At 45.1% G+C, this 144,179-nt stretch overlaps 4 protein-coding genes across 4 annotated transcripts in view; 1 reads left to right on the top strand and 3 right to left on the bottom strand.

The window, feature by feature from the left end:
• The window catches only part of LOC144596358 (uncharacterized), a 126,843-nt gene extending 107,667 nt beyond the window's left edge, over positions 1-19,176 (top strand). The window contains 14 exon segments of the mRNA XM_078404615.1: positions 44-118; positions 203-277; positions 996-1,044; positions 2,623-2,712; positions 6,589-6,632; positions 8,081-8,200; positions 8,414-8,567; positions 9,917-9,975; positions 10,237-10,365; positions 11,099-11,137; positions 12,219-12,536; positions 13,765-13,962; positions 14,535-14,647; positions 15,374-19,176. Coding sequence (XP_078260741.1) covers positions 44-118; positions 203-277; positions 996-1,044; positions 2,623-2,712; positions 6,589-6,632; positions 8,081-8,200; positions 8,414-8,567; positions 9,917-9,975; positions 10,237-10,365; positions 11,099-11,137; positions 12,219-12,536; positions 13,765-13,962; positions 14,535-14,647; positions 15,374-15,587 — 1,677 coding nt within the window. The 3' untranslated portion in view covers positions 15,588-19,176.
• Positions 19,177-42,684: 23,508 nt separating this feature from the next.
• slc19a1 (solute carrier family 19 member 1) lies at positions 42,685-81,923 on the bottom strand. The gene is made up of 6 exons (XM_078404459.1): positions 81,364-81,923; positions 64,630-65,230; positions 62,675-62,845; positions 56,655-56,847; positions 51,068-51,209; positions 42,685-42,913 (listed from the first exon to the last, which is right to left on the bottom strand). The coding sequence occupies exons 1-6, from the start codon at positions 81,523-81,525 to the stop codon at positions 42,731-42,733; spliced, it is 1,452 nt and encodes a 483-aa protein (XP_078260585.1). The 5' UTR covers positions 81,526-81,923; the 3' UTR covers positions 42,685-42,730.
• A 13,440-nt stretch (positions 81,924-95,363) lies between these two features.
• On the bottom strand, positions 95,364-130,245 carry LOC144596357 (cyclic nucleotide-binding domain-containing protein 2-like). Its single transcript, XM_078404612.1, has 18 exons — positions 130,165-130,245; positions 127,117-127,217; positions 126,979-127,042; positions 124,470-124,669; positions 123,533-123,617; positions 120,308-120,334; positions 118,729-118,764; positions 117,169-117,309; positions 116,346-116,402; positions 114,540-114,703; positions 111,221-111,377; positions 110,265-110,416; positions 104,257-104,386; positions 103,915-104,029; positions 101,815-102,088; positions 99,603-99,750; positions 98,065-98,228; positions 95,364-95,751 (listed from the first exon to the last, which is right to left on the bottom strand). Exons 1-18 carry the CDS (start codon positions 130,243-130,245, stop codon positions 95,421-95,423), a joined length of 2,427 nt encoding a protein of 808 aa, XP_078260738.1. The 3' UTR covers positions 95,364-95,420.
• A 3,757-nt stretch (positions 130,246-134,002) lies between these two features.
• The window catches only part of LOC144596247 (pituitary tumor-transforming gene 1 protein-interacting protein-like), a 24,463-nt gene continuing 14,286 nt past the window's right edge, over positions 134,003-144,179 (bottom strand). Inside the window, exons 5-8 of the mRNA XM_078404458.1 lie at positions 140,326-140,434; positions 138,886-138,951; positions 137,777-137,823; positions 134,003-134,856 (exon numbers count right to left, since the gene is read on the bottom strand). Of these exons, the coding sequence (XP_078260584.1) occupies positions 134,810-134,856; positions 137,777-137,823; positions 138,886-138,951; positions 140,326-140,434 (269 nt within the window). The 3' untranslated portion in view covers positions 134,003-134,809. The remainder of the gene's footprint in view (positions 134,857-137,776; positions 137,824-138,885; positions 138,952-140,325; positions 140,435-144,179) is intronic.

Below are 144,179 nucleotides of genomic sequence, written 5' to 3'. Positions count from 1 at the left end.
ACATCTTTTCTCACGGTCTAATCCCATCTTTTCTCTTGGATAGGGTCGTCCTGGGATAAATGGACTGAAAGGGGAGAAGGGTGAGGGAGGAGATTATGGCAGCAGTTATGGATTCCGGGTAAGTCCACCTGATTACTTTATTTGACAAAACCGCTGTTTAATTCCCAGCTTTGCTCTGATTCTGTTTTCCTTCCATATTAAGAGTATTCCTGGCCCTCCGGGACCCCCTGGACCTCCTGGAGCCCCTGGGCTACTGGCATCATCCTTTGACAACAACGTAAGTGGGTCGCAGCTGAGAGGGAGGTAGTAAATGAAGCACGGTACAAGAGGTCTATCTCACTTCATCCCTTGTGGACAATCCCAGCCATCGCCCAGGTTCTAGCTTCCAGATCAGGTCTCGGGCTCATTGTTCTCCAGTATCTTTGACCACACTCCAGTGAAGCAGTGAGGGAATGCCGCATTGTCAGAAGTCCTGCCTTTTGGCCGTAGGCCATGTCTATTCCCATGGAAGATCTCTGAGCACAATCGTGTAGAATAACAACGGAAGTATTCCCCGGTGTCCTGACCAACATGTATCTCCCGGGCTGTAGGTTATTTGGTTAGCATCACCTTCCAATTTTTGGAACATCTCGCAGGTCAACATGGAGGCCCTCGTTGCACTCAGCTGTGGACTGGCCATATTGTTCACTTGCCTGACACTCTCTGAAACAAACACTGCAGTTGAGGGACTCAGCGGTGCTTCTCGGAACAGTGTCTTGGAATGAGCAGCCAGACTCTCAGCTTCAGGTCTCAACCCAGAGACAGCACCTCCACCATGCCCCACCCGTAGCTCTGAAGGGCCAGCCTAAATATTAGCGCTCAAGTTCATGTGGAGAGAGGAATTCACTCCCTTCTCTCTATGAGACAAGAGTGCCAGCCATGAGCCCTGGCTGGTGCTGGGAAAAGTGGTGCGGAGTTTGGCTAACACTGACTTGCTCTTACCTTCTTTTCTGAAGGTGTTTGGTGCAGGAGCTGCCCCCTATCCTGGACTTCTCGGACAACCAGGTAAAGACCCATTTATTGCTCTTCTGGAATAAAGTGCGTTTATCCCCTGACTAATGTTCTGGCACTGAGATCCTCAATTTTGCTGGAGGGAAGGAGTTGAATAGAGGCCTCATCTTGACCTTGATGGCACTCGATTTGAAGTATTCAATTCAATTCAATTTTAGTTTAGTTTAGAGAAACAGCATGGAAACAGGCCCTTCAGCCCACCGGGTCCACGCTGACCAGTGACCCCCACATATTAACACTAGGGACAATTTTTACATTTACCAAGCCAATTTACCTACATACCTGTACATCTTTGGAATGTGGAATTCAATTCAATTCAATTCGTGTGAGGTTAAAGGCGAAGCGATTGCTTTTCCTTTGGATACAGATGCAGAAATAAAATGATGAGGCATCACAGACAGAAGAGGGGTCCAAAAAGTGTCTGTTCTTCTCCCTCCACAGAGGTTAAGTCCCTCCAGCACTTTGTTTTTTTGCTTCTGATTCCAGCATTGCAGTCTCTTGTGCCTTCGTCAATCTGAAAAATGTGTTTGTCACTCTACAAATACTGCCTGATTTATTGAAATAATCTGGTATATTCTGTTTAAATTCAGATTTCTTAGTTTGCAATAATTGACACAGAACTGCTTAGAACAAATTTATTGGCCTCCTGATGGCCAAATCCAGTGATCTCTCATTGCATTGCAAACTTTATCACTGTCATTGTTCCTTTCCCCCGTTCTTTTAAGGAAAGTGGTTGTTACTGGTAACCACCAGCATTTATTGACAATCCTTAAATACCCCCCAGAAGCTTGTGGTGAGCCATCACCTTGAACATTCATGTGTTAAGATATGCTCCTGGTTCTATTGGCCACAGAGTGCTGATGTAATGTTGCCGGGATAAATGGAGACAGAGGTATGAGTGTAGATTCCAGCCTTAACCTGTTGAACCAAGCCTCCAAACTCTATTCTATAATACAGATAGTTCCGCTACATTGTGTATTTCCACAAAGCAGAATACATAATATATAATGCATACGGATCTAATGTGATTGACAAATTAAACAAATTAAACAACACTATTTATATTACACCGCCCTAATTGATTCAATCGGGAACATGATAACAACTTAAAAGTTACTTTGTCAATTTGGCAATTGACAAGCTGGGTAAAAAAACTGTCTTGGAAAAACAAAGCAATCTAGGAAAAATGACTGTTTCCATGTAACCATCTCAAAGTATAATGATGTCTGTCGGTTTCACTGCAGGTGGTCATTGAAATTGACAAACAATTGCTTCAATCGGTGGCATACCGAATGTTACATATGGCCTTTAGTATTTTTACTTTGCAGTGACAAAAATAAATTTATAAATTAAAAAGACCATTCATTATCTTTGAAAATTCTAGGGGGAGAAATCGTTTTCATCGCGAGTCTAAACGCTCTAGCCACTAACCCATTTTACTCCATTCACACAATCTAACACATGGTTTCTTAGGAACACAACTATCTTGTTTTAGCAGGATTAGGATTATCTGAACTGCAACAACAGCTTCATGACCATTTACATTCGCATTTGCTCTCTTCTCTTGTACAGGTTCAAAAGGAGAGCATGGCAGCCCAGGTTATCCGGGTTCCCATGGGACCAAAGGGGAAGTGGGTCAGCCAGGAATACCAGGCCCACCCGGTGAGTAGAAATAGATTCTGGCAGCAGCAGTATAAAAGGTTCCTGTAAGAATTCAATACTTGCTCAAAACAATTCAGCCATGCACTGGAAAGATAGCAATGAACAATCAGAGTGGAAGATGCCAACACATATTCAAGTACAGTAAACCCTCGCTACAACGGACCACATGGGGGGTGATGGTATCCGTCATTACAGATTGTAAACTATAAATGGATAAGAGGGTTAATTATATACAGTACTCTTGGAAAAACAGCCATTAAACATTCACTGCACAATAAACAGTAAAGGACACAAAATGCACAATACCTTGGGACTGTGTGGCACCATGGTAGAGTTGCTACCTTACAGGGCCAAAGATCCGAGTTCGGCCCTGACCACGGGTGCTTCCTGTGGCCACATGAGTTTCCTCCGGATGCCCGGATTTCCTCCCGCGTTGCGGTGATGTGCAGGTTTGTGGTGTAGTAGACTCCTGTGGGTCAATGGTCGAGCAACTGCCTCGCAGCATCGGGGGCCCGGGTTCGATCCTGGCCTTGGGTGCTCCTTGTGGCCGTGGGGTTTCCTCCGGGTGCTGGAGCCCAGGTCCCTGGCATTGTGGGGATGTGGGGCTGTGGGGATGTGGGGCTGTGGGGATGTGGTGCTGTGGGGATGTGGTGCTGTGGGGATGTGGTGCTGTGGGGATGTGGTGCTGTGGGGATGTGGGGCAGTGGTGCTGTGGGGACGTGGTGCTGTGGGGACGTGGTGCTGTGGGGACGTGGTGCTGTGGGGACGTGGTGCTGTGGGGACGTGGTGCTGTGGGGACGTGGTGTTGTGGGGACGTGGTGCTGTGGGGACGTGGTGCTGTGGGGACGTGATGCTGTGGGGATATGGTGATGTGGTGATGTGCTGTGGGGATGTGGGGATGTGGTGCTGTGGGGATGTGGTGCTGTGGGGATGTGGTGCTGTGGGGATGTGGGGATGTGGTGTTGTGGGGCTGTGGGGCTGCGCCACTGCCAGTGGTTGGGCTGCAGGCCTGCACGTCTTTTTGTTGGTGCAGGTGAGGGGTGAGGCGAAGGGTGCCGGGTGTAAAACCCAAGCTGTCACACTGTCTTTGTCTTTGCAATTTGGGAAGAAAGATAAAACTGTGGCGGTCCCTGGTGGTGAGCCACGCATAGTGCGAACCCTCGGTTCGGGGGCGGGGTCACGGAACTTGGAACGGGGAGGAGTGGCAGTTAGTAGTGGAGTTGAACTGGTTGGGGGTTTGGGGAGCCGTACGGTGCTTGAGGAATAAAGAAAACTTCGCTTGACACGAGTCCCGCTTCATTGGTGACCTCGACGGTCCGAAATAGGTATTTTGGATGGCAATAATGGACGCCGCCAGCGCTCGGCCTGCCATTGCCAAACGCAGTTGCACTTAAGCTGCCGGTCTTCTGAACCTCGTAGCCCCCGGTATGGTTCCAGCAGGCGGCAGCTCAATTCCACATCCGCAGGATTACAGCCGATGACCCCGCTACTTCTATGTCGTCGGCGCACTCGACCAAGAGATGGCCGGTCGGTTGGTGCTTTACTTGTGCGAACCGCCAGCGGCCAACAAATACAACGGTCTCAAGGTGCTGCTCCTCCGCACTTTCAGGCTCAGCCGCCTGGAGCGAGTGGCGCAGATCCTCCACATGGGCGGGCTCGCCGACTGTAAGCCATCGGCCCTCATGAGCGAAATGCTCAGGCACATGGACGGCCACCAACCCTGCCTGCTTTTTGAGTACGCCTTCCTAGAGCAGTTGCCCGACGACATCCGCCTGCTCCTCTTGGGCGAGTTTCGATGTCCCCCTGCAGCTAACGGAACGTGCAGATGAGCTGTGGCTGGCCAGGGGGCAGGGCGGAGGTTCGCTTGATCGTGTGTCAATAGCGCCTTCGAGGGCGCAGCGACCTGGGGCCGTGCTCACCGGGGGCTCAGCTGAATTTCTTGCTCCGGGAGAAGCTGGTATGAACAAGAAGGAGAATTGGTGCTTCTACCACCAATGCTGGGGTTCCGCAGCCCGCCAATGCCGCTCGCTCTGTCCGTGTCCGGGAAATGCTGGGGCCGGCCGCCAGTAATCACCTCGGCGGTCGGCCGCATACACCGCTTATATGCATGGGACTGGCGCTCGGGACGACGATTCCTGGTGGACACAGAGGGGGAAGTCAGCGTTTTGTCCCCATCGGAGGTGGGCACTCGTTCTGGGAAGCAGGGGCCTTCGTTAACTGCCGCGAATGGCAGCACCCTATGAACTTACAGCGTCCGCACCATTCCGCTTATCTTTGGCCCTTGCCACTTCACCTGGCCTTTCACCGTTGCTGGGCGCCGAATTCCTGCGGGCGCAATCAATTTTAGTTGACTTGAGGGGGAAACGCCTCGTTCACGCTTCCACATTGGAAGTGATCTCCTTGCGCCCTGCTATGTCCGCCACGCCAATCCGCAACCAGGTGTCTTAGTGGACAACATTTACGCTCAGGTTTTACGCTCAGGGACTTTCCTGAAATTTTGACTCCGCAATTCCACATGGCCAGCCTGAAACATGGTGTGGTGCATCACATTGTTAATTCAGGACCACCGCCTCCACGTCCGCTCCACTTCCGCGCCCGCAGGCTGTCTCCCGACAAACTCCACATCGCCAAAATGGAGTTTCGCAACTTGGAGGCTATGGGAATTGTCCGGAGATCGGATAGCCCATGGGCTTCCCCGCTGCACATGGCACCGAAGATCTCCGGGGGCTAGAGGCCTTGTGGTGACTACCGCCACCTGAACGACGCCACCATCACGGATCGCTACCCTATTCCCCACATCCAGGACTTCTCCGCCCACCTGGCTGAGGCTGTTCCTTTTGGAGGTCGACTTAGTCCGGGGTTACTGCTTTTGATGGGGCCAAGGAAGCATTGGCTCGGGCGACGATGCTGGTGCATCCGTGGGTCGATGCCCCTACAGCACTAATGGTGGATGCCTTGGGCTCCGCGGTCGGCGGCGTGCTGGAGCAGTCGCTCGCCGGTCACTGGCGGCCTCTCACCTTTTTCAGTCGCCAGCTTAACCGGGCTGAACGGAAGTACAGTGCGTTCGACCAGGAGCTCCTCGCCTTGCACTTGGCAGTACGACACTTCCGCAATTTCCTGGAGGGCCGGGACTTTACTGCCTTCACTGACCATAAGCCCCTCACCTTTACGTTCGCTAAGGTTTCAGATCCCTGGTCCACTCGGCAGCAGCGCCAGCCCACGGCAACTCCGAATTCACAACCAACATCCGCCACATTGCTGACAAATGTAACCTGGTTGCTGATGCCCTGTCCCACCCAGCTGATGAAGCCGTCCTCGACGTGGTCCCGGCCATAGATTATTCCGCCTTGGCTGCGGTGCAGCTGGCGGACGAGGAGATACCAGCCTACCCAACTGCGGTTTCTGGTTTGGTGCTGGGCGACGGGCCGTTGGGTCCCGCCGGGGTTACTGTCCTAAGCGACGTTTTCACGGGGCAGCCGCGGCCCATTGGCCGGGCTACTTGGCGTCGCCGGGTTTTCGACGTCTTCCATGGGTTGTGGCCCACCCGTCTATCCGTGCGACGGTCACGATGGTGGTCTCTGTAAGCTGTTCAGTAACCTCTTGTGGATGGCACACAGTGTCAAGCATTAATTCTGAAGGGGTGAATGGTTGAAGTAGTGGGACAATAAGAAGGGCAGGAGACCAGGGACCATAGTATCTCACGTTCCCTACATCACGGAGACTTCCTTGGGAAGTGTGAGGCCTGCCTTTCACCAAGGTCAGGACCACACTAGGGCAGCTCGACTTGAGCCAACAGCTCAACCATTTTGTTGATGTTATTGAAGTGTTTCTTTGCACCTGAACCAGTACTAATGTCTCTGTGCTCTTCCCCTTCAGGAATCGTTCCTTATGATGTGTATGATTTTCACTCTGCAAACAGGGTAAGTGTTACAATCTTCCAACTGACAAACTCAACTCTCATGCTCCCTGTGACTGCAGTACTGGCTTGGGCACCTGCTTACATTCTGCCCCAAACCTTTTTGTATCTACATAGAGATCGTTAGTGAAGATTTGACTTTGCTGACAGTTTTTGTACACACTTACAATCTGGAGACACAAGAAATTGCAGATGATGGTTTACAAATAAAAACACCAAGTGCTGGAGTAACTTAGCGGGTCAGTCAGCATCTGTGGAGGACGTAGACAGGTGATGTTTTGGGCTGGGACCCTTCTTCGGACTGGACTTGTCTGAAGAAGGGTCCCAATCCAAAATGTTGCCTCTCAATGTCCTCAACAGATGCTGACTGACCCACTGAGTTTCTCCAGCACTTGGTGTTTTTATTTGTAAACCAGCATCTGCAGTTCTTGTGTCTCCAGGTTATCAGAGTATACAGAAATGCTGCCTGAGTTACACTAGCACTTTGTGTTCTTTACTTTGGTAATCTGTTATCCAACTATTCAGGCTCATAGGTGATCTTGACTCTGTGTCCATTCACCAGGACCCCATTTCCCACACTCTCTTTACGCTCACCAGGACCCCAGTTGCTGCATTCCGCATCCACTCACCAGAATCCTAGTTCCCAAGCACTTCCATCCATTTGCTAAGGCCCCACTTCTGCATTCCCTTGAAACCCATCACATTCACTAGAAAGTTGGGATATAACATCTTAATTAAAGTGAATTAAAATGTTGTTGGAGTGTTAACAAAACATTATCCAATCGTCTGGAAATCTGCTATTCCCTCACCACCAAAGGCCTGATGGAGTTTTAGTTGAGTTGAGTTGAGTTTAGTTTATTGTCACATGTACCGACAGTGAAAAGCTTTTGTTACGTGCTAACCAGTCAGAGGAAAGACAATACATGATTACAATTGAGCTATCTACTGGATACAGATACTTGATGAAGGGATTAACGTGAATAACGTTTAGTACAAGATAAAGCCAGTAATGTCAGATCAAAGATAGTCTGAGGGTCTCCAATGAGGTAGACAGTAGCTCAGGACTGTTTATTCATAAAATAATTGAAGTTGTGTCTTTATCAAGTTACCTCAGCATTCTCAATCCTTCCATAGCCTTGGAATCTTTGGGAATTAAAGAATAAGCTCTGGATACAAATCTGGGATCTCTGGGATAAAACGTCAGGGGTGCAACAATGCTTATTTGATGTAATTATTCCTTGAAGTAACAAGAAGTCCAATTGGTCGTGGGAGGTGATGTGTCACTATGCTGATGGTGGCAGCATTGGGTGATTGGAAGCAAGTCAATCAGGGTTGATGGCCACTGGCTGTGAGCTAGTCATCCATGACATGTTTAGTTTTTGTGCTCAGTCTTAGCTGGCTCATTTTAGTTTAAGATCTTTCATCTTCTTCCTTCCACCCGTCCTCTTGCAGGGAGAGAAGGGAGACCGAGGTAATGCAGGGCAGAAGGGAGAGAAGAGAGCATCGAGCTATGGCTCGGGTATACCCGGGCCTGCAGGACCTCCTGGATCTCCAGGACGACCAGGGCTTCAGGTAAGAACCTCCTGTGGACATTTCAGTGGGAGGCTGAGATCAGGGGGAGGGGGAGAATGGGTCATAGATCAAGGGTCAGGAGACGGAACCTCAGTCAATCAGGGACTCAGTGGGTGGGGGTTATCACCGATAATGAGGATATCTCCGACATTTGCTTCATTGTCCCATTCACTGAATGTTATTATCTGAGCAAACAATCTGTTTATCAACCAGGGGCCAAAAGGAGACAGCATTGTTGGACCCAGAGGCCTGCCAGGCAACCCAGGACCCCCAGGTTACGGCTACCCAGGAACACCCGGCCCCCCAGGACTACCTGGTGTACCTGGCCTGCCAGCATCAGGTGTATCACCAGACCAACCATCAACAAGTGGGTCTCATTTTATTTTATTCTGAAATATACAGTTTAAATGAATTTGGGTGGATATATACTGTAGGGTAGGGTGGTTGAAGGGAGGTTGTTTAATATGGCGAGGATTTAGTTGGAAAGGAAATGATAGTTGAGATGGAGAAGATTTGACCAGGATGGAGAGAGGTTGATTGTTGTGGAATGGATGTTGAGTGAATGTTGTGGAACAGATTATTTGGTATCTGTGGGGAGGGTTGGTTGGATTGGAGAGGATTTGGTCGCAGTGGAGAGTGTTCAGGATGGAGTGGAAATGGTTTGGTTGTTGTGGAGGGGGTTTGGTAGAATTGGAGAGATTTGGCTGGGTTAATGACTGTGTTTGGTTGTGGTGTTAGGACAGAGAGGATTTATTTGGATTAGTAAGCGGGTGGTTGGGTTGGCAAGGATTGGTTCAGTTGGAGTGAGCTTGGTTGCATTGGAGAGGGGTTGGTTCTTTTGGGGAGAGTTTGATAGAGTTCTAGAGGATTTAATAGAGTTGGGTTTGTATTGGGGAGTGGCTTGTGATGTTGTTTGATTGGGCTGAAGAAATTTGTTGATCTGCAGAATTAGTTGAAGGTGCAGATTGGTTGGGATGTAGAGAGTTAAATTTGGATAGAGAGAACTAAATTGACTTGGGAAGGATTTGTTGGGATAGAGATAATTTTGTTCTAATGGGAAATGTTTGGAGTCATGTGATTTAATTAGGATGGAGAAGGTTTGATAGGGTTGCAAAATATTTCCCATGCAGAGGATTTGGTTTGTGTTAAGGGCAGTTAGTTTGGATGGAGAGTTCTAGGTTGAGATCAAGAGGAATTAGTTGATTATGGAGTGAATGTGGTCTGGTTAGTGAGGGTTTTCTTGATGTGGGGAGGATTTGCTTGGATTGGGTTTGGTTAATATAGAGAGGATTTCATCAGATGAAGGGATCTGTTCAAAGAAGAGTTTTGGTGGTGGGTTCAAATGGTCAAACTTACTATTGCTTTCAGGGCCATTGATTATGCCCTCACCATAGAACATGACAAATCTGGTTAAAACTGGCTGAGACTTCGCCAGCAAACACTCCAATGCATCCGGGAGGATAGCAAGTAAAAATGAATAACAAGGAGAGATTTGTAGGCTTTTCGCCCGTACCTGCTGATAGCTGATGGTCAAATCATACAATAATCTGCAAAACAACCAGTTAGTGAATAATTAATACAATATGTGCCCCACATTGGTGAGCGTGGTTTGAAGGGCTATTCATTTTTCATGATGTGGAATTACATTTTTCTCCCTCTATCTCTTTCCCATCCCACAACACCCTCTCTCCTCCCCTCCCCTTCTACCACACACAGGTTTTGTCGGCCCACCTGGTCCCCCCGGACCCCCAGGATCGGCAACCTCAGCGTCTGGGGTAAGTCTGGCCTCTTCAGCACTAACTCCCGAAGAGGGTGACGTCGTAAAATGAAGTGCAATAGTTTCAGATCAACCGTCGGGAATGTAGGGCTGAACATCTTGTCTTCTCTTGGTTGATCAACGTGTTGTCTATTGTGAACAAGAGGACAGTTTTTGACCTCCCAGTTAAAGTTTAAAAAAAAGAAAATCCTCGACACAGTCCAATAATTCTTCATCTGTGTCAGCAGCATCCCTGACATTACATTTCAATATCATGCAGGTTACCGTCCTACAGACCTACCAAACGATGCTCAGCATCTCTCAAAGTCTACACGAGGGAACACTGGCTTACATCATGGAACGCGGAGAGCTGTATATTCGAGTGAGAGATGGCTGGCGGCAGGTTTATGTAAGTGTTTTTCAGATCCACTACTCTTTTGGAACCTGGTCCGATGTGTCAACCCCTCCGGCTTCACGTTGGCCAAACCCGACGTGACATTCTATTACATTTTCACAATCCACTCAGAACACAGGCATGTACAGATGCACTAGCACATTTCACACACATCAATACAGGGACAAAACCACTTATTCACAGACACACATGTTCAAATGCTAAAGTACTTTATACAGTAACCCCTCGCAATAACGGGCCTCTATATAACAGATTTCAGTTATAGCGGACTGAAGCTCCCTTTGCGCTGCCCCCTCGCCCACTCCCGCCAGTTACCCAATGTAATGTGGTATGCGTCTGGTTGTGGGAGCGGAGAGAGCAACCAGCATGAAGGTGGTGTGAGTACCAGGCCCGTCTCCGGCACACCTCATGTGGGCTGAGGGCTCTGTGGCCCCCAGCCTCTGAATTCCTGCTTGTTTAAACCCCTCCCCCCCTCCCACCCAAATCTGCATTTCTTCCCTCCCACCCTTAGATTAATGTTTACCCCCCTCACTTGGTTATAACGGACAATCGGCAATAATGGACACCATCCTCTCGCCCCAAGGTCCAATATTGGGAGGGTTTACTGTATATGTAAATATGTACCAAAACATGTGTACTCCGAGACTGCATTAACCAAAGCAGTGTACATATAGAGGGGCAGGCTTCGGAGAAACTGGTTACCTAACAAAATTATCTTTTCTTACAGCTTGGAGAGTATATTCCTTACCTTGGAGGTGGAATCCTTGTGAGTACAGTTCTGCTCCCGTGATTTGTATACTCTCCACTTCAGTATTTATTTCTTTATATACACATCGTGGTTTGTTTCTTTAAATATTTTTGTTCTTTTGATTTTGAAAAGACACATAACCTGTTTGAACTCATGCAATGGCCCAACAAGCTCTTTCAGTGATTTTGCTTAAGGGATAAATATTGGGCAGGCCGCAAGGAAAGTCTGCGATGATTTTCAGCCCTGGGAGCTTTTTCGTCCACCCTTCAAGACCAAATGCGATTTCTGCCCTGACAATGTGGGACACCATCGGAGCGGCAACGACATTGTGCGCTTAGAGCACACCAGCTTCTGAGCTTGGAGTGAGACCATCAGTCACCAAACCAAAAGAAGCAAGAGCAGGCGATTCAGCCTCTTATTCCTGCTCTATCCCTCACGGCACCTCCACTATTTTGCTGAGCTAATCTCAAATCCCTCATAGTCCATTGTGATTTCTGCAGATGCACTGTGGAAAGCAGCCTACTGGGAGAAATCATAGCTTGGTTTGGCAAATGCTCTGACCAAGTCCACAAGAAATTGCAAAGAGTTGTGGATGTCATCCAGTCTGTCATGCAAACAAGGGTGCCTTGCCCCACATTGATTCCCCATCTCCCTCTCCTGTCAGGCAAAAAATATAAAATATTGAAAGTTTGTATCACAGATTTAGTAACCACTGCTTCCCCACTAGTGAATTGACCTCTCATAAACTAAGGGTTTACTCCTGATCTTCCAACCTACATTGTTACAGCTCTTGCACTTTTTTTTAAATGTGCTCTTTCTCTGTAGCTGTAATGCTGTATCCTGCATTCTCATATTATTCTCCCTGCATTGTTGTACTTGTGTAATGGCTGTGATTGTACCTATGTATAGTATGATTTAACAAGTTAACGTACAAAACAAAGTTTTTCACTGTACCTCAGTACACTGGCAATAATAGATCAATACCACGACTGATATTTAATGGTTTTATTATACCTAAAATTTTCCATGGAAAATCTCTCAACTAAAGCTCAGTCCTGGATTGTGCCTTAATTTTCCTGACATGCTGATCCTTTTACAGGAAAACAAAGTGGAGGCAGTGGGATCCCCGCCAGTGGTGCAGTATTCCGGACAGCGGGAATCTGCGCCCAGTTCAGATCGAGTGGTTTCCACGGACTTGGGTTCTCCGGAGAACCGCAACCGTGAGCCGGAGCGACGGACGGAGAGCCAGCCGCGCAGGCAGCCGGAACCGCACCACCCCCAGCACGTGCCGAGAAGGCCAGCAGCCACCTCTCCTCCTCGCTCAGCCGGAACTCAGAGGGGGAACCAGCACGGCATCTCCCACCGACCCCATGTCACTCCCCCCGTCCATGCTGGCCGACTGCATGGGGTGCCAATGGTAAATGGTAGGGGTACGGGGGTGGGGGGGGTGGCATAATGTGGGCCGGATGCATGAACTGTACTCTGCTCCTAACTGAGTAAATACCAGAGCCTTATGTGTAGGAGAACTGCAGATGCTGATTTACACCAAAGATAGACACAAAAAGCTGGAATGGAATGGATCAGGCAACATCTCTGGAAAAAAGGAATAGGTGACGTTTCGGGTTGGGTTTGAATAAGGGTCTCGACCAAAAACGTTACATTCCTTTTCTCCAGAAATGCTGCCTGATCTGCTGAGTTACTCCAGCTTTTTGTGTCTACCAAAGGGCCTTAGATACAGCATGGAAACAGGCCCCCTTAGTCCTACAGGACCCATGCTGACCAATAATCACCCACTTTTACACTTGCACCTAACTTAACTTATGTTATCCTCCCAAACTCCCAACAACTCCTCCCCAGATTCCACTCCTCACCTATACATTGGGAGCAAACAACCTGAACATCTTTGGAACATGGAAGGAAACCGGCCAACTCGGGGAAAACCCACACGGCCACAGAGAGAATATGCAATTTCGAAACAGACAGCACCTGAAGCCGGGATCGAACCTGGGGTCCGTGGAGCTGCGAGGCAGCAGATCCATTCACTGCATCACTGAGCACTTTCATGACCCCAAAGCGATCAAAAGCAGTTCACTGAGTCATATCGCACAGAAACAGGTCCTTCGGCCCACCTTGTCCATGCTGTACATCTGTATTAGACCCCCTACCAGCACTTTAGACTTTAGAGATACAGCACAGAAACAGGCCCTTTGTCCACCCAGTCCGCACCAACCAGTGATCCGTACACTAGCACTATCCTACACACTAGGAACAATTTTCAATTTTTACCAAAGCCAATTAACCTACAAACCTATACATCTTCAGAGTGTAGGAGGAAATTGGAGCACCCAGAGAAAACACACGCAGTCACAGGGAGAACGTGCAAACTTCATTCTGACAACATCCATGGTCAGGATCAAATCCGGGTCTCCGGCGCTGTAATGCAGCAACTCTACCGCTGAGCCACTACATCGCCCCTTTGATCTGTGGTTGTCGATAACTTGGCATTCAAATGCTCATCCAGATTCATCTTTCTTTTGCAGTTTAGTTACTGGCAGCCTTGTCAACGATGTTTTCTTTTTTCTTCAGCCTGGAGTAAGAGCTGGGATTACTTTCCGCCTGCTGACACTCTCTTCTTCTGCCTACAGTTGCATCTCATGGCTCTCAACACGCCCCTCACAGGCAACATGCAGGGGATCCGTGGGGTGGACTTCCAGTGTTTCCAGCAGGCACGTGGAGTGGGTCTGATGGGCACATTCAGGGGCTTCCTCTCGTCCCGGCTGCAGGACCTGTATAGTGTGGTTCGCCGCGCTGACAGGAACTCGGTGCCCATTGTCAACGGCAAGGTAAGTCATCACACTTTGCCATGGCCAGAAACATAAATGTTTACATACATAGTAGCCGAGAATGGACTTCCATTCTCTCTGCAGCAATGTTCTGCAGAGTACCAAGTTGAGCTGCACTGGAACTAACAACACATCCCAGGCAGTAGTACCTCTGCTTGCAAATGCATTCTTAAGAGGGCTGCACTGGGGTGTAATGCATCCTTGACAGGGCTGTGCCAGGGTTGGAATGCAACAGGGTTGGAATGCATTCCTGACAGGTTTGCACAAGGATTGATTATGCATTCCCAGCAGGACGGCACACGGGCACAGAATGCATTCCTGGAATGTGGGCAATAAAAGGAAATCAAAGGATCAGAGTCAGGAGGAGTGGAAGATGAGCGGAAAGCAGAGGGGAAAGGAACAGGCTAATGGGGTGGTAGGAAACTGTGTACCCACCTGGGGGGATGGTACAAAAGAGAGAAGGATGGGTTTTACTTGAAATTGGAGAATATAATGTTCTTGTAAAGTTTCTGGGGAAGGTCTAAGGTAGCCAGTGGGTTGTACTGAGGAGTCCTCTTGCTCCTTGTCCTTAGGGAGAGGTGCTGTTTGATAGCTGGAGCTCACTCTTCACCGGATCTGGAGCTCCTTTCAAATCTTCCGCCATCTATTCCTTCGACGGACGAGATGTGCTTCGAGACCAGGCCTGGTAAGTAAATAGTGCGGTTGGTTCCATTGCCTTGTTGAGGTGGTAAAACCAAAGACCTGCATATAGGGGTTAGGAAAGGCCAATAGAGGCTGAGGGGTAAGAAGGAGATATTAGGATGGGTGGTCAAAGGCTTCTTTAAGGGGGAGCTGGAGATTTGAACGTGGGATGGAAGATGGTGAAGTAAGGTGGTCGGGTGGGATTAGAGACAGAAGAAGATGGGTAAGCAGTGAAAGAGAAAGTGTCAACAATAGGGCCATTGCTCCGTTTGTAAAATGAGAAACTTCCCTGTCCTCAAGATGTACCAGCACACTACACCCAAAGCATCGCCTTTTAATGCAGTAAGGCTCTCAGTGCAAAAGTTGTGGTTCAAGACACTCCAAAGAACCGAGCGCAGTGTCATGCAATAGGCCCTGGGCTTGGCATAACATTGAAAGATGGAGGGTGTCTGACAGTGCAGAAGGCCCCATTGCATGGAGAGCAGAAGAGGACTGTCTCCGGAGGGCCCTGATAGCTCAGCGGTCTTGGGATGAGTGTACCCATTGACATTAAAGTGCTGGAGTAACTCAGCGGGTCAGGCAGCACCTCTAGAGAAAATGGGTGGGTGATGTTTTGGGTCGGAACACTTACTCAGACTGAGAGTAAAGGGGGGGGGTACCCACTTTCTGCCTCCCTCACACCTACCAACTCTCTTTTCCTCCTCCCCGCCCCCACCCGTTCATCCCTCAGGTCTGAGAAGTTGATCTGGCATGGGTCAGATTCCAAGGGAAGGCGCCAGGGAGACAGCTACTGTGAAGCCTGGAGAGATGATAAGGGCAGTGGCAAGGGTATGGCTTCTTCCCTGCTCAGCAGCCGGCTCCTGGAGCAGCGCTCCAGCCCCTGTTCCAGCTCCTTCATCATCCTCTGCATCGAGAACAGCTACCTGCCACACTCCCGGAAGTAACGCGCCTCACCTCCCTGCCCACCGGAGAAAGTCTGCCGGCAAAAACACATTTTCTGTACAGATTGTAATTTTTTTTTAAACAAATTCTTTTTTTAAAAAAAAGACGGAAGAAAAGAAAAAAGCCAAAGAGGTCAGTTTTATAAAACAAATATTAAAATGCCACTCGCGGTGGTTTCCCAGCATGCACTGGGTGTGTCCTTGAGGTGCCCTGATGTTGCAAGTGTCCAGTGTGAGCATGCAACAATTTATACTTGTATGTGGAATGTTTGTGCAAGCCAATGTATTTTTTAACTTGCTGCTTCTGAAAGTTAGTCTTAATCAGATTCCTTTTCTAATTCATTCCTTTTTGCAGACTCATTCAGTCTTTTTATACTGTCATACCCAGTTGTATGTAGAACTACACGGACTGGTCTAGGCTACACCTTAATCATTTGGAAATTGAAATCATCACAAATGTGTGTGCATTGCATACACATAAATATGCACACACATACGTAATACTGTACATAGTACACAGGACTAACGATGTCTATGTGCTTGGACCCTCTTTCCCCATCTCATCTATGTGGGACTTACAAGGGCTTCATGAGTTCTCAGAGAAAGATAGAGGGAGACCCTGAAATGTACCCCGCTTCATTGATCTCACCTTCCTGGTGTTGGGGTGCAGTTGGCTATCCTGGAGCTGGAAGGTCAGTAGAAGACAAAAGGAGAGAGGAGAGGAGAGGACCACAAAGTTCATTCAGCCCATCTCAGCCCCATTCATTCACAGTAGTCCATCCATCAGAACACCAGGCCTTACCTTCAACAAGCGCTCCTGACCCTTTGTCTCTAAGTGGAACACAGATCCATGTTGTGGCCACATCTGAAGCTTGCAATCTATATTCCAGTTACTCAACATGTATGTTACATGTTATTGTTACAAATGGATTTTGTTGTTTTGAGTTGATGAAACTTCAGGCCTAGATAAATCAAAATGTGACACAGATAAATGTCAAACAACACAAATCTGACATGGTTGCTTAGGCGACAGGATATAGATTGTCACGGGTTGCAGCTGGGAGATTCCCATAGCCAGAATAGTCTTTATTGCAGTGACTGCCTTCATTTAGAAGGCCCTGCCATGTGACTTTTGTGAAGTACAGAAATTGCAAGCAAATGCCAGACATCTGAGAGAGAGAGGCAATAAATTCTATATCATTCCCACAGGTGAATGGTCAGTGAGGAGAAAAGCTTAGTGTGCTCCTAGTTTCACTCAACCCCACTGTTACTACATGCTTTTCTTTCACAAATGGATGGACAACATTTGAGATTTCAAAACACATCAACCAAAGCAGACTTTTGCTAAAATTAAGGACATGCATCCAAGTAATTAACCAGCACTGCAGGACAACCGAGGAACCATTGACTTTGTCCCTGGGGACAATGATCAAGAGGTTAAAGTAACTTTATGTTGTTGACTGCAGTCGATGCTCTCAGCCTGATTAACCCACTTTTGAAGCTGCTTTTGTCCCACCAACAGGGTTAGTTAAATAACTGAAATGAACTTAAGCCAGGTTACTGTGTCATGAGCAAGTAGTGCGTGGTTGCTATGGCTCTAGTGAAGTCGTTACCTGGAGTAATAACACAGAGGATAGTAGATTCAATTCCATTCTGTGATTTCAAATCCTGCTTCAGTGTCCTGGATCTGACAACATGAAGCTGTCTCTTCATGGTGAGCAAGAGCTTATTGCAGGAGGCCAACAGATCTAGTGATGTCCATCAGAAGTGGACCCTCCCCAGACCTCGCCCACATGTGATACCAGTTGTCGCAATTATTCTGGAAGAAATTCTCCCCCCTCGCCAGTACTGCCGTATAGGCAGCAATGACCATCTCCAGAAAATGGACAATAAATTGGAAATAACTTTCTTTTCCTCCCTGCACCTGTTGTTTGACCACAGTCTGCATCCTTGTGAGTGATGTGACTGATGTGCGATGTTTATTTTGTTGTTTTTGGAGCACGTATGGTCTCAAAATTCTCAAACCTGCTTCATTGCAAACCCAATAATTATCTTTGTATCCCCGACCGACCTCAATCGCAAAGTCCACCACTCCCACCCTCTCAAAACAAACGCGGCCAGCACCAACTTAACATCAGAATGTGCGGCAAGTTGCGGTTCACTGTAACTGAATGTCCAAAGCAGAGTGGACTTCTTAGGGAATGTCTTCAATCCTATTAAACCCAACAGTGAGGAGGCAGTCTATGAGTGGATCTAGAAATTGTTTTACATCACTGAACACAGTGTACGGTGCTTGCTCCTGCTGTAAGGCCGAATCTCCCTCCATCTTCACTACTAAGAAAGACGTTGAGAAGCAAGCTTGCACTGGCAAAACAAAATCCGTCCATCATTTTGTAAAAGAAGGCACTCCATGAGCAAATATTTTCCGGACCAAAACTTACTTGCTGTTCGGTTTCTTCAATACTCGACCAAATGCTCCACCTTGCTGTGTAGCTTAATCAGGTAACATTGTGCATGGTGCATTTGATTAGTAGTCAGGAAGGAGATTGGAAGTCCATGCTGACTGATCTCTGCTTGGTTACCTTGGCCTAATAGCAAGATAGCTAATTTAGTTTGTGGTTTACCGGGAGGTAGATCACATGACCTGCAACTTCTACTCATTTGGACCTCTCGCCCCACATTGCTCCCATTGGCCATTCAACCATACATCCCCCTTGGTAGAGCAATCAGAAAGCAAATAGATTCCACATTGCCTAATTGGACGTTGCTTCAGTGGTTATTCTACTAATACTCCCAATGGCCATTCATCCATATATGCCCATGGAACATCAATCAGAAAGCAAAATAAACTCTGAATTACCCAATTGGACGTAGCTTAAGTGTTTATTATTCCAATTTTTGGTATTTTTATATCTAATAAAAGTTTTTTAACAAAGTATATACCATTGCTTTTTAACTTTCCTCCAAAGGCAAAAATTTGAGTTCCATCTGTAATCCTGGAAGGTTGGCTTTTCTGTTCACTCAGAGCTTGAGTCAATCTGGCAGGAAGTGCTGGAGTGGGTGTGTTTGCTCATCCCCATTTCAGCTTTAGTTCTCTTCCAATGTCCACAAGCCATCGTTGGTTAAACCATTGAATGTTTACTTATATGTGTGTGTACGTAACTGCATCATTACACATTGGCACCAGAGAATTGAAAACCCGATTACTTTGGAAAGCCCAGCAATATAAATGCTCATTTGTAATGTTGTTTTGTGTGATTTGAGTGCCTTTTTATACTGCCTCGGTTTCCTTCTCTCTCCAAGGGCCACTGGTAATATGTTACCAACTAGACCCTTTGTCTGTTGGTGTCAATGACAAAGAGTGATACTTAACCTGCTGAATACTTACCTGAAGGACCAATTAACAAGCCAAAGGTCTCCCCTAATGTGTTGATGCAAACTTTAAACTCTTGGAGTCTGCACTACATTTCATGTCAAAACGTGAAAGTGCTATGATTAATGCCGGTGAACGTGTGCCGCACATTGTGTAGCTTTCTGTAACCTTGAAGCTCTCCAAACACTTCTCGCAGAATACTGAATAAAGATTATAAAGTCCTCTTTAAAATCATATCTCTTGCATGTTTATTTTGGGAGGAAGCATTTGATACCAGCAAACTTTGTTTGTTATTTGATGTGTTTCTGTTATAACTCCTTCATTTGTGTTCTAATTTCAAATAATAATTGTGTGTTTTTCCCTAAATTAGGAATTTTATCACAAGGTGCACAATTTTCCGTGTTGTGCCATGCACATAAGATGCATAAGTTGTGATCGGAATTTCGGATCACAGGCACATAGACTCAGACAACACACAAAAACATAACTTATACATAAATTACTCATAACTGCTGTAAGACAGTGAAAAAGCTGGAAAAAAAACCCCAGACATTAGTGCAAAATACAATTAGAAAAAAAACCCGTCCATGATAATGCAAGTGGTGGTCTACTTTTGTTTACTTGGTCATGTAGCAGCGAGTTGAGGACCCTTACGTAGCTGGTAGCAATCCTTGGTCAAGTAGCAGCGAGTTGAGGACCCTTACGTAGCTGGTAGCAATCCTTCATGATAGATGCCACTTTCTTGAGGCAGCGCTGCATTCAGATGCTTTCGATGGTGGGGAGGGTAGTGTCTGTGGTCTGGGCCCAGTCTCACTCCCAGCGACTGTACCACAGTCTCACTCCCAGCAAATGTCCCAACTGGGGCGGCACGGTGGCGCAGCGGTAGAGTTGCTGCCTTACAGCGAATGCAGCGCCAGAGACTCAGGTTCGATCCTGACTACGGGCGCCGTCTGTACGGAGTTTGTACGTTCTCCCCGTGACCGCGTGGATTTTCTCCAGGATCTTCGGTTTCCTCCCACACTCCAAAGACGCACTCCAAGGTTTGTAGGTTAATTGACTGGGTAAATGTTTTTTTTTTAATTGTCCCTAGTGTGTGTAGGATAGTGTTAATGTGCGGGGATCGCTGGGCGGCGCAGATTTGGTGGGCCGAAGGGCCTATTTCCGCGATGTATCTCTAAATCTAAAATAAAACTAAAACTGCAGTCTCGTGCATTGCTATGAGTTGGAATTGCCTTACCAGGTCATGATGCATCTTGTCGGTACTTTCCACAGTGCATCTGTAGAAGTTAAAGAGTCGTCGGTGACATATTAGCTGTTGTAGCGGTAACATTTAGGTGTGCGTATAAAGTCATAAGTGACATGAGCAGAATTAGGCCATTCGGCCCATCAAGTCTACTCCACCATTCAATCATGGTTGATCCATCTCTCGTAACCCCTATTCTCCTGCCTTCTCCCCATAACCCCTGACACTGAGCTAAAGATCTTGCAGTGGTCTCCAATGCAAGATCTTATCAAAGGGCCCTTCCCGGCTTGACCTGCTGAATCTCTTCTCAGGGACCGGATGTCACCGGTATTCTTTAAGGGTGACTTCAAGCTATCCACTAATTCCAGGTGCCCAGCTTGAAGGAAGTGCTCTGTGCTGCCTGTTGGGGAAGCCAAGATGCACCTGAGCCAGAGGAGTGATGGTTGGGTTTGGAAACCCACTGTTTTCATAGACTCAGACAACACACAAAAACATAACTTATACATAAATTACTCATAACTGCTGCAAGACAGTAAAAAAGCTGCAATACAAAACGATTGCAAAATACAATTAGAAAAAAACAAGTCCAAGTCCAAAAACAAGTAATGCAAGTAGTGGTCCTTTTGTTTGCTTGGTCAAGGTAGGATTAGGGTTGAAAGGTCGGTTCAAAAACCTGATGTCAAGGCTGTCACACTTGCTTTTGAAATTATGCCCGTTTACAATGTAGTAATGTGCCAAATGTTTGCGCGAGTTATATATATGGCTTTTCGAATGGGTTGTGAGTATGGAAATGCCTACAACAATGCCCCCTCCCTGAGGAGCACCATATTATCACTTCTACTTGTAGGTGACAGAATCTCATCCATTTCCTTGTCGCCCTTCATCAATGTCCTTCATTAGTGTTCCTACATTTGGCACCAGAGCTCATGTTCGAGGGCAGTCCTGAGGTGGGTCTTTCAGAGGAAGTGCTTAAAACATGGTCCTTTTGGTAAGATGTCAAATCTCCCGTGGTGCTGACTCAGAGAAAAACAGGAACATTTTACTCTTCATTCATCAACTCCCAGACGGATTACATATGCAGTAAGACTCCCAATGGTTGGGCAGCCGACTCACCAGGTGAAGTTTGCCATTTCAGAGCAAAGAAAACAGGCACTGTAAGAACTCAGCAGGTCAGGCAGCATCTGTGGAGGCAAAGGGTGCATGCTGATGTATTGGGTCTTGTGTCAGGGCTGAGAGGGAAGGGGAAAGATGCCGGTATAAAGCGGTAATGGTTGGGAGGCAAGGTTGTTGGGGTTGGGAGATGGGTCAGAGGATGGAAGGTGATAAATGGAACCAGATTGGGAGGGAAGGAAAGGTTGGGAAAAGTGAACAAAGGGAGAAGTAGACTCAGAAACAGGGGAGTGTATGTTTGGGAGGAGAGCGGAGGTGGTGTAACTTAAATGAAATGGTCGAGATTTCTACTCTCCTGGGCCCTGGTTCTCATGTACCTTTGCATTTGCCGGCACTCCATCCATAAACAACCTTCCACTCCCCACCACCTTGCTTCTGGTAGCTTGAAACCTACCTGGATCTCTTCTCTGCATTCTGTTGAAACTTACTAGGTTCACTGAAATCTTACCCTGTGGCATCTTTTTAAAAAAAATCAGAGGATGAAAGACACCCCCTACATGACCACCCTTTGCTACCTCAGCGTTAGAAGTCACGCAGAAGTTTCTTCTCTTCTGTCCATCCCCTGGACTGCAGTGCATCGTCCAGAAAGCTCAAACTCTGGGAAGAGGGACTAGAGAAATCTCAGGAAGACATTCACATGGTAACCGATCCCTCTGAGAAATTCCCACCAGGTTGCTACCAACCATGGATAACCTGGCGCAGTCTCAACAGACTGCGGACAGGCATGGGGAGGAGCAAATCGAACTTGCTGAAGTGGGGATATACTGAAGATGCAGCAGACTGCGAGTGCGAACGGGGCCTCCAGACTATGGGACATCTCCTGAGCTGTGACATGCTGCATGACACATGCACTGTAAAGGATCTTGCAGAGGCCATGACGTGGCACTAAAATTTGCTCGCTATTGGCAAACAGTTGTGTGATGACACAAATAAATAAATAAATGTTTTGAAAAGAGTATTAATAAAATAACATTCGATAGCCTGGAAACCCCACCAATCCAGGACCACCAAAATTCCACATGTGCAGAGTCATACAGCATTGAAACAGGCCCAACGACCCAACTCATGCCAGCCAAGATGCCCCATCAACGCTAGTTCCATTTGCCCATGTCGGAACAGCAGAATTTCACTGTGTAAGTCTGTTTATTTGTTTTGCTGTGGGAGAAGATAGTAGTCTGTGCATTGTAAACCCCTACAGAAGACGGAGAGATACCTGACCAAGATGTTCTTGTTCAGTGAAGGTTGGGGAACGGCTAATAATAGACCAAGTTACAGGAGAGTACTTCACTGGTTTAGTTTTACTTTAGGTTAGTTTAGAGATACAGCATGGAAACAAGCACTTCTGCTCTCTGAGTTCACACCGACCTGTACACTCGTTCCATGTTGTTCTAGTGTCCCATGTCTACACGATAGTATCCCTACGCAATACCCATCCCATCAACTCCCTCTAATTTCTACCATTCAGTCACACAGTGGAGAGAATTGCAACAACCAATTAACCTATTGACCCGCACATCGTTGGGATGTTGTGGGGAGCAGGAGCAGTTGGAGAAAACCCACACGATCACAGGAAGAACGTGCAAACTCCACACGGATAGCGCCGGAGGTTAGGTTCAAATCTGGGTCTATGATGCGGAACCACAGCGGCTCCATTAGCTGCGACGCTGCGCTGTATCTTGTGATGGACTGTGCTGTAATGCTTTAATGTGAGCCCGTGCTAAGTTTTGGAATTGACAAGAATACAATTCATTGACTGCAGTGAGACATTAGGAAGTGATGAAACTAAATAAGATCTTTCTTAAATCGCATATGATAACAATGAAGAAAAAACAAGTAATATTAGCTTCTGTGAAATCGGTCCAGGCCAGGGCTGGAAAGGTTAGTCATTAAATCCACACTCCACACCCACCCCTCTCCACAAATCCCAGTGGGCTTTCCTCACAGTTTAGGCTTTAAATATATATATATATATCTTTTACTTTAAAAGCTGTTTATGCACCATGTGGCTTGGTGCAAAAACAAAAACCCACAAAAGAAGGCTTGCTTTAAGAGTTGCCATTAATACGCTGTTCATCAGTGAAGCACGGGAAACAGATGGTTGGTTGGAAAACATGGAGATCTGGAGTTTGGCATTTGCAGGTTATTTTAACAATGTGGGTTTGGCATCCTTTAAACCACCATTCCTGATCCATGAGGATGTTTGAATGTGGTTGTTATTATGAATATCATAATTATCTAATGTCCTGTAAGCAGAGGACTTCTGTAAACCGCTGGTACGTGGGATTGATTCAGTTCTTTGGCAGCATTTAATGTACATAGTATCATGGTGGTGAGAAGAACTCCATTGTTCCACTTCCTATCCTTACAGGAAAAGAAGGTGGGTGAGGGGGCAGCTCACCCCATCATAGTCTCTCACTGTTCCATGACGCCAAGCCAGTGCTTTGGCTCAAATCCAACCAGGGCCAGGACCCTGCGTGAGGGGGAGCTGTGTATACAGAGAGAGGGAGATAAGTGGACACCTGTCTTACCTGGACTGTGGACAGACCAGCCGTAGCTGGTGAGAACAATGAGGAGATCATTGTTAAGATTTCTAGACCACTGGGATCTCTTCTGGGGTAGGGGTGACCTGTACAAAAGGGACGGGTTGCACCTTAACAGCAGGGAGACCAACATTCTGGCAGGCAGGTTTGCTAGTGCTGCAAGTGTGGCTTTAAACTAAGTAGTGGGGGGGAGGGGTTGACAAACTGGGAATATGAAGATGGAGTTAAAGGGGAAGCGAATACAGGAGAAATTGCAAAGGACTCTCGAATGAATGGGAAGGGAAGTTCTAGAAGGGATAAGAGCGTAAGGTCAGGGCCAATTGTGACTGGTGTGAGAGGGGAGGTGAATACCAAAATTAAAGTGTTGTATTTAAATGCGCGAAGTATAATAAATAAAGTGGATGAGCTTGAGGCTCAGTTAGACATTGGCAAGTATGATGTTGTGGGAATCACAGAGACATGACTACAAGAGGACCAGGGCTGGGAACTGAATATTCAGGGGTACACAACATTTAGAAAAGACAGACAGGTGGGCAGAGGGGGTGGGGTCGCTCTGTTGGTGAGGAATGATATTCACTCCCTTGCAAGGGGTGACATAGAATCAGGAGATGTAGAATCAGTATGGGTAGAAATGAGGAATTGTAAGGGTAAAAAGACCCTAATGGGAGTTATCTACAGGCCCCCAAATAATGGCTTCGACATAGGGTGCAAGTTGAATGAGGAGCTAAAATTGGCATGTCGCAAATGTAATGCTACGGTGGTTATGGGAGATTTTAACATGCAGGTAAACTGGGAAAATCAGGTTGGTAATGGACCCCAGGAAAGCGAGTTTGTGGAGTGTCTCCGAGATGGATTCTTAGAACAGCTTGTACTGGAGCCTACTAGGGAGAAGGCAATTCTGGATTTAGTGTTGTGTAATGAATCTGATCTGATAAGGGGACTCGAGGTAAAAGAGCCATTAGGAGGCAGTGATCACAATATGATAAGTTTTACTCTACAAATTGAGAGGGAGAAGGGAAAATTGGAAGTGTCAGTATTACAGTATAGCAAAGGGGATTACAGAGGCATGAGGCAGGAGCTGGCCAGATTTGACTGGAAGGAGGCCCTAGCAGGGAAGACGGTGGAACAGCAATGGCAGGTATTCCTGGGAATAATGCAGAAGTTGCAGGATCAATTTATTCCAAAGAGGAGGAAAGATTCCAAAGGGAGTAAGAGGCACCCGTGGCTGACAAGGGAAGTCAAGGACAGCATAAAAATAAAAGAGCAGAAGTACAACAAAGCAAAGAAGAGTGGGAAGCCAGAGGATTGGGACTCTTTTAAAGAGCAACAGAAGATAACTAAGAAGGCAATATGGGGAGAAAAGATGAGGTACCAGGGTAAACTAGCCAATAATCTAAAGGAAGATAGTAAAAGCTTTTTTAGGTAAGTAAAGAGGAAAAAAATAGTCACGGCAAATGTGGGACCCTTGAAGACAGAAGCAGGGGAATTTATTATGGGGAACAAGGAAATGGCAGACGAGTTGAACCGGTACTTTGGATCTGTCTTCACTAAGGAAGATACAAGCAATCTCCCAGATGTTCTAGTGGCCAGAGATCCTAGGGTGACTGAGGAATTGAAGGAAATCCACATTAGGCAGGAAATGGTGTTGGGTAGATTGATGGGACTGAAGGCTGATAAATCCCCAAGGCCTGATGGTCTGCATCCCAGAGTACTTAAGGAGGTGGCGCTAGAAATTATGGACACATTGGTGATCATTTTCCAATGTTCTATAGATTCAGGATCAGTTCCTGTGGATTGGAAGGTAGCTAATGTTGTCCCACTTTTTAAGAAAGGAGGGAGAGAGAAAACGGGAAATTATAGACCAGTTAGCCTGACATCAGTGGTGGGGAAGATGCTGGAGTCAATTATAAAAGACGAAATTGCGGAGCATTTGGATAGTAGTAACAGGATCGTTCCGAGTCAGCATGGATTTACGAAGGGGAAATCATGCTTGACTAATCTTCTGGAATTCTTTGAGGATGTAACTTGGAAAATTGACAGGGGAGAGCCGGTGGATGTGGTGTACCTTGACTTTCAGAAAGCCTTTGACAAGGTTCTACATAGGAGATTAGTGGGCAAAATTAGAGCACATGGTATTGGAGGTAGGGTACTGACATGGATAGAAAATTGGTTAACAGACAGAAAGCAAAGAGTGGGGATAAATGGGTCCCTTTCAGAATGGCAGGCAGTAACTAGTGGGGTACCGCAAGGCTTGGTGCTGGGACCGCAGCTATTTACAATATACATTAATGACTTGGATGAAAGGATTTAAAGTACCATTAGCAAATTTGCAGATGATACAAAGCTGGGTGGTAGTGTCAACTGTGAGGAAGATGCTATGAGGTTGCAGGGTGACTTGGACAGGTTGTGTGAGTGGGCGGATGCATGGCATGTGCAACTTAATGTGGATAAGTGTGAGGTTATCCACTTTGGTGGTAAGAATAGGAAGGCAGAGTATTATCTGAATGGTGTCAAGTTAGGAAAAGGGGACGTACAATGAGATCTGGGTGTCCTAGTGCATCAGTCACTGAAAGGAAGCATGCAGATACAGCAGGCAGTGAAGAAAGCCAATGGAATGTTGGCCTTTGTAACAAGAGTAGTTGAGTATAGGAGCAAAGAGGTCCTTCTGCAGTTGTACAGGGCCCTAGTGAGACCGCACCTGGAGTACTGTGTGCAATTTTGGTCTCCAAATTTGAGGAAGGATATTCTTGCTATTGAGGGCGTGCAGCGTAGGTTTACTAGGTTAATTCCTGGAATGGCGGGACTGTCATATGTTGAAAGACTGGAGCGACTAGGCTTGTATACACTGGAATTTAGAAGGATGAGAGGAGATCTTATCGAATCGTATCAGATTATTAAGGGGTTGGACACGTTAGAGGCAGGAAACATGTTCCCAATGTTGGGGGAGTCCAGAACAAGGGGCCACAGTTTAAAAATAAGGGGTAGACCATTTAGAACTGAGATGAGGAAAACCTTTTTCAGTCAGAGAGTTGTGAATCTGTGGAATTCTCTGCCTCAGAAGGCAGTGGAGGCCAATTCTCTGAATGCATTCAAGAGAGAGCTAGATAGAGCTCTTAAGGATAGCGGAGTCAGGGGGTATGGGGAGAAGGCAGGAACGGGGTACTGATTGAGAATGATCAGCCATGATCACATTAAATGGCGGTGCTGGTTCGATGGGCCGAATGGCCTCCTCCTGCACCTATTGTCTATTATCAGGTCCACCTCCAGCATCTGAGAAGCTTCAGCCGAACTTTGAGCATCTGCTGGGAGTGAGACTGTGGGACAGTCTCTGGGAATGAGGGGAATGAGAATGTGGGACAGTCGCTGGGAGTGAGACTGGGACAGTCGCTGGGAGTGAGACTGTGGGACAGTCTCTGGGAATGAGGGGAGTGAGAATGTGGGACAGTCGCTGGGAGTGAGACTGGGACAGTCGCTGGGAGTGAGACTATGGGATAGTCATTGGGAGTGAGACTGGGACAGTCGCTGGGAGTGAGACTGGGACAGTCGCTGGGAGTGAGACTGGGACAGTCGCTGGGAGTGAGACTATGGGATAGTCGCTGGGAGTGAGGGGGGTAAGACTGGGACAGTCGCTGGGAGTGAAGGGGGTGAGACTGTGGGACAGTCGCTGGGAGTGAGATTGTGGGTCGTTGACCGGGGGAGGGGGGGCACAGTGGCGCAGCAGTAGAGTTGCTATCTCACAGGTCCAGAGACCCAGGTTCAATCATGACTAAGGGTGCTGTCTGTACGGAGTATGTACATTCTCCCTGTGACTGCGTGAGTTTTCTCCGGGAGCTCTGGTTTTGCTCCCACTCCAACGACATGCAGGTTTGTAGGTTAATAGGCTTTGGTAAAGTTGTAAATTATCCCTGGTATGTAGGATAGTCCGAGTGGACGGGGCGATCGCTGGTTGGCGTGGACTCGGTGGGGCAAAGGGTTTGTTTCCATGCTGTATCTCTGAAGTAAAATCTAAAGAGAGAGACTGTGAAAGTCACTGGGAGTGAGATTGTGTCAGTCGGCTGGGAGTGAGACATTTAGACGAAGGGAGTCAGCCCCATGGGCAGACTCCGTGTGTGTGTGTGTGTGTGCAGGAGATGCCGGTGGATGGCATAGCCCCATGTGTACCTCCTGGAAGTAGCTGACCATGTGGAGCTGAACTCCATTGTGGCATCAGTTTGTACCAGACTGGTATGTCAGATGTACAGAGCACCTGGTGGTGTTGCAAATGCAGAAAGTATCCAGCATTTATTAGTCGTATTGTGTTTTATTTATCATAAGTGATAGGAGTAGAATTAGGCCAATTGGCCCATCAAGTCTACTCCGCCATTCAAACATGGCTGATCTATCTCTCCCTCCTAAACCTATTCTCCTGCCTTCTCCCCATAACCTCTTATGTATAGTATTGTCTGATTTGATTGTTATAGCAGGCAAAACAAAGCTTTTCATTGTAGTTCGATACACGTAATAATCCTAAACCTAAACCAATATCTAAACCTAAGGACAGTAAAGCAAGCACGTAACTAGATTTATTCTCATTGAATTTGAATGACATGTTGCAGGAAAAAGGTCACTCAGTGGAACCAGCACTGTCCTCCTGCCTATGGACAGCAGGTGGCAGCGTAGTTCCACAAACCAATCTCCACGACAAAGAGAGCGTTGCATTTACACAGCATCTGTCCCATCCACAACACTGCCAAATCATTTTGTCAATGATTTTGTAGATCTCCAGAAGATCACCCCTCAGCCTCGTACACTCCAGGGGAAGAAGTCCCAGACTGTCTAGCTTTTACTCCGGGCAAAATAACAATGTTTTATTCCATTGCTCTTCACAATTCACTCAACTCTGGAACAATCCATACAATACAATGAGGTCTTCAGCAAGTCCATGTTGGATTAGATAGATCCTAAATCCTTCACTATGTGTTTATGGCCCAATATGACCCAGACTGAGTGGCTGTCAATTAATACAGGGAAGTTGTCCATTTCTTTGTCAATGTGGACCTGAAGTGGTTCATGAGAAGATTTCATTCTTTAATCAAGAGAAAAGCACTTCACAGATAAGTGTTCCCGATATGATTAAAAAAAGACACAAAGCGCTGGAGTAACTCAGCGGGTCAAGCAGCATCCTGGAGAAGATGGATAGGTGATGTTTCCGATCAGGACTTTTCTTCAGATGCAAGACGAAGGATCCCGACCCAAAACGTCATCTATTGATGTTCCCCAGGGATGCTGCCTGACATGCTGAGCTACCACTGCTTTGTGTTTAATTCTTTGTAAAGCAACATCTGCAACTCCTTGTTTCTTCTCTATCCAATGCCAGCCTGGTAATCAAAGTTACTCATCGCTGACTTTATCATTCTGACTTTACTTTAGTATTTTATACAGATTTTTCCATTATCTTCCTTTGTCATTCCTTGGGATCATTCCTCCTGTGATCCAATGTTTTTAATCCTGGCAGAGTGGCTTTTGTGGCTGTTTCATGTTACCTGAATGTGTGCCTATTCACTTGACGTGCACTGTTCTTTCTGTACAGTTGCAATTATTTCCATTGCAGTGACAGGACACCATCTTCTCCCACCGTGCCTGCTCCACTCAACCTCATGTGACCCAACTCCATGTTGAAGTTCCTACCATCCTTCCTGCCATTCGTCTGGGCATCACATTTGCACTAACTTTCTGTGTGGATAAAATTTCTATTCATTTACAAAGGACATTTCCATAGATGTAGTGATCTTGCCCGTCTTTTGAATGAAAGGTTAGTGTATAGACAGTATAAGCTTATCCACGAGTTCAAACATGAACCCCCTGATCCGCACACAGTCCTGAAACACACTGCAGTGCAATGCCAATAGTATGGCTGCTGATCACCTCTCATGACCCCTGGTTGCGAGTCCCACATCTATAATGGTTCAGGGTTTCAATGATTTTGCAAATTTCCCATTGCTTCATTAAATGGAATATCGATAGTCCTACACATGAGTTTCCCAACATCACACATATTTTGTTCGCAAGATCACCTCCTTTGCATTTGTATCTGCCTTCGTCCCTGCCTTCGTCCCTGCCTTCGTCCCTGCCTTCGTCCCTGCCTTCGTCCCTGCCTTCGTCCCTGCCTTCGTCCCTGCCTTCGTCCCTTTTATCTTCAATATCAATAATATTATTTTTCTGTGAAAACATATCCATCCTTCGAATTGATTCTCCTGTATTTTGTTGTAAATGTTGAGAGACTGCCAGACCACTTTATATTTTTACTATCTCGATAATTACTGAGCTCGTCTTTCTATCCACATTCAACTTTGCACTTCTGGAGTCTCCTCTCCTGGAGTCTGCTTTTCATTCTCATCGTGGTTACTCATGATCTCCACAGACTTGCGTCAGGTTATCTCATCACTTTTAAAGCTCAGAAAAAAACTGCAGGTGGAAACCTTTCAGGTCCAGGAACCCATTAGAACTGACAAGGAGAAGCTAATTGATCAGGGTAGCAGAAAACATGGGGAGAGGGTGTGGGTGGGAACATAGGGAATGGCCATGTTATAATGAAATAATGTGGCTATTAAGGGTCAGATAGGCTTCTTTATCTGTGTGTTGCTAATGTAGAGTTTAGGAAATGTTGAATAGGCAGGGACTACACAAAGCAAACAGAAAGGGAAAGAGGGAAAGCAGGCATAAAGAGCCAGTTCTGAAACCATAAGAAAGAAAGATGGAGTTACCTAAAGTTGAAGATTTTGATATCACCTCCTGCAGGCTGCATCCTGGAAAATGAGGTCATAGAATCATAGAATCATAGTCATAGAGTGATACAGTGTGGAAACAGGCCCTTTGCCCAAACCTGCCCACACCGGCCAACATGTCCCAGCTACACTAGTGCTGTTCTTCAATCTTACATTGGGTCTCACTGTATCAGTGAAGAGGGTCACAGACAGAGAGGGAGTGGGGTGGTGAATTAAAAGTCAGGCAACTGAAAATTCATAACTCATCATGTTTTAATTGTTGTGACTCCTCAAGAACTCTCCTACGCAGAGCTGTCAACAACAATTCATATGAAGGTAAGGGCTCTGGGTACAATAGTGGTGCACGATAATTTCTATGGAGTACAACATTTTGGGCTGTCATTTGTGGAGATGAAACCTCTAATTCCTCATTGGTTTGCCACACACACTCTTTTAGTAGACATTTCTTTTTCAGGTGTCAAAGAACTGTGAGGTCAGAAAGTTTTAAAGGTTGGAATTTGAGAGTAGGGAAGCTAGATAAGTGGCTTTGACTGGCCTTGATTGTAAATATGCACAGGAGGCTAGGAGTAGAGAATCGGAAGGCGAGGATGGCAAGTTGCAGTGATCGTAAGTGAAGTGTATAAAGTAATGGGAGCCATGGATAGGGTGAATACACACAGATTTTGCTCAGGGTTGGCGAATCAAGAACTAGAGGGAATATATTTAAGGTGAGAGGGGATAGATTTAAAAGTGACCTGAGGGGCAAATTATTCACACAGAGGGTGGTGTGTATATGGAACAAGCTGCCAGAAGCCACTGCCTCAATGGTTGAACGGTTCTTTATTGTCACATGTTCCGAAGTACACTGAAATTCTTTTTTTTTTGCATACAGTTCAGCAAAGTATTGTGACACATTAAGTACAAAGTGTATAGAAATAGTTCACTGAGACAATATATATGAGTCTCCAGGTTTTGGCACCATTGTCACAGTCCAGGTTGCTTTAACTACAGCTGGCCATAAAGGCCCATTGTCCTGGAGGCGTTGCAGGGTCGGCCTGGCCAAGATAAATTGTAGGCATCTTCTAGCACTGCTCCACCGCTCTGTGCTGTTGCAGGCCACGTTTAGTCCTCATGCTCAGTCTCCTGGAGTGGTGCCCGATCCAGTCGAGCCCTAGGCTGCTGTGCCCTGCACCAGCCATCACCAGGATCGGTCTGGATCCTCGCATCAGCCAGCGAACCGTCACCCCTCTCTGTGCCCCGGGGGTGCTTTCAGCAGCCGACCTGGAGGGCGTGGAAGATAAGAACCCAGTTCCTCTTACCGGCCCTTTGCTCTTTGTGTCTGCCGCTGCCGCCATCTCTCTCCACCTGCCTCTCCATTTCTCTGGTTCTCGGGGATGAGTAGGGGCCGGGCTCAGCGGCTTCCCCCTCGAGTACAGGTTTCAGGGCTTCACGACAGGTGGGCCTGGCATGTTGCTGGGGGACACATGCAGCACCACAGTGGAGGCATGTTCAATAACATCTTTAGTTGCTATTTGGACAGGCGTATGGACAGGAATGGTTTCAAGAGATTATGGGTCAAATGTGGGTAAATGGGATTAGTTTAGATGGCGATTTGATCAGCATGGACAAGTTGGGGCCAAATGGCATGTTTCTGTATTGTATCACTCCATGACCCTCTAAATGTCCCATTAATCCATTTAATCTGGTGTGCCCCATCAGAGATATTCCCTTTAATCTCTCCATCACTTCCCCATTCTCTCTGCAACATAAAACTGTTTTTTCTCTTTATATCAGTTTCCCCGAAACATTAACTCTGATCTGCACAAATGCTGCCTGACCAGCTGAGTATTTCCAGCATTTTTGTCTTTATGTTGGATTTCAGATGTCTGCAGTTTTCCTTTGAATATCAGATTGCCAAACAAATGGTTTGGACATTCATTTGCTTGACCTCGAGGCCACATAGCCCAAATGGAATGTCTATGTAAATCCATCTTCTCAATATCCACTGTCTCTGTCCTAGCTGGCCATGTGTACACGTCCTCTACTGTCCCTGTCTAACCTGTATTCTCTGTCCTAACCTGTCCTGTGTAACAACCCCTCCACTGTCCTTGTATGAACTTTATTCTGTGTACTAACCTGCCCTGTGTACATATCACTCTGTGGTCCATGTCTAAACTGTGGTTAAAAGGCAAGAGTCAAGAGTGTTTAATTGTCATGTGTATCGAAACAGAACAATACAATTCTTACTTGCTGCAGCACAACAATTTTGTAAAGTCAGTATGCAGTAGATAAACTAATAAATGAACCAAAAAAGTTCAATAATTTTTTTTAACAATAGCGTGCAAAACAAAAAAGCCCTAAGTCCCTACTACAACCAAGGCAAATCATAGTCCAAAATGTAATTGTTGTTTTTAGTGTTCAGTAGCCTGATGGTTGTTGGGAAGCAGCTGTTCCTGGACCATGATTTTCAGACTCCTATGCCTTCTTCTTGGTTTCCATCCTAACCTGTCCTGTCAACATATCACCACTGCAGTCCGTGTCAAAACATTTTCATTAAAAAAAAATTCTCCATGTTTTCAAATCCCTGCATCACTTCTCCCTATCTCTGTGGCCTCATCCAGACCTACCTTCTGAGTAATCGCCCATGCCTCCAATTCCACCATTCTACCATTGCAGTCAAGCCCACCCACCATCGGTTGGACCTTCGATGGTCAGCATGGAATGGGTGAGCTGAAGGGCTGTTTCCATGCTGTATCCCTAACTAACTAACTAACGAACTAATGAACTAACTAACGAATGAACTAACTAACCAACTAACTAACTTCTGCTGTTCTTTCCTCCCTCGACCTTTCCCCCATCTCTCCAACCTCTGCGTATCCTTACTTCTCCTTCACGAGCTCGAGACTGATTGATTTTGGTGAGATTCCCATCAAGTATCCAGGGACTTTTTGCCACATTAAACATACCGTGCAAATGCAGGTGGTGCTGTTGGAAGCGACGGCTGGTGAAAAGAGAGGGTGATGGGAATGAAAGCCGATGGCTTCAGTTTGAAGGTGTTTCTGGTCATCTGGTGGTGCCAGTCAAATGCCCTCAGTAACAAGGCGATTAGTGATGAAACAACCAGTCGAACTTCTGCTTCAGGGTTTTGGGTCTTTAATGGGTTTAGGACCTTTTGGGTCTGCGCCTTTCACCTCCAGCCAAGATTCCACCGCGAAGATCAGAAATCTAAGGCCATTTCCAACTTGTTTTTTTAAAAGGGAGATTTTATAGAGCTGAAGGGATCTGCACCGCTCTTCCCGTTTGTTTATGGAAAGCTGCTGGGCCAGCAGTGGGAAGGGTCTAATTCACTCCCTCAGCTGTTGCTCATTTATCATCATCATCATCATATATATACAGCCGGAAACAGGCCTTTTTGGCCCTCCAAGTCCGTGCCGCCCAGCGATCCCCGTACATTAACACTATCCTACACCCACTAGGGACAATTTTTACATTTACCCAGCCAATTAACCTACATACCTGTACGTCTTTGGAGTGTGGGAGGAAACCGAAGATCTCGGAGAAAACCCATGCAGGTCACGGGGAGAACGTACAAACTCCTTACAGTACAGCACCCGTAGTCAGGATCGAACCTGAGTCTCCGGCGCTGCATTCGCTGTAAAGCAGCAACTCTACCGCTGCGCTACCGTGCCGCCGCAGGTGCAGGTTCCACTAGATTGTCAGAGCTGTGGCAGACAGCTTGGTTGGCAGACAGGAAACAAAGAGTAGGAATAAACAGGTCCTGTCAGAATGGCAGTCAGTGGCGAGTGGAGTGCCGCAAGGCTCGGTGCTGGGGCCGCAATTATTTGCAATATATATGAATGATATAGATGATGGAATTAAAATTAACACTAGCAAATTTGCAGATGACACAAAGCTGGGTGGCAGTATGAATGGCGAAGAGGATGCTAGGAGGTTGCAGGGTGACTTGGACAGGATGAGCGAGTGGGCAGATGCAGTATAATGTAGATAAATGTGAGGTTATCCACTTTGGCGGCAAGAACAAAGAGACAGATTATTATCTCAATGGTGTCAGATTAGGAAAAAGGGAAGTCCTTGTACACCAGTCACTGAAAGTAAACATGCAGGTACAGCAAGCAGTGAAGAAAGTTAATGGCATGTTGGCCTTCATAATGAGAGGATTGGAGTATAGGAGTAAAGAGGTCCTTCTGCAGTTGTACAGGGGCCCTGGTGAGACCACATCTGGAGTATTGTGTCCAGTTTTGGTTTGTGGAAGAACATCCTTGCTATTGATGCAGTGCATCGAGGTTAATCCCTGGAATTGTGGGACTGTCATATGAGGAAAGATTGGAAAGACTGGACTTGTATTCACTTGAATTTAAACGGATGAGAGGGGATCTTTTAGAAACGTATAAATTTATAAGACTGGACAAGCTAGATGCAAACCCGAGTCCCTGACCCTGTAAGGCAGCAAATCTACCACTGCGCCACCTTGGTTCCTGTAGTTTGTGTGTGGCCCCACTCTCGCAATGGAGGAGGCCCAGGTAGGGAGGTCAGTATGGGAATGGGAAGGGGAGCTAAATTGGTTACAATTGGGAGATCCTACAGGCCTTGGTGGACCAAGTACAAACTATTCTTTAAATCACGTGCCTTTTAAACACAGCAAAAGCCATTGATTCTCTTTGTACGAAACTGTAAGGGCTAACATTACGAATGCAGCAATGTGGGTTTTATTGCAGGAGTGTAAAAGCTCCAGCTCAGATTATGCCTGGGGCATCCTGTTGTCAGCATGGAAGCGCGGTTTATGGCTGATCGTATCCTCTGATATCAGCAACTGGCCTCAAAGCTTTGAAGTGTTAAGAAGAACATCTTGCCATATGGACTGCCCTTTGTTCCCAAGAAAGAAGAGGTCACGATGGACACGACGGACACGGAGGTCCCGAAAGACACATAAAGATTTATAGGGCATTGTAAACTTGCCATATAAGGCAGTGATGGAAAAATACTGGCACATGTATTTAGGGTATAAAAGGTGTGAAATGTAAGCTTTCGGAGAGAGAGACTACACTAGCTTCCTAAGCGTTTCTAAACGCTTCGGTTTCCAGACTCTCTCCCACCTGGGCGAGTAGAATAAAGAGGTTAAATGAATTTGGTTGTCTGCCTGTTTTTTCTAAAAGGCTACGGACTACAACAAAACAACCCCTTAAAAAAAACAAAAAAAGGACCAGACTTGTTAAGCTTCAATAAAGTCCATAGTTTGTTTATTAATAAATCAATAATTACAATGCAAAATATACTATTGCATTTCGAGAAAAAATAATCAGCAATAAAGCTTAAAAATCTTCAAAACGCTTCAAAATTGTGGATTGGTTTAAGTTACAAAAAATTGCACACGTAAAAGATAATACTGCTTAAACTGGCCTCTGGTGTCATTGGATATGTTGAGACTTGAGCAACTCCTATAATGCTGTAAGCAGGTGAAAGGTTCCATTCCACAGGCAGAGTTTGCACAACACTCTCACGCCAACTTCTTTACCGCGTCCTTGTACGGTTTTTCTCATTTGCCAGTGAAAAGGGCAACATTTTTTACCGGAGTGCGTTATGCAGCAAGTGACACAAGGAAGGTGGGACCTTTCCAATTGTGCTGGTCTGGAATAAAATGGCAGTTATTGACTGCAGTGTTTTCTTGAGGTAGCTGACCATTTACTTAGAGATCAGCCGTGCCACAGTTGTTAAATCTGTTTGCCAAGTTAAGTGGCTACAACTCCCAGAGAAGGAAGCAGAAGGTCAAGGCTAGACACAAAATGCTGGAGTGACTGGACATGCTCCAGAGATGCGACCTGACCCCCTGAGTTACTCCTGCATTTTGTGTCTATCTCCAGTGTAAGCTAGCATCTGCAGTTCCTTCCTACACAGGTCAAGGCTGCCACTGCAGTTCTGCAGGAATGCCGCACTATCAGGGGCGCTGTGTTTCACATAAGATGCAGATGTACTGGAGGTCCTATTTCTGAGGAAACACAGGGATCTTCTCCCTGAAACCCTGGTCAATAAGTATTGCTCAGTCAATTTCACCAACATCAATGAGCTGGCTTTTAGCACAATGCTGCATGTTAAAGTCTTGCTGCCTGGGTTCCTGCTTTAAACAATGTTACACTTCAGACTAAACTATAAACTAAACAAGAACCTCATTGGCCGCAAAGGGCTTTGGAAGATTCTGGATTTGGGAAGGACATTTGGAACTGGTGTAAAAATGAGGAAGGGCAGGGAGGAAAACAGTCAAAGACAATTCCAGGGCATTGGCTAATAAGGTACGGATACTTCATAATCCTAACACACAAAACCATTGTTGTGCGCACATAATACAACATAATACAATGCAGTAAGAATCGGGAACAGTGTAAATGTCAGACTGCGCAGTCAGATGCAAAAATTCCAGTAACCCCACAACATATTTTAGCTTAAAGTGTTACAGGTTTATTTTGATACAATTGCAAAGAGGTTTATTTACACAATACTGCAAATAAAAATTGTGTTTTACGTTTACTTCTAACTCATAAAACCGAGCTTTGAGATGAAATGCATTTACCCGTAGAGCTGTAGTGGGAAGACAGCTGGGAGGCAATCTGCGGACACTGCCTAGAGCAAAGGCAATTGGCTGTATCGTGAAACTGGTTGTGACTACGCCATAAAAAGGTGATTGTGAGAGTGATCAGGTAACAGAATGATTTCTAGGGATAACTTTGCCACTACCATTGACTTTACACGTGACAAGTGATACAATAGTCAGTGTTAAACAGGGGATTAGACCTGATCCAAGCTCATGGTCTATCAGATGGCAGTGATCCCTGCCCACTAAATGCTGCTGAGATCTGGGCTATCTTCAGCAGACGACTCAAGGCACTGAAAAGATACCACCTATGTTCCTACAACAACTCAAGGCACTGAAAAGATACCACCTATGTTCCTACGAAATCCTCCAAATCCACTGGCAGGGTAAGTGAACCAGCATAAATGTTCCCTCCCTGGCCCAACCCCCGATGCTGAGGCCTAGTTACACTCAGCTATCTCCATTGTTAAGGCCGTCATTTGCAAGCTTAACGCAATCATTTGAGGCCAGCATAGATCAGCCAAGTCCGAGGAGGTTGACAGCTGGACAGACGGATTGATTTAAGGAAGCTCTCAAAGCTATGTTGAATAAATTACGCAATGACTCCTGCGAATCCCTGGCACAGGATTACTCAAAGCGGAGGAGGATCATTCGCCATGATATTGAGAACCTCGAGGTCTTGCTGCGGGAGTGCCCAATGTAGGCGACGAACGGACGAAAGAAACGCATCATCTGCAAGCTAGTCCTCTGGGGAAGAGTCTGCAGTTCCTACATTGGCCTCATCAGCTATCTCAGAACACAGACTAGATTCAACAAGGGTCTTCCGATGAAGAAGACCGTGTCCGAATGAATCCATGGCCACTAACTCTGTAACAGAACTGTCACTCCATCACCACTGACTATCCAGAAGTGTTGGAAGCCTATTGAGGAAAAGGAAACCTTGTCACTGACTGGGCTTTTGGTTTATCCAGACTGGTGAAACCAATGCAGGTCAGTAAGTAGCTTATTTGCATTTGCATATGGTTGCGTTTATTGAAGGAGAGATGTTTAAAAAAATTAGCATGCAGTGGCTGCACAAGCTGGAGAATTGCATGCATTGCACCAAGTTCGCAACATAAAGCCTTGCTATTCAAATGTCATTTATGCTTCTACCCCGTACTCTCTTCCTTTCTCTCACATTCTTTAATCCTATCTTTGCTCTTGACCTCAGTCTTGTAGGTGGACAAATGGCGTGACGGACAATATTAATAAAGTTGATCTATGTTAAATACAGGCAAAAGCTCCACTGTTCTACTTTGAAGAAGAATCATTGAATCGTTTATGTGAGAGAGCCATGGGGTCCCCAAGGACTCCAGCTGGAGCCACTTGTCCCAGAGCAGGGAAATAGGCGCATCGGTCCATCAAGCCTATGCCAATCCTGCATTAATCTCCCATTCCCATCAACTCCCCCCTAGATTACTGTACATCACCAGGTCACACACTGGGGGAAATTTCAAGCGGCCAATCAACCCACCAATCTTTGGGAAGTGTGAAGAAACTGGAGAAACACATGGAGTCACAGTGTGAAGAAACACATGGAGTCACAGGGAGAGCATGGAAACTCCACGCAGACATCGTCCAAGATCAGGATTGAATCCAGCTCACTGATGTGAGGCAGCAGCTCAACTAACTACGCCACTGTCACGCACCACAATGGAAGAGCTTCTCTAGTTCTGTTTGTTTAAATGAAGGGAAGAACCTTTAATTCACAACCTTTTAACATAGGCCAGCATGCTGGAACTGAGGTAAGGATGATCTTCTTTGCGGACACTGAGGGGCTAAATAGGTTAGGAGGTAAAAGAATGAGGGGTGTTCTGATTGAAACATATGACAGAGTAGATGTCAAGATATTTTCAGTCATGGGAGAGTCCCAAACAAGGGGACATAGTTTCAAGGTACAGGGCTGATCATTTAGAACATAGAACAGTATAGCACAGGAACAGGCCCTTTGGTCCACAATGTTTGTGCAGAACATGATGCCAATTTGAAAGCGAGTACAAAGAAATTTCTGCTTTTAGGGGGGAGGTTTGGAATTTGCTGCTGGGGGTGGTGGAGGCTGGATCATTGGAAGTATTTGAAGTAGCGGTAAATAAATATTTGAAAGTTCTGGGGATTGAGGGTTACGTGGACTGGCCCAGAAAATCATTTGAGGCCAGCATAGATCAGCCATGATCACATTGACTTGCGGGGCAGATTTGTGGAGTCCGATGGTCAACTCCTGCTCTTGTTATCTTGTGTAGTTGTGACTTAAGAGATATTTGCCAATCCTGGCTGCCTGGAATTACATTCCACCTGGGATCTACAGGAGAGGGCAGTATTGGGAGAGACAGGAGACAAGTGATTATTGGCAATGGCAAATGTTCACGAGTGTACTGCTCAATGCCTATTAGGCTCTTGTTTACAACACGTTTCTGTGGCATAAATATGTCAGGAGGCGTTGGTTTGGAAAGCAGTGTGTATCCTGAGCAGTGATGTCATAGCTCCCAAACGCCCACAGAGAAACCTCAAGACCTCAGCAGGTCGCTGCCCTTAATCCACCAACTCCTACTCGTTAACCTTGTTCCAAAATAAAATCCGTGTGCCCATTACAAAAACAGGCTCAGGCCGCATGGTTTCCTTCAGCCTGCCTTTGATTTAAATAAAGAACATGGTTCACTCCTTCACTTCTAATCGAAGCACTCTGCCCAGAGTAACTGCACAAACCCTTGTGAGCAGGGGAGGATTTTGTTTGTGCTGGCTGCAAGATTCACTGCACGCCCGGGCACAGGACACTGAAAAGGAGAGTGGGTCAAAACATTGGAATCAACAGTTCTATTGAGACCTTCCTTTTTTGTTTCAGGTATGTACTCACCAGGACATCAGTGAAACTAGTACAATGACTAGGGTGGGGGAGGGACGAATAGACCCTTCGGCCCATCGAGCCTTCGCCAATCCTGCACTAATCTTCCTATTCATTCTCTCCACATTCCCATCATATTTTCCCAGCAAAATATTTCAGTCACAGTTTTATTTAAGATTTTCAGTTGGACTCGTAGCCTCAACAGCCATTACGAAGGAGAAGTGAACATTTTCTCTAGCCTTCAATAAAGAAATTATTCCCAAAATCACAAGCTGTGAATTTTAGAAATTTACTCCCTGGAGCTGAAGAAAGTGCATGGTTGCTGGTGACAGCATGAGTAACATATTCCACCTACTGATCCGACATACTGGCTTATTTACCGCAGGCTTGTGTTTGCATTTGGTTACCAGGCCGAGGGGAGGCGATGGGTTTGAATCCCACAGCAGGAGCTGCAAAAGTTAAAACTCTTTTAAAATTAGTTGGAACCACTAACGGTATTGCTAACAAGGAACTCCTGGATTGTCACACAAAAGAAAATACCCCTGGTTTTATGAGGGAAGGTGGAAGAAATCGAAAAGCCTCTGAAATGGCCAGGCTTGTCACAGGGATTAAGGATGTGAGGGATTGAGGTCAAGAGTCACTCAGGTCCTACAAGTGAATGAAAACTACCTTTCCTGCCCAACTACAGCTGCCCTACCCACTCTGCACGGAATTACAAGTATTTAAGCAGTAATTGTACAAATTTGACTACACTAGGTCCACAACACCAGCCAGAAGAGTAATAAATGGTGATTACAAAGAGTGTGGTCAACTGATTGAACGACCTATAACACAACCCCTTCCCTGGCAAAAGCTCATGGGATAAAACCTCCAGGGAAATGTCCAACCAGAGTTGGGATTAAGATAATGGGGAAATGTATTAGATGCTTTAGGCTACACCTATACCTTGACTCAAGAAGGTTATCACTGAATGACTGTGGATCTTCTCCTGAGCTTCCAGTCAGTGAGGGATATCCACACCTATGACTCGCTAAGGCCCAGCTCAGACTGACTAGATCTCAGAACTATAACGAAAAATATGTGGAGAAAATTACAAACGCACAACGTGGAATTTAGATTATAAAAAATTATTAAAAATATTATTTGCTTTAAGTTTCTTGTTCTTAAAAAGAATCCAAATTTCTCCTGCCTGTCTCTATCCCACATCTCATTTTCAACATTCCATCACTGCTGAGTTTTTTTCATTAAGTTACAATAATCTGCTGGCTGGCATGCCATCCGGCAATTCATGGATGAGAGGTGTCTGAAGTTCAAAAGTGCTGAAGGAAATGGATTCATTTCAAAAGTGCAGATACGATATTATAATACGCTGTTCATGAACAGTAGCTAATCGAACTTCATCAGCATCTAACTCACCAAGCTGCAGTGCTGTTTTAACAGTAGCCACGGTATTATGATTGGAACAAGCTACTGCGCAAACAACTTGGTCTTCACTCTATATTGAGCTTGGAAGTGAATCATGTGCTATGTTTTGTTCTTTCTGTTTCTTGCAGGTGCATTTACCGGCTGGGGAATTGGACTGGCTTCACCTTTAGCAGGACAAGTAAATCTGAGCTTTTAGGATGGTTCTGTGCTCGACCAAACACACGCGCACACACGTGTACACGCACACACAACACAGCACCTCAGACGTTGGGGTAGAAAGAGCACTTGGATCAGACTGATCTGCCCGAATTCAGCTGGAGATCTCCTGCTCTTTGTCTGTGATCAGTCACGCCCAGCACCCCTTGTCAGCCATGGTTAGGAGGGAAACCTGGACAAAGTCAGCTCAAGAAGAGCAGGACGCACATGGAGAGGACTGCCAGGGTCAACAGCACAAAGATTAACCTTTCTTTTACCTGTAAAGTGCATCATCTTGACATTATTGCCTTTAATAAGTGAAGTAACTGCAATAATCGGCAGGTCTTCACATCGGGAGGCAAGAGTTCTTTCAGATTAATTGCAATCCAACTCATTGTGTTCCCTGCCTCCATTTCATTGCACTTTCATACGCACTTAATGTCTCATTGCATTCGTGGCCTGCGTGTTGTCAGTGGCAAGAAGCCTGGGATGGACTGTCCAGTTCAGATCCGAACAATGACTTGGCAAACCTGGCAAAGGTCGGTCGGCCGGTAGGTAGGTAGGTTGCTTGGTTGGGGGGCAGAAGCTGAAGACCCTTGTGCACTGTTTCTCTGCCACATGAGTAAGCCACACACTCCCCTCTGTACAGACCCCATTGCCTTGGCGATCGGCAACGTCTCTGCACTGATCGTGTTTCTGTGTGGAGTAAGTCAGCGTCTTGGGATCTTCCAGTGCGCACTGGGTGTTCAAACCCAGCCTCGGCGATTACTGCCCAGTTCTGGGAATGTGACCAAGCTGCCGTGTGGTCGTACACAATTATTCTCTCCTGTTCTTGTAAAGAAATACCCCCCCCCCCCCCCCCCAAATAAACCTCTTGCTCTGTTGCCCCTGCTGTGATATTACTTTAAGGCACAAGAAATAGTCCTCTTCCCACCCCACCACCACCGCCACCAACCCGCGATGGCCAGCTCCACTTCATGCCTTTGGGGGTGTCGCTGCTGTGTGATCCTCTGTCTGATTGGGCTCCGTCGCTGTATCGTCAGCCGCCTCTGCCTTCTGTAGCGCTTTTTTCTCCCGGTAGTAAGAGCCAAATACGTGGAGTCCCCTCACAAGGTAGATGACTGCGAGCAGCGAAAAGTAGCCAACGTAAAAGAAGAACTGTGGAGGGAGCAAAGGGGTGGTGGAGTGAGAGAGAGAGAGAGAGAGAGAGCGTTGCTAGAATTAGTCAATGAGAACCAAATATAAAACCGCAGATGCCGAAATACTGAAATAAAATCAGGACTACGGGAAGCACCCAGCAGGGCAGGACAGCATCACTGGGAAAAGACACAGAGTTAATGTCTCAGGTTCGAGACCCTTCATCTAAACTGGGAACAAGAGATACAAACGGTCATTTTAAGGTGCAGAGAACATGGAGTGGGCATGGGTGGGGCAAAGGGAATATCCACTTCAGGGTTAAACCAAAGGTCAATGGGGTTGGTAGATGATGAATATGCTTCTTTGCATTAAGACATTGCAACCAGATATCAAATTCTCTAATTTTAGGTCACTTGCTTTGACTGTATGAAAACGAGCTATTTCTGCTGAGCCATGTGATACTAGCTCAGAGTGACACTCTCTCCCTTTCTCTCTCTCCCTTTCTCTCTCTCTCTCCCTCCCCCCCAAAAAGCTGCAGTAACTCAGCAGGACAGGCAGCATCTCTCCAGGGATGCTACCTGTCCCGCTGAGTTACTCTAGCTTTTTTAGTATAAAATCAGCAGCTAACTGCCCCATCAAACCATTTGATCTGGTCTTATCCTATCACAGATAGTTCCTCAGTCCTATCCATCCCTCCCACCACCTTTTCTCAAACCTGAACTTGGTTTCTCCTGCAGATGCTGCCTAACCTGCTGGGTGTTGCTGTATCTTTGAATCAATCAATTCTAAGCCATGAGGGACTCCTTGCAGCTAGAGCTCAATAGATGCTTTCTAAAAATATGTAAATATATAAAAACATGCTGTTTTTACATGGTGTGCCTCACAAAAATACAAAATACACAAATAAGACTTACTTTAACTGTTGTCGTTAATGTGCCACTGGTCAATGTAATTTATGGGAAACAAATGGTTGGTTGGAAAACGTGGATATCTGGAATCCAGCACCTGGCAGTTTATTCTAACATTGTGGCTTTGGCAACTTTCGTGCTCCATGCAGATATTTAACTGTGGTTGTTGTAATGAATATGAGAATTATCTAATGTCCTGTGTGTTCAAGACCGCACTAAACCACTGCTATCTGGGACTGGTTCAGTTTATGACAACTTTGAGTGAACATAGAAATGTGACTACATTAACAAATCGTTTCTTCCATTTCCTGTCGTCTCTAGAAAGTGATATTTAAAAATAACACGATGTTTCTCAACAAGTTAGCTTTATTTTCCTCTGCTCTCCTTCACAGCAGTGGTTTCCCTCCCCGTCTGGATTTGGCTACCCCAGGACAAACCTTATGGTGCGCTACAGTGTCTGTCAGGTGCAGGTGTGCATTCTGACCCAAGGTTGTGGTCAGGTATACCGGCGAGCTGCAGACAGTGAGAAGGAATACCTGGCGAGCCATGGCCATATCCCAAAGGCTTGCCTGGCTCGCCTGCCGTGGAACCGGGAACCCGCCCAGATATGGAAGCCGAGGTGAGGAGGATGGAGGGAGATGGCTGCGGACACTGGATAAGGGGCCCAGTAAGAAGAACCGGGGGAGGGGGGGGAGGCACTCAAGGCCAGCTGTGGGAGGCACCCCAGCAGAGAACAAGGGCCAAAGAGGAGAGGGACGACAGTTCATAGGACGAGCAGAATGCAGCTGACGGCTCCAACTGGCCATTGTGGTAAAATAGTGCCAAAATGGTGCCTCTTGCACAGAGATTCAGTGGGTTATTCTGTATATTCTGTACCAATCGATGGATTGTGCTACATATGGTGATAGTCTTGCTGATCTGTGTGCAAAAAAAGTATTTCACACTACCTTGGTGCACATGATAATAAAGAAACCATTGAACCATTGAGGTTGTAAGTTACAAATTCACAAGCTTGGGTTGGGTTCCAAAGCTATATCCAACCTGCCCTCTAGCTGAACATCAGCCCATTATAGAGAGCCTAAAGAGCTGGAGAAGGCCATTCAGCCCCTCAAGCCAGTAACATTATCTAGTAAAACGAAGATTGATCTGATCATTGCTCCCAGTTCCATTTCCCTACCTGCTCTCCATTCCCTGGATTCCCCTTTAGGCAAGTCCTTTCCTGGCTTGGATTGAATCTGCCTCAGGAATTGCCTGGAAGTTAGGTGTCCTAAGATTCACCACTGGGGGGGATAGGCTGAAATGGTCTATTTCTGATTAGTATGGGAATATTTCATAATGAATTTTCTCTTTACAAGATGCTTTCTAACTCTAGATTCCCCATCTCATGAGCATCTATGTAGTCAAACCCTTTGGAGTATTTTATGTCAGGACTCAAATCTTATTCATCAAGCTAGAACCTCTAAATAAGTTCTAAACTACATAGACTTGGGGGCATTGGTTTTGTCTCTTTGCACTATTATTGTTTGTTTTTATGTGTTTATATGTATGTATGTGTGTGTGTGTGTATATATATATATATATATATATATATATATATGTTTCTGTGTGTGTGTGTGTGTGTGTGTGTGTGTGTGTGTGTAAGAATTTCATTGTTATGTCTGGGACATATCTTGATTAGTAAGGGTGTCAGAGGTTATGGGGAGAAGGCAGGAGAATGGGGTCAGGAGGGAGAGACAGATTAGCCATGATTGAATGGCTGAGTAGACGAGGGGCCGAATGGCTTAATTCTACTCCTATCACTTATGATCTTATGAAATGACAATAAAACACTCATGATTCTTGACTCTATTGATCCTTGTCAAGGTCTTGGTCAGATGTAGGATTGCTCAGGCAATTCCTTCCCTATCAGGCATTAGTGAAAGACTTTTCTACAAGAGTCCACTGGCTATGAGGTTATCAGTACCAATATAAGTATTTTCTTAACTCTAAATTTAATTAATCAATAAATTGTAAACCTCCGCAGTGAGATTTTTGAACTCATGACTCCAGGTCTCTGGATTGCTCTGCAGGAACACATTGTACCCACAACCTCTTGGGCCAATGCCACTGACGTGAGCCATTTGTTGTGAATAATATTTGTTGATGAATAGTATATGAAACCTCAGCTATGGAAGATCTCACCAGCTCTAGCTGTTTTTTACTTTACGTTGCTCCCCTCACCTGCTTTTCCTTACTGATCTCATAGACCTGGAAAGCAGAGAAATGGGCCATCATGTCCATGTCGATATTTTTGCCCATCTATGTCGGTCCCATCTGCCCACATCAGGACTGTATGCTTCAAGCCTTTCCTATTTACATGTCTGTCTAAATACCTCCTAGACAGTGATTGTATCTGATTCCACCATCTCCTCTGGCAGCACATTCCAGATATCATTCGCGTTCTTGATAAAAATAAAATACTCAGATCTACTGTAAACCTCCTTCTTCTCACCTTAAACCTGCGCCTTCTTGCTTTGATATCCCTGGGAAAAAGATTTTGACTCTCTACCCTATACCCCATCTATACTCTATTACTCTATTCCCCAGAAGGCTAAGGCAATTCAACATGTCTCCAGTGACCCGTACCAATTTCTGCAGATGCGCCATAAAAAGCATCCTTTCCGATGTAGGTTAGCCTATGATAACTATTCTCCCCAAGACAATAAGAAATTGCAGAGTATTGTCAATGCTACCTAGTTCATCACACAAACCAATCTCCCCCCCCCCCCCCTCCCCCTTGACTCCATTCATACTTCACACTGCATCAGTCAAGGATCATCTCCAGGATTATTTACTGTTCTTCCCTCTCCCATCATGCCAAAGTTATGACTGAATTCAGTCACATTCAGGTGACTGAATGTACGCACACTGGAATGATGACATAATACTGAAGACACAGCTATCCAATTAGTCTAATTCCCTGCACTAACGCCACAGCTCTGGATACGTTTCTCCTTCACAGCGTTATTTTAATTCCATTTAGGAATTCTCTTTATCACCAGCCAATTTAAAGGGTGTTTGGCAGGTATTTAGACAGGAAAAGTGTGAAGGGAGTTAAGCCTCTGTGCCATACAATTGTATAGCACAGTGGCATATGTGGCACGGTAGAATTGCTGCCTTACAGCGCCAGAGACCCAGGTTCGATCCGAACCACGGGTGCTGTCTGAACGGAGTTTGTATGTTCTCCCTGTGACTGCATGCATTTTCTCCAGGTGCTCTGGTTTCCTCCCACATTCCAAAGACCTAAATTGACTTTGGTAAGTTGTAAAATTGTCCCTAGTGTGTAGGATAGTGTATGGGGTGATCACTGGTCGGTGTGGACATGGTGGGTCGAAGGGCTTGTTTTCTTGTTGTATCTCGAAAGTCTTAGGAATCACTTCCTAATTCCTGAAGTGCTTCCTGGTTTGTAACAAAACAATATCTCAATCTCCCTTCAATTCTTAAATTTGTGTCCTCTAGTTAACAATTCTGCTTTCCATAAAGCAATATTCCTACTTAAATTGTTTTCACTGCTAAGTCCAATAATCCCATGAGCATCGGTGAACTTTCTGCTAAGCAGATTGTTCCTCCACTAAGGGATTATTCATAACTGTTCTGCTAGAAACACGTGTTCGGCAGCAGAATTATAACTCTGGCGAACGAATTAAGCATTTGTTCATTTCATTATTCATTAGCATACTGGGTTGCCCTCATTAGAACTGTTCAGGGCTCGTGTATATACATATGATTAATCCCACAAGAATTCAAACCCAAGGTTGATAATGCTTGGCATTGTCAACCTCATGTTTCAACAAAGGACTGACACAGCACGTATTTACAGAGAGTCTTTAACACTGTAGACTAGCCCAAGGCACCTTTCAGACGTATTATCAAACTGAATTCACCATTGAAAACTTTTAGGTTTTAAATGAGCAACTGGACTCTAACTCAGGTGACTTTTGACTCTTTCAACCGTGTCCTCTGTGTTACCATCTCCTCCCACTGGAAACACTACTCTCTTATGATCAAATTAAAACACTCGGGTTGCACTGTCACACAGTTGGCAGAATCGCTGCCTCACTGCGCCAGGGACATGAGTTCATTCCTGAACTCAGGTGTTCCTTGTGTGAAGTTCATACGTTTCCTCTGGGTGCTTCAGTTTCCTCCCACATGACAAAGATGTGCGGGCCAATAGGTTAATTGGCCGCTGTAAATCGTCCCTTTATGTGTATAGATGCAAAATGCTGGAGTAACTCAGCGGGACAGGCATCATAGAAACATAGAAAATAGGTGCAGGAGGAGGTCATTTGGCCCTTCGAGCCAGCACCGCCATTCATTGTGATCATGGCTAATCATCCACAATCAATAACCTGTGCCTGCCTTCTCCCCATATCCCTTGATTCCACTAGCCCCTAGAGCTCTATCTAATTCTCAAATTCATCCAGTGAATTGGCCTCCACTGACTTCTGTGGCAGAAAATTCCACAAATTCACTACTCTCTGGGTGAAAACGTTTCTTCTCACTTCAGTTTGAAATGGCCTCCCCTTTATTCTTCGACTGTGGCCCCTGGTTCTGGACTCCCCCAACATTGGGAACATTTTTCCTGCATCTAGCTTGTCCAATCCTTTTATAATTTTATACGTCTCTATAAGATCCCATCTCATCCTTCTAAACTCCAGTGAATACACAAATGACATAAAATGCTGGAGTAACTCAGCGGGACAGGCAGCATCTCTGGAGAGAAGGAATGGGTAACGTTTTGGGTCGAGACTCGGCAGAAGAGTCTCAACCCGAAACGTCACCCATTCCTTTTCTCCAGAGATGCTGCCTGTCCCGCCAAGTTACTCCAGCATTTTGTGTCATTCTTCGATTTAAACCCGCATCTGCAATTCTTTCCTATCCCTTGATGTGTACAAGAGTGTTAAAAGCAGGGACTGTGAAAGAAAATGAATAAAATAAAATCAGCATAAACAGGAGTTTGAGAATCAGTGTGGAATTGGTGGAATGAAGGGCCTGTTTCGGTGATGCAATCTCCTTGACTCTAAACTTCCTTGCTGTCCAATGCAGAAAGACAACCACATCCTAGGGACAAAGAGGATGTCACAAGCTTGTTCGTTCTCTGAGACTGCACTTTGACTCTCCCAAGGCTTCAACTGTGGGACTGGAGGGCAAGGATTTAGTCAAGTGTAAGTAACACACCTCTCTGCTCGCTGCGATGGGAGAAGGGGCTGCCAGAATGAGTGGGATCTTGGGAAAGGGTTTGGGATTTAAAGGAGAGGCTACTGGGAGCTGGTTGGAAGACATCCAAAAGTGACATTAATCATCATCCGACAAGCCCAGCCAGCGATGGTCCTGCTACCGAGTTTGAGTTTTGTTTATTGTCACATGTGAAAAGCTTTTGTTGCGTGCTAACCAGTCAGCAGAAAGACAATAGTACCTCATTACAATCAAGTAAGGGAATAACATGAATAACTTTTAGTGCAAAATAAAGTCCAGTAAAGACCGATCAAAGAAAGTCCAAGGGGTCTCCAATGAGGTGATGGTAGCTCAGGACTGCTCTCTAGTTGTTGGTAGGATGGGGACCTGGCATGGGGGGGGGGGGGGGGGGGGGAGCTGCTGAGAACAATGGGGACCATTGGGGACTAAATGGAATACTTTGTAACATTGTCAGCACCCTGCATGTGGCAACTCTTTGCATGCCTTGTGTATGCAAAACAAAGAATCTCACTGTGAAATGTCACATGTGATGATAAAGTATCATTCATTCATTTAGGATGGTTCAGTTGCCTGGTAAGAGCTGCCTGATCCCAACATTTGTTGTGAAGATGGTGAAGATGATTAAAGCCGGTAAGAAAGGTGTCCAAGATTGCACGTGCTGATCATTTTGAGGCCTCGGTAGTGAGGCACAAGGATTATGCTGCAACCCTCATCCCATCCTTGCAAGGTCTCCGAAGGCTATCGCTGACCAGTAGAGTTGAAGTGCCAGCTTCACCTCTTGTTAAAAACAGGAAGTAGGGCCGGTTGACCACAGCACGTGGGCTAACAATCCCCGTGGCCGCCTCGGGCACAGCATCCCTCCCCTGCCACCGCAGGGTGCGGTGGGATGTTTATTTACATTTTACTCAAAACACTTGCTTTTCCTGTCCCAAAGCCAAAGCTTCCGAGCGTGTCAAATTGCACTGCCAGAAAAAAGAAACAGCTTATGTCAATCGCGAACCAAGATAAAACAAACTCAGTGACCCTGGGATGTAGCTGTGTGCTCTTACATGCTGACGCTCCATCACAGCAGGCAATCTCTGCACAGGAATATCCCACACTCTTGACCTGTTTAACAGAATATACATAACTTGAGAGTTAAGTATTAGGCGGAGAACCTCCTCGCTCTTCACACGGGGTCAGTTGCACAGGGAGCAAGTAGGGAGTTCTGATTTAGTGCCACATCTCAAAGAGCAGTGGTAACGGGGCACGGTGTGTGGACAGGATGTGCCCTGGTTCAGGGATGTAGACTGTGTGCACAGGAGAGGAGTTGAGGGCTGAGCAAACCTGTGGAGAGCAGGACAAAGGCTCCAAGGATCGTGTAGCCCATGATCATGTTATGTGGTCTACAGCTCTGCTTCAAAAGCATTGTTTAATTTGAGTCATGGAGTCATACTAGGTCATTTGGCCAAATGCTGACCAAGATGCCCACCTAGGTCCATCCCATTTGCTTGCATACACCTCACATCCATGTTGATATAATTAGTTCCAGACAACACCTTTCCTCGAATATTTCCCCCCAAATTGTTTTTGATAGTTGTGACTGAAACCATTGGCTTAAATTCAAACTCTCCTGAATAATGACAATCAAAAAAACTGTAGAAGTTGAAAAACAGAAAATGCTCTAAACACTTAGCATGTCCGGCAGCATCTGTGGAACGTGAATCAGACTTAATATTTCAAGTTGAAGACCTACTCTCATTGCTGTTTTTTTCTTCCCAACAGCAAGTTTCTCATTGTTTGCCCAATTAAACGATGTCAGGCATTTGTACATCTCAATTAAATCTCTCTTTAACCTTCCCTTTGCCCTCAAGAGAAGAATCCCAATGTGTCTGTTCCACAGACTCGCCCCCTTTGCAAAGGAGCAGAGCCCAGGATTGCATGCAATGTTCATTTTGAGGTCTCGTTAGTGATGTGCGAGAATTACAGTTCATCCCTCTTCCTGTCCTAGGAGTTACAGGGAGAAGCTCAACAGACTCAGCCTGACACGTACCTGGTTGTTTACGTGTAGTCCCAGCCCACGCTTATCCGCAATGATGAGGGTGATGATGGTTTTTAAGATGGTGGCCAGAAATGTGTTGAGACCGAACACCAGGGCACAGAGCTCTTTGCTCAATGATGTAGCAATCTGAAAACTAATAACAGAAGACACTTTTCTGGGCAATTGCACTCACAGGCACTTCAACTAATTTGTTGCCAAGTCTGAGTCATAGAGTCGTTATTTACTTTATTTTAGAGCTTAAACTTTAGAGCGACAACATGGAAACAGGCCCTTCAGCCCGGTGCTTAGCAGTAATCATCCCGTGCACTATCCAATACACTAAGGACAATTTACTATTTTGCTGAAGCCAATTAACCTCCAAACCAGACTGGGCAACTGCACTGAGAAAGGATGGGGTCAAGCATGAGAGGGTGCAGAAAACATTCATTCTGGACGAGTTATAAGGTGACCTATAGAGGGCCATAGACGGGGTAGATAGTTACAATCTGTTTCACAGGAGAGGGGAGCCTAAAACTTAAGGGCACAGGTTTAAGGTGAGAAGGGAAAGATTTAAAGAATATCTGAGGGCAAATTTCTCACATGGAGGGTGAGATTGAGGACCGCATCAGGATGAGATTATCTGGATGAGTGCAGTTCCGAGAACATGCAAGGACCTCAACACCACCCAGGATGTAGCATCAGCATCCGAGATACCAGCCTAAACATTCATTCCTTCAACCGCCAGGCCAAACTGTCTGCTGTACGGACCATCTTTTGCACTTATTCTTCTTGGATACCCCAAAGTATCCTCCCAAATCCATGACATCTACTAATCAGTGATGACATTGGAGTGAGAGCACAGGAACACCACCGCCTGTAGGTTCCCCTCCCAGTTACACACCATCTTGATCCAGTCTGAAGAAGGGTCTCGACCCAAAACAGCACCCGTTCCTTTTCTCCAGAAATGCGCCTGTCCCGCTGAGTTACTCCTGCTTTTTGTGTCGATCTTCGGTTTAAACCAGCATTAGCAGTTCCTTCCTACACATCTTGATTTGGAGGTTTAGCAGCAGTCCTTCATCATCGCTGAATCTGACTCTTTGGACACCCTGCCCAAAGGGGACATCTTTGTTGGGCCATTCCTATCCTTCTCCATCTAATCTAAATCTAATAGAATTCAACTGCAGTGGTTCAAAAAGGCGGCTAGCCTACACCTGAAAGGTAGGAATGAACGGGCAATAAATGCTGGCCTTGCCTATTACACACATGGATGGACAGCGAACAGACAGCACGAGTCCAAATGGAATGGACAGCAAGACTTTACCAAAGAGGTCAAGATTCAACATTAGTAACTTGTAGACGAATTAAGGCTAGGAGAGGAGAAATTAATTCAACCACATGGTGGTAAGGGTCTGAAAGGGTGGTGGTGACAAAAATCTTCTTCACATTTAAAAATTATTTGGTTACGTACTCAGTGATGTCAAGGCTCGGAGGTTAGGCTAGGCAACTCATCTTTATTCTGCATTTACACAATGGTCTACTTTTCATGGCACAGATTACTAAGTGTCTCTCGTCACTGTTGTAATATATTCAATGACCAATTTGTCCAAGCAAGCTGCCGCAAGCAGCAGTACTATGATGAACAAAAAAATCTGTCTATAGTGATGTTAGTTCAATGGAAAACATTGGCCAAGAGGCTCGAAAAAAATAAAGAGATATCGCAGCACCTCCACAAAGTACTGGCAAGAAACAATTTGGCAGGATCACCATATGCGGAGAATCGTGCGGTGGGATCTTGTGCATGTTTTGGCTGTCAAAAAGTCTATACCACTCTGGTGGGGTCACCTTTCAAATATAGCTCTTGCATTAAATGTAATCTGTTCTGGAGTGTCCTGTAGAGTGGAAAGGTGTGGCTTGAAATGAAAGCTTTGTATAGGTCATGGGGATAGGAGCTCTTTCTATCTTTATAGTTTTTCAGTTGAGTGAGCAGGTGACATAATCATCATGGTGTACACAGGGCATACACATCCCCTCCAATCTTCATGCTTCCTTTCCCCCAGCCTTGCACTCAGTCTGAAGAAAGGTACCGGCGCAGAACATCACCTATCCATGTTCTCCAGAATGCTGCCTCACTGGCTAAGTTACTCCAGCATTTTGTGTCCTTCCTTGGTAAACCAGAATCTGTAGTTCCCTGTTTCTACAGGGAGAACTTGTTTCAGCAAAAGCCCGACCTGTATAATCTCATGACTTTCCATTCCCTTGCCTGCCAGCTCCATTGCATGTCCTCTTTTGACTCTCCTGATTGAGTTTGTAAGTGCCTTCTTAAACTTCTTATACTTGAGGAGGGATTTGCTTGATCTGATGCCTTAAATCTGATGTTTGCCTCCTTCCTGTTCTTAACTGCAGCCTCAACATCCCTCATCAATCAAGGTTCCTTAAACGTTCCAGCCTTGCTCCTCCCCCTAACAGGCAAACCTTCCCCTTTACTCTTGCTAACTGACTTCTGAATGACAGACATCCCCTACCTGCAAACAGACACCCCAAAACGACCTCTGCAAGTCCCTACCTAATAGCTTCCAAATCGGCCTTGATCCATTAGAACCTTACCTTGTGGCCCATTTCTATCTTTCTCCATTACTATTTTAAATCGAATAGTCACTGGTCACAAATTGGTCCCCCACTTCCGTCACTTTTCGCTACCTCATTCCCCAAGAGGAAGCCCAATGTTGCACCCTCTCTAGCAGGGTCCACTAAATATTGATTAAGGCTGTTTTTTTTAACACATTTGACAAATTCCTCCCTGGAGTCCCTGGATGGAAGTGAGAGAGGAGGTGTAGGGAGGGGGTGGGTTGGGAAAGGAAGAGCGTACCAATGAGTGCGGAGAGAGTGGTCTCAGTGGAAAGCAGAGAGGGGTGTGGGATCATGTTGAAGATGGCGGAAATTTCAGAGAATGATGTGTTGGATGCAGATGTTGGTGGGCGAAAGGAGTGGACCAGGGGAACTCTATTCCTCTTCCCTCAGGGGAGGGATGGGGAGAGCAGAACTGTGGGACACTGAGGAGACATGGATGAGGGATCTATCTACAGCATGGACAGCATGGGGGGTAATCCACATTTACTGAAGAAAGAGGACATCTCGGATGTCCGAGAATGGAAAGTCTCATCTTGAGAGCACGTGCAGAGGAGACAGAGAAATTGAAAGTATGGGATGGTATCCTTGCAAGCGGCAGGGTGGGAGGAGGAGGTAACCGCCATGTATATTAAAAGTATATTAAAAGTAAAAGGGTGGCAAGGGAAAGAATAGGTCCCCTTAAAGATCTTTGTGTAGAAACCAAGAGATGGGGGAAATATTAAATGAATACTTCACACCTGTTTTTACTGTGAATTGAAGAATAGGGGTTGTGATGTCTTAGACCATATATGAATTACCAAAGAGGAGGTATTGGTGGTGTTAACGCTCATTAAGTTGGATACATTTCCAGGGCTTCACCAGGTGCATCCTCACCGTATGAGAAGCTGGAGAGAAAATACTCGAGACCCTTGCAGAGATATTTTTATTACCTTTAGCCACAGGTGAATTTCCAGCAGACTGATGGGTGACTAATGTTGTGCTGTTATTGAAGAAGAGCAGCAAGGACAAGCCAGGAATTACAGACGTGCTGACTTTACTGACTTTAGTGCTGGGAAAAATTGTTGGAGTTGATTGTTAGAGACAGATTTACCAGCATGTGGATCGGCATGGACTGATTAGGGATAGTCAGCAAAGCTTTGTGCGTGGGAAATCATGTCTCACGTTTGATCCAGGTTTATGGAGAGGTCACCAAGAGGCTGGCACTGGATGTTGTCTATATGGACTCAGACACCCATTTACACTAATTTGTAGGACAGCGCAGTGGTGCAGCGGTAGAGTTGCTACCTTACAGCACCAAAAACCCGGGTTCAATCCTGACTACGGGTGCTGTCTGGACAGTTTGTACATTCTCTCTGTGATCACATGGGTTTTCTCCGGGTCTGGTTTCCTCCCACACTCCAAAGACATGCAGTTTGTAGGTTAATTGGCTTTAGTACAATTGTACATTGTCCCTAGTGTGTAGGATAGATTCGTTGGGCCGAAGGGCCAGTTTACCATGCAGTATCTCTAAAGTCTAAAGTCAATAATGATCCCATTTTATTTATTCTTCCCATATTCTCACCCCCCCCCCCCTCCCCCCCATAGATTCTATCACTCATCCACATTTTCAGAACAAATGTAAAGTGGCTAATTAGCCTATTGACCCACACGTCTTCGGGATGTGGGAAGAAACCGGAGCAGTTGGGGGAAAAACCCCACGAGAGGGTGCAAACTCCACACAGACAGTATTGGGGTCAGGATTGACCCTGGGTCACTGGCGTTGTGAGGCTGCAGCTCTCCTATCTGTGCCACAGTATTGTATGTGATAAAAGCTGCTGGATCCACATGTAATATCTTATTGAAACATATAAGATAATTAGGGGATTGGACACATTAGAGGCAGGAAACATGTTCCCAATGTTGGGGGAGTCCAGAACAAGGGGCCACAGTTTAAGAATAAGGGGTAGGCCATTTAGAACGGAGATGAGGAAGAACTTTTTCAGTCAGAGAGTGGTGAAGGTGTGGAATTCTCTGCCTCAGAAGGCAGTGGAGGCCAGTTCGTTGGATGCTTTCAAGAGAGAACTGGATAGAGCTCTTAAGGATAGCGGAGTGAGGGGGTATGGGGAGAAGGCAGGAACGGGGTACTGATTGAGAGTGATCAGCCATGATCGCATTGAATGGCGGTGCTGGCTCGAAGGGCTGAATGGCCTACTCCTGCACCTATTGTCTATTGTCTATAAAGTCATTTGTGCTTGCGTGTGTGTGCGGTTCTGTGTCAGTGTGTGTACAATTGTTTCAGTAAGGGTGCCTGTCTTCCTGTGGAGTCTCTTTATCTCAAATCAGGAATTTCTTTATTAAATTATTTAAGTAGGCCAATGCCCGAGGATGGGTTTTTTTAATGGATGGTAGCCAACAATCCCTAGAGGAAGTTATTGTTTCAGTAGTTTGATGCACTGGTGTTCAAAATCATGAGGTGCTTTGTTCGTAAAGGCAAAACTGGTATACCGAGGCGTGCAGATTTATGATAAATGACGAACAAAATCAGAGCTAAAAACCTTCTTGTTCAAACAAAAATGCAGCCTGTTGTGATCCAAAACTGTGTTTGGAGAGGCTGTATAAGCTTAACAAACTCGGTCTCTTTTTGAAATGTATCATTGAACAGAAAAATTGCAAAGTTCTGAGAAAAGTACAGAGAGGTAGAGTGTGGGTCTGTTTCAATGAGCCAGCGGAGGCTTAAGAGCTGATTTCCTTCCATTTAACAGGTTTTTCCTATTCAGTTTTTCCTCACCTCAAGTGCAGCTGCATGTACAGTATGCATTGCTGCCGAGGTAGGCATGCATTGCTCCCTTACGAGACATGTTGCTCCTAAACGAGGCATGCATTGCTCTCACTCACCTCGTCTCTTCCCTAACTCTGCATCTCCCTCCATTCCTTCAATATGGAATCTTACCCCATCCCCATTCCCAGGTAAGTAGAGATGGGTTGTACTTACATTGCAATGGGAACCAGGAGCTGGTGGCTGCTCCGGAACAGGACAAAGCCCATGTAACAGATCCAGATGTTGCTGGTGGTGTTCATGAGGAAGAGGAGCCCGGCCTGCATTGCTGTGATGACGAAGATCACCAGCTCCGCCCACAGCGACCAGCGCAGAGTCAGGTGCCCCGCGGAGAAAGAGGCAATGGCACCTACCAACGAGACGAAGAAAGCCCAGTGAGAAATCTCCGGGAGCTAGAAGCGGGAGAGGACAACATCTTGTGGCATTGGCAATGGAATTCAAAACCAAGGGTTTCATATAGTGCAAGCTGGGCAGGTTGGAATCGTTCGCTACTCAGTTTAGTTTAGAGATACACCGAGTCTGCACCAACCAGCAATCCCCGTACACTAGGGACAATTTTACAATTAATTTACAATTGTCCGACAAACCTGTACATCTTTGGAGTGTGGGAGAAACTGGAGAGCCTGGGAAAAACCCACGCGATCACTGTCAAATGTACAGACAGCACCTGTGGTCAGGATCGAACTTGGGTCCCTGGCACTGTAAGGTAACAACTCTACCACTGTGCCACCCCTACTTTCTCTGTGAAATTATGTTACCAGAGTACTCTTTGGCTAAGAGTGATAATTTGCAAACATTTATATGAGCCATCCTCCACGTACTGCCTTTCATCTGTGAAAATTACTTTGCCTTTACTGGGAGCAGTTGCTGCAGCTTCTGCTTGTTGAGTAAACTACTGAGGTTGCTACTCCACAGACAGCTCGATGTGACTCTCATGCTCTGTTTAGTTCCCAACTGACTGGGTGACATCGGCTGTCAATGATCCCTTCCCAAAAAATGACAAGGCAAAGGGCCTTTCATGTAGGGAAGGGCTGGTGATGTAGACATTTCCATTAGTGGGAAAGAAAAGTAGTAGCCATGAAAATAGGATAAATTCTAAAGAAAAAAAAAATCAGGAAAATCATCTTCACCCAGAGCATGGTGAGACTATGGAAATCCCTACTCCATCTAAGCAGCGGAAATGCACATATTGAGAGGTTAGAGAAGAACATGAGGGAGAAAAGAATCAAAAATAGTGCTAAGATTAGGTAAAGAGGATGAATGATCCCAGTTGGTTCCTGTTCCATAATTTCCAAATGAACACCCAATGAATGGGTTGTTGACGGCTTCAGCAGTTTGCTTCCAGTATCAGCAGAGCATCCCAGCTTTGAGTGAGTAGGTTGTCAACACACATCCCTCAGAGCTACAGATGTGACTGAACTGCAGTTGGTTACCGAGGGAATGCTGGTACCTCCTCCTGAATGGGACTTTGAAGAGATCCCCTACAAGATTTACTGTAGAAAATCATGAGGGTGTAGATAGAGTAGATGGCAAGAGGCACTTTCCCTTGGCACAAGGGTCTCAAACCTAAGAGGTGGGAGATTTAGAAGGGTTTTGAGGAAGGTTTTTATTTTGCATCCAGAATGTAGTGCAAGAGGGTGTTTTTTAGTTTTAGAGATATAGCCTGGAAATTGACCATTCGGCCCACTGAGTCCAAGCTGACCATCGATCAGCCATAGACTAGTTCTATGTTATCCCACTTTCGCATCCCACACACTGGGGGCAATTTACAGAAGCCAATTAACCTACAAACCTGCACATCTTTGTAATGTTGGAGGAAACCGGAGCACCCGGATAAAGCCCACGTAAACCCACGCAGCCCTCCGCACAGACGGCACCCAAAGTCAGGATCGGACCCAGGTCTCTAGCGCTGTGAGGCAGCAACTCTACTGATGCACCCCTCTCACAACAGTTGAAAAGTCATGTAGGTTGGGAGATTAATTTGCCTCTATAAATTGTCCCCAGCGTGCACACAGGTAGTAAACCTGGTGTGTAGGAAGGAACTGCAGATGTTGGTTTAAACTGACGATAGACACAAAATGCTGGAGTAACTCAGCGGGCCAGGCAGCATCTCTGGAGAGACGAAATGGGTGACGTTTCGGGTCGAGACCCTTCTTCGGAGGGAGATGTAGTCGGAGACTACATTTTTGATCTCTGTTTGCTTTGTTGTTACCTTCTCCCAGCTAACAATGAACTATTCTACTTTTTCCTCGATCTGCATCCCCTTTGCCCTGTTTTCACACCTTATACTTCCTTATCTATATACCTCCCTCTCCCCCGACATCAGTCTGAAGAAGGGTCTCGACCTGAAACGTCGCCCATTTCTTCTCTCCAGACATGCTGCCTGGCCCGCTGAGTTACTCCAGCATTTTGTGTCTATGTTTAGTAAACCCGGGGACTGTTCAGGGGAATATGGGAGATTTAAAAAAAGGAATATGGGCAGGATTAGCCCAGTCGAGTCTTTGATGATTAGCATAGACACAGTGGGCTGAAGGGCCCATTTCCATACTGTTTGATCGTGACAATTTCAAGAACAGTAGGGGAGGAACTCTTACCGGTCCTTTAGCTCATAGTTACCCCTCGAGATGCATCTCTAAGAAAACAGACTTTGGTCGTTTAAATCATGGCCGTTTTGTGGGTTCTCCCTGTACAGTGATCGACTGCTCTAATTCCTGACATCACAGCAATGACTGCACTTCGCCAGCCTGGAGGCTGTGTAATGACATGCAAGAGTGCAGGAAGAATGGGGAAGGACTGCACATTGTTAACAATTGACGACTGTTTATGCCATAAGCAGGCCGCAAGTTGCCAAACACAGCTTGGTGAACTTGTTTTAGAAGCATAAAAGGATCTGTTCACACTTAGGGTCTAAATCTGGGAAGTCAAAATTAAATTGTCATTACTTTTCAGGGGAGTGTTTCTTGGTATGAGCATTGGCACCTTCTACGCTCCACTGCCTGCCATGAGTTTGTTGTTCTAAGTCATTCCTTGGTTTAGCTGAATGTGTTTGTCCCATAAATTGGTTTCCTGGTCTCAGAAGCCTTGCTTGGACTGGCAATGTATGAAGTCAACAAGTTGCCTGGTCAAGTATCAATCTCACGATTGCAACATAGCTAGAACCAAACTTTGGTGTAAATAATCGTGCTTCTTCCAAGGGGCAACTCTGTAAAAAAATATTTGTCGTTTCTAGAGGTTGAGGATCTCACGACTTTTCCCTCACACTGTTGCCTACAGCGTGGCTTCAGGGGCTGAGGAAATAAAGTGGTAGGTGAGTTTGCACAGCGGATGAGTAAGAGTATGAGATGGGAGATGAGTAAGAAAGCCAGAAATATTTGCATTAATATAGTAACAAGCACTATCTCGGAACAAATCCAAGGAAATACGCAAGAACATCAAAAAATAAGACCAGGATTAGGCCATTCAAATGTCAATATTGAATTCCTATAATTCCACTTTCTTAAACCATCTCTTTTTCCTGGACCCTGGCCAAGTCAGTGGATATTTTTAAGGTGGAAATTGAAAGATTCTTGATTAGCACAGGTGTCAGGGGTTATAGGGAGAAGGCAGGAGAATGGGGTTGAGAGGGAAAGATAGATCAGCCACGATTTAACGGCAGAATAGACGATGGGCCAAATGGCCTAATTCTGCTCCTATATCTAATGAACATGATTCCCCTGGTGTCCAAACCATTAATTACATATTACTAAACAATTGGCGATTCACATCGCATTATTATTTATGTGTGTTGATGTCCGAAATATCCTCACCTCAGTATGACCAGATCCTTATCCAGAGAGAATGGTCGCAGATTCTGGACTCTCAGAATCTAGCCTGTCAATCCATTCTTCTAAACCCTTGTGAATATAGACCCATGATTCTTAATCTCTCCTCACCAGACAACAACCTGAGTCCAGGAATCAACCCCGGAAACCTACATTCCAAGAAAACTATGCTATTTCTTTTTGTTAGTATAATTGTTAATGCTATGCTCCACGTATGGTCTCAGTGCAGCCCTTGCCCCTGTCCTAAACACACACTCTTCATTTCCAGTCCGCAGACTTAACATCAATATTAGATTAATTATAGTCCTTCATTTAGGTTTTGTGTTTCTGCACACCTAAATCTCTCTGAACATCAACATTTTCAGATTTCTAGTTATTTAATAACTTTTATATTCTTCCTGCCTTATATTTTTGCAAAGTTATACATAATTTTGGCCCGCTCATTTAACCTACCCACAACCCTCTGCTTTCTCCTGACGTGCTCTCCTAGCTTTGCATCTTCTGCACTCTCAGATACATTGTGCTCTTGGGTCAACAATAAAAGTTTTTACAGAGCCAATTCCCAACACGGACCTTTGTGGGAACTCCACAACCCCACAATTTACTAGCCATTAGGTTTCTAACTAAACCTCTATCCATACCTACACATACTATATTAATCCAGTGCAAAAAAACAGTTTTCTACTGTAGCTTATCAAATGCCACTTGGAAACCCAGATATACTACATCCATTAGTTCCCCTAAATATTGGATTTGCCAAACACAATTTTCTTACCATGAAACTACACTGACTGTGCCTTATCAAATGAATATATTCTTTTGTGCCTAAAACTGCATAGTTAACAGATTCCATAATTTTCCCGACTTGTAAGGTTGATAACTGGCCCAGGGTCCCTACTTTCTCTCTCCCTCCTTTCTTGAACAACATTTGCCACCTTTCAATATACTTAAATGTTACAGCATACAGGAAATAACATGATTCTTCACAAATACATTTATTATCTATTAATGTAGAGACCATTTTTAAAACCCTAGGATGTGGTCACATCTGGTCTCAAACTATTTGAACTTTTGGTTTTATTAATTCCTTCAATGCTCTCTCTTAAAAAATATTAATTATCTTAAATTCATCGCCCTCTTTACACCCTTTGGACCCGTATGTCATTCTTTGTGGCCTTTTCTGTGAAGATAGACGGCACGGCGGCACAGCGATAGAGTTGTTGCCTTGCAGCGCCAGAGATCCAGTTTCAATCCTGATTACAGGTTCTGTATATTGAGTTTATACATTCTCCCTGTTTTCCAGGTGCTCCTGTTTCCTCCCACATTCCAAATACATACATGTTTGTAGGTTATTTGGCTTTTGTAAATTGTCCCTTGGATGGAGGATAGAACTAGTGTACGGGTGATTGCTGTTCAGCATCGACTCGGTGGAACAAAGTGCTGTTTCCACGCTGAATCTCAAAAATATGTTTTTTAACTGGACTCATCTGTGTATGTCTGTACAATTTCCTTTTCTTCATTATATCTTCCATCTCAGTCACTAATGGCCTCACGGTGGCTTGTAACTTACAATCTGTTATTATATTTCTTGTCGATTACACTCGTGCTCTATTTCCCTCCCCTATTCACTTTTTTGATTCTCATTTTTAAAATGGTTTCTGAATACTGTATTCTCATTCTGTTGTTTATTAGTAGGGTGTTGGATGTCCACAAGTGCCACAGTCATGCACGGGCAAAGGACCAGTGTTCTATGTCAACAAGGATTAAAAATATCTTGTTTACTTTTGGTTTCGAGAGTTAGTCAAATGGTGAATCTGAAAATAGAACTACCATCAGCATTATGGGCCACAATTATACAGAACTCTGGTGCAAGTGCTTCTCAAAGATTGTGTGCCGTCTTGGTCTTGCTGCTGAAGAGAAGAAAAACTTGCAACAGAGGGAAGTAGTGTAATTTCATCAGATTGATTCTTGGAATGACTGTTGCAGAAAGAGAGGTAAACTGACTGAGATTATATTCTCTGGCGATTAGAAGCATGAGGGGTGATCTTACTGAAAGGGCCTTGTGTGGATTGACAGGATAGATGCTGAGTTGATGTCTCCTCTGGCTGGGAAGTCTAAAGCCAGGGATTGCAAAATAAAAACAGAAAATGAGGAAATACTCAAAAGGGTCTGGTCATTATGTGTGGGAAGAGACACGGAATTACCGCTTCCGGTCAGGGAACTTGACCTACTAATCATTTTTCGTGTTTTTTATTTTGAATTGGAGACGGCAAATAATCTGACTCATTTGGGAGGCATGTCGTCCGTACTCACACTGCATTCACAAGGGCGGTGAGGAGCGCACATTTTCCTTACCAAGTAGTGTTGCAACTGCATCCACGCCTCCATTGTAGACGCCCCTGTTTTCTCTGGATGGGGAGATGTTGTCCCAGAGGATCTGTACATAGTAGACCACCAGGTAATAGCCAGTAGAGTTAAAAACCCACCAGAGGGACCACAACTTCAACCGTGGAGATCGGACGGTATCTGCACCGAGAAACAAGGGCAGGGAATGAGAATCAGGAGGAGAGGCTTTGTGTCAATGTCTCACCACAGCACATTTATGAGAATAAAACCACCAACAACATTATAGGACTGCCTCAGAAAACATGGTTTAAGCCAACAAGCATGTACAATCATCAGAAGCACATTGATTATCCTGGTGTCAACCAATGGTTTATCTGGTACCACTAATGAATCTCGTCAGAGGACTGTGAGTTCATATCTTACTTCAGAAAGTCAGGAGCACACCACAGTGAGGAGAAAGTGCTGGCTTTCTAATCAATTGTGGTGCAAAAGATGGTAGAGTAATATGGTGCAGAGCAAAGCACAAAGTGCCAGAGTAACAGAGTCTGAAGCATGGTCCCAAACTAAAACATTGCTTATTCATTCCCTCCATTGATGCTGTCTGACCCACTGGATCACTCCAGCGTTTTGTGCTTTGCTCGAGGTTCCAGCATCGGCAGTTTGTTGCGTCTCCAATATTTTGAAAAGCATTTGAGTCCACATCAGTATTTACTTTATCTAAATTATCTGCCTGCCCTCACATTGTTAGCAGTGGGAGTTAATTGGCTGACATGTTTTCCACTGCCTGGGCTTAAAGAGCATAAGGCTGGCCCTGTGTTTTGCAAAATTCTGCACCCGGGAAAGTTTAGCTTTCTTAGTTTCCTCTACCATCTAAAGGCGATGTTACAGAGGGATCAACAACTCAATGAGCTGCAAGATCCCTCTCAATGGAGATGATCACTCCCAGTGAACCAACCTGCTGGCAAACCTTAAGCACACCACTTGCAGTAAGATGTAGACACAAGGAACATCAGATGCTGGTTTACCAAAAAATACATCAAAGGGTCGTTTAAAGCAAAATCATATGCAAACTGTAATGGTCATTAATCGTCCAATCGTGAAACTATGAATTGGTTTGCTTTCCAACAGGTGGAGGGAGGCAGGTGTGGGCAGGATGGCCTGTAGGGTACATGGGTGAGGGAGCACGTGATGAAGCCTCCTGGAATTGGAATTCATCAGAATACTGGCATTGGATTTCCGAGCTCCAATGGGAGAAGGAGACAGCCCAGGTTTGACGTCCCCTCTGAAAAGACTAGAAAATAAAATCAGGGATGTAATGCTGAGGCTTTATAAAGCACTGGTCAGACTGCATTTGGAGTATTGTGAGCAGTTTTGGGTCTCATATCTGAGCAAGGACATTTTGGAGAGGGTCCCGAGGAGGTTTACGGGAATGATCCTGGGGATAACCGGGTTACTTTATGATGAGCATTTGATGGCACTGGGCCTGTACTCGCTGAAGTTTAGTAGGATGAGATCTCATTGAAACTTACCGAATAATAAAAGGTCTGGATAGAATGGATGCGGAGAGGATGAATCAATTAGTGGGAGAGTCTAGGGCACAGCCTCAGAATAAAATGGCGTACATTTAGAAAGACAAGGAGAAATGTCAATTCATTGCCACAGACAGCTGTGGAGGCCAGGTCTTTGGGTATTCTTAAAGCTGAGACTGACAGGTGCTTGATTAGTAAGGGTGTCAAACATTACGGTGAGTAGAAAGAAGAACGGGGTTGAGAAGGAAATTTACTGTAGATCAACCATGATTGAATGGAGGAGTAAACTCAATGGGCTGCAAGGGCTAATTCTGCTCCTATGACTTATGAACTTTGCGACATCCCTTTCATGCAGCTGGGAGTGGCAGATTAGACTTTGTTCTCCTATTGCATGGACTGACAAATGCAACGTAATGTTAAAAAGTGTACACTCACTTTTGAGCTCCACCATCATTTTCACCAGAGCCGTCTGCCGCCAGTCCCATCTCCGAGGGGCCTTGGGCTTCTGGCTGACCAGCGTGATAGAGGTCGGCTGCATGGTGTCCACCTCATACATGACCGCCCTGTTGGCCTCCAGGGCCCTCCTGTTAAAGAACATGGTCCGTTTGGGCCTCTTGAGGAAGAGGGTGAGGGTGAAGGCGAAGGTCACGAACCCCAGGGAGATGTAGTTCAAGGTGCAGAAGGCCATGTCCCCCAGCGAGACGAAGAGCTGGCCCAGCACCGAGCTGACAAAAACACCCAGGAGGACGGAGGAGCGCGAGTAGCTGGCGACTTTCTGGTAGGACTTGGGCGTGACCAAGGTGAAGATGTAGGAGGAGTAGGCGATGCGGGCCGCCATGGTGATCCCGTAGAAGAACTCCATGAACTGCATCTGCAGCACGGTGGTTCCGAAGAGCAGCAGCAGACAGATGGCCACATGGCTGAGACTCTGCAGGACGAGCACCGGCTTGTAGCGGAGGTAGTCTGTCATCAAGAAGATGGGCACCAGCACTGACATGTAGGAGTACGACAGCACCGGCGTTATCTCGTTGGTGACCTGCAGAAAATAACAAGAAGGGGGCCTTTAAGCCAGGTTTCTCAGCACTAACGAACCTCCTACTGAAGAAGGAGGGTCATGACCCAAAACGTCACCCATTCCTTCTCTCCAGAGATGCTGCCTGTCCCGCTGAGTTACTCCAGCTTTTTGCGTCTCTCTCCTAGTTCTAATATTCCTGAGGGTCAGCACAAGAGCATCATCAAACTCATCCTGACATCAAGCCGCAGTGGGAGATATGAAAACCAAAGGCTCGGGCGAGGAGATAGTGCTGGGTGATGGTTGGTGCGCACTGAGTGGGCTGAATGCCATTCAGTGTGCCTCTGCAGTTGATGGAGTGAAGGGTTGGAGTGGTTTAGGCAGGGAATTCCTGATCTTGCATAAATAAACCCAGATAGATAATTGGACGGATGCAAATGGCAGAGCAACCCATTGTACAATTGTACGTTCACAAATTGTAGGAGTAGAATTAGGCCATTCGGCCCATTGAGTCGACTCCGCCATTCAATCATGGCTGATCTCTGCCTGCTAATCCCATTTTCCTGCCTTCTCCCATAACCCTTGACACCTAATCAAAAATTTGTCTATCTCTGGCTTAAAAATATCCACTCTTGGCCTCCACAGTCCTCTGTGGCAATGAGTTCCACAGATTAACTACCCTGCACAGTGCAGTAGTGTTATGGATTGAGCTGCTGTCACAGCTCCAGGGTCTCGGTTTAAATCCTGACCTCAGGTGCTGCCTGTGTGAAGTTTGCACGTTCTCAGAGGGGATGGTGTTCAAGCAGCATGATTTAGGAACGATTCACGGCTTAAAGTCTGCAAGTACGGTCCTGGGCAACTATGAATTTGGAAATGGCACCATGAGGTGACAGAAGCAGGGGTGAGCAGATGAGTTGAGGCTGGGGATGCAGTTCTGCAGAGGTGCAAGTAGATCTTTGTGGTGCAAGATGCAAGAGGTTGAAAGTTCAACTTGAGTCATGTCATGTTTAGCTTGGTTTAATCAGGATATCAGGGAGCAGAGTATAGGAGAAAGTTCATCCAGGATTAGACATGCAGTGTACACAGACCATAAAACACAGAACACAGAACAGTACATAAACAGGCCCTGCCAGTGCCACACATGAGCCAAATGAAACTAATCTCCTCTGCCTCACATGATCCATTTCTCTCCATCCCCTGCATATAATGGTGTGTCATGCCAAAGGCTGAAGATAAGATGAGATGGTGCACATGGTCCAAGTTGAAGTTGTCCTCTGTGATCCCGGTGAAATTCATCTTGATGCCGTGATTGGAATGGTATTGGATGCGACATTCTGTCTACTGTACTCTGCTGCTTAATCACAGAACTTGAATTCTCAGCCGTGACTTGGAGGAACAGCACTCCTTAGTGTGGCATAACTGATATGAAAGGATGGCAACAGGCATACATAGAAGGAAAAAAAGAGACAGAGAGAGAGAGAGAGAGAGAGAGAGAGAGTCGTAACATATAAACAGATGTGAAAGAAAGGCAGGATCACTTGATTTGGATGACGCCACTTTGAGCAGCATTGATTTGCTTCTGAATGCAGAATGGGTGGCGATTGTTAGAACTACTTAGGCAGTAACACAGAGATTACAGTAACAGATACTGTTTGTTTTAAAATAATAAAATTAATTTTATACATTGAGGTCAAGAAAGGGACCTTTGATCCATATTCTATGTCGATGCGGTTTATTTGGACACTGGCTCAGGCGTGGAACTCTGTGTAAATGGCTTTCACAATTCAACACTTGGTTAATAATCTCCACAGTCTTCACACCAACCATCATCCATCTGTCAACTATTGCACAAATTCTTCCACAGCAGGCTCACCAGGGCTTCTCTGGAACTTACATGCTTCTGGACAGTTAATCCCCTTTATCATTTTGTTTCCTGTTGACAAACCCAATTTCTTCTCTGCTCTCTCCAATTTACACATAATTTCACATTAGGTTTCAGTGATGTGGTTAAGTCCAAAACTCAGGTCTTATGTTCAGTCACTGTCTATTCTGGGTGTGTGTGGGAGCAATTGGATAAGATAGGTCAAGTAATTAAGGTGATGGTATTTCCATGTGTGTTAAATAACTTTTAAATCTGCAGATTACACTAATATTGCTGATATAGTGAACAGTGAAGAAGGTTAGCTAACGTTATAACAGGATCCAGATCAACTGGGAAAATGGGCAAAGGAATGGCAGGTGGAATGTAATTCAGAGAAATATAAACCAGGCCAGAACATACACAATGAGTGGCAGTGCCATGGGATGTATTACTGAACAGAGAGACCTGGGAGTACTAATACAGAGTTCCCTAGAGGTGGCAACAGTGCAGTGTGGAAGGGGATTGGCACGCTCGCTTTAATTGGCTGGGCATTGAGTGTAAGAGTTGGGATGTCATGTTATGGTTGTACAGAACATTGGTCAGAAGGCACTTGCAATACCATGTGCAATTCTGGTTGCTGTCCGACTGTCGTTAAGCTCGCGAATATGCAGAAAAGATTTACAAGGACATTGCCAGGACTGGATGGCTTGATTTAAAGAGACTGGATAGTCTGGGACAGTTTTCCCTCGAGCCAAGGAGGCTGTGAGGTAGCCTTACAGAGGTCTATAAAATTAGGAGGAACATAGATGGGGTAGGTAATCACAATCCTTTCCTCAGGATAATGAAGTGTATTCGAGGACACAAGTTTAAGGTGAGAGGGGAAAGATTTCAAGGGAATCTGAGTGGCAAATGTTTCACACAGAAGGTGATGGGTATGTGGAACGAGCTGCTATAGGACATGGTAGAGGCAAGTACAAAAATATATTTTTTTAAAACACTTGGACAGGTACATGGATAGGAATGGTTTAGAGGGATATGGGACAAACACAGGCAAATAAGATTTGTTTAGATAGACATCTCGGTCAGCATGGATGAGTTGGGCTGAAGAGCCTGTTTCCATTCTGCATAACTTTATGACCATCACATACACATTAACACTGGTCACATTTTATTCTCCACACATTCCTATCAATTCCCCTCAGATCCTACATGGGATGTGGAAGGAAACCAGAGCACCCAGAGGAAGTCATGTGGTCACAGGGAGAACGTGCAAATTCCACATATAAAGACATCAGAGGAACCCAGGTCATTGGAGCCACTAGCTGTGCCAGTGAGCTGCCCTTACAGAATCTGGTAACAAAAGACCATTCAACCCATCATACCTCTGCCAGCTGTTGAAATAATTCCCCAATTAATCCCCACAATACTCGTTCCCCAACCGGCTGAACTCTTTTCCATTACAAGGCCTTTTGAAAGTTAGTCTTGAATAGTGCTTGCACTTCCATTTGGACTTGCTTAGCGCTAAACTAAATAATGCTCTCGGACATAAGAGGCTGGTGCATAAATGAAGGACCCAAGATATTGGGAGAAGTGTGTTAGCATGGTTTGCAAAGTGTTTGCCAGATATAAAACAGTTGGAATAAATGGGTCTATTTTATGCTGGAGGCATGTTATGAATGAAGTACCTCATGCATCAGTTCTTGACCCTCAGCTGTTTACTAGTTACATAATTACCCAGAGAAGAGGTCAAAATGTAAGGTTTCCAAGTTTGTAGATAATATGGAAATAGGTGGAAGGGCTTGTTGTGATGAAAACATTGTGATTTTGCAACACAATGTAGAAAAATTGAGTAATTGGGTGAAAACCTGATACATGGAGCCAACTCCCCACCTCACATTCCCCCATCCCTCCCCACCATTCACCTCATTGCCCCCTTACCCGCTCCTCGCCCTCCTTCGCTAACTCCACCTCATAAGAAAAAGAGGTAGGTGAATGAGAAATCTGCCTGACCAACAAAGCTCCTCATCAAACAGGATGAAGCTTCTCATTAACCCCATTGTCACGAACAACACAGGACACAGACTGTTTAAATCTCCCTCAAGTACAAAAATGTTGGAAGGATGATCTAACTGAGCTGTTTAGAACATAGAAGTCTGAAGAAGGGTCTCGACCCGAAACGTCACCCATTCCTTCTCTGTGAAGATGCTGCCTGACCCGCTGAGTTACTCCAGCATTTTGTGTCTACTTTCGATTTAAACCAGCATCTGCAGTTTATTTTCCTACATAGAACAGTACAGCATGGAACAGACCCTCCAGCCCATGAATTCCATGTCGAACATGATGCCAAATTAAACTAATCCCTCTGCCTGCAAATGCTCCATATCCCTCCATTCCCTGCATATTAATTTGCCTATCTAAAAGCCTCTCAAATGCCTCGTTTGTATTTGGTTCCACAATCGTCCTTGGCAAACACATCTAGGCACCTACCACTGTGCACACTTGCCCCACACATCTCCTTTAGACTTTCTTCCTCTGACTGTTAAGCCTTTGACATTTCCACCTTGGGGAAAGGATTCTGACTGTCTACCTTATCTACTGTCTACCTTAACTCATCATTTTATTAACCTCCTCAGCTTCGAATGCTCCAGAGAAAACAATCCAAATTTGTGCAACCTCCCCTTCAAGCTAATACCCTCTAATCCAGGAAGCAACCTGGTGAACCTCTTTTGCACCTTCTCCAAAGCCCTACATCCTTCCTACAATGGAGCAACTAGAAATGCACACAATAGTCCAAATACAGCTTAATCAAAGTTTTATAAAGCCTTTTATAAAACCTGCCTTCCTGACTCTTATAGTCAATGCCTTGACGGTTGAAGGCAAGCATACCATACTCTATATCACTCTATCTACCTGTGTTGCCACTCTAAGAGACCTATGAAATTGGATCACAAAATAAATGGATAAATTACTTCATGTGGCGATAGGGTTGCCAACTGTCCCATATTAGCCAGGCATCCCGTATTTTGGGCTAAATTGGTTTGTACCATACGGGACCACCCTTGTCCCGTATTAGACCCAGGGGGTGCTGTGGGCCTGGACACTGCAGGCAAAAAAAAATTGCAGATGCTGGTTAAAATCGAAGGTAGACACAAAATGCTGGAGTAACTCAGCGGGAAAGGCAGCACCTCGGGAGAGAAGGAATGGGCAACGTTTCGGGTCGAGACCCTTCTTCAGACTGAAGTTTTTTTTTCAACTAAAATACTTTATTTCTGAGTGTTGTTTTGCACAAGCCAACCTTACCCTTCCCTCCCCACCCTCTCCCCAGCCCCACGGCAGCTCTGACTGAGATTAAACGGCCCCTGTAATGCACGGCTCAGTTTGGGCATGGCGATCTGTGGGAGCGTCTCGCTCCGTCCCACCAGTCGCTCCACACTCCGTCTCGGCTCAGGGACACTTCCACCCCTCCACCGAGCGTTGAGGGCCTGGCTCATCACTGTCTTGCTTCACGGAGCCGTAGTCTTCTCCCAGCCTGGATCGAACGCCTTCCTCGGGGCCAAATCCTCGCCCCTTCGTCTTCTTCGCCTTCTTCTTCAGTTTGTGGCTACTATCATCGCCTTCATCGTCTTTGGCGAAGTCCTCGCCGCCCGCCTCATGGAGGTCCAGCAGAAGATGGGTGACGTTTCTGGTCGGACCCTTCTTCAGACTGAGGAAGGGTCTCAACCCGAAACGTCACCCATTCCTTCTCTCCCGAGATGCTGCTTGACCCGCTGAGGTACTCCAGCATTTTGTGTCTACCTCCAGACAGTGTTGGCCCGGGCGCCACCTAATGAAGGGTGCGTAGTAACCGGGCGGCCGCCATTGATGGAGCGGGAGCACGTGGGGCGTGAGGTGACGTCACCTTGTCCCGTATTTGGAAGTGAGGAAGTTGGCAACCCTATGTGGTGAGGAACCCTGAGAAAATAAATGAGTACAATTTGGAGGCAGGCCATGCAAGGTGGCCTAAACCTTGTTTAAGTCGGATGCAATCTCAATGTGGGAGCTGGGGGTGGGAGAGTCCCTAGAAAGTGGAACGTGGTGTCACTGGGTGTGGTTGAAATTAAGATTAGCAATGCACAGTGAAGCAAGGTGGGATCCTGATACACTATTTCTTCTGTATTATATATGTGCTGTATAGTTCTGTGCAACATAGTTAACTCGAATGTGTTACATTTTACATTGTGGGTAACTTTATTTAAAATGGAAAGCTGCAGAACTCCTATCGAGTTACTAATGAAACTTTTACTTAATCCTGCAGAACAGGGAACACAGCTCATTAAAAATAAAACTGGGCTGGGGTCAGGGAGGTGACGAGCCTATTTAAACAGGATTAGCATAACTTTGTGGCATTACAATAAAGCCAGAGTTGCCTCTTCTTGCAGAACCAAAACCGTTCCATTGAGGAAATGTTGTCTCCTTCCCCACAGACTCCAACTCAAAATCAAATTGAATTATTTTGATGAAATACATTCTTTTCCACACCTTAAATTTTCTCTGAGCACTTTAGCGTCGATGAAGTAATTCTGAAGTGCGGTCATTATTATAACGTCGGGAACAGAGCAGCTAAATCGTGCACAACACAGTGCCACAAACAGCAGCGTGAAATTCTTCAGTTAAACTCCAGTGATGTGGACTGAACGATTTCCTGCCTCTCTTCAACATGTTTCAGATTTTTTTGTACATCCATCGAAAAGGAAGATGGCCTTCAGTCAAACAGCTCATCAAAAATATCTCCCTGACATCTACTACAAACCTACTGACTCCCACAGCTATCTAGACTACATTTCTTCCCACCCTGCTTCCTGTAAAGACTCTATTCACTACTCCCAATTCCTCCGTCTACACCGCATCTGCGCCCAGGTTGAGGTTTTCCACGCCAGGGCATCGGAGATGTCCTCATTCTTTAGGAAACGGGGTTTCCCTCTTCCATTATAAATGAGGCTCTCACTAGGGATTCCTCTATATCCCGCAGCTCCGCTCTTGCTCCCCCTCCCCTCATTTGTAACAAGGAAAGAGTCCATTGTCAGAGTGAGGCCCAGCGCAAATTGGAGGAACAGCACCTCATATTTTACTTGGGTAGCTTACCTCCAGCGGTATGAACATTTACTTCTCTAACTTCAAATAGCCCTTGCTTTCCCTCTCTATTCCCACCCCCTTCCCAGCTTTCCAATGAGTTTTGCTGTCTCCGACTACATTCTATCTTTATCCCACCCACTCCCCTGACATCAGTCTGAAGAAGGGTTTCGACCCGAAACATCACCCATTACTTCTCTCCAGAAATGCTGCCTGTCCGACTGAGTTACTCCAGCATTTTGTGTCTCCCTGACAATACCCTATCTCAGTACTATACTTTGGGCGGCACAGTGGCGCAGCGGTAGAGTTGCTGCCTGACAGCACCAGAGTTTATACGTTCTCCCTGTGACCACTTGGGTTTTGTAGATACAAGAAAGAATTTATCCTCCGAGGGTGATTTGGGGTTGGAACTCACTGCCTGATGGGGTAGTCAAGACAGAGGCTCTCATCATAGTTTTAAGAATTACCTAGACAAGCTTTTGAATTTCCAAGATGGAGAAGGCTATGGACCACATGCTGGTAAATCGGATTAGTTCAGATGCGTCCTCGAGGGTTGGCATGGAGGTGGTGGGTCGAAAGGCCTGTTTCTGTGCGAAGAGTAAACTTGGAGTTGGATGGGGAAGGGTTGAATGGCCTTGCCTCTCACGCCTGTATAAACGAGGGGACCATACCGGTGTCGGGTGTGGATCCACGGAGCAAGGACGCTGAAGCACTGATCCATGCCGGGTTTAATTCAGGTCACGCTCACGAGAGCACACACACTCCGTCCCGCCTGCAAGCTCCTGATGGTCCCACACCGTGGCAAGCAGTGGGCTGATCGGTGAGGCAGGGATCGAGATCGTTCGTATTTGTTTCCAGAACTGTCAGACTGAAAGTAGCTTCCATGCCAGCTCACCGCGGGTAAACAACTTGCATTTAATGGCATCTTCAGAAAGGTAGCAAAATAACCGCACCATCAAATTGTACAATAATCATAATGCCAGGATTCATCTTGACCCCCATTTATTCTCAAATGGCTTTGCACCCAGTACGCTGCTGTGCAAGGGATTTACAATTCTCCTTATCTCCAGCCCTGAGCCTCCCTATAATCAACTGAAGCACCGTGAACCTAAACTATGCCTGCAGCACCCACAGGTAAGTGCAAAACTTAAAATTTCACTGGTGTAAATCTTGCAAAATACAACACACAAGGCACTTTGGACAGTCTAGACTGTCTCAGTTCTTTCAGGGGAGAATACATTTAATTAACAGCTCTTCACTCATGGTCCAGCAAGCCTTTCTCCTTCAGGCAGCTCAAGAGACTCGGGTTCGATCCTGACCTCTGCCGCGATTCTGCACGTTCTCCCTCTGACTGCACTGGTTTCCTCCGGGTGCCTCTGTTTCCTCCCACTTCCTAAAGGCTTGCAGATTGCCTGGTTAATTGCCCCTGGTGTGTGAGCATGTGGTAGATTCCGAGGGACTGAGGGGAGGATGGAAATGTGTTGCTGTGAATGCTTGATGGTCAGTAATAGTTCAGTGGGCCAAAAGTCCTGTTTCCATACTGTACGAGACCTTGATTCTTGGCTGCTTGCCCTTGGAAGGGACATTGAATTATCAGGTAATAGAAACATAGAAAATAGGTGCAGGAGGAGGCCATTTGGCCCTTCAAGCCAGCACCGCCATTCATTGTGATCATGGCTGATCATCCATAATCAGTAACCCATGCCTGCCTTCTCCCCATATCCCTTGATTCCGCTAGCCCCTAGAGCTCTATCTAACTCTCTTTTTAATTCATCCAGTGAATTGGCCTCTACGACCTTCTGTGGCAGAGAATTCCACAAATTCACAACTCTCTGGGTGAAAAAGGTTTTTCTCATCGCAGTTTTAAATGACCTCCCCTTTATTCTTAGACTATGACCCCTGGTTCTGGACTCCACCAACATTGAGAACATTTTTCCTGCCTCTAGCTTGTCCAGTCCTTTTCTAATTTTACACGTTTCTATAAGATCCCCTCTCATCCTTCTAAATTCCAGTGAATACAAGCCCAGTCTTTCCAATCTTTCCTCATAAGATAGTCCCGCCATCCCGGGGATTAACCTCGTGAACATACTCTGCACTGTCTCAATAGCAAGGACGTCCTTCCTCGTTATGAAGGCCAACATGCCATTAGCTTTCTTCAGATTAGGCAGGAAATGGTTTTGGGTAGACTGATGGGACTGAAGGCTGATAAATCCCCAGGGCCTGACGGTCTGCATCCCAGAGTACTTAAGGAGGTGGCTCTAGAAATAGTGGAAGCATTGGAGATCATTTTTCAATGTTCTATAGATTCAGGATCAGTTCCTGTGGATTGGAGGATAGCAAATGTTATCCCACTTTTTAAGAAAGGAGGGAGAGAGAAAACGGGTAATTATAGACCAGTTAGTCTGACATCAGTGGTGGGGAAGATGCTGGAGTCAATTATAAAAGACGAAATTGCTGAGCATTTGGATAGCAGTAACGGGATCATTCCGAGTCAGCATGGATTTACGAAGGGGAAATCATGCTTGACAAATCTACTGGAATTTTTTGAGGATGTAACTAGGAAAATTGACAAGGGAGAGTCAGTGGATGTGGTGTACCTCGACTTTCAGAAAGCCTTCGACAAGGTCCCACATAGGAGATTAGTGGGCAAAATTAGGGCACATGGTATTGGGGGTAGGGTACTGACATGGATAGAAAATTGGTTGACAGACAGAAAGCAAAGAATGGGGATAAATGGGTCCCTTTCGGAATGGCAGGCAGTGACCAGTGGGGTACCGCAAGGTTCGGTGCTGGGACCCCAGCTATTTACGATATACATTAATGACTTAGACGAAGGGATTAAAAGTACCATTAGCAAATTTGCAGATGATACTAAGTTGGGGGGTAGTGTGAATTGTGAGGAAGATGCAATAAGGCTGCAGGGTGACTTGGACAGGTTGTGTGAGTGGGCGGATACATGGCAGATGCAGTTTAATGTAGATAAGTGTGAGGTTATTCACTTTGGAAATAAGAATAGAAAGGCAGATTATTATCTGAATGGTGTCAAGTTAGGAGGAGGGGGAGTTCAACGAGATCTGGGTGTCCTAGTGCATCAGTCAATGAAAGGAAGCATGCAGGTACAGCAGGCAGTGAAGAAAGCCAATGGAATGTTGGCCTTCGTAACAAGAGGAGTTGAGTATAGGAGCAAAGAGGTCCTTCTACAGTTGTACCGGGCCCTGGTGAGACCGCACCTGGAGTACTGTGTGCAGTTTTGGTCTCCAAATTTGAGGAAGGATATTCTTGCAATGGAGGGCGTGCAGCGCAGGTTCACTAGGTTAATTCCCGGAATGGCGGGGCTGTCGTATGTTGAAAGGCTGGAGCGATTGGGCTTGTATACACTGGAATTTAGAAGGATGAGGGGGGATCTTATTGAAACATATAAGATAATTAGGGGATTGGACACATTAGAGGCAGATAACATGTTCCTAATGTTGGGGGAGTCCAGAACAAGGGGCCACAGTTTAAGAATAAGGGGTAGGCCATTTAGAACGGAGATGAGGAAGAACTTTTTCAGTCAGAGGGTGGTGAAGGTGTGGAATTCTCTGCCTCAGAAGGCAGTGGAGGCCAGTTCGTTGGATGCTTTCAAGAGAGAGCTGGATAGAGCTCTTAAGGATAGCGGAGTGAGGGGGTATGGGGAGAAGGCAGGAACGGGGTACTGATTGAGAGTGATCAGCCATGATCGCATTGAATGACGGTGCTGGCTCGAAGGGCTGAATGGCCTACTCCTGCACCTATTGTCTATTGTCTATTGACAACCAGGTCTCGTTGCACTTCCCATTTTCTTAATCTGACACCATTGAGGAATAATCTGCTCCTTGTTTCATGCCACCAAAGTGGATAACCTCACATTTATTTACATTATACTGCATCTGCCATGCATCTGCCCACTCACTCAACCTGTCCAAGTCACCCTGCAATCCTCTTCTCAGTTCACACTGCCAACCGGCTTTGTGTCATCTGCAAATTTGCTACTGTTACTTTTAATTCCACCATCTAAATCATTAATAAAATATTGTAAAAGGTTGCGACCCCAGCACTGGTCTTTTGCGGCACTCCACTCGCCACTGCCTGCTACTCTGACAGGGACCCATTTATTCCTACTCTTTGTTTCCTGTCTGCCAACCAATTCTCTCTATCCATGTCAATACCCTACCCCCAATACCATGTGCTCTAATTTTGCTCACCAATCTCCTGTGTGGGACTTTATCAAAGGCTTTCTGAAAATTCAGATACACTACATCCACTGGCTCTCCTTCGTCCATTTTACTTGTCACATCCTCAAAAGATTCCAGAAGATTAGTCAAGCAGGATTTCCCCTTCATAAATCCATGTTGACTTGAACCAATCCTTTCACTGCTATCCAAATGCGCCGTTATTACCTCTTTAATAATTGACTCCAGCATCTTCCCCACCACCGATGTCAGGCTAACTGGTCTATAATTCCCCATTTTCTCTCTCGCTCCTTTCTTGAAAAGTGGGATAACATTAGCTACCCTCCAATCCACAGGAACTGATCCGGAATCTATAGAACATTGGAAAATGATCACCAATGCGTCCACGATTGCTTGAGCCACCTCCTTGAGTAACCTGGGATGCACTGATACCCTTTATCAGCCTTCAGTCCCATCAGTCTATCCAATACTATTTCTTGCCTAATGCAAATTTCTTTCAGTTCCTCTGCCTCCCTAGATCTTCTGTCCTCTAGTACATCTGGGAGATTGTATGTGTCTTCCTTCGTGAAGATAGAATCAAAGTACCTATTCAACTTTTCTGACATTTCCTTGTTCCCCATAATAATTTCACCTGTTTCTGCCTTCAAGGGACCTACATTTGTTTTACAAATCTTTTTCTCTTAACGGCTACACAGGTGGTTTTAAACTAAATAGGGTGGGGGGGGGGGGGGGGGGTCAAATGGGATAGTCAAGGATGGAGTTAAAGGGAAAGAAAGTAAAGGGATAGTTAATGACCCCAGAATTAACCCCAGAAAGCTCACAAAGGGATAGGAGAGTGTGGCCAAGTGTAATAGGAATCGATATGAAAGGTGAGATGAGTAAGAAAATAAAAGTATTGTATATGAATGCGCGTAGTATAAGAAGTAAAGTAGATGAGCTTGTGGCTCAGTTAGAGATTAGTAGATATGACATTGTGGGGATTACAGAGACATGGCTGCAGGAGAATTGGGCCTGGGAACTTAATATTCAGTTATACATCCTAAAGAAAGGACAGGCAGGTGGGCAGAGGTGGTGGGGTAGCTCTGTTGGTGAGGGACGAAATTCAGTCCTTTGCGAGGGGTGACGTAGGGACTGACGAGGTAGAGTCACTGTGGGCTAGTGGAATCAAGGGGTGTGGGGAGATGGCAGGAATGGGGTACTGATTGTGGATGATCAGCCATGATCACAATGAATGGTGGTGCTGGCTCAAAGGGGCCGAATGGCCTCCTCCTGCACCTATTTTCTATGTTTCTATAACATACCTAAAGAAGCTTTTACTATCCTTTATATTCTTGGCCAGCTTACCCTCGTACTTCATCTTTTCAGCCCGTATTGCCCTTTTTGTTACCTTCTGTTGTCCTTTGAAAGTTTCTCAATCATCTGGCTTCTCGCTACTCTTTGCTATGTTATACACCTTTTCTTTTAGTTTTATTCCATCCCTAACTTCCCTTGTCAGCCACGTATGCCTCTTACTCCCCTTAGAATCTTTCTTCCTCTTTGGAATGAAATGGTCCTGCATCTTCTGGATAATGCCCAGAAATTCCTTTCGTTGCTGTTCCACCGTCATTCCTGCTAGGATCCTTTTCCAGTCGACCTTGGCCAGCTCCTCTCTCATGCCTTCTTAGTCCCCTTTGTTCAACTGCAACACTGACACCTCTGATTTAACCTTCTCCCTCTCAAATTGCAGATTAAAACATCATATTATGGTCACTACCTCCTAGCAGTTCCTTTACTTTGAGTTCCCTTATTAAATCTGGTTCATTGGACAACACTAAATCCAGAATTGCCTTCTCTCTGGTAGGCTGCAGTACAAGCTGCTCTAAGAATCCATCTCGGACGCACTCTACAAACTCCCTTTCTTGGGGTCCAGAACCAACTTGATTTCCCCAGTCTACCTACATATTAAAATCTCCCAGAACCACAGTGGCATTACCTTTGTTACATGCCAATTTTAACCTGCTGCAACTTGCACCCTTTATCCAGGCTACTGTTTGGGGGCCGGTAGATAACTCCCATTAGTGTCTTCTTACCTTTACAATTCCTCAATTCTATCCACAGCGACTCTACATCGTCAGTCCCTATGTCACCCCTCGCAAGGGACTGAATTTCATCCCTCACCAACAGAGCTACCCTACCTCCTCTGCCCTCCTGCCTGTTCTTTCTATAGGACGTAAAACCCTAAATATTCAGTTCCCAGTCCCGATCCTAATGTTTGCCGTGTAATCACCACAATCACCGTTGGCACTGATTCAGGTCACCCGCTCACGAGGCTGGTCAGGGAGCTGCAGGAAGTAGCACCGACGCAGTTGGAGCTTTGAGGAGGTGCTAAGGCAGAAGTTGCACTCCTCCCACTACGAGCTGCAGGGAATCAGTGCTACCACTGCATTGCTGCCTGACTGCAGGGGAGGATCGCTCCATGAGCTACCCACTGACCCCTCCACGCAAGGACACTGGAAAGTGAAGCCCCACCTGACCGATTTGCCCAGCCATCCCCCACACACAATCCAGTGTGCTGATAGCCCAACTCCACCATGAGGAGTTGGCTGAATGGCCTGTCATGAATCACAGCACGATGCACTGTGCTGGGTGTAAAAACTGCCCACAAGAAATTGAGGAGCAAGGATAACTGATTACACCAATATTTTGACTACTAAGTGCCAAACGTAACCAGCACAGATTCCTGGCAAGCTGGAACCCCCAGGTCTGAGTGGGGTCCTGTAATGTTGTAGAGATAGGTGGGGGGGGGGGGGGGGGGAGGCAAGGGGTGGGTGGTCAAAGGAAAGAGGCAGAGTGTGCGGGAGACAGAGAGAGAGGGGACAGAAGGAGGAGAGAGTGGGTATGGAGATAATGAGAGAGGGGGGGACAGAAGGAGGAGAGAGTGGAGATGGAGATAATGAGAGAGGGGGGAATGGAGAGAGAAAAGAGTGGGACTGAGGGTGACGGAAAGGGGGAGAACAGAGGGAGGAGCATGTAGGTGTGGGGAAGACAGAGAGGGGGAGCAGGAAGTGAGAGTGAGTGGGTGCGGGGGGAGCCAGAGAGAGGTGGTACAGAGAAAGGAGGGAGTGGCTGCTGGAGAAACAGAAAAAGGGAATGGGATAGGAAGGAGGGAATGGGTGTTGGGGATGTCTGAGAGGGGGAAGTGTTTAGGGAAAGACAGAGAGGGGGAGAAGGAAGGGGTGACTTAGAGGGGGAGAGGGAGGCAGGCAGTGTGTGGGGGAAGAAACAGAGAGGGTACAGAGGGAGGAAGGAATGGGTGCGGCGGAGATAGAGTAAGGGAGAAGGAGGCAGTGTGTGTGGAAGAGACGGGGAGACCGAGGGAGGTTGCAGGGTGAGGGAGAGACTGAGAGAGGGTGAGGGTGTTCGATCATGGGCTTGCTTCTGATTTAATACTTGTGCTGCCCCAAGAACAGGTAGATGGAAATTTGTGATCAAATGTCAGGATGGAGACCGAAGATAGACACAAAATGGAATAACTGAGAGGGACAGGCAGCATCTCTGGAGAAAAGGAATAGGTGACATTTCGGGACAGATACTGCCTAGCCGCTGTTGCTCCACCTTCGGGGTAAACCACAATCTGCAGTTCCTTCCTACTCAGGATGGGGACCCTTCACTTTGCACCTCAATGGGACAGTCACCACGTAGTGCTCCTTGCATTTGTGGTGACCGTCTCCCTGTAAGGAAGGTCCACTTTCAGTCAGTAAGGCTGTTGAATGTGCTCTGTCACACGTGTTCTCACGTGCACAACACATGTGTGTTAGTGTAGATCAGGAGCAGGTTTGAAATTTGTACAATTTCAACTAGACGTGATTTTTAGTGCAAGACACCTGGAGTGAAATTGAATTTTGCGGAATTAGCAGTAAAAAAAAATTGGCACCAGCTCATCTAATGTGGAGTTTATTCTCTGTGTTGTTTCTTCCTAAACAGTTCCCAATTTTAAAAGTCTCTTTGGTGACAATTTATTTTTCCCGATACTGGCCAAATACATTGAGGGAAATTACATTTTGGAGTGTGCGTACCTCAGATGTGCAGAAATTGTGCAACACTATTCCTGTCTCAGAGACAGGAGGTTTGGCATTGAATCTCAGCCCAAAACCCATGGAAGGTAACTCGCGGGGGCAATCAACCTTCGCAGGGCGAGGCATTCATCTCTTATCCCAAGCGGACCCAGTGAATGTCAAGAGACACAAGAGATTGCAGATGTTAGAATCTGGAGGCAGACCTGACGCAGGGATTTGACCCGAGACATCAACCATTCCTTCCCTCCCACCCTCTCACATCCCCCCCACCTTCCCCCTCCCACAGACACCGCTCTACTTACTGAGTTCCACCAGCAGATTGTTTGTTGCTCCAAGCCGACATCATATCTGCTGGCCAGCCCAGACTAGATGGGCTGAATGGACTCACGTTGAAAAGTAGGACATTTCCTGCCTTTGTCCCAGGAAAAATTAATTCCTCAAACAAATGTTCTGATCACCCTGCGCTGTGTAGGAAGCTGCAGTGTAGACTGACACATGCACTTGGCTGTGAGTACATTGAGATGTGCAATTTGTGGGAAGGCGCTATATAAATGAAAGTCATTCTTGAATTCCTATTCCTGTTAGTTTAAGCAATTTACCCAAACACCCTTGTACACTCAGTAACCCAGAGACCTGCCCCCTCCACACTCTCAGAGACCCGAGTCTCCTGGAGTGCCACTTCACAAGCAGCAAGTTTGCTAACCTCATCCTGACTGGATAACGATGCCTCATCTGCGCCAATCAACAATTTGCATGAGAATTGGGTCTTTAACCGAAGGCTCAACTACATAACGGCTGCACAGTTATGATTCCCAGCCACCGACTGGGGCAAGTGACTGAAAGTTTGCAGGGGGTGCTTTGGGAGCTGTATGTATGACATGTAGGACCGTCCTTTATTATCTCAGCCGTCAGGCCACTCACCTGCTCCCTGGTGAAGTTCTTGTCTGGTCCCAGGAGGTAAGGAGTGATGAAGCTCTCTGCTGGCTTAACCTGAGCCATGAACCCATAGAAGCACAGGTACAAGACGGAGAACTTCCAGCAATCGCTCGGCTCCTCCGGCTTCTCCGGCACCTCAGGATCCATGCTGTTCGAATCTCCTCTGCCTGGATTTCCTCCCTCTCTCTCTCTCTCTCTCTCTCTCTCGTCAGGCTCACACACCTTCGCTCCCTCTTGCTATCTATCGGCCAGAGCAGGGGGCAAAGGTACTCTGCTTCCACAGCACCGTCACCAGCTGGAGGATCAGCCGGGGCAGTCTTTGGACAAGCGCTGGTTCTCAGAGGCGACTGTCCCCCAGGGCTGGAGTGCCCTTGTGAAGACTGCGCTTCTCCCACGCTGCTGCACAGCCGACACCAAGCAAACCCAGCTCTGCAGTGCTTGGCTGTGAACTCTGTGCTGTCTGCAGAACTCCTTGAGAGTGGAGCTCAATATAAGTAGGGCTTGTCCCCGCCTCCAGCTTGGCAAAAACATTCGCTCTGCCTCAACCAGAATCCTTCGACCCACAACCCCCTCCCCTCACCAATGCAGGCTGGGACTTGGAGTCTGCCCTGCCTTCTGCATGGGCCTCATTAACAGCAGCTCCAACTGGACTACGATTCCCAGGGTGCATCACAAGCACAGGGCAGAGGACAGCAAAACACTAGTGCACACCTCCTCCAACCTTCACTAGAATGGGCGGTCCCTTCAACATTGCCGATGCCTCTCTGGCATTCTGACTGTTCAAGTGTCAAACTCATTTGGTCAACAGAGCTCGTGTAAGGTTTTCACTTAACAGTCCAGTTGTATTTAAAAGTCTGCGCGGAAAACTGACTGCAGCTGCCCCAGCATGTCAGATTCTGCATCACTAATTCAATAGTTGTTTCATTGCAGTGCCCCCGGGAAACTCCATAATACAGCATTAATTCTGACAGGCTTCGTAGAAAGAACAGGATGGTATTGAGCTCAGCGTGTGTCTCTTCTGAGAAGATCCATACTAGGCAACCGTTAGGGCATATTACAGCTGGCAGCGGATTAAATACTGCGTAACACAGTCCGGAGCAGATTAAGGAAGAAATCCTTACATTATTTGGCTATGTTCATGCACCTGGTCTACTGGGCAGCAAAGTTCTCCCTCAACTCTCCTGAGACCTTGATTACCCTTCAGTAGCTCCATAAAGCACTGGAGAGATACCACCAAGGTCTCTGCAAAATCATTTCTGCAAAATCATTTCATTTATCATGCCTGTGGATTCAGAGGATTTTCATGTCAAGTTGATTTAACTTGACTTGAAAATCGTCAGAGTCTAGTGGCAGGATGAAGTGAACCATCCTCAGTATCCGCTCTGTGACTGATTTCCCCAGCATTGAGGCCCTGGTTATGAGAGTTGGCTCCATCAACCACGTTGACTAAGACACCACATGTCCAGCACCAGACGCTCGAAACAGACGCTCCTCTGAGCTCTGTCATGAGAGGAGATTACGGGCAGACAGAAGAAAAGATTCAAGGACATGCTCAAATCCTCCCTGGGGAAATGCAACATACTGGCTGATTCCCGGGAATCTCTGGTCCAGGTGGGCTCGAAGTGGAGAAGCAGAGTTCGAGATGGCGGTGAGAAACCCTGGGTCCGTGTGTCAGCAGCATGCAGAGGGGGTGCACCACCTCGTAAACTAACCGTCCATTCACTATCATGAGACAGTATCTACGAGTCTTGTCAGCCATCTCCAAACCCCATATAGGTGCGTCAACCTCGCTCCCAAGGGAAGAGAAGAAACGGAAGAGGTCATTGCTCCAATTGCGGAAACCAATCAACGCAAAGCATGATTCCACAAATAACAATAAAGTTGGGATCCATTTGGGCATGACTGTTTGAACAATGAGTGTTGGTCGGGGTTTGGCTCACCTTTAAAGTCACACCGTGGATGTGTTCCCCAGGAGCCCAAAACAGCACCTCAACTCAGGGTCTCCATGGAAGGGGGCATCTCATACGATGCAGCGCTGCCTCGCCACCTCTGCAACCTGGGCTTCAGCCTGGCCTGTTAGATGCAACTTGGACTTTCAACCATGCTTGGAAAGTGTGCAGCCTTTCAATTAGAGCTACTATACACCACCTGATGCCTGCATGGTCCACCCTTCTTTAGTTTCCTCATTAAAACTGAAGTGATGCTGAACAATTTTTCATTGCATTTAAAACATTGATGTAGTCATAAAGAATGGATCAGGTCCACAAAGCCAAGGCTCAGTGTCCTGTGGGACACTGCTACCCTGCTATCCTCCCAGCTACCCTGCAAGAAATACAGTCAGCCAATAGAACGGAGTTTGTACGTTCTCCTCATGACCCTGCGTGGGTTTTCGCCGAGATCTTCGGTTTCCTCCCACACTCCAAAGACGTACAGGTATGTAGGTTAATTGGCTTGGTAAATGTAAAAATTGTCCCCAGTGGGTGTAGGGTAGTGTTAATATGCGGGAATCGCTGGTCAGGGGGGTGGGGGGCAAAGGGCTTGTTTCCGCGCTGTATCTCTAAACTAAACTAATATTGATGAGGACTAGATCAAGCCATGGTAAAGATCGAAAGAAAGCGCGTCTTTGTTCAATAGTAGCTCTTGGAGTTGGGATGTGGGAGAAAAATTTCCTCCTCAAGTCTGCCCAGCCATTCAATATGCTCATGGCTGATCTACATTGCCTCAATTCCTCTCCTTTTCTCAACTTGTTTTTTTGATCACCAAATCTTCAGCTGGTGCATCCGGGATCTGTTGGAGGGGATAGTGAGGCTTGAACTCATGACAGACCTCAGCAGAAGAAATACTTCTAATTTCCAGTCAAGTTGAGATTATTGACCCATGCACAAGTACGGTGAGGTGCAGGTACGATGAAAATCTTGCTTGCAGAAGCACACCGATTCAGAAAACCACAAAAACAAAAATCACACATAAGTTACACAAAACTTTGACAAGACTGTAAAAAGAAAAAGACTGCATCAAAAAACAAGACATTCATAAGAAAAATGCAATTAGTAAACAGGTCCATGGCCATATCTCAATGCTCTCAAGACAGTGGAACTAATTGTAGACTTTTGAAGAGATCACCCACCCCTCACCCTACTCACCATCAACAGCACCATAGTCACATCTGTGGAGTCATTTAAGTTCCTTGGAACCATCATCTCCAGGGACCTTAAATGGGGGGCCACCATCGACTCCACAGTCAAAAAGGCCCAACAGAGGATGTACTTCCTGCGGCAACTGAAGAAACACAATCTGCCACAGGCAATGATGGTCCAATTCTATACCGCTATCATTGAGTCCGTCCTCACCTTCTCCATCATGGTCTGGTTTGGCTCAGCCACCAACACAACATCCGGAGGCTGCAACGGATCGTTCGCACAGCTGAGAAGGTTGTTGGCTGCAAGGGCCAGGAAGTGAGCGGGCAAGATCATCTCTGACCCCTCTCACCCTGGCCACAAATTCTTCAAAGCACTTCCCTCTGGAAGGCGACTCCGGACTTTCAAAGCAGCCACAGCCAGACATAAAAACATCTTTTTTCCACGAGTGATAGTTCAACTCAATAACCAAAGTCTGTAGTCTCTTTTTTGCTCTGGTTTATTTTCACCTACATGTTTAGACCGTAATGTTGTATCCTTATTGTTTTGATGTGGTTAAGCTTTATTCTTAATTGTTAACTATGTTTGTGTTGTCATTGGTGAGCGGAGCACCAAGGCACATTCCTTGTATATGCATACTTGGCCAATAATCTTATTCATTCATTCATTCATTCATATGAGAGCCACCTGTGGAAAGTGTGCAAATCACAGAATCTATTTTTCTGCGATTATTTCCCACAAAACAACATAAATCCATTCCAAGTGGCACTAATAGAAATTACATCATGCCAGTCGCAGGAGAAGGAAGTATCAGTCAGGGACTGCTTACTGGTGCACACCTGTGGCAAACCTAGCAAAGCCACTATCTCACGGACCCAGAGTCCCAAGTTCAATCCCAACCTTGGGTGCTGTCTGTGTGGAGTTTGCACATTCTCCCTTTGACCTTGTGGTTTTTGGCTGGGTGCTCCAGTTTCCTCCCACATCCCAAGTTCATATCGCTTGGTAGATTAATTTGCCGGCGAAAAATGTCCTGTGAGAGGTGTAGAATCTGAGTTTATGGGAATAAGGGAGAATGAAATGGGATTCATGTAAATGGGGGTTGGCAAGAACGTGGTGGGCCATATGGCCTGTTTCTGTGCTGTATCTCTTGATGACAGCTTCCCCTAGTGCAGATAGTCAAGAGATGAACTACAGAATGTGCTGAAGATAATGAAATGAGTTGATGGTTTGAAGGCAAGAGAAAGGAGTACAATCCTCTGTCAGAGCCAGGCATTCTGAGGAAGTGTTCACACACAGGGCAGTAGAGAGCAGGACCGTTCCCCGTAAGGATTGTGGGTACCACAAGCCAACCACAATAAAAATTGAGGGACCTTTGCTGGGTGATGATACGCTTTGTTGTGACACAGAATTTTATGTTTTATATATGCTGGTACCCTACAGAGCAACCCCATCAGTCACATTCTCCATCTCCTTTCCTGACAGCTTACACCCTCTCATATGTCTGTCAACTCACTGAAGGGTCACATAACAGTGGAGATATAGAGTGTAGGCAACAGTTGTGGGCTGAATGGCCTCTTTGGCCCTGGGTTGCTGAAGGGAAATTATTGGTCAGGATTCCCGATGGGGTCTGTGGTCACCAGTCACTAATCTCCCGATACTTGATTACCCATCAATGATGCGGGTTTGTGTACATGACAAGGTTCCTTGCGAGGGTGTATCTGGAAGTCCGGACTGCAGGAGAGGATGTGGAGAGGATCTGTGCTTGAGGGGGATGTATAATTTGCAGAGAAAACTCCTGCCAAGTCCCAGAGCAGAAGGAGGCAGCACACGACGGGCAGGACGTGGTCAATCAGCTGGAGTTCAAACCATTCTGAAATGTTTTGCATTGTCTGCTTTAGAAGCAATTAAGACAGAGAATGGGGAGGGGTGCGAGTGGGGAAGAAATTCCTTTCTATTTTAAAAACAGAAACCTGTTTCGCATTTTTTTATATTTCCGGGACAACCCACTCATAAAACAGAGTTTTAATAAGCCAGGGTCAACAAATAGTGGCTCAGTTTGATGCTGTGGGCTGCCGTTGCTGTACTTTGTGGTGAACAGTAGGTGACAGTAAAAAAAGGCTTTGGGGAATCATGGCCACCCTTTCATCAAAAGCCCATCTGTAATAGAAAGGAACTGCAGATGCTGGTTTACACCAAAGATAGACACAGAATGCTGAAGTAATTCAACGGATCAGGCAGCATCTCTGGAGAAAATGGATAGATGATGTTTTGGTTCAGGACCCTTCTTCAGACTGATTGTAGTTTCCCGACTTTAATATATCTGAAGAAAGGTCCTGACCCAAAACGTCACCTTATCATTTTCTCCAGAGATGCTGCTTGACCCGTTGAGTTACTTAAGCATTTTGTGCCTATCTTTGAAAGGCCCATCTATTGGTCTAGCTAGGTCCGCTGCCTTTTCAGCTGAACCCAAACAGTTCCTTATTCTCAAATATTCACCCAATTAATTTTGGAGGGTTCAATCTGATTGCATCATCTTTTCAGGCTGCACATCCTTGATTATAATTCGCTGCATAAAACCATTCGCTAAAAGTTGAAATTGTAGATCAATAGTACACAACTGGCCCTTCGGCCCATTAGGTCCATGCCTACCATCAACCATCCTTTTTACACTAATCCTAAACTAATCTAAGTTTATCCTCCCCACATTCCCATCAATTCTCTAAGAATCTACCACTCACCCATACCCATGTGTTATTTATAATGGCCAAGTAATCTCCCAAGTGCGCTTGAGAAAAATTGATGTACCCGGGAGAAACCCATAGGGCCACAGGGAAACTTCACACAGATGACACCCGAGGTCAGGATCGAAGCCGGGTCTCTGGCGGTATGAGGCTGTGCTTCTGCCAACTGCACCACTATGCTCTTTCCACTCCCCCCTGGACATGTGGAGAGCAAAACCTGAAGCCTGAAGCCTGAGATTGTCATTCCCCTCCCTCCTCTTAAAGGTTCCTGCTGGGCAGATGGGGATAAGGTAGCCCCCAGTAATGAGTTAATGTTTTTGGCAAATTGCTTGGATTTAACTTAGATTGGACCAGTCAGAGAATACAGTTTTAAATCTGTGCTGAGAGAGTTAGATCGCAAAGTGATCCGACGGTTGACTGATGTTGAATTTTGAGTTAGATGTGAGCTTTGTTCTGATGTTTGCGGCTCATGCAGTCAGTCCACTGCAGTTAACTTCTGGATTATGGTTACTTTTTGACAGGGTTACAGTGGCCGTAATTTATTAACCAAGAGCAAATAACTTAGAGTAGGTTTGCCTCAGTTTATGCTGCCATGGCATTTCTATCTGTCAAATACCAGTGTGTCAATGGGGATTCCTCAGGTCACTTAGCAAGAGGTCTTGCTTTCCTTTGGCATTAGAGGCTCACAATCGATTGCCAACTGTTGTTGCCCATCTGACTGAGCAGCTGAAATTCTGGTGGATGGGACCAACCTTCAACCCCACTACTGCAGAATCTGGTAACACCCTGGAGTCAAAAGTCAAGGCCAGGTTCAAGGGTCAGGATGCCTGATCGTCATGGGGCCAGATTAGAGCCTGCGCTAAAGCTGTGTGGAGTGGAGTCTTTGGAGGCTATGAGCTGGAAGAAACCTTGGTCGAGAGAAGGGAAGATACTGTGATCGAGAGAGCTTGTATGAAAGCGAAAACAAGTTTGTATGAGGTTGATGGAGGAGTCAGAGACCAAGGTCTCATTGTCAGCCTCAGGAATTGGGGGTGGAGATGGGATTGAATAGAACAGGTGGTGGGAGTGGAATTGGGGACCTGGCTTCCTGAATGTTGAAAATTAAGGAAGGTTTGAGGGAGCCCACCCATCACAGCACCAAATAGTCCTGGAAGTGCATGGTAGAAGTTGTTCGTTGGGTCTGGTGGACTGTTTGTTCACCTGCAATGATCCATGAGGAATGTCATCTCGTGGTCTCAGATTAGGGGGTGAACTATGCGTAGATATCTCCAGACAAATTTCTTGCAAGACATAACTGGAATTTGTCAGAACCATGTTCCATTTGGTCAATCACCAATAACTTAATGCTGAGTAAAACTAAGACGTGGGCACTTTTATACACTCTACATGGGCATGTCAGAAGGTAATTCCTTTTTGGCAAGGTTGTTTTTGCTAGGAGATACAAAAGGAATAATACCAAAGCTAAGTTTGGATAAACATCAGGAAAGATTTCTCAAAATATCATTAGCAGTAGCAAAAAAATGTGTTGCGGTCACATGGAAAGAACAAAATGAAATAAGATTTGAAAGATGGCATGCAGAAATGCGGAGTTGTATCCCATTAGAAAAAGTAACGTATAATCTGAGAAATGGATATGACTTCTTTTTGAAGGTGTGGAACCCATTCATGGCAAAACTAGGATTAAGAATAGGAAGTAGTTAAATTCAGGATTGCTTTGATACCTAACAAGAATTTTAAAAGAAATTACTCGGAAGTGACTCCCTCGGGACTCCAGGTTTTTCTTTTTCTTTCTTTCTTCTGCTTTTTCTTTTTCCTTCTTTTGAACTGGGGGGTGGGGAGAAAATACAGAACAATACGTGTATAATCGAAGTTATAGGTCAGTGACTATTGTTTACTAAGGAATGTAAAATGTACAACGTATGGGTTCTGTTAAAACTTAAATAAAATATTAATAAAAATAAAAATAAAACTAATTTACAAAACTGAATTTCTGGCCAATAATTTGTTACATATTAACAGACGACTCTTCAGTATAAAGGCATTTTCTCAATGATTGCAGAACATGTGACATATAACAAATAATGAAGAAAATAAAAATCCATTTACAAGAACATGGATTGGTGAAGTGGTCAGATTTGGGGCAGGTGAAGTTTAAGGTGGATGAAGAGGAAGAGGACACAACATAAATGATGCAGGAGGAGAGAGGTTTGAAGATTGATGTCTTTACACACTGGATCTGAATGATAAAGCTGGTAATCATTGGATATTCAGTCTACAAAGTACAAAGATTGCACAAGCAATGAAGACATGGCAAATATCTGGCAATCATTGGTTGTCCTTCAACTGTATTCTTCAGTCCAATCCTCTCCAATTTCTATTTGAAAGCAATGATTTCCATGACCTTAGCAGCTCAAACCCACCATAATGCACTGCACAGGATTCCAGGGAGGATTTTAAGGCCCAGAAGTAAATACTCAGGGGATTCATTAGAATGTTATACCAGCAGTGAGAGGGAGACTAGGGATGAGAAAATTTAACAGAGACGTCAAAAGTCAAATTCATTTTTGAAGAAGAAACTGCTTACAATGCTGAAATGTTAGTAACCAAGGGAGCAGATACAATTTTTTGAAGATAATTAGCAAATGCAGTATATCATGAAGATTCAACATCCAACAAGAATGGTTATAGGTAAGTCCTCAACAATCAAAGCTGCTGACCCCCATTGCTGTAAATGAAAGAGATGATTTAATGCATATAACATGTGTCTGACTATTCTCCACTCACTATATTTTTTTCTGGTGAAATCTCATTTAATTAAGTGCAGTTAATGTTGAATTTTCTTCCTCTGTAAATAGATCTCTTTCCTGAGTGAACAGACTTAGTCTAACTGTACAACTGACTAATGAGAGGAAGCACACTACTCATCAATATATGGGCTGAAACAACATTGTCAATAGACTCCCTGATGTCCAAAAAGAAAAATTAGTCTGATGAGGAAAGTGTGATGAGGTGCTGTGGTCTGGAACGCTCCGTCAAGCATGGAAGTGGAAACAGGTCCAATAGTGAACAACACAGGGAGCACTCAGCAGGTCAGACAGCAGCCTTGGAGAAAGGGAGATAACCTTTCAGATCAATGACCTTTCAGAATGCAATTAAGAGCCATTGTGGCACAGCTAACGGAGCCGCCCCCTCGCTGCTCCAGCGACCTGGGTTCGATCCTGACCTCTGGAGCTGTTTACGTTGAGTTTGTTTTTCTCGCTCCAGTTTCCTCCCAAATCTAAAGCCTTCAGAGTGCTCGGTTGGCCACTTTGTATTTCCCCTAGAGTCTGGGAGAAAGTGGGGAATGAGAGTGTAGGGTACAGGAAAAAACAGTGAAGGAATGGGATTGCTCTGTGAGCCAGCGCAGATCTGGGAATGGGATTGCTCTGTGAGCCAGCACAGATCTGGGAATGGGATTGCTCTGTGAGCCAGCGCAGATCTGGGAATGGGATTGCTCTGTGAGCCAGCGCAGATCTGATGGGACAAAAATACCTCTTTTATGTTGTAAGAAAATACGGAAGAACGGATCTGGTATATGGAGTAATAAAATGATACAGCTGTGAACAGCATGGGGACAAGACCGTTCAGCCCAAATTGTCCACGTGACCAAGTTGAAATTCTAGGCTAGTCCCATCTGCCTGCATTTGGCCCGTCGCCCTCTAAGCCCTTCCAATCTGTCTGTCCACACATCCTTTGAAAGTCTCCACTTCTATAGCTTCATTTTGGCAGCTCATTCCAGATACAGACTACCCTCTGAATGAAAACAAAACCTCTGAGGTCTCTCTTAAATCTCTCCCTTATCACCTAAAGTCTATGCCCTATAATTGTAGAATCTTCCCCTTGGGAAAAAGACAGTGAGCATTCACTTTATCCATTCTCCTCATGATTTTGTATACTTTGTTAAGGTCAACTCTCAGCCTCCTACTCCCCAAAGAAAAAAGTCCTAGCCAATCTAGCCTCTCGCTATAACTCAAGCCTTCATATCCTGATACATTCATGGTAAATCTCTTCTGCACCCTTTCCAACTCAATGCCATCTTTCCTATGCCTGGATGACCAGAATTGCACAAAGTACTCCAAATGTGGTCTCACCAGTGACTTGTACACTTGTATCATGAAATCTCATCAAAGGTAACTTGGATTTCTGAGGCGCAGCAACAGAGTTCCTCCCTTCCTAACCAGACCACAGTGCTGGGCTGCATCTGTCTATGATCACCTCTGAGCATTAGTAAACCAGTGGGTCTTTACACAATCTACCCCTTCCCTCGGCACCACTACTGATGCTAATCAATGGAGCCTTATCCAGTACATTAATTACTTTAATTTCAAGTTCCCACCTGCTTTAGTGAGATGTAGACTCCTGCTTTCCAAACAATTGTTCAGACATCTGGATCCTAGCCCTGTAACTTAATCGCATGGCTGAACTATTCTACTGGAGCCCACCACACGTCCCAGTTTGTTTGGGCCACCCTTTAGGAGTGGGGATGGAGGAAGGAGTATGTCAGCCGGATCGTTCTGCAGCAAAGTAAACAGAGGCCAAGTGATTTGTGAGCACCGGGTGGAAAGAATGGTCCCTGCTCATTCCATGCTGTATAGATACATAGACTATAGATGCAGGAGTAGGCCATTCGGCCCCTCGTGCCAGCACCACCATTCAATGTGATCATGGCTGATCATCCACAATCAGTACCCCATTCCTGCCATCTCCCCACACCCCTTGATTCCACTAGCCCTAAGAGCTCTATCTAACTCTCTTTGTAATGCATCCAGTGAATTGGCCTCCACATCTGAGGTAGAGAATTCAACAAATTCACAACTCTCTGTGTGAAAAGGTTTTTCCTCATCTCGGTTGTAAATGGCCTACCCCTTATTCTTGTATCCTGGCATCCTGTAAATAGACAGGAATAGAATAACACTGACACAAACAGATCCCATTCCAAGCCATCTCAGGGTGAATCATCCAGTTATTGCTTGAAACAAGCACTCCTCAGGGAGGTCCATTCCAGGGATTAATTCTGGATTAGGAGTATCACGAGATGGGGTTAATCTATACCTGAGGCAGCCTGGCTTTCTGCTGCATTCTGGTTGCCAGCCTGTGTGACTACCAGCCCTTCTGAAGAAGGGTCTTGACCTAAAACGTCACCTATTCATGTTCTCCAGAGACGCTGCCTGACCTGTTGTGTTACTGCACATTTCATCCAGTCTCCCAGTGAGCTGAGCAACTGGCCTCTTAAAGCCAGAGGTCGCGCCTACAGGTGGCAATGGAAACCATTGTGGGCCACAGGCTGAGGTGATCAATGGTAGGTGGGAGCAGGTTGAAGATTTGACCTCAGCACCTTGGGGGAGGAGGCGGAGAGGAGGGGGCTGGCAGGTCCAGGGGAGGCTTCAGGCAAACTGGGAAGGTGTTAGAACCAGGCAACTCTGCCTGGGATCTAACCCCAAGGGTGTGGGGAAAGAGGCTCAGGGTGTTGAATCTCCTCACACACAAATGGTCAGGGCCTTCTTCAAATGTCTCATCAAGTCATTTATTTTGTCTGCTTCACCCTTGACCCAACAGACAGGACTGACTACCTGCCAGGATTACATCCCATTCTCACATATTCAACAATGCCATTCCCCCCACCTCCCGCCTTCCACCCTTTTGGTTTTAAAGGTTTGGCATTAATTTCCTGGAATCGTACACTATTCCCTCTATCAATACCTGTTTGTGCCCCTTTAAAAGCCACCCCCTCCTGCACCCACCTTAAAGCTGTACATCATATTTGACATAGCTCGCCTACTCTTTCTATCTGTCTGTAAACTCAATAAATCTCTTCTGTCTTTACAATTCCAGGACTTATGTTAATGGCAAACCTCAACGTTATCCTCTAACTGCCCAGAAGGGACACATAGCTGGCTCCTGGAGATGTTCCAGCCAAAGAAACAATCAGGAAGCACTGAAAATCAAAGGAAAATCAAATCTGATCTAAAATCACAAAAAGGTGGAAACACTCAGCGGGTCCAGCAGCATCTGTGGGGGAAGAAGTAGAATTAAGGTTTCAACCTGAAACTTAACTGTTAAGCACTCTTATCTATCTTCATTGAGTTGCGTCCATGCTACCATTCTTCATTTAATGTTACATATATTGTGTTGTATCCTCCCTGCTCCTTGCTTGAAGGTAAATGTCAACATTTCATTACAATTTAAATAACCCCTTGTACCTGTCCACAAGTTTCTGACGATTTACCCTTTGGATCGAGGAAGCCTTGTCAGATTGTTGGGACTTGTCGCCATCTACTGCACATAACTGGAGGTGCAGCTTTGCACCTGTTTTTCCTTCTCCAAGATTCTTGCATCCAGAAGCAAGTTTCCGACACATTTATCAGCAATCCTGTGCATTATCAGCAATCACACCTCACTCCAGGTTCCTCCCCTCCCCACCTCACTCCTCTCGCGACTCCACTCACACCCACTCTCCCGGAGCATCGCCCTCCTTTCCCTATGACACCTCTGCAGACCATCGGTTACCGGTTACCTAGCAAGACATCCTGCTGGCTACCGGAGAATCACAGACTGCATACCCATCGTTAGACAGTGAATGTGCCCATAGTCATGTATCCCCAGCCCAGACAGCCAAAGAACAGGCAGCCCCTGCACTGCTCATTCTCTTCATGTTATTCTGCAAAAGGCCAGGAGGGTGCGGTCTGACTGCATTTTAACCACTGCACACTGTCACCTTTGCTCCAATTTAGGGTTCAATATCTACAATTTGGAGATTATAGAGATTGAACAATATGAAAGGTTTTTTTGTGTATTTCAGTACACATGACAATAATAAACCAATACCTATACCTGTGCTCAATGGCACAGATATAGTTGAGCTTTTGAAACTGCATTGAGGTGCTCTTGCCAACTACTTCCATGGTTCACCTAGGGCCATTAATCATCCTATCACAAATGACTGACAACTACTAGAATCAGTTGCGTTTTTAATGTTTATTGAACATTGATTGTCAATGGTACAGTACTTTTCGAGGCAAATTCTTCATTTGGTGGATATTCAACAAACCCGCTGGAATCTGACCAGGAGCAGGTTCAAGCTCCAATTAAACCTGCAAAATGCATGGTAATCCCAGGAAGGGCTTCCTATTCAGTTTTATTGTAAGGCAATTTCCAGATTGCTTCTTTTGGCACCACAAAGAGGTGTGCCTTTGATTGTTTCCAGTGTGATGATGGTGAGCCCTGCTGACTTTGGGTCTTTATAACATTCATCCTTTACAATATTTAGATTTCTTGAATTTTGCCCTTGTGGAACTGGATCCTCTGGTGCTGAGCTTTGATGGCATTGGAGCTTATGGTGTTTTCATAATTCAATTATTCAGCATTGGGGCAGTGGCATTGGGTCTTAAGTATTCACGTGTTGTGGCCTTTGGCATTATGACACTGCACCTTTATAGCAACGGGTCTTATGATTGGATTTTATAGCATATTGACTTGTGGCATTGTATTATTATTGCACAGGGTCCTTATTATTGGGTCTTAATGAATTGGATCTTAAACTAGGGAGTCTATGTGATTGGGTCTATGGAATTTGTCTCATAGTGTAGTACATGATTTATGATATTGGGCTCAATATCATTGGATCTCATACCATTCAAGCATAAGGTATTGGACCTTTGCATTGAGTGTGAATGTTTGTGTCTGGTGTTATCAAACCAATATTTTTACATTACATAGACCTGATAATGGGACTCTAATGTTGCATTTTTAAAACAACACAACTAAATTATTAGGTCTTATCATGTTGGCTGTAAGCTTGTATTTTCCTAGCTTGGATCCTATGCACTGTCTTTATGGCAGTAGGTTTAAATAGCTTGGAATTTTAATGTAAGTCCTTTGTAAGAGTGGTTTCTTTATGATTGTAGGAGTTCCTTTATAATTGTAAAAGGTTTGTGCATAACAGCGGCCAAATATATGAAAGAGCAAAGTATGGGAGAAAAATTCCTGTGCATGATCCCACAGTGAACAAAGTGTTGGGGGAAAAATAAACTGAAATTGGAAAGGATTAAACAAGTAATGGCAACAATCTGAAAGATTCTACATTGAAGGAAGCCAGAAAGTGAGCAAGAACACCAGGGGGACCTGTTCAGAACAACGCATGCCTTAAATTGAATGGAATCTTTTCTATTCCGTGTATCAATTGGAGATCTATTTCTGGTAATTTGAAGTCATCACCTTCCCTCATCCTCAGAATAGGACTAATGTAGTATGACGGCTTTGAAAAAATAGTATGGGGATTGCTAGCAATATCGGGAAGGTTCAGGAGGCCAGTTTTGTCAATCTCATACACAGTCTCCCCTTGACCTGACATTGGAGCTTTCTCAGCTTTTGTGTCATGGGTGATCTTGGCGATCATATCCTTCTTAAAGGTCTTCCAGAAATTATTCCTGATGAAGACCTCGCAGAGCTTGTCATCGCTGGAAATGAAAGAGAGTCAAAATGGCCATCAGTCTTGGCAAGGTAAAAGATATGAGCTGAGGTTTACAGGGTGTTTATAGCTGAGGCTCTGGACATGTGGTGTCAAAGCACTTTCGAGTTAAGGTAAAAAATTAAATTGTTAGCACAACTAAACTGCGTGACAGAGAGGTGCAACTGGAAGAGTCACTGCCTCATGGTGCCAGAGAACAAGATTTTGTGTGGAGGTCTGTGTGGAGTTTTCATGTTCTACCTGTGACTGCAAGGGTTTCCTCCCAATTACCAAAGACAGAGCCACAAAAGTACAGCAATGCCTCTACTTCCTTAGAAGAATGAGGAAGTTTGGCATATCCCCAACAACCCTCACCAACCTCTACAGATGCATCGTGGAGAGCATCTTATCGGGATTTGGGAACAGATGCATCCTAGACCGCAAGAAATTGCAGAGAGTTGTGGACAAAGCCCAGGCCATCACAGAAAAGAGCCTCCCTTCCATTGACCCCATTTACACTTCTCTGCCTCATCAAGACTGCCAGCATAATCGAGGAGAAGTCTCACCTTGGCCATTTCCTCTTCTCCCCTCTCCCCAGACAAGAGGCACAGAAGTTTATCAGGCAACTGAACTGTCCTCTCACCAGTTAGAGTGCAGTCCTGACCTCCCAACTGCCTCATTGAGGACCTTTGAACTACAGTATCTTTAATCAGACATTATTAGACTTCAATGTTATATTTTTGCACTAAACGATGTACTTTTTTATCTTTTATCTGTGCACTGTTAATGACTTGATTGTACTCATGCATTTTCTTTCCTTTGACTGGAAAGCTTTTGCAAACAACTTTTTTTCACTGCACCTTGGTACACATGACAATAATAAACACAACTATGTGGGCTGGGAAGTTAATTGGCTGCGATAAATTGCACCTATTGTGTGGGTGAGTGGTAGAATCTGGGAGAAGTTAATGGGAATGTGAGGAGAATAGAAATGGGATTAATATAGGATACGTGTAAATGGGTGGTTGTTAATTGGTGTGGGCTCTTGTGGGCTGAAGGTCTGTTCCTGTACCGTATCGCTCTATGACTCCATGACTCTAGATTATACAGATAAAATAGTTCATCCTGTTATATCCTCAGTCCCCCCTTTATCTGCTTCTACCTATTCACCTTTCTCAGAATTGCCAATTCCTTCCTCCCTACTGTCAGTCACCTGGCTCTCTCCGCCCATCGTTTCTCACCTATCCTCGGTCTATCCTTCACCGACTGCCCCTTGTCTCACCCCTCCAACTCCCATCTTTCTACTGGCTATGCTTCCTCTCCACTGTCAATCCTGATGCAGGGGCTTGACCCAGTGTCAACAATTCCTCCCTATCCATTCAACCCTTTCCACTCAATACACTAACTTCCTTCCGCCTGGTATATCCTCTGCCTGGCCCACCCTATCTCCTCTCTCCCAGTTTCTCTTCGCTCCTCAACTGTTTGAATTTATCACTCCCTATGATAATGGTTCCACACACTCACCACCCTCTGAGGATTAGCCCTGATTGGATATTCAAGTGATTTTGTGTCTCCCTACACACAGAAACACCTTCATTTTCCCACTTCCAACTTTTTTCTTGAAAACATCACAATTGGCATTGAAAGTTAAACGGTTAGTTAAACGGTGATGGAACCAAGGCAGGTCAATGGTGGAATAAGTTTGAAGAGCTGTGTGACATCCTTGTGTATCATTGATCCCTATAACTTAATGCAGGATAAGTTTAGTCCATGGAGAAGATACCATGCATAAATGTATCTAATCCAGATTCAAGAACAACTGTTTCTCTGCAATTATCAGGCTCTTGAAAGGACTCTCAAATGCGAAGATTGTATTCCCAGTCTTCAAATCTATCTTGTAGCGGCTCTTGCACTCGTTTTTATTTCCACTCTCTCTGTAGATGTCACACTATATTCTGCCCTATGGTTATTTTCTCTTTTTGCACTACCTAATGTATTAATGTATGGAATGATCTGCCTGGATGACACACAAAACAAAGTTCTCACTGTATCTTGAAACATGTGATAATAAACCAATACTGTGTAATGCACCAAGGTGTGCACTTAATACCTGACGTTAGTTCAATTCCTCCTTCCCTGTTAAGAAGTTTCCCTGGGATCTTCCTGCAGTGACAGAACAATGTTCAGGGAGTCAGCACCTGGTCATGACTGGTGTTAACCCTGGTGCACGATGCCTCACTGGCCTTTAATCCATCACTATGTCTGTGATCAGCTCCCTCCCCACTCGTTCACCAGCCTCACCGCACTGCATTCTTTCACTCACCTTGGGTACACAGCCTGCAGCAACCTGACCTTTTGCAGTGTTTTCTGGTCAGCTATTTCAGCAAAGGTCTCCATATCAATCCTTACAATTTTCGTGCCGACACTCTTGAGACTGAAGGGCCGCCTATCGTAAAGGTTACTGGGCAGAAAGTACTGCCGCAAGCCCTAGAGACAGAAGACAGGCCATACTGTCAGGAATGCAATCGATTGTCAGCAATGTCAATAGAATCAAAGTGTCATGCAGCACAGAAAAATGCCCTTCAGCCCATCATATCTGTGCTGGCTATTTAATACCTATTGTACCAACTCTTGTGCCAGCACTTGGCCAATAGCCTTCCATGCCACAGTTCTTTGAGCTTCCGAGAAGTTGTGAAATTCTCTGCCCTCCTCCTCTCAGGCACATTCCAACCACCCTCTGGGTTATAGAGTCATAGAGCACAGAAACAGGCCCTTCCTCCTAACTTGTTCATGCCGACCAGGTTTTATAACTGAGCTGGACCTATTTGCCTGCGTTTGTCCCTTATCCCAACAAACCTTTTCTATCCATGTCTAAATGTCTTTTAAAAGTCACCATTGTACCTGGCTCCACAGCTTTCTCTGGCAGGAAGGAGATGGAGGGCAAAACAATAACCTCTCCATCAACGTCAGTAAAACAAAGGAACTGGTTGTCCCTTGTCTGTATAACAGTGTTTCAGTGGAGATGGTTGAGAGCTTCAAATTCTTAGGTGTATGTAAGTATCATCAACAATTTGTCAAGATTTAACCACATTAACGTTATAGTCAAGAAAGCATACCAATACCTCTATTCTCTCAGAGGGCTAAGGAAATTCGGCATGTCTCCAAGATTCATTCTACAGATGCGCCATAGAAAGCATTCTAGCAGGATGCAGTACAGTTTAGTTTGGCAAATGCTCTTTCCAAAACTGCAAGAAACTGCAGAGAGTTGTGAACGCAGTCCCATCCATCGCACAAACCAGCCTCCTCCAATCAACTACATCTGCATTGCCTCAGAAAAGCAGTCAACATATTCAAAAACCACTCAACTCCAGTTATTCTCTTCTTCACTCCCATCGGGCTGGGGATACAAAAGCTTGAAAGCATGTTCCACCAAATCCAAGAATATATTTTTCCTTGCTGTTATCAGACTCTTGAACAGACCTCTCATCTGCTGAGGATGAACTTGTTTCATTGAAGTCCTTGCACTCTCTCTTATCTGCACTTTCTCTGTATCAATAATAGTATTCTGCATTCTGTTTCTTTCTCTTTTGCACTACTTGATGTAATCATGTATGGCATGATCTGCCTGGATAGCACGCAAAACCAAGTTTTTCACTATATCTCGGTACGTGCCAATAAAAGATCAATACCAAGTGGGTTGTTGATGGTCGGCATGGACTCTGTGGGCCAAATGGCCTGTTTCTGCACTGCATCTCACAGTGACATCAATAAATAGCTAGGGAGTAGTCAGCAGTGTTATTCTTTAATCCATCAGAGATCTTAGGACACTTTCCAAGTGGAAGCATCACAGAAAATACTTACAAAAACCTCTCCTGGTAGAAATGAATCGATCTGCATGTAGACGGTGACAGCCAGGGCTTTGGGAAGCTGTGAGCGAATGTGGGAGGAAGATTGCTTTGTCCGTTTACCTGAGGCCAAGGGAATGTCTTCGGAAATTACGTTGGTAACACTGTGGACATATGGAATATTTTATGGGAATGTGAACACTTTGATCTTACAGGCACTTCTCCATAATCACGTCTGACCAACAACTGATAACTATTCAGCCCTCTGTTATTTCTATGTTTAGAAATAATCAATATACAGAGCATGATAACTAAGGCTACCTACCCCTCAAACACATTTTTTGGGGGGCTATTCTGTACCTTAATTCCATTTCCCTGAATTTCCTCCATTTCCTTCAGATTCCTTCTTTATAAAAAAACGAATGATCTCAAGTCTGGAAAAATGTAATTGTTCTGGTATTCTCAGCTTTATTGAAAGAGCGAGTTCCAGATCTATCAACTACATGCAACCGGTTACAATTCATTCGAAATAGTTGAGCTCCAGTTTTACGATTTTGTCTGCTTCACAACAGAAGCAGCTGTATCAGCCATAGCTGGCGCTAATAGTCTGACACTGAGCCAAGTGGGCTGTGAATATTAAACCAAGGTTTGCTTGTTCAGGCAGGAAGATCCCATGCACAACAACAGAAGAAATATCACTGGACTCCTTGTCAATTGGCGGCACAGTGGTCCAGCCAGTAGAGCCGCTGTCTCAACAACACCACAGTTCAATCCTGATCTCTGGTGCTGTCCTTGCGTGGAGTTTGCATGTTCATCCCACGAGAAACCGTCTGGGTTCCCCAGGGTGCTCTGGTTTCTTCCCACACCCCAAAGACATGCAGGTTGTTAAGTTAATTAATCATTGTAAAAATGTCCCTAGTGTATTGCTGAGTGGCAGAATCTGCGGGGAATAGGAGAGTTGGGAGAATAAAATGGGTTAGGGTAGAATCAATGTAAGTGGATAGTTGTTGATCGGCACAGACTCGGTGGGTAGGCTGAAGAGCCTGTTTTTGACCTGTTCTCGACTCTAAATTGCACTCTCTCTACCAAACCTTCCCCCAGCCCACAACCCTCCAAGGTCACTGTGTTCCCTTATTCAGGCCTCTTAATCAATCCAGGTTTCCTGCTCTTTATCGTGTGCATTTCTAATGGATGTGAGGACTTTGGAGAAGGTGCAGAAGAGGTTCTCCAATGATGCCTAGATTGGAGTGCATCAGTTACAGAGAGAGGTTTGACCAACTTGGATTGTTATATCTGTAGCATCAAAGGCTGAGGGGAGGCCAATAATATATAGAAGTATAAGAGGCATACAGTAGCTAGTCCGAGTATTTTCCCCAGGGTGGTAATACTAAATACTAGGAGAAAGGGGGAATGTTTAAAAGAGATGTGCAGGGCAAGCTTTTCACACAGAGTGGTAGGTGGCTGGAACACCCTGCAAATGGGAGGTGGTAGAAGCAGATACAACAATAATGATTTAGACAGCCAGAATTTTCTGTTTTTTTACCCAAGCCCTAGGTTTCCCATCAAAACCTGCAACTATCTCTCCTCCTCTAAGACACTTAATAAAACCTACCTCCATATCTTTTAAATGGTTTGGGGTCAAACAATGAAACCTACCTTTAGACTTTAGAGTTACAGAGTGGAAACAGGGCCTTCGGCCCACAGAGTCTGTGATCACACCATACACTAGTCCACACACACAAGGGACAATTTAACAACTTAACGAAACCAATTAACTTACAAACCTGTACATCTTTGGAGTGTTTGAGGAAACTGGAGAACCCAGAGAAAACCCATGCAGTCACCGGGAGAACGTACAAACTCCGTACAGACAGCACCTATAGTCCAGATCAAACCTGGGTCTCTGGCACCATAAGGCAGCAACTCTACCGTTGTGCCACTGTGCCGCCCTCTTTTTCTGGGAAGAGAACATAAGTATTCAGAAGACATAGCAACTAAATACATAGTTTATTGTCACATGTACTGAGGTACAGTGAAAAATGTTTGTTGAGTGCTAACCAGTCAGTGGAAAGACAGCGTTCTTCCATCCATCTAGAATACCTTTTAAATGGCTTGGGGTCAAATCCCCTGAGAAGCGTTATTGAATGTTTCAGCTCTTTATATAAATATGGGATTTGCATAAATGCAGTGCTGTAAATGGCAGAATATATAAAGGTAAGTAAGTGTACCTGCCCGTTTTTTGCATTTTCCACGAGTTTGCTATTATGTTCAGATACTGCTGTGAATCGGCAGGGGTTGGTAGCATAGTCATAGAGCTATAATGAGAACCATCAGGATCTTCCTTGTGCATCCTTGGACGGTGCTCGATAAAAGACTCAGGATCTTTCCTATTCAATGTCTTCCCTCTATGTTTTGACGAACCTGTCGTGAATTTCTGTAGCTGATACAGTGTAGCTCTTCGACTTGTCAAGTTCAGCAAACTTTTGTCGATTTTAAAAGTACCTGTCATTAAAAACAATGAAATGCACCGTGGAACAACTCCAGGCAAGGAAATCATTACTCACAGACTAGGTTGGTCTCAAACTTTGAACAAATTCAGCCAATCCCTTTGACAACTTTCTGAGTGTGTCAAAACTATCCAGTTGTGGCCAGTCAGTCGTCAATGTCATCATGATCAGTGTAGGGGCATAGAGACATACAGCATAGAAACAGGCCATTTGTCCCACCACGTCCATGCCAACCCATCCACATTAATGCCATCTACCAGCACTTGGCCCATGTCTGTCAATCCCGAGATGACTTGTGCCCATTTAACATTTGTCTCTGCCACTTTCTCATGTACCCTCTACTCTCTGGTGATGGGCACTGGTGATGTTTTCTTCTGATTTTCTGGGAAGACAGGATATGGAGGAGACCAATGGGTCCTTTGAGCCTGTTTGATTATGATCACAATGTAACTGTTTCTCAGTTCAGTGAATCCTCTTTGTTCCCAGTATTTGCAATATCTTAATCTAACAAACTCCAGCAATCTTAATTCTTCAAAATGTCAGCAGAGGCCTACTCCCGACAGCTATTTCTAGGTCACCCCTACACTTGAGTTAGATGTGGCCCTTTTTGCTAAAGGGATCAGGGGGTATGGAGAGAAGGCAGGTATAGGCTACTGAGCTGGATGATCAGCCATGATCATATTGAATGGCGGTGCAGGCTCGAAGGGCCGAATGGCCTACTCCTGCACCTATTTTCTATGTTTCTATGTTTGTGTGAGGAAGGGGTCACAGGTAGTGACCTCCCCATCATCGAAGGAGTATGTGCTCCCTTAAAAAGTCAGTCAATATCATCAAAGGATGTGATTAAGCTAGAGATAATATGAATAAAATTCACAAGGATGTTACCTGGACTGGAAGGTTTAAGGTATCAGGAGAGATTGGATATGCTGGGTCTGCTTTCCCGAGTGAAGGAGGCTAAGAGGTGACATGACAGAGGTATATAAAATTATGAGAGACAGAGAAAGGGTTAACAGCCAGTTTAAGGTGAAAGGGAGGAGGTTTCAACAGGGGCTCAGCGGTAAACTTTTCACACAAAGAATCTGGAATGAACTCCTTCCTAGAGGAGGTGGTGGAGGCAAGAACAAGAACAATATTTCAGAGGCATCTGAACAAATGCTTGAACGAGGAATGCAGGCAGCGATATGGCTTTAATGAGGCAGGTGAGATTAGTGCAGATAGGCACAATGGTCGGCATAAACATGGTGGGCCTCCCTTTATCTAAACTGTAAAGTCCATTAGTTATCTTAAACACCGGGTCACGTACTGAAACATTACATTTGTTTCTCTTTGCAGATACTGCCTGGCCTGCTGAGTTTCCCAGATTTCCAGCATTTATATATTTTCACGCATTGATTAGTTGGCCTTTAATCTTCTGTACCCAATGGTGTTAAAAACAAGTCTACACCGAACGATCCCTGCAGTTCAATCCTTCTGACCCCATTTCCTGATGAGTTGTAACCCAGTGACCAGAGATAAAACACACAGCATTACCCCATGAATTAGCTGATTTCCAAAAGCCTCTACCCACCCCACTCTCATTGGCAACTGTGCAGAAAATTCAAACATCAAGGGTAATTTACAATGTGTAGGAAGGAACAACAGATGCTGGTTTGCACCGAAGATAGATACAGAATGCTGCAGTTACTCAGCGGGTCTAGCTAGCAGCACTCCTTTTCTGCAGAGGTGCCGCCTGACCCGCTGAGTTATTCCAGCATTTTGTGTCTATTATAAGGGTCATTCACAGATCAGCCCTCCATACAGACAACCATCCACAATGCTTACTGATCGAATCTCTTTCTGTGTCCATGTTTTTGATGAAGGGCAGCTCCTGGGCAATCAGCGAGTGGTAGGAATGACAGCGAGAGAGATTCACCAGTCGCAGGATCACAAAGCGACCCTGCAAATGGAGGGAGATCATTAGAGAAGAGCCCTGGAGGAGGGTAACATGAAACCACAAATAACAGCACAAGCAAAAATGAATTCTGAGAAACGGACAGAATATCCAATAGTGAATGAAGGAAAATATTCAAAATCACCCATCTCTCTGGGAACTCCGCACATAAACCCTGACCTCACTCCACCATTGAAGTGCCCAGTTAAGTCTTAGAATCGATGAGGATTCACCTTGGTGACGAAAATCAGGTTGTCCATATTGTGTGGAATGACCTGGCCATAGAGGAACTCTTCTGTTGTGGAGTAGTCAGATAGGATCTCGATGGAACTGTCAGGCAATGACTGTAGAAGGCTGAGCGATCTGAAAGAATAAATGAAGCTTACATTTATGTTAAAATGATTTTTTAAAATACACTAACGGGATGTTCAGGAACCACCCATAACGATCAGCCAAGCGATGTCCCCAATCTGGATTTGTTTCAACTACTCCTGCATCTCAGAGCATTGCAGCCCACGAGAACTTAGAGTCATACAGCATGAAAACAGGCCCTTTAGCCCAACAACTCCATGCCAACCAAGATGCCCCATCTAGGCATGTCCATTTATCCACATTTGGCCCATATCCCTCAAAACCTTTCCTATCCATGTTCCTGGCCAAATTTTAAATGTTGTTATTGTCTATACCTCAACCACTTCCTCTGGCAGCTCATTCCATATACCAAGGGATGTACAGATGGATTTTAGGGTCCAGGTTTATAGCTTCCTAAAAGTGGCAACATAAATGGATACATTGGAAAAGAAGCCATATGGTATGCTTGCCTTCATTGAGTACGAGTCAGGAAATCATGATGCAGCTTTATACCATTTTTGTTAGTTCGCATTTGAAGTATTGCATGCGTTCTGTTCACCCCAAAACAGGATGTGGGGCTTTGGAAAGGGTGCAGAGAAGATTTCCCAGAATGATGTCTGGATTAAGGGGTATTCGCTACAGGGTGAGGTTGGACAAACTTGGGGGATTATTTCCTCTGGAGCACCGGTAGTTGAGGGGTGACCTGATAGAGGTATATAAAATCATGAGAGGCATAGGTATGGTGGACACGCAGAATCTTATTCCAAGGAGAGAGATCTCGAATACTAGAGGGTGCAGCTTTAAGGTGAGAGGAGCAAAATTTAAAGGAGATGTGCGGGCAAGATTATTACACAGAGGATGGTGAGTGCATGGAACTCACGTCTGGGGTGGCATGGGGAGTCAGGTATGAGGCTTTGAAGAGACTTTTGGATAGGAACGTGGATATACAGGTAAAGGAGGAAAACAGATTAAGCGCAGGTAAATAAGAGTTGGTCTTGGCATTATGTATGGCACAGACATTGTGGACCGAAGGGCCTGTTCCTGTGCTGCAGTCTTCTACATTCAATGTTCTATGTTCTATATTCACCAGTTGGGTGTAAAGGTCGCCCTTCATGTTCCTATTAAATCTATCCCCTCTCACCTTAAACCAATATCCTTTAGTTGTTGATTCCCCTAACCTGTTCCCCCTTATGATTTTATACACCTCTATATGATCACCCCTCAGCCTCTTGTACTCAGAGGAATAAAGACCTTGCATTCCCAACCTCTTCGTTGAACCAAGACCTCAAGTCTTGGCAACATCCTCATAAATACTTTCAGCACCTTTTCCAGTTTAATAGCTCAATGGCAGGGGTCCAAAATTGAAATCATACTCCAAGTATGGCCTCACCAAAGTCTTGCATAACTAAAACATAACATTCCAATTTCTATACTCAATTTCATGAGTGATGAAGAACAACATGCCAAAAGCCTTCTTCACCACTCTATCTACCTGTGATTCTACCTTGTTGGGGAAATTTCAATATTCCTGGTGTTCCTCTCCCCCACACACTCACCTATGCAACTTGTTTTCTTCTCCCTTTGATCATCTTTCCAATCCTTTCCCACCTGGTTCCACCCATCACCTACCAGCTTCTGCCTCACCCGCCCCTCGTACTGCTATACATTGGCCATCTTTCCTAAAAACCAGACAATGATGTATAATTCATTCATTCATTTATTCATTCATTCATTCATTCTTTCCTCTGTCCTGATGGAGAATCGCGACCCAAAACATTGACCTACACTTTATCCACAGATGCTGAGTTCCGCCAACATTCTGCTTCTTAGTATAATATTCTTCTGCTCCCCACTCCACTCCACCACCTACATCCAGGCTACCCTTCACCCCTCTGCTGATTTCCAGAAACTGATGTCCTATGGTTCCAACGTTCCGACCATTGGGAATATTTCCTCTTATTTCATATCATATCATATCATATATATACAGCCGGAAACAGGCCTTTTCGGCCCTCCAAGTCCGTGCCGCCCAGCGATCCCCGTACATTAACACTATCGTACACCCACTAAGGACAATTTTTTTTTAACATTTACCCAGCCAATTAACCTACATACCTGTACGTCTTTGGAGTGTGGGAGGAAACCTTCTTTCACCTGGTTCATCAACTGCGTAGAGAGGAGTAGGGCGACACAGTGGCACAGCAGTAGAGTTGCTGACTTACGTACCAGAAACCAGGGTTCGATTGATATCTGTACAGAGTTTGTACGTTCTCCCTGTGACCGCGTTGGTTTTCCCCGGGCGCTCTGGTTTCCTCCCACACTTTTATGGATGACATTCACTGCCAGTGTTTTCTCTAGTCTATTTCCCAATATCCTGAGAAATAGTCCACAGTGATCAAATAGTTCCTTCCATCCAAGTGGAACAAATCTGCACCCACCTTCGCCCATGGTCTCTCTGGAATTTCATGGGAATGCAGTGTTTCTTTTGGTTGCTCTTTCCCTTGAGCTTGACATGTCTCACATTTCTGTACGAAGTCCTTGATTTCTACACTCATTCCGGGCCAGCGCAGACATTCTCTTGCCCTTCTTATACAGCCATTCACCCCCACGTGGGAATCATGTACTCGTGTGAGCATGTCACGTCTCCTGGCTTTAGGGATGATTACGCTCTCTCCCCTAAATATGAGGCCATCTCCAACACTCAGCTCGTCCCTCACATGGAAATAGGAGATAAGTTCTGGATCAACCTCCCTCTTGTTCTTTGGCCAGCCTCGTTTGATCACCTCTTGCAGTTTCTGCATAGTCTCATCTGTTTCTGTTGCATCCCTTATGCCATTTAGCAGAGGCTGTGCTATTGGGATGTGCCTTGCCAGGTTTACAGTCTCCAGTTCTCTCATGGTCTTGTCAGTCTTGCTAGTCTGAATATATGCTCTGCTCAGTGTGTCTGCAAGCTGCATCTCCTTCCCTGGTCTGTATCTTATTGTCACATCATAAGTCTGCATCCTCACCAGCATCCTCTGCAATCTCTTTGGTGCACGATGAAGTGGTTTTGTGGCGATTATCTCCAGTGGCTTATGGTCTGACTGCACATTCACTGGCCTTCCATATGTGTACACGTGGAACCTCTCTAGACCAAACATCACTGCCAGCAATTCTTTTACTATTTGTGCATATCTGGTCTCCGCATCCGTCAGGGCCCTGCTGGCATAGGCAACTGGATGGCCCTCCTGCATCAGCGCCGCACCGTCCAGTTTCTGATGCATCGGCCTGTACTGTCAGCTCCTTGGATGAATCATAGTATCTGAGTACTGGCTCGGCAGTTACTAGCTTCTTTATGTCCATCACCACCCTGTCATGCACCTGTGCCCACCACCAAACTACATCCTTCTGTGTCAGCTTGCGTAGCGGTTCACATAGATCGCTTAATCCAGGAAGGAATTTGCTCAAGTAGTTAACAAACCCAATAAATCGCTGAACTCCTTGGACATCCGTTGGGTTAGGCATCTGTAGCACTGCTTCTACCTTCCCTGGATCTGGTTTCAGTCCTGCAGCAGAGACTCTTTGTCCTATGAAAGTGACTTCCTTCATCTTTAGCTTTGCCTTCTCTATGTTCAGCTTCAGGTGACGGTCACGACATCTCTCCATCAGAGCTTTAACCTTCCTGTCATGGTCTCTTTCTGCTTCCTCTGCCGTTTTTCCTTTCCCAAACACTAGGATGTCGTCAGCAACAGACCTCACTCCTTCCAGGCCCTCCAGCACTTGGTTCTGTCGTCGCTGGAACTCCTCAGGGGCCGTGGACAGACCACACGGCATGCGTCTCCACCTATATCTACCATATGGTGTGTTAAATGTCGTAAGCTGAGAACTCTCATCATCCAGTTCCACATGCCAAACCCCATTCTTGGCATCAAACGTGCTAAAGACCTTGGCATCATTCAGGTCGGTGAGGACATCTTCGATCGTCGTCATTGGGTAATTACTTCTTTTAAGCCCCTTGTTCAGATCCCTCGGGTCTAAACACACTCTCAACTTCCCATTGGGCTTTTCTACACACACACGAGGCTGGATACCCATGGTGTGTGGGTCACTACTGGGGCAATTATTTCCGCTTCTGTTAGTCTGCCTAACTCCTCTTTCAGCTTACTTCGTAAGGCTACAGGGACTCTTCGTGGTGGATGGATCACCGGCGTTATGTGTCAGCTACCAGCAGATGGTACTTGCCCTCAAATTTACCTGTCCCTTCAAACACATCAGCATACTCCGCTATCAATCTTTCCTTGTTCAGAGGGATTTCACTGCCATTCAGTGTCATTATGTTCTCTGTACACACTGAGATGAGCCCCATCTGCTGGGATGCCCTGCTTCCCAGGATTGGAATGCAGTCTTCCTCCAAGACTACAAACTCTACTTTGTATTTCCTTCCATTCTTTGGGATCACCAGTCTCACCTTGCTTTTCCCAAGAGGCACCACTGTCATATTGTTGTACATGGACAATACTTGCTTGGTTTCATCCACATCCTTTGCATACATCTTGGGAATGATGTTACATGTGGCTCCACTGTCCACCTGGAATTTTACTTCCTTCCCTTTCAGCATCATGGTCGCGAAGATTTTCTTTGGGAATTGAGTCTCCTCAACCCTGTGCACCCTTTCTGCTTTGACTGCTTCTGGTTGCAGTTCCATTGTGTGAATTTCATCAACCTCTTGACTGTCATCATACTCATCACTGGAACTCTCTACTTCCACTGCATGCACAGGTTTTTTCCCTTTCTTTTATTTTTTCTGGTGCCCCTGCTTTTCCGTGCATTGTGAGGCGAAATGATCTTTCTGATGGCATTTGAAACACTCCCTGCCATATGCCGGACATTTCTCCCTCTTTCTCTCATGTTTGTATCCACAGTATTTGCACTGTATGGTTGACTGGTATCGTTTCCCCTTATGTCTCACTGCACAGACATCTTGTTGTTGGTCCCCTAACAGGACATCAACTCTGGCCTTGGCCAGCACCGAAACCTGGCATGCCTTCACACACTTTTCTAAGTCAAGTGAGGTTTCTCGGAGAAGTCTTTCCCGCAGCATGTCATCCCTTATGCCGCATATTATTCTATCACGTATCAGTGAATCCTTCAACTCTCTGAAACCGCAATGAGCTGCCAAGAGCTTCAGTTCTATTAAAAGCTAATCAAAAGTCTCCCCTCTCTCTTGGCTCCTCATAAAGAATCTATACCTGTCGATGGTCTCGTTCCTCATGGGTTGACAATGCTGTTCGAAAGCATCGAGAGCCTGCTCTAGTGTAACCTCTTGTACGTTGCCCTCCGGCGTCCGTGTCTCGAGCATTTGGTAGAACTCTCTCCCTTGCAGTCCAACTAGGTACATTAGCAGTTTCCTCATTGTCTTGTCATCCTTCCCTTCCATGCTCAAATCAACATAGAACTCAAACTCCTCCCTCCATTGTCTCCACTCCATTGGCAGGTCCCTTGCCTCAAAATTCAGTTGCCTAGAGGGCTTTAGCTGATCTATGTTCCTGATAAATCCGCCCCTCTATCGATGGAAACAATGTAGGCCGCACAGTCATCTCTCGGTAGTAATTACTAATAAACGCCGCCCGCTGTCGTCCTCTCAACTAATCCTGAAACAGGCCCCGATCTGACACCATGTTTTGTTAGTGTGTTTCCTTTCTGTAACCTGCTCCATTACAGCTACACAACTAATTAACAGAGGCTTTACACTCGAGTCTTGGGTTCAGCCATTTTAATTCAGGATCTCTTTGGCTACTGCCTCATGGGTAATAGATCCCAACTCAGAAAACACGTTGCATTTGTCTTTAGTTTTTGGAAAAGAATTAGTAAAATAAGACAGCTCACCGTAAAACTGGAGGGGTGACAGTACCTGAAAAAAATGAAGCGATGGTGTGCTTCCTCTGCTAACACCTCGTCAAGTTTATTTGCAAAGAAGTCCTCTCGGTCCACAACCAGCAGCTCAGTGTCCTCCACACAAACTACAGTGAAGTTCCTTCGCAGGCGCTTCAGCACGGGAATCTCCTGCAATAGAAACCAATGGATTTCATGTGGAGCCCACTCCTGAAGCACATGGGATGCTTCCCATTTATTCATATCATGTCGGTGGTGTCAGCCACTGGAGGTCACTCAGTGCGGTTCATCTTTCCGTGCCTAGTGAACTCTCATTTAGAACTGCACTTTCAGTAAACTCCTGGATGTGGAGACTTTGGAGAGGGTGCAGAGGAAGTTTCCCAGAATGCTGCCTGGATTAGAGGGTTTCAATTACGGGGAGCGATTGAATAAGCTTGGATAGTTTTCTCTGGAACATCAGAGGTTCACGGGAAACTTGATATATGTATATAGAATTAGGAGAGGCATAAATTGGGTAGACAATCAGAACCATTTTCCTGGGGTGGAAATGGCCAACCCAAGAGAGCAAAGCTCTACGGTGAGCGGGGGAAAGTTTTTCTGGAGATGTGCTGTCAAGTTTTTTTATAGAGAGTGGTAGGGGCCTGGAAGGCATTCCCAGGAGTGGTGGTGGAGGCAAATATGGCGTTTAAAAGGTCTTTACATAGGCATGTGGAAGTGCAAGGAATAGAAGGATATGGATTATGTACAAACAGATGAGATCAGCTCAGCTTGGCATTGTGTTCGGCAAAAACATTGAGAGCCAAGGGACCTGTTCCTGTGATGTCCTATGTTCTATGCTCCTCATTCACCATTCCAAGAATTACAACCCTAATGAATTCCAAATTTCAGCCAAATTCTCCTGTTCTCCGTAATGTACAGGGACACACACCCAGCGAATTCCCCATCTCCGCGTGAACACACACTGGGAATACTCACTCCAAACCTGGCACCTTTCCGCAAATCAGCTTGAGTTTCCTCTTTAAAAGCACTGCTCCCATCTTGGTCCGTGGTGAAGCTGACACCTCCAGAGTAGATGAAGTAGAAACTGTGTGCTGGATCACCCTTCTTTATTATCACCCTCCTCCTCCTGAACCTGGAAATATACCACAAAAGTCATCATTATCAAGCCATCCTTCATTCTCTTCCCCTCTTCGTGCCACTGGGACCATCCCCCAAGATCATTTGTGCACAGTAACCACCACGCTAATGCAGCTACTTTGAGCAAAAGCCACAATACCCATTGAGCATTATTAGACAATAGACAATAGACAATAGGTGCAGGAGGAGGCCATTCGGCCCTTCGAGCCAGCACCACCATTCAATGTGATCATGGCTGATCATTCTCAATCAGTACCCCGTTCCTGCCTTCTCCCCATACCCCTATTCCCAAGAGCTCTATCTAGCTCTCTCTTGAATGCATTCAGAGAATTGGCCTCCACTGCCTTCTGAGGCATTGATAGCAACGTTCCAAGCCAGGCAGGTGATAGGGTCAGAGAGGCAAGAGCTTGACTGAGACATCAGAGGAGAGAGGAGGAATTTCACAGCATAGAACTGTCGGAGCAGGAAGCGTGGCCAGCAATGATGGAGAAATGGAAGTGGGCGATGAGGACAGAGTTGTCCATCTCAGGAGCAAACCTCAGAGCTCAAATGAATTTTGTTATCCACTCCAACATTATCTTTATCATGTGGTAACCCAGTGAACAGCAATTACAGTATTATAAGCCTGATTAGTCCTCTGTAGGTTCCACAGCTATCTCGACAACCCGTCCTCCCACCTTGTCTCGTGCAAGGACGTCATTCCTTTTTCGATTCTCAGTCTCTGCCACATCTGCTCTCAAGATGAAGCTTTCCACTCCAAGACATCTGAGATGTCCTCTTACTTCAGAAAACATATATTCCCCCATCCACAATTGTGGATGGAGCCATCACCTGTTTTACCTCAAATTCCTGCAGTTTTACTTTAACCTCTTCACCCCACTTCTCATACAGAATAGGGATAGAGTTCCTCTGGTCCTCACCTTTCACCCCCCCCCCCCCCCTCCCTTGCAGCTTCCTCACCCAACACATCATTCTCTGACGTTTCTGTCCATTTCAACGTGATCCCACCACGAGTCACTTCTTCCCCACCTCAACTCTTTCTGCTTTCAGCACAGACCACCATCTCCATGACTCCCTGATTTGCACATCCCTCCCCACCCACTCCTCCCCTCCTTGGGAACTTTCCCCAGCAACTACTGGAGAAGCAAAAGTTGGCCCGACAACTCTTCCCTCATCTCCATCTAGGGATCCCAACTTCCCTTCCAGGTGTGACAAAGGTTACTCCTCCAACCTCTTCTATTGCATTCAGTGTTCCCGATGAAGCCTCAACTACATTGGTGTGGGACCAAGCAGACACCAGGTGAACATTTTGCCGAACACTTGCGCTCTGTCCACCAGGACCAACTGGAGCTCTCAGTTGCAAACCACTTCCGATACGCTTTCCATTTACAGACCAACAGGCAGCACAGTGGCACAGATGTACAGTTGCTGCCTCACGGAGCCAGAGATCTGGGTTAAATCCAGAGCTCGAGTGCTGTCTATGTGATGTTTGCACGTTTTCACTGTGACCACATGGGTTTTCTTTGGGATTTCCGGTTTCCTCCCACGTCCCAAAGATGTGCAGATTTGGAGGATAATTGGCTTCAGTAAAATTGTAAATTGTTCCTAGTGCGCAGGATAGTGCTAGTGTACAGGGTGATCGGTGGTCAGCACGGACTCAGTCAGTCAAAGGACCTGTTTCTGCACTGTATCCCTAAAGTCTAAAGTCAACCAGTCTGGCTTCAGCCTCCTCCACTGCCAGAGTGAGACCTCATGCGACTGAAAGAACACAATCTCATATTTTGTTTGTATAGTCTACAATCCAATGGCATGAACATTAAATTCTCCAATCTCAAGTAATCCCCTCCTCCCCCACTTCCTTCTCCTTCACATCTACCCAAGTCCTCTCTCACACACTCTTTGTTCCATTCCTCCCCCCGCCCACACCGTCACCCAGTTCCTTTTCCATACACCACCTCTACCCCCTTCAGGTGCACTTCCCCCACCCCATTCCCCTACCATCCTTCTCTCTGCATCTACATTTCAATCCTCATCTTCCCTTCTTATCTGATTCCACCATTTGTACCACTCCTCCACATCATCTCCAACCTTTGCTACTATCTCCATCTTCTCTCCCCTGCCTGAACCATTTGCCAATCAAGAGTTAGAGCGATTCATTATTTTTCTACAGTTGGAAAATCATTTAAACCTGCTGGTCAAAGGTCTCTTGGGTTTGCTCTCCAGATCACCTGGAGCACACTTGATTAAATTCAAATTGAATCTTCCCACTAAATTGATCTACAATTAGTAGGAAGCAACTACAGATACTGGTTTATACCGAAGATGGACACAAAGTGCTGGAGTAACTAGAATAGGCCGCAGCTCTGGAGAAAAAGGATGGGTGACGTTTTGGGTCGGAACCGTTCTTCAGACTGGAAGTGGAGTGAAGGGAGAAGGGGAGGAGGAAGGGGGGGGGAGAGGGAAGGGGAGGAGGAGGGGGTGGACACTTCAACACTTTGTGTCTATCTTTGATCTAAGATTAGATTAGAAGACTGCACAACATTACGGGACTGGGATGCGGCAGGAATTTGTTGCGGCCAAGGTAAAACAATCCATCGTCCTTTTATCTCCATAAAATGCTAGAGAGCATAACCTTTAGGTGAGAGGGGGTAAATCTAAAGGTTATTCATGAAATTATGTTACACAGAGAGTGGTGGGTGTCTGGAACACGTTGCCAGTGGATGTTGTGGAATCAGGTATGACGGCAACATTTAAAAGGTACTAAAACACAAATACTTGAACAAGCAGGGTGTGGAGGGATACAGATCACATGCAATTAGTCTCAATTGGCATCACGGTCGGCACAGAGATCGTGGTCCAAAGGGCCTGTTCCTGTGCTGTACGATTCTACGCTCGATGTTCATGCATAACTGTGACACATTTCCATTTACTTTTTCCTTGAAACTCCACTTGGAATTTGAGAATAGGTGAGTGGACTCGCTTGAAGAACATAAATTACTAATTTGCATTTGAGTTGACTATGTGGTTATTTAGCTGTGGTACAGAAAGTAAATACAACAAAGCACTCTAGCCCTATACAGCTTGAACTTAAACTCTTTGAAACTCGAAAAGTGCGCCAAGTCCCCTGTTCACTGATGTCTCTATGTTGCTCACCTACCGTTCGTATCTCATTATTTTTGCCAGCAAAAGCTGGTACGATTTTCTGTAGTGTCTGAAGCTCAGCAAAGATCTCAGGACAACTGAAAGCAATTCCAGCTCGTGCATCGTCCGCTGCTCGGGTAGTTTCATGGTGATCTGAATCTCTCTATTGGAAAGGTTATTCTGTGGGTTACAAATAAGTAGCAATTACAATGAATCCTCTGAGATTTGTACTTTAACAGGTGATGAGGAACAGATTGATGAGTCTTTGGATGTTGTTGATCTACTTAACAGCAAGGAAGGTCTTGTGGCAGAACTCCCGCAACACCCTACCCAGGAAGCAGGACTGCAGCGCTTCAAGGAGGCAACTCATCTCACCTTCTCTAAAAATGTGGTGGTGCAGTGGCGCAGCTAGTAGAGGTTATAGTTCCAGAGACGTGGGTTCAATCCGCCCTTCACTGCTGTCTCCGCGGAGACTGTACATTTTCCCTGCGATCGCGTGGATTTCCTCTGGGTGCTTCAGTTTCCTCCCACATCCCAAAGACGTGTGGGATGGTGGGCTAATTGGCTATTGTGAATTGTCCCTTGTGTGAAGTTAAGTGCTAGAAGATGAGGAGAGTTGATAGAATGTGGGGAGAATGGGGTTAGTGTAGGAGTAGTGTAAATGGGTGGCTGATGGTCAGGATGGAATCAGTGGGCTGAAGGACCTGCTACTGTGCTGCATTTCTCAATAGGCAGATGAGAAGGTTAAACTAAACACAGCAGACAGCGAGGGAAGAAAATGTTGTAAACTACATTCATTTCAGACCTGGTAGGCAAAGCACATGAACTCAGGTCATGCATAAGCATCTGGAAATGGCTACTATTACTGAAATGTGGATGAAGGATGAACAGGACTGACAGCTCAATATCCAGGTGTACAAATGCTACAGGAGGGATAGATGTAGGAGTAAAGAGAGCAAGGGGGTTGATGCATTTTTTGATTAGGCAGTATATCACACAGTATTTAGACAGGATATTTCTGGGGGATTGTCCAGTGAGGCTATAACGATGGAATCGAGAAATAAGAGGGGAGTGATCATTTTGATGGGATTATAGGCCCCCTAAGGGTCAATGCAAATTAGAGGAAGAAATATTTCAGGAGATCACAGACAGTTGCAAAAATAATAGGAAGGCATTTTAACTTTCCAAATATTGACTGGGGGACTGCTGTTATGCCAAGGGCTTGCATGAGGCACAATCTGTTATGTGTTCAGGAATTTTTTTCTCAATGAACATGTAGATCTGTGAGCCTACTGAAGAATGGAGATGAGGCATCACCCACATTTCCGTTGCATGGATAAGAATAAGCCAGGTGTGGCGGACTCCCCTTCACTCCTTTACCATAGTTGAGAGGGCAGAGAGGGGTCACTCCATCTGATTCCAGAAATCAGCACCCTTGCCAGTACTGCACTGCCTCGCCCTGCACTTTGTGCTCAAGCTTCTTTCTGGGCAGCTTAATCACCAAGCCAAAATTGAAGATCTGATACGGAAAGGAGTGGAAATATGGTGGAAGCATTAAATTGGACACACTGTTTGTGTTGAGCATAAACACTAACAATACTCGGTTGAGCTGAATAGTTAAAAGTGGAAATTACAACGTAACTCTTTATAATCTGAACCTATCCGGTTCTGATTTGTTCTGAGGAAAGGTTTTGGACTGTACATTTCACCTCACTGCCTTTTCAACCAAAACACAAAGGCCGTTCAGCTACTGCCTTCATTTTCTTGCCTTTGTCCCGGTCCCAGTGCTTGTCAAAGCTGGAAATGCAAGGGGGCTACTTACATGCTGTATCTTGAAGTATTGAAGGTCAAACGCAGCTTTGCTGCTTTCTCTCTGTTCCTGTGGAAGAAGGGATAAAACGTGACCATGGTTAATACTTTCACAGCCCAAGGGAAGCCCTAGGGGGAAGAACAGAGAGAGCCTAGGATGCTGAAAGGGACCGTGTTCAGTGCGGTGTTGATTCTGACTCAGTGCAGTATCTAGATTCTTGTAAACAGTTTCCTTGATTCAATGAGGGAGAGGAGGTGGTTGTGGACATTACCGTCACTCAGGGTCCAGATATCTGGGCCTACTGTCATCATTTTCCTCTTCCTCCGTCTCAGTTGGGCCCAAGTGCTGGCCAGCAGGCTACGGTGATGGGATATCAGAAGAAGAGACGGAGTGATTGGTTCCCTGCAGACAGGCAAGTGGGATGAGGATAGACACAAAAAGCTGGAGTAACTCAGCAGGCCAGGCAGCATCTCTGGAGAGAAGAAATGGGTGACATTTCGGGTCAAGACCCTTCTTCAAACTGGTTAGGGATAAGGGAAATGATAGATATAGACAATGATGTAGTGAGATAAAGGACAATGAATGAAAGATATGCAAAAAAGTAATGATAATAAAGGAAAGGCCATTGTTAGTTGTTTGTAAGGTGAAAATGTTTAAACCAGCATCTGCAGTTCCTTCCTGCAGGTTTGTAGGTTAATTGGCGTCTGTAAATTGTCCCTAGTGTGTAGAATAGAATTAATGTATGGGTGATCATTGGTTGGCACAAACGCAGTGGGCTGAAGGAACCTGTTACAATGCTGTTTCTCTAAACTAAAGGAGCGGGGAATGTTCTCACCTCTTCAGTCTGTGACTTGCTGCCATACTTTGTCAACATTGCCCAAACCTCCATGAAGGCTATGGATGACACGCGCAGGAGCATGCAGACCCGACACATCACCACCACCTTTTTAGCGACAACCCGGAACCTGGGGAGCAACTGAAGAATCCACAAGCAAATAATTAGACCACGGGTTGTATCAACATAATGCAGCACGGGACTTAACTGCCATAATTTGTTGTCGATTTAAATGATCTAGATCAAAATGTAGAGGCATGATTTGCTGCAGACTGTCTCCAGGTTAGGACAGGGTTCCATTCCTGAGAGCAGTTTGTGATGTGAACTGTTTGTAAGTCAGAAATGAACAAAAAGAGCGCAGGAGGGGGTCGCAGAAATGGCTGTAACGAGAGCATGAGCAGACACGGGAAGAGTGACCACCGTGACTCAGTAAGTGAGCGGGTGAGACCGCTCGGTGCCCCAGCCCTGCTCGGCTCGGTCCAACCTTTGATTGTTGTGGCTGAGGGTGAGGGGTGGGGAGAGAAGGCACGCAAAGAGCCGAATGGCCTACTCCTGCATCTATTTTCTATGTCTCTAAATGCCCCGTTCCCACCCGGCAGAAGATGCCTGCAGATCCGTTAAAGCCGGCAATTCCATCCCCATTCATCCCATCAGATTCACAAACACTCATTCGCATGTACAAGGTGTCCGTAAATCTGGCATTCATAACTCAGGGATGACGTGCATAAAACTTAGCCGTGTGGTGGGAAGGGAAAGTTTAGATAGTGTGATCAGTTGGGAAGAAAAATGGCAAATAAAAATTAACCCAGAGATATGTGAGGTTGTGCATTTGGGGAGTGGCAATGAGAGAGAGTACATAATAAATAGGGAGGTCAATAAGATCAATAAGTCACTAGTCCTTTACTAATCAAGGCGCATTATAGAAGAGGTATATCATACAATGCTTGTTAACCCACAGCTTGAATGCAATGCTGAGTTCTGGTCACTACATTGCAGGAGATATACTGTTGCATTGGAGTGGATGCAGAATTGAACAAGGCTGGAAAACCGCAGCTTCGAGGAAGGATTGATCTGGGGTTGTTTCCTATAGAGTAGAGAAGGCTGGGGCTAAAACAGGGCTTGTATAAGGAAATGTTCCCCATCACTGACAAGTGAAAATCCAGGAAAGATTTAGAGCGATTGGAGATTGGACCTTGCAGAGTTGGAGAGCTGCAAGGGGGAGATTCCCTTCACTCAAAGGGTGATGTGACTCTGGAACTCATTGCCTGAGAGGGTAAGTAAAGGCAAAAACTATCACCATATTTTAGTAGGTTGATGGATGTGAACGTGCAGGGATAAAGGGAGGTGGGTTAGATAGATCCTCTTCAACTAGCATAGGTATGATGGGCTGAATGACCTCCTATATCACATATTCATGAATTCCTCGTTTCCAGTTCCCTGACCTCAGGATGTCCCCATGAAGTCCAGAGCCAAGAGGACAATTTTGACCTGTTGCAATATAAGTGTAGCAAGATTTCACAAAGTTAATCCTAGGCTGTATTCTTAACCAAAATCACTCACCATATTGGCCTCCTCGGCAGGGGGTTCTGCAGAAGTCTAAAAAGCATAAAGCAGGTCAATTAATAGAATTGCCTTTGATGGGAACCAATTTGGGTTATGTTGTGTTTTGTTTTTAGATTGTATGTATTCACCCAATCTATGCCTAAGTGTGTGGACAGGGGTAGGTAGAGGAAGTATAACTAGTCCATCTTTCCTGCTCTATATTCATTACAGGCCTAAAGAGTCTTGGGAGGGTGATTACACAAGGGTAAAATAAAAGTGGTTTGACCTTAAAGCTGTGTTCTGGTGAGCTTTACCTGTAATCTTTACAGTTAATCAAAAACCACAGTTTACTGACGTGAAACCCACCTCCAGGTAAGATTTTTTAAAAATAAAACACAAAGTGGTCCAACTCTAGAGGCCTGGGTTCGATCCTGACCCACAGGTTTGTCGAGTGGAGTTTACTCATTCCTCTTCGGATCAGATGGGTTTTTTCCAGATACTCCTGTTTTCTCCTATGTCCCAAAGATGTGCAAGTCAGTGGTAACTAGTGTAGGTGTGTGATGGGAGAATCAGCCATAGTTGATGGGCTGGTGAGACAGGTAGGTGATAAATTGAGGAATGGGATTAATGGGATTGCACTGAGCATTGTCACAGACTTGATGTGCCTAATGGTCTTATCTATAATTTATGAAAATATGAAAATTAAAATGAGTATAAAATCTCAATGAACAATCAACCTGTCCCATTTCTCTGCCCTTTTCCGTGATTTCCCTTTCCCCGATCTTTTGCAAATCACAAAGGAAACTGTGATCACTGCCAGACACCGAAATAGGAGCAGGAATGGGCAGTTCGGCGCTGTGAGCCTGCACGGCCATTTCACTGCGATCATGGCCAATTCTCCATTGAAAATGCCTCCTCGGGTCTTTGCTAATGAGGAAGTTATCAACGTGAAAGTGACCAGATAAATTAACTGAAGCCTGATACCAGTGGTCACTCCCTGCCTCTATTTGAAATGGTGTAATCACTAATATTTTACTTTCGCCCAGCAAAGAAGCAACCACAGTTTAACTTAATCCCAAATACTCCTCTCTCCCAGTACAGTCAAAGACAGATCCAGCACAGAAACACTCCTTTCAGTCCACTGGGTCTGTGCTGACCGCTAATCACCAATTTACACTAATCCTATTGAATTCTATTTTATATTCTTGTCAACTCCCACCTCATCCACACACTAAGAGCAATTTACAGTAATCAACTAAGACATCGACCCGTACGTCTTCGAGACATGGCGGAATATGGAGTACCTGAGGAAAGCTGTGCAGTCCCAGGGAAAATGTGCAAACTCCACACAGATAGCACTCAAAGTCAGGATCAAACCGGGGGGCTCTGGGGCTGCAAAGCAGCGGCTCTACCTGCTGCTCCACTGAGCTGACCCTGAACAGCCAACTCAAGTTCTGAGCTTAGGTCACTGGCGCGGAACTGAGCCCAGACTTTTGGACCAGGAAACAAGAATTTTTCCCCTAACTTTGAACAACAGCACCGTAACTGGAAGAACACATTACAGATTGTGAGAGAAATATGGAACAGCAAAACTTACTTTGCGAACCTCGCCATCCCCATGTTCCTGAAAGATGAAGGGTTAACAGAATAAGAATTGATCATTGTGAGTCTCTATCTTGCTCTATTGAAACTCTGTATTTTGGGGGTCCTGCTCGCTAATGCTCTACAGTAACAGTTGTCCATCTGCCCTCATTCTGATAGGTGGCTTTCCTCACCATTTTGCACCTCTTGCCACCACTCCCTGACGCCCAACCATTCGTCTCACATGCAGATCAAAAGGTCCATACTGGCTTGTTTCTTTGATGCCTCAGATTATATGATGAGGAAGATTATACAGGCAGGAGTATATTCTACCTGGAACACGAGAGGCTGAGTGGTGACCTTAGTGAGGTTGTAAATTTATGAGGGAGACAGAACAGACATTAAGAGTGGAGATATAGAAGACTGCAGATGCTGAAATCTGGTGCAAAAAAAGACAGACTACTGGAGAAACTCAGTGGGTCCAGGTCCTGATGCAGTCTCAACCCAAAACCTCAACCATCTCTCTACCACCACAGATGCTGCCTGACCCACTGGGTTCTTTCAGATAGTCTATCCTAGTCAGACCATTTTTCTCAGGGCAGGGGAGTCTTGAATGTTTATGGTCAGAGGGAAGAAACTTAATGGGATTTTGAGAGGTAGGTTTTTCACACACTGGGTGGTGAATATCTGGAATGAGATACCAGAGGAGGTGGAGGAGGCAGATACAATTACAATGTTTAAAAGGCATTTGGATATGAAAGGTTGACAGTGTTGCAGGCCTAATGGGATAGCGTGGACAGGCACTACATTCAGCAGAGACTAACAGTTTCTGTGTTGTAATGCACTGCAATGCTTTGAATGAAGAGCAGAGTCACTCCTGCATTGTCCAGTGACACTGAGAAAGGGAGCTGCTGCCTTGGAGACAGATGGACGGTGAGGATGCATTACATTAAACTGCCTCTTGGGGCCTAGATCAAGGTGAAGACCAGCTTTGGATTCAATCTCTTCAGGTTCCTTCCCTCCCTCTGAAAGTCAAGTCAAGTCAAGTCAATTTTATTTGTACAGCACATTTAAAAACAACCCACGTTGACCAAAGTGCTGTACATCTGATTAGGTACTAAGGAAAAAAATGAAACATACAGTAGCACACAAACAGTTCACAGCGCCTCCTCAATGAGCCTCAAATGCTAGGGAGTAGAAATAGGTTTTGAGCCTGGACTTAAAGGAGTCGATGGAGGGGGCAGTTCTGATGGGGAGAGGGATGCTGTTCCACAGTCTAGGAGCTGCAACCGCAAAAGCGCGGTCACCCCTGAGCTTAAGCCTAGACCGCGGGATAGTGAGTAGCCCCAAGTCGGCCGACCTGAGGGACCTGGAGTTAGAGAGGGGGGTTAGATGATTTTTGATGTATTGGGGGAATGTCCATTTAGGGCTTTATACGAGGAGCTTGAAGTTGATTCTGTACCGTACAGGGAGCCAGTGGAGAGAGGCCAGAATCGGGGTTATGTGGTCCCTTTTACGGGTACCCGTCAGGAGTCTCGCTGCGGCGTTTTGGACCAGTTGCAGGTGGGACAGGGAAGATTGGCTGATCCCAGTGTATAGGGAGTTGCAGTAGTCTAGGCGGGAGGAAATGAAAGCGTGAATGATTTTTTCTGTGTCGTCGAATTGGAGGAAAGGTTTGATTTTAGCTATGGTTCGAAGTTGGAAGAAGCTGGCTTTTACCACAGCGTTGACTTGCTTATCAAATTTTAATGCAGAGTCAAATATCATGCCGAGGTTTTTGACATGCGGTTTGACTAGGCAGGATAGACTTCCAAGACTGCCTGTTATCAATTTGATGGAGTGGGGGGGGGGGGGGGGGGGCGAATAGGATGACCTCAGACTTGCTCTCATTTAATTGGAGGAAGTTCTGTGCCATCCAACATTTTATGTCCTCAAGGCAGTGTAAGAGGCTGTTTAAATTTGACTGGTTGTTGGGTTTCAGGGGGAGGTAAAGCTGAGTGTCATCGGCATAGCAGTGGAAAGAAATGCCGTGCCTTTGAATGATTTGGCCAAGGGGGAGCATGTATAGAGAGAAGAGAATGGGGCCTAGGATGGAGCCTTGTGGAACTCCGCAGGAGAGGCTAGCTGGAGCAGAGGAATAACTGCCTATGTTGATGGCGAAACTCCTATCTTTGAGGTACGAAGCGAACCAGCTCAGGGCAGTGCCATCAATGCCAACCGCGTACCGGAGACGGTCAATGATCTAGAGCAGGGGTGTCAAACGAAGGGGTCCAATCCAACCGGCAGGATGATTTGGGGGAAAAATAGTATATTCACGACCATTTATTATGTATCTGTACAGCAGCTGCTCTCTCTCGCCGCTCTCTCTCTTTTGCTGCTTTCTCTCTCTCGCCGCTTTCTCTCCCACCGCTGTCCGAGCGTGCCGGCTTGTTGTGTACTTAGAAAACAATAGGCGGCAGTTAACCACCCGCTGGGCATAAGCACCTACCTACCACCTTGCACTAAAGACCACTAGGGCCCCACTTACGTCGTCAGACACAGTATAAACACACAGAGTACTCAGGTAAGTAACACCTGTAGCAAGGCTGAGACTGTTTGCTGTTGCGGTTCAAAATGCTTTCCAAGAAAAGAAAAGTTGACATCGAAGGTCGGATATTCAACGATAATTGGAAAGATCTTTTTTTTCTTCTGTGAGGTCAATGGCAAACATGTGTGTCTGATATGCTCGCAACAGTGGCTGTGGCAAAACGAATGGCCGAATGGCCTCCTCCTGCACCTATTTTCTATGTTTCTATGACACTATGAGATGTCACACGGAGACAAATATGACGTACGCGGGACAGACAACTCCGAACGCAAAAGGTAAACGAGCTTGAAGCAGCTCTGAAAAAAAGAGCAGTGTTCACCAAAAGTCGAGAGACTCATGATGGAGCTACATTATTGCCAACAATATAGCTGCTGTGTCGAAGCCACGCTCAGAGGAGGAATTCATCAAAGCAAGCACGTCGGCAGCTGAGATGGTGTGCCCTGAGAAGGGACAGGCTTTTGGTAATATCAGCTTGTCAAGAAATACTGTGGCAGATAGAATCGGGAACTTTGTAGGAGATTTGAACAGTCAACTAAAAAACAAATTGAAGTCATTTATTGCCTTTTCTATTGCAATTGATGAGAGCACTGACGTGACTGATGTAGCTCAATTAGGAATATTTATTTGTGGTGTTGATGCATCTTTGACCGTCACCGAGGAGTTTATGGAGATGGTTCCCAAGACAAACAACACAACGGCGAACAACGTTTTCTCCAGCCTAGTCGAGGCCTTGGACAGACTGGGGGTTGACAGGAGTCACGTTGTCAGGGTGGCAACAGATGGCCGGGAAAAAAAAGGCAGGTGTTGTGAAACTCCGAGAGGAAGTTCAGAGAATCCAGAGCAGGAATTCTGGAATTTTCATTGTATTATACACCAAGAGGCGTTATGTAGCAGGAGCCTGAAAATGGACAATGTCATGGATGAAGTCATCAAAACGGTTAATTTTATTAGAGCCAAGGGACTCAACCATTGGCAATTTGACACTCTTGTGTCCGAAAGTAATATTGGACACAGCCTACCCTACCACACTGAAGTCCGCTGGTTGAGCAGAGGGGTTGTGCTCAAACGGTTTTTTCAATTACGTGCAGAAATTGGATTATTGATGAACGAGAAAGGGAAGCTAGTGGCAGAGTTGGATGACCCAGGCTGGCTTCGTGATCTTGCATTTTGGTGGATATAACAGAGCACTTAAATGTGCTTAATGTTAACATGCAAGGCCGCAACAAACTTGCTACGGAATACTACGACAGCATTCGTGCCTTTCAAATTAAATTAGTCCTGTGGGAGATGCAACTATCCCGGAGCAACCCAGCTCATTTCCCCTCTGCAGTCTGTGCGTGTCGCTCATGGGAATAATGACAGCATGGACAGGTACAAGGACAAAATATCATGACTGCAAAGTGAGTTTCAGAATAGTTTTCAAGTCTTCACTCAGCTGGAGAAGGAATTCTCATTATTTTGCTCGCCGTTTGCCGTCAACGCAGCTTCAGATGTGCCGGAGGAACTCCAAATGGAACTCATTGAAGTTCAGTGTAACTCGGCTTTGAAATATAAATTTGAGACTGTGGGTCTGGACTCATTCTATCAATACCTGGGGCCGATGTATCCCAAGATGACAGACTTTGCCTCAAAGATCCTTTGCATGTTCGGGACAACATATCTCTGTGAGCAAGCGTTCTCCATAATGAACATTAACAAATCCAAACCGCGCTCGCAGCTGACACACAGACATCTAAATGACATTATGAAAATCACAACTGCCCAGAAACTGGTCCCTGAGATGTCAGGTGTCTGGAAGCAACAAGTGAAAAATGAGTGACACTGTTCAATGCACTGCGACATGTAAGCCAAATGCATTATGAAATATTGAATGTCGTAATATTGCGATTCATTCATTTTCTATTCTATTATTGTAAATGTGATCACTTCATTAAAAATTAGAAGCTAACTGTGCATTGTCTGAGTTTGATTGCTGGAAGCAGGCTAATAAAAATTAGGTGCAGTTGTGTAGCCAACGTTTACAATTTGTTTTGTTAGGTCTACATTTGTGTCTGCTAATGTTCGATTTCAAATGGTTTATTACTGGAAAGGGTGTTGCTCCCAAAACAATCTTAGCCAAAATAGCATTGTTTTTTCTCTCTCTCATCACAACTTTACGACTGTAAGTTAATACCAATCATAAAAGTAATGCTTGATCCAGAGCAAGCAAGATTATGAGGGACCCCTGCCACCCCAGCAACGGACTGTTCCAGATGCTACGGTCAGGCAAACGCCTCCGCTGTCACGCTGTGAAAACAGAGAGGATGAGACGGAGTTTCTTCCCACAGGCCATCAGGACTGTCAACTTTTATAACTCCAGAGACTAAATTTTTGTCTACACTATAGTAACTTATTAACTTTATTTATATGCTGTAACTGTAATTCTTTTTTGTGCACAATCCGCAGGCATTGCCACTTTCATTTCACTGCACATCGTGTATGTGTATGTGACAAATAAACTTGACTTGACTTGACTTGCTAGGCAATCTTCTTCATAAGAAATGAAATTCGTAAAGAGAAACACTTTGTAGTTATAGCAGAGACTGAGACACATGAGAGCAGGTTGGAAAAAACAAAGGCAACGAAAGCTGTGGGAGCATGCGAGCGATCACGCGTGCACAACTGATGCGGCCCGCATGAAGCCGCATTTTGCCCATTCCGACCCGTCACCTAAAATGAGTTTGACAGCCCTGATCTAGAGAATCTATCACCTTCAGACGTATTGTACACAGTCTTTGAAATAGGTACAATTCCAGATCAAGCTAGAGGCTCAATTCAATCAAGCATCTGTGGCAGGCCCTGAATACCACCATAGGCTGCAAGACAAAATCAGGGGCGGTCCCAGGCAACAATGCATATCTGCCAGATAAATGCCTTTTATGCCTGTTTTGAAAAGACAAACAATTCCACCAAAGCGCCTCCTCCCATCTTCCACTGGCTCTGTCTCATACATGTCAGTGGCCAAAGTCAGATCTGTTTTCACGAGGGTAAACTCTCAGAAAGCAGCCAGGCGAGAGGGAATCCTGGGCAGGTTCTGAAATTGTGCACCATTCAACTAGCCATAGTCTTCTCCGACACGTTCAACCTGTCAATAGTCTGCTTTCCCCATCTGCTTCGAGGAAACATTCATCATTCCAGTCCCCAAGAAATGTACAATGAACTGTCTCAATGACTACCGCGGACCATCATGAAGCTTGGTAATAGCTCCCATCTGTTCTGGTCTCCTGGCCAATCTAGACACTTTACAATCTGCATCCAGATTGGGTCAACGTTATCTCCCTTGCACCACGTTGAGCTCTGGCTCACATTGACAATAAAGCAGCTACTTAAGGATGCCATTGATTGACTCCAGCTCAGCCTTCAACACCGCAATACAGAATAAGTTCATCTCTAAAATCCTAGACCTGGTCCTTGGGGCCCTCATCTGCCACTGAATTTTGGACTTCCTGACCAGTTGATTCAAATTGGTCACAGTGTTTCATCTACCGTGACCCTCAACACTGGTTGTGTGGCTCGGTCCCCTCTTTATTTCCTGTACACCTGTGACTGTGAGTCAAATATAACACCAACTTGATCTTTAAGTGACAACACTGTTGTTGGCTGGTTCAACAACAATGATGAGGCGGAGTGTAGAAAACAGATAGGAATCAGGGCATCAGAACAACAACCTGGCCTTTCCTGTTAGCAAGATAAAAGAGCTGGTTGTTGAACCAACGAAACGATGGGGTGGACACAAGCCTGTCCTCACCAATGGAGCTGCTGTAGAGATGGTCAACAGCTTCAAGTTCCTAGGTTTCCATATCGTCAGCAACTTAACTTGGTCCCTTCACACTGATGCAGTGAGCATGGAAGTATACCAGAATATTTACTTTCTTTGGTATCTAAGAAGATTCAGCATGTCGACAAAGATTTTCTCGAATTTCTAGATGAGCCACAGTAAATACTCTGGCAGGTTGTATCTCAGCCTGGTATGGTGACTGCTCTGGGGAGAAGGATTGGGTGACGTTTCGGGTCGAGACCCTTCGTCAGGTCAGAACACACATGCACACTGAACCACTTACTGGTGAATGCCTCATGATGGCAGTGTTGACATAACTTCCATTGCTCTGCTGATGATTGAGTTCACTGACAGAAAGATAATAAGTGGTTTGGGGTTTTCTTGCTTTTAATGGATGGGCCAGGTGTGGGCATTTTTCTACATTGGCAGGTGGATGCTCATCTTGTAGTTATACTTGAACAAAGATGTGTCTGGTTCTCGAGTGCAGCTCCTCAGCTCCAGAGCCAGGTGCCAAATCTTTTGCTAGACATCTCCAGATATTACGTGATATTCATAAGAAGATAAAGAATGGGAGAGAATAGGCCATTTGGCCCCACAGGAATGTTGATTTTACTGGTGATCTTCTAGCTGCACACCATTTTCCTGTGTGTGTTGATTCCTTGAAGATTCAGAAATCTCTCCACTTTGGTTCTGTGTGGAGAATTCCAAAGATTTGCCATTCTTGTGAAGAAATGTCTCCTTATTTTAGCCCGACATGTTCTCATCTTTATTCTTGACCGTGACCTCTAGTTCCAGACTCCTTTTGGGGAATGATGCTTGCCTTAACTAAGCTGTTGAGCACACTTATGAGTTATGTATGTTTCAATAAGATCCCCTCTCATTCTTCCAAGCACTGGACAATAGAGTTCTGAGTTACTCAAAATGACAGACCAACGCTCCTATGAAGTCTGGTAAATCTTAACTGCATTCCTTCTAAAGCAAGTACACAGGAGATCTTGTGTACACAGGAGATTCCGGACCAGCAGATTTTCTGGACTATCGGATGGTAATCCTCCAATGCATTCATAATACACTTTTGTTTTAAAGATGTTATGCAGTGACATATCAGTGAACCTGGTAAATTTAAAGAAAGGAAAGACCACAAGTGCTGGAGTTAGTCAGCAGGTCAGTGAGCGTTGATTGGCAGAAGGGTGACAAAGGCCCAAGATGGGAAGAAAACAAAAGGCTGTGAGGTAAGGAGAAAAGAGGCATGAACTGTGAAGCTAGAGGAAGGGATATAGATGGAATATATATATTCCTTTATTCGTCCCACACTGGGGAAATTTGCAGTGTTACAGTGGCAAGAGATCATTCATTATAAATAAAAGTAAAGACAAGGATAAATTGTCATCAGTTTACTGTGTATTCCTTTACTGTTACTGTTGACTCGTCTGCTGGGAGCAGTCTCACAGCAGCGGGAAGGAAGGACCTCCTATATCTCTCCTTCACGCACTTGGGGTGAAGGAGTCTGTCACTGAAGGAGCTACGCAGTGCAGTGACAGTGTCCTGCATGGGATGGGGTTGCCAAGTCTGTGCTTGGTCTCACTGACGTAAAGGAGCCCACATCAGGAGCACCAAATGCAGTAAATGAAGTTAGAGGAGGCGCGGGTGGACTTCTATCGCACCAGAAAGACTGTTGGGATACCTGGATGGGAGGTGAGGGAAGAGATGTAGGGACAGGTGTTACATCTTCTGTGGTTGCAGGGGTAAGCACCTGCTGAGAGGGTGGTCTGGATGGGAAGGGATGAGTGAACCAAGGAGTTGCAGAAGGGTGCAGAACGAGGTGCATATGGGAAGATATGACTGGTGATGGGATCACATTGAAAGTGGTGTAAATGTCAGAGATTTATGTATTGGGTGCAGAGGCTGGTGGGTTGAAAGGTAAGTACCAGGGTAACCCATCCTCATTCCATCTGGCAGAGGTAGGAGCGAGAGCAGAAATACGGGACATAGAGATGTAGTTGAGGGATTCATCCACGGCAGCAGCGGCAAAATCGCGATTATTAAAGAAGGAGGACATCTTGGTTGTCCTAGAATGGATAGCCTCATCTTGGGAGCAGATGCAGCAGAGATGAAGAAATTGTGAGTAGGGGATGGCGTCTTTACAAGAGACAGGGTGGGAGAGAACGTACTCTTGATGTTCTATCTGGGAGGTGGGGGAACAAAAGTTCCTTCTGGAGAGAATTTAAAGTTTAAAGGGAACTCGGGAAAGATCCAGATTGATTTAGTGGGGAATGCAGGAACCAGGACTCCAGTCAGTGGACAGGAAGCACAGAAAACATCAGCTGGTGAGCCAGATGCTAAATCATTGGAATTTATGAATGCTTGGAAAGCAGATAATTGGAGTTTCTCTGTATATGCTTCTCTGGATAACCAGACCAGAATCTTGGTGTGGTGTTTACTTAGGCTCTATATAATTACAGACCCTCCAGTGAAATCTCCACCCAATAAAACTTTGCTCCCCAGATTAGTCACTCTTCTCATGACTCCCTTCCCTACAACCAGATGAGGCTTTATATTTTATTTTACATTAATATAAAACAAAAATATAAAATATTATTTTATAATACATTGTATTCTAATTAATTATAAACATACATTATTATATTCCACAACTTAAGGGTAAATTAAAATATAAATGCATAAATAGAAATTATAATCAAGAGTACATTTTCCCTCAGCCCCCTTCACTTGAAATAATACAATTCCAGCCATCATTCTTGCCTCATAGTTAACGCTCTGCAACCTCTATATACTCATAGGTCACCCCCTCTACCCATTTCCAGTGCTGATGCATCTTTCCTACAGTAGTAAACAGAACTGTATAGTGCAGCCAGACCAGTGTTTGATGGAGTTCTAGCTTTACCACACTACTCTCAAGGCGTCATACAGCAAGCAAACTGGCCCTTCGGCCCACCGACACCCTGCTGTTCGTCAAGCATTCATTTACGCTAACCCAGTACTCTTCCCATTTTAGTGGCCGCCACGTTCCCCTCAACTCCCCATTAATTCTTCCACTCACCTATATATACTGGGGGGAGGGGCGCAATTTACAGAAGCCAATTAACCTACAACCCCACCGCTTTAGGACGAGGGAGGAAGTTGCAGGAAGCCCACGGACTCACAGGGAAAATGTACAAACACAGGTCCCTTAAGCTGAGCTCCTACAAGCTGTGCTATTCCATCAAACCCTGTAAGGGAAGTTATCCCGCATTCCTCCTCAGACCCTTTTATTGCCCTCTCTCTCGACTCCAACTCTCCTAGAGGAATTGGATACTTTGGAAGCCATTGGGATGACTTTGGAAAGGTGCGTGCATAGGAGGGCTTTAGTCGCCGCCGCCCCCCTGATATGGGACCAGCCCAGAATACCACAATAACATTAAAGAAAATGAATGGCTGAAGAGCGTCCGTAAGGTTAAAGCATGGTTACTTGATGTGACGATTCTGTCTCATCTCGTAGGCTGTCCCCATAGCTGCTTTTCCTGGAGTCTGTACTCGGCGTGGTGCTCATCCTCTCTCCCTCCGTTAAGGACGTTGGCGGTGTCTTTAAAAAACAACAGCCCACGGTTCGGAATTGGAACAACGGTGTCGCGGAGCCGGGCAGAGCTTCCAAGTCAAGACCTGTTCTCAGATGTAGCGCCCTAGGTTACTACAAGTCGTGGGAGGAGTAGATAAAGGGTTGCATTTGCTCGGGCTCCCAGCGACTACGTTATATTTTTTTTGTTTCCTTCTGCAATCCTTGCACCTTTTGAAGGTTAATTTCACTGCAATTCTCCAGTTTAATTTACAATGGTGTGGCCACTCCCCACCCTCGCTCGTGCAGGGCAAACTCTTCCACACTTGCCGCTTTTTCGAGGCAGGACTCGACGTGTTTTTTTTTGTCTCCGGCGCTTCGGCTGGCGATTGACAAACTGCAGCAGGATAGGCAATTCAATTTGGATTGGAGGCCAGGGAGAGAGCGTGAACGCAGTAAGTCTACCACAAGTGTTGCACACCTGCCCTGCCCGCAAGTCCATGTGCCGGCAGCGCCAGTGGTGACGTGCCCTGTGCTCATTGTTGCCACGTTTACTTTAGGAAGGGATTCCACGCCAGTGGGCCACATGAGCGGCTAGGGTGGGGGGTAATTTTATGTAATTGGTGTATTGAATGTATGTATAGCCTCCGAGAATGTCGGATGGAGTTTTGGAAGGAACATGTTTTGTATATATTTATTTCTTGAATAAAGTATTTTTTGATAATAATTTTTTTTAAGCTTACTTCAATTGCAACACTCACTTTGGGCGTGCTTTGTCACACTTGAGGTTGTTAAGCACGCATCATAAATGCATGCCTCAACCAAAAACCACGCTGTTGAGGCGGGACCCGCCCTCTAGTAAGGCTGCAAATCTGACAACAGGGCTCTACATAAAACCAGTCGTTATTTAATTATGGAGGGCGCAAGAACAGAGGGATACAACAGCGTGTGTGGACCGACTCTCCCAGATTCTTCCACTCATTCACACACTAGGGGCAATTCACAGCAGCCATCCTAACAATCTTCATATCCTTGGGGTTTTGGAGGACAGCGGAATTCTCTGCCACAGAAGGCAATAGAGGCCAAATCACTGGATGTTTTCAAAAGTTAGATTTAGCTCTTAGGGCTAAAGGAATCAAGGGATATGGGGAAAAAGCAGGAACGGGTACAGATTTTAGATGATATTGAATGGCAGTACTGGCTCAAAGGGCCGAATGGCCTACTCCTGCACCTATTTTTCAATGTTTCTATGGAACACCTGGAAGAATCCCACATGTTCACAGACAGAACCCAAGATCAGGACTGAACCTGGCTTGCTGGATCAGTGAGGCAGCAGCTGCACCATTGTGCTGCCTAGTTACACCCCATAATGGAGACCCATGTTCTACTCTGCTCTCATGTGCAAGAACTTGTCACAGGCCCCACATCTTCTGCTCAACTGCCCAATATCATGCTTGTACTCAATTAGTATTTGATTTTATAATTTCCATCAGCCTTGGTGTGAACACATTTCCTTTGGTTGCAAAATGTTCTAATGCAGCATGATTTGAGGAAGTAACTAGCAGATGAAGGCCTTTGATAAAAGTGCAGACTGTGAGGCTGCTAAACAAGATATGTTTAGAGGCCATGATATTAGAGACAAGATACCAGCATGGATAGAATATTGGCTGACTGGCAAGCAGAGGGTTGGAATAAACGGGCCATTTTGGTTGACTGCCGGTGACTAGTGGTGTTCTGCAGGGGTCGGTGTTTGGTCCTTTACTGTTCAAATTACAGGTTAATGATCTGGATGATAGAATTGATGGCCTTGCAGTCAAGTTTGCGGATGATACTTGGTCACAAAGGTGGAGGAGCACGTGGTGTTGGGGAAGCAGGAACTCTGCAGAATGTAGAAAATAGGTGGAGTAGGTCGTTCGGCCCTTCGAGCCAGCATCACCATTCAATATCATGGCTGAACATCCAAAATCAATACCCCGTTCTGGCTTTCTCCCCATATCCAACTATATTCCAAATATAGCCCTGTCAGCACCTTGTAAACCGTCAGCATTACATCCTTGCTTTTATATTCTCATCTTGAAATGAATGCTCTTCCCACTATCTATATATTCCATTTTGAACGACTTGGAAAGGTTGGGAGAGTGGGCAAAGAAATGGCGGATGGAAAATAACATAACAAATTGTACGATCAAGCACTTTTGTAGAAGGAATCAAGATGTTGACTGTTTTCAACATAGGAAGAGGATTCAGAAATTGGAAATGCAAAGGGACTTGAAAGTGCTGGATTCCCAAAAGGTTAATTTGCACGTGGAGTCAACTGCAATGTTAGCATTCATTTCAAGACGAGAATAAAAGCGATGATGTAATGCTGATGGTTTACAAGGTGCTGGCAGAGCTGTTTGGAATATTGCAAGCAGTTTTGTGTACCATAATTTGAGGATGTGCTGGTTTTAGAGGGTTCAGTTGTTCACAAGAATGATTGGGTTAATGTATGAGGAGCATTTGATGGCTATGGGCCCCAAAGTTTGTGGCTTTTAGAAAGATGAAGGGGTATCTCATTCAAACCTACCAAATAATGAACGGCTTAGAGTGGATGTTGAGAGGCGGTTTCCATTTGCGGGAGTCTAGGACCAGTGGGCACAGCCTCAGGAAAAAAAGAACACATTTAGAATGCAGATAAGGAGTTTCTTTGGCCAGAGGGTGGTGAATCTGTGGAATTAATTGCCACAGAAAGCTGAGAAGCACAAGTCATTGGGTATTTTTGAAGCAGAGATCGATAGGTTCTTGATTAGTAAGGGTGTCAAATATTCTAGGGATAAGGCAGGAGAATGGAGTTGGGGGAAATTAAGAGCCGCTACTCTCGAATGGCAGAATAGTCGATGGGCTAAATGATCTAATTCTGCTCTTTTGTCATATGAATCATGAGAAAATAAAATAATGAGGCATAAATAGGGTCTGTCTACCCACTTTCCCCAGGGTGGAAATGTCAAAGACTAGAAGGCATGAAAGGGGCAAAGATTAAAGGAAATGTGCAAGGCAAGTGTTTTTAAACAGAGCATGGTGGGTACCTGGAATGGGCAGCAGGGGTGGTTATGGGGGCAGCTACGATAGTGGAGCTTAACAGGCTTTTAGATAGGCGCATGGGTATACAGAGAATGGAGAGATATGGATCATGTGCAGGCAGATAAGAGTAATCTTTCTGGGCATCATGTTCAGCACAGACATTGTGAACCCAAGGGTCTGTTCCTGTGCTTTTCTAAGTTGTATGATGAATGGGGAGGCCACTCAAGGCCAGCACTCCTCACACTACTCTCAGACCAGTGTAGTAATTAATATACTTTTGCTTTTGCTACAAATTGTTTTTGTTCATCATTGCACTCAATTAAACAATAGAAACATAGAAAAATAGGTGCAGGAGTAGGCCATTCGGCCCTTTAAGCCAGCATCGCCAATCAATATGATCATGGCTGATCATCTAAAATCAGTACCCCGTTCATGCTTTTCCCCCATATCCCTTGGAGCTGTTTGGTAAATTAATTGCTCACTGTAAAAATTGCTCTCTGTATAATAGAACCTGTAGCGAGTTGATAAGAATTTGGTAAAATAAAAAGTAAAATTAATCCAGAATAGGTGTTAATGGTAATCATGGACCTGGTGGGTTGAAGGGCCTACATCCCGGTTGTAGGACTGAGTTTTCTATCCTTGGACCACTCAGATCTTCCTTGTACACCATGACACCGATTGATTTAATTCAAAATTCAACTCCATATGTTTATTCTTTATTTTTAGTACAGTTCAGCAGTTAAGCATTTCTGCAGCTTTTCCACACTCAGTAAGCAATGCGAGTGGACTGTCCTATTAATGTATATTGATCAGTCTACATCGTGTAAAGCAATAGAAAATATACAAACATGACCTTTAAGAGCACAGACGGTATTCTATTAAGCAGAAAGGCACCATGCTTGGTTTCCCCATTTTTTTGTTCCACCCCTTTCTCTAAGCCATTTGGAAATGCTGCACTTCCACTTCCAGCTTCTCTTTGGTTTGCAGATATTGATATAAAAAGGGCTTCATTCGACCTGTCCGTATAAATCAGGAGGAGCCAAAATAAAAAATGAAAATGCCTCCCATCTACAAAGTGGAAAAGAGAAACAAAATCCTGCTGGAAAATTCCAATTAAACTGATTTGTATATATTATTAATATTTTGAAGTCATTCTAAATAAAAAAAACATTGCATTAGGAATTCAGAAAAGCAGCCACCAGTAGTTTGGTCCATATTCAACACTCATTTCACAGATGAGACCAGTAATTGCCAACGCAAATATCAGAAACACAGAATTAAACTTTTAGTGACAGGATTACACAGCATCTGATCCAGAATTTGACTAATTAAAAAAGTTCTCCTTCCCTCATGAATAAAAGCTGTAAACTTGGATAGTTTAATTACACTTCCTCTAAACATCTAGGAGAGGTTAGTAACTACTGTATATAAAAGTTATCACGCTATTGAAACAGTATTCATTTGGAATCTTTTGGCATAGAACAGTCTGCATTTCATTGCATTACTTATTTTCAAACTTGGAGTACGAATTTGGTTGATTGAAGAGACCTGAAGAAAATAAAAGGTAAAATTCACAATTTTTTACTTGAACATTCAATGCATAAAATAGAGTTTTTACTGCAAGTGAAACTCTCCTATGTAAATCAGTTGTAGGAACTGCAGATGCTGGTTTATACTGAAGATAGGACACAAAATGCTGGAGTAACTTAGCGGGTCAGGCAGCATCTGTGAAGAACCAGAATTGATGATGTTTCGGATTGGAACCCTTCTTGGGACTGAAAAATAGTGAAGGCCAGAACAAAACAGGGCTGACCACAAATGGTTCCTGTCTTTAGTACATCTTCCCCAGTCAACTATGGGCCATTATGGCCTCAAGCCTTTGAGGTCATCTGTTGCTGGCCCCGTTTTGTTCTGTCCATTTCTATCTTTCAGTCCGAAGATGGTTTCTCGAAACGTCATCTTTTCTCCAGAGATGCTGCCCGACCCGCCAAGTTACTCTAGCATTGTGCGTCTAACTTCTGTGTAAAATAGCTCTTCGGTTGCAGTTTGATTGAAGCTACTTACAGAAACAGCTCTAAAACATTTCTTCCCCATGAATTGAAATGGTTACAATACAAAGTCCACACTTAAAATCATAAAGCCCCACAGGGGAATTAGCACCACAAAGGTGGGCTTTTTCTAATTTGACTACCTATCCATCAAGTTTTCCAAATGATAACACTGAATGCTTTAGACACCAGGCTGCCCACCTTTCTCTCCAGCAGGTATATGGGCTTCCACTTGTATCTTAAGCTCCTCCCACTAGCCAGTTGAAGTCATTGCTGGGTGTAGGTGCTTTCCACTCTTGGAAGCACCAATATTTTGTCCAATAGGTGTTTTAGTTCACCATTGACACCATCATGCAGGTAAATATAGTGTCCTCCATAATGTTTGGGACAAGGACACATCATTTATTTGCCTCTGTACTCCACAATTTGAGATTTGTAATAGAAAAAAAAAATCACATGTGGTTAAAGTGCACATTGATTTTAATAAAGGCCATTTTTTATACATTTTGGTTTCACCGTGTAGAACTTACAGCTTTGTTTATACAGTCCCCCCATTTCAGGGCACCATAATGTTTGGGACACATAGCTTCACAGGTGTTTGTAATTGCTCAGTTGTGTTTAATTGCCTCCTCAATGCAGGTATAAGAGAGCTCTCCACACCTAGTCTTTCCTCTAGTCTTTCCATCACCGTTGGAAACTTTTATTGCTGTTTATCAACATGAGGACCAAAGTTGTGCCAACGAAAGTCAACAAAGCCATTATGAGACTGAGTAACCCAAATAAAACTGTTAGAGACACCAGCCGATTGATCAAGCTTACCAAAATCAACTGTTTGGAACATCATTAAGAAGAAAGAGAGCACTGGTGAGCTTACTAATCACAAAGGGACTGGCAGGCCAAGGAAGACCTCCACAGCTGATGACAGAAGAATTCTTTCTATAATAAACAAAAATCCCCAAATAGCTGTCCGACAGATCAGAAACACTCTTCAGGAGTCAGGTGTGGATTTGTCAATGACCACTGTCTGCAGAATACTTCATGAACTGAAATATAGAGGCTACACTGCAAGATGCAAACCACTGGTTAGCTGCAAAAATAGTATGGCCAGGTTCCAGTTTGCCAAGAAGTACTTAAAAGAGCACCCACAGTTCTGGAAAAAAAGCTCTTGTGGACATATGAGACGAAGTTTAACTTATATCAGAGTGATTGCAAGAGCAAAGCATGGAGGAGAGAAGGAACTGCCCAAGATCCAAAGCCTTCCACCTCATCTGTGACACACGGTGGTGAGGGTGTTATAGCCTGGGCATGTATGGCTGCTTAAGGTACTGGTTCACTTATCGTCATTGATGATACAACCGCTGATGGTAGTAGCGTAATGAATTCTGAAGCGTATAGACACATCCTGTCTGCTCAAGTTCAAACAAATGCCTCAAAACTCATTGGCTAGCGGTTCATTCTACAGCAAGACAATGATCCCAAACATACTGCTAAAGCAACAAAGGAGTTTTTCAAAACGAAAAAATGGTCAATTCTTGAGTAGTCAAGTCAGTCACCCAATCTGAACCAAATTGAGCACGTCTTTGATATGCTGAAGAGAAAACTGAAGGGGACTATCCCCCAAAACAAGCATAAGCTAAAGATGGCTACAATACAGACCTGGCAGAGCCAGGGAAGGCACCCAGCAACTTGCGATGTCCATGAATCACAGACTTCAAGCAGTCATTGCATGCAAAGGATATGCAACAAAATACTAAACATGACTACTTTCATTTACATGACATTTCTGTGTCCCAAACATTATGGTGCCCTAAAATGGGGGAACTATGTTTAAACACTGCTGTAATTTCTACATGGTGAAACCAAAATGTGTAAAAATGGTCTTTATTAAAATCTGACAATGTGCACTTTAACCATGTGATTTTTTCTATTGCAAATCTCAAATTGTGGCGTGCAGAGCTAAATAAATAAATGATGGGTCTTTGTCCCAAATGTTATGGTGGGCACTGTAGCATTGAGCATGTAACCAGAGTCTCCCCAAATCAGACAAATTTTAGAATCTTTGAGACGACAAAGCAGAATTAAGTCTACTTTGACAGTATGGACAAACTTTAAAATAAACAGTGGGTCTAGAATTCATTACTCCTTTAGAAATAGATACAAAAAAGCTAGATAACAAGAGAGACTGTTGAATTAAGATGGGTGGAGACTCATGAGGTATAAATTCTAACAGATTCCAGATGGACTGATGCGTTTCTAGATTGTAAAATCAATGCAATTTCATTGATCTGCCTCGAGGTATCCCAACCAGCACAACGTTGTTGTTGACAAAAACTATTCATGAGGGATAAACTAACACAGCCACATTCAAATATTTTCAACAACAGACAAACAAATGAACATTTCAAAATATTACTCCTCACCATATTTCTTCCTGATCTCGTCATGCCGGACTTTCATTTCACTTTTCCTGCAAGACAAAGATAAAATTTGACACAATGTCAAGTATGCAGCAGTAGGGGGTGGGCAGTTTTGATCATCGCTCATTGCACTGCCAATACCATGCAGCTTGCATCAAAGACTAGAACAAAAGGGCGTTGGGGTTGTGATTCATTATTTGTACCTGTGGGTGTAAGCTACCCAAGCATAGGATGAGATATTGTTATTCTGGTTTGCATTTGGCCTCTAACTCGCAACGGAGGTAGCCAAGGACAGGCGAACAGGTGAGAGTGGAAGGAAAGTTAAAATGACATACAATCAGAAGTTTGAGATGGTCATTACTGAACGCAGGTACACATTCCAGTGCTCTCCTCCCACACACACGTCCACTTAGTTTACATCTCGTTCATCCCTCCCAGGGCCTCTTCCTTAACCTGGTTCAATCTTGCCACCATCTCCTCCCCATTGTGCCCCACCCTTCCCCTTCCCCCCAACATTGCAACTTAATGGGAATACATCCCATCCCCTATCTGATACAGCAACCTGACCTTTTGCGTCCACAGAAATTGACCCACTGAGCTTTTCATTGATCTGCTTTGAAGTATCCCAACCACCACAACATTGACGTTGGCAAAGAAAATTCATGGGGAGGTTTTGTTTTTTGTTCCAGATTCCAGCATCTGCAATCTCGTTTGTCTACATTAAAAACTAGTTTTCTCATTTCAGCTGAACCACTGGAGACTTAGGAAGTCATGAGTTTTGCAGATGCAATGCAGTACTTTTATGACAAAATGCCAGTCGATTTGTCTCGAACAATGAATCAGATAGTAATCAAGGGAAACGTAGTGTTGCCTGTGAACTTCAATTTTATTAGAATCACTACTCTCTCCATTTGGCTAGGTAAGACAATCTACAACACTTGGCCATGAGGAGCATGATGGCTAGCTTACACACACTGGAGTGAATGACATACCTAGATATCATCTGGAGTGCAGGAATTGACTTACAAAAACCAGGAAAACAGCCCAAACTAGTGTCACAACTGAAAAACTGTCAGCTAGTGTTTTGTTAAATGTCATTTTCTTTTCCTCACCTTTCTTCTTGCCGCATTTTCCTTTGTTCTTTGTCTCTTTCCATTTTTTGATCTATAGCATCATGCCTGATAAAATTAAGTAAATAAGCCTTAAAGTTCTGAAAGGTTATTACTTACACCCATGTTGAAGAACAAGTTAAAAATGCACGTATTTTTTGACATGTCATTGAATCCATTACAATTTTAATACCTTCTAATGTGTTTCAGCTCAGACTTTTCCTCAGGGCAAGCAATATCTAATGAATCCAATAACTTATTTTAATGTTACAACGAGACCCAAGGTCACTGTTTTAGTAATACTCAAGGATGAGTCATTATAAGCTGTGTGCCCCTCCACTCATGTTCCAAAATATCACACTGATTAGTGTCTTGTTCCTTTGCTTCCCCAAAGTGAGGTGTCCATCAATTTTGCATTCTGTCATTCAAAGGTGTCTTCCACTGCCTCATCTATTTACAAAGCTGTCAAGCTTATGATTAATTTCTTTGGAAGTAAGTTTAAAACCTGAGTTTCAGTTCCTTATATAACTGAAATGCCTTCACCTCAGCACCTCAAACCCCTCCCAAATATTTGCTTCATTTTATCCTAACCCATCCAGCCCCAAAACCCGAGCACTTTGTCAGCATAATTAATCTTATCTGCCAGCTCAAAAACATGGGACACTTGCACCAGTGTTCAGTTTGTTGTCAGTCAAGGAGGAATGAAAAGACATATCATCCAACAATCATCCAAAATTTACAAGTATACACCAGGGCAGAGCAAGCAATTTCACAGTTGCCCACAGCCTGCAATAAAATTACCCTACAGCACTGCCGTCATACCAGATTGCATGGGCTAACTTCCTGTAATTGAAGTAATCTAAAGAGGAATTGCAGAAATTTACAGCGAAGCAACAGGCCATTCAGTCCAATATATATTCTTGTACTCTAGATAAGCTCTTTCTTAATTCAATGTAACCCCTTCTTGATGCACTCTCAAGTACATATTTATTTGCCAAATGCTTCAGTGATTTGCACCTCAATCAAATGTATTTGATAGCAAATTCCACATCTGGATCACTTTGGAAAAAGCAATCACCCCAAAACCCAGAGGACAGTTTATGGCTCAGTATTGGGTTCCACCACATGGAACTATCTTCTCTGCATCTACTCTATAAAATATTTCGATATATTTAAAGACCCTTTTGAGATACCTCTCTGCTTAAGAGCCCCAGCTTGTTCAGCTTTAACAAATGCAAAAAAACCCTCAAATTCTTTTGACTGCCATTTTATTTTATACTTAATAGGCCAAAGAACAATATGCACTCCAACCTCCATTCTCCTTGAATTGAAGCATTATGGAACATGAATTATAACTAATGTCACATTAGGATGTTGAATGGTAAGGAAAAGTCTGGCTGCATTGTCTAGTACTTATTTTTATATAGAATCTTAAATACTTACTGTCTATTCTTTTTCTTCCTGCAGCAACAGCAACAACAGCAGACACATATGGACAAGATTATAATGCCCCCAACTACAGACATGGCAATGATCAAAGCTTCAAAGTTCACTGCAAAGGAACAAAAGGGAATGTAGTTTGATTTCTTCAAATGAGCATATGCATTAAAACCACCTGTTCCTCAAGTCTATTCTGCCATTTGACGTTCATTTGTAATTCCATTTTCCCCTTAATACTTTGGGTTATAGTTAACAAAACTGTATTTGAAAAGATTTGTGTAGAGGCATTTCTGAACTTCACTCTTGAAAGGCTCCCCATGCAGCAGAAATAAGTTTGGTCAAATAAAACCATTCTCCCAAGCCAATCAATTTCTCAATTCAGGGAATAAAACCTAAGATTTAGAAATGTATATGACGTTGTCGAGCAGCATCAAATTCCTCCATACTTGCTCTACAGGGTAGTTAATCTACATCATGCATTGAAAATTCATAGGCATGCCAGCAATGAAAGGAGTGATGCTTCCCACAGCGGCATAGACTTAGAACATCTACTCATATATTAAAACATTTACAATGTGCTGTTACCAGGGTGAATACAATTTGCAATGGTCTGATCAACAATTAACCAGTAATGAAGAAACAAGTAGCACAGCAGGGCGAGTAGTCACAGGACTCATCATTCTGAAAGATCACCTTCACAACCGATTTTCAGCAGATTGGAGTCTGCGTATTTACAGCATTGCTTGGTCCAAGTCAAGTCCAACTGGCCTGGGTGAGATAGGCCGCTCCTCAACCTCCAACAGTGCTGAAATCGATGGATGTGGCTCTCCATTTTCCCAAGCCACGTTCTTACCTTCACCCACAGCCCCATCTGAGGAACTGGATTAAGGGAATACCCCCTCTAAACAAACCCCAATTCCTACTATCCCACTTTTCCATGGCAGTTCTTAAATGTTATTCAAGACTGCCTTCTTCTTGACAACACTTTTTAGCTACTGCATCTGAAAACTACTTGAATAGTTATTTGTTCTTTTTATTTGCCCATTGGATCAGCAGCTCCTGTCTGTAACGATTGCCAATTGCGTGCCTTCACTGGATAACAATCAAAACACTGATACATTAAACTAACCTCAGTGCATTCAACACCAATTAGGCCCAGTAAAAATGAGATTGATCTAAGTGAGAAAATAATCAAGGTGCACAAGAGACTGTGGATGTTGGAAATTTATAGCCAAAAAAGAACAGCTGCTGTAGGAACTCAGCAGGTCTGGCAGAATCTGGGGAGGGAATTGGATAATTGACATTTCAGGACGGGTTACTTTATCTAGGGAATAGAGTCAATGTCTAGTGTTGCCTAAACATTGAGTGCAGAACCAAACTAAAATAGAATCTTAGCTGGCCTTGAAAGAGAACAAAGTATCATTTGAGATTTTATATGTTGCTTTTACTACAGACCATTGTAAAATACAATCAGCGTACGTAGGAACTTGATGGTCATCAAAAGGCCTGTTTCTGTACTCGACAACAGTCACTTTGCTATATTTAAAAAAAACATCTTGTCTCAATCAAATATTAATCTAACAATTACTTTGGACCTAATGCACTGTGAACAGACTTTACTAGCCAATAAGAAATTGAGTTGTTTTCTGCATTAATTTGTACTCTGAGGCTGAACTATTGAACAAGACATTAGATTACCGAGGCTACAGTCCATAGTGGAATATTGTTTGAGAGACTGAAATACAAACTAAAATAAGCAGATAACAAGTAATATGCAGCACAAAACTGTCAGATTGTGGATAAAAACTCTCTAATTCACTAATCTCAATTCATCACCTTCATGGTCCACATTCTCCCTTCCTAAATCACTGACTCCACATCTCTTCTTGGAAAATCTTCAAACCTGCTCACAATCCTGCCGCAATCTTTAATCCTGAATCAAATACTTCACTCATTTTACTGCTAAAGTCGTAGTATTGCCACCTCCCAAACAATATCCAATTCTGCCCACACTTCTCATCTGTTGTTGAAGCCCCAATCCACGTCCTTGTAGCCATAGCTTTAATCATTTCAGTGAACAACTTTACATGCACTTTCAGTTCTGTTGTCCAACATCATTCAGCCATCACCAGTGTACTTGCCGATCTATAATGGTTCTGGTTAAGCAAAACTTCAATTTTAAAAGCCTCATCCTTTTCAAATCACAAGGTTCCTTATCACTGCTCTATTCTCCTGTCTTCAAGCTTTCCTAATTACTGACTTCAACGTCCAGAATTTAATTGTTCCAATATTGCCAGCTGTACCTTCAGCTACACCTTAAGCCTCTGGAATTCCCCCTCTAAACTATGCCTCTCTTTCCACAATGCCCACCTCTTTGACCAAGATGTGATCAACTCCTTATAACATCTTACATCTTGTTTGGCTATCTTAACTACCATGGAGGGAATTGTACTAATGAAAGATATTATTTAGGGACGGAACTCTGTCTCTATCTGCTCCAGCTTGTGTGAGATTCCAGACACATCAATGCAGTCAATTCTTTACTGCCCATGGAAATGTCCTGACAAGCTGCACGATTATACGGAAATGTGTCGAAAGGCAGACAATAGCAGCAACTGAAACAAACAAGCCATCACTAATTTATGAACAGGTAATAAATGCTGGCTTTGACAGTCACGCACAAATGACTAATAATACTCACTGTTATGTTACATATGCAGCACGCATTCCTTGATTTGAAATAAAATCTACATTCTGTGAACATACACAGTCAATCTATTTTTATTCTAGTTTGCAAGTTAGCATGATTTAATTACACCAAGAGACCATCTCTTGATTTTGGTCACTTGCTCTGAGAGGGGGCGTAGGTCCAATATCATTCACAGTATACACAGCCACATATGGCAAAATAACTATTATACATGTCCTTAAATATAAAGACTGCACCCTTAGATTTGCATAAGCTCAGTCTTTATAGAATAAGAGAGCAAGTTCCAACCCCTCTGTTACAGAGGCCATGGGGGATTTCATTATGCAAGTAGACAGGGAAAATCAGGTTGGTACTGGATCCCAAGAGAAGGAATCTGCAGAATCCCTAAGGCTTCTTAGAGCAGTTTGTGGTCAAACCCACTAGGGAAAAGGCAATTCTGGATTTGATGTTGTGCAATGAGCCAGCGTTGATTAGGGAGCTTAAGGTGTAGAAGTTGATTAGAAGGGCACCTTAGCAGGAATGACGATGCCTTACAGCACCGGACACCCAGGTTCGATCCTGACTACGAATTCTGTGTGTGCAGAGTTTGTACATTCTCCCTGTGCCCACGTGGGTTTTCTCCAGGTGCTCAGGTTTCCTCCCACGCTCTAAAGACATACATGTAGGTTTGTAGGTTATTTGGCATCGGTAAAAATTGTAATTTGTCCCTCGTGTGGAGGATAATACTAGTGTACTGAGTGAATGCTGGTCAGCGTGGACTCGGTGGACCGAAGGGCATTGTATCTCTAAAGTCTAAAAATGTGTTATGGGGAGATAATGCCCACCAAACCTGTTAGACAATAGACAATAGGTGCAGGAGTGGGCCAGTCAGCCCTTCTAGCCAGCACCACCACTCAATGTGATCATGGCTGATCATTCTCAATCAGTACCCCGTTCCTGCCTTCTCCCCATACCCCCTGACTCCGCTATCCTTAAGAGCTCTATCTAGCTCTCTCTTGAATGCATTCAGAGAATTGGCCTCCACTGCCTTCTGGGGCAAAGAATTCCACAGATTTACAACTCTGAGTGAAAAAGTTTTTCCTTATCTCCGTTCTAAATGGAGTTTAGAAACTGTTGAGAGTTTTTTAAGGAGGTAATAAGCAGGGTA

The sequence above is a fragment of the Rhinoraja longicauda genome, chromosome 8 (assembly GCF_053455715.1).
Source record: "Rhinoraja longicauda isolate Sanriku21f chromosome 8, sRhiLon1.1, whole genome shotgun sequence".
Taxonomy (NCBI): Eukaryota; Metazoa; Chordata; class Chondrichthyes; order Rajiformes; family Arhynchobatidae; genus Rhinoraja; species Rhinoraja longicauda.
The sequence above is the reverse complement of the archived record's forward strand: the minus strand, read 5'-3'. Positions and strand labels throughout refer to the sequence as shown.

Excerpts from the sequence above, each read along its gene's own strand:
- LOC144596357 (XM_078404612.1), bottom strand. The coding sequence starts at position 130,245 with ATGAGCACCACGCCGAGTACAGACTCCAGGAAAAGCAGCTATGGGGAC. Across the intron at positions 116,403-117,168 it reads GCAAGTCACAGACTGAAGAG|GAACAGAGAGAAAGCAGCAA; the intron begins GTGAGAACATTC and ends CTTCTTCCACAG. Across the intron at positions 104,030-104,256 it reads ACCTGATTTTCGTCACCAAG|GGTCGCTTTGTGATCCTGCG; the intron begins GTGAATCCTCAT and ends CTCCATTTGCAG.
- slc19a1 (XM_078404459.1), bottom strand. The coding sequence starts at position 81,525 with ATGGATCCTGAGGTGCCGGAGAAGCCGGAGGAGCCGAGCGATTGCTGG. Across the intron at positions 56,848-62,674 it reads TGCAGTTGCAACACTACTTG|GTGCCATTGCCTCTTTCTCC; the intron begins GTAAGGAAAATG and ends TCTCGTTGGTAG. Across the intron at positions 51,210-56,654 it reads CTCCTGGTTCCCATTGCAAT|TTTTCAGATTGCTACATCAT; the intron begins GTAAGTACAACC and ends TTCTGTTATTAG.